General features: G+C 50.6%; 8 protein-coding genes and 1 non-coding gene across 24 annotated transcripts in view; 7 read left to right on the top strand and 2 right to left on the bottom strand.

Annotated features, from left to right (window-relative positions):
- Positions 1 to 14,791, top strand: part of Sema4g (semaphorin 4G) — a 15,290-nt gene extending 499 nt beyond the window's left edge. Inside the window, exons 1-15 of one of the 4 annotated variants that reach the window (XM_004659440.3) lie at positions 1 to 68; positions 2,951 to 3,450; positions 3,542 to 3,690; positions 3,931 to 3,993; positions 7,267 to 7,365; positions 7,479 to 7,572; positions 7,721 to 7,834; positions 8,025 to 8,188; positions 8,279 to 8,448; positions 8,747 to 8,891; positions 9,015 to 9,237; positions 9,629 to 9,744; positions 9,855 to 10,015; positions 10,180 to 10,241; positions 12,529 to 14,791. The exon at positions 1 to 68 is cut by the window's left edge and continues 24 nt beyond it. In XM_004659440.3, the coding sequence (XP_004659497.2) occupies positions 3,327 to 3,450; positions 3,542 to 3,690; positions 3,931 to 3,993; positions 7,267 to 7,365; positions 7,479 to 7,572; positions 7,721 to 7,834; positions 8,025 to 8,188; positions 8,279 to 8,448; positions 8,747 to 8,891; positions 9,015 to 9,237; positions 9,629 to 9,744; positions 9,855 to 10,015; positions 10,180 to 10,241; positions 12,529 to 13,358 (2,514 nt within the window). In that variant the 5' untranslated portion in view covers positions 1 to 68; positions 2,951 to 3,326 and the 3' untranslated portion in view covers positions 13,359 to 14,791. Of the gene's footprint in view, positions 69 to 267; positions 368 to 2,950; positions 3,451 to 3,541; positions 3,691 to 3,930; positions 3,994 to 7,266; positions 7,366 to 7,478; positions 7,573 to 7,720; positions 7,835 to 8,024; positions 8,189 to 8,278; positions 8,449 to 8,746; positions 8,892 to 9,014; positions 9,238 to 9,628; positions 9,745 to 9,854; positions 10,016 to 10,179; positions 10,242 to 12,528 lie in introns of those variants that run through there. The other 3 variants (XR_006637719.1, XM_045152384.1, XM_045152365.1) reach the window with 3 other exon arrangements.
- Positions 14,792 to 16,429: 1,638 nt separating this feature from the next.
- Mrpl43 (mitochondrial ribosomal protein L43) lies at positions 16,430 to 17,701 on the bottom strand. Its single transcript, XM_045152392.1, has 3 exons — positions 17,568 to 17,701; positions 17,354 to 17,460; positions 16,430 to 17,261 (listed from the first exon to the last, which is right to left on the bottom strand). Exons 1-3 carry the CDS (start codon positions 17,696 to 17,698, stop codon positions 17,029 to 17,031), a joined length of 471 nt encoding a protein of 156 aa, XP_045008327.1. The 5' UTR covers positions 17,699 to 17,701; the 3' UTR covers positions 16,430 to 17,028.
- Positions 17,702 to 17,881: 180 nt separating this feature from the next.
- Positions 17,882 to 23,182, top strand: Twnk (twinkle mtDNA helicase). Of its 2 annotated transcripts, XM_045141738.1 has the most exons (6): positions 17,883 to 19,407; positions 19,528 to 19,654; positions 19,831 to 20,071; positions 20,316 to 20,423; positions 20,651 to 20,792; positions 21,925 to 23,182. In XM_045141738.1, exons 1-6 carry the CDS (start codon positions 18,412 to 18,414, stop codon positions 22,243 to 22,245), a joined length of 1,935 nt encoding a protein of 644 aa, XP_044997673.1. In that variant the 5' UTR covers positions 17,883 to 18,411; the 3' UTR covers positions 22,246 to 23,182. The 2 variants fall into 2 exon arrangements, with proteins under 2 accessions (XP_044997672.1, XP_044997673.1); XM_045141737.1 differs by having other exon boundaries at positions 17,882 to 19,654.
- A 3,658-nt stretch (positions 23,183 to 26,840) lies between these two features.
- On the top strand, positions 26,841 to 38,125 carry Lzts2 (leucine zipper tumor suppressor 2). 6 transcript variants are annotated; one of them, XM_045147920.1, is made up of 7 exons: positions 26,841 to 26,919; positions 27,502 to 27,638; positions 27,745 to 27,823; positions 32,352 to 32,801; positions 33,641 to 34,303; positions 34,803 to 35,060; positions 36,790 to 38,125. In XM_045147920.1, exons 4-7 carry the CDS (start codon positions 32,394 to 32,396, stop codon positions 37,471 to 37,473), a joined length of 2,013 nt encoding a protein of 670 aa, XP_045003855.1. In that variant the 5' UTR covers positions 26,841 to 26,919; positions 27,502 to 27,638; positions 27,745 to 27,823; positions 32,352 to 32,393; the 3' UTR covers positions 37,474 to 38,125. The 6 variants fall into 6 exon arrangements, with proteins under 6 accessions (XP_045003855.1, XP_045003868.1, XP_045003879.1 ...); XM_045147944.1 differs by lacking the exon at positions 26,841 to 26,919 and having other exon boundaries at positions 27,318 to 27,638; positions 32,571 to 32,801; XM_045147933.1 differs by lacking the exons at positions 27,502 to 27,638; positions 27,745 to 27,823 and having other exon boundaries at positions 26,843 to 26,919.
- Positions 37,951 to 62,096, bottom strand: Pdzd7 (PDZ domain containing 7). Of its 3 annotated transcripts, XM_004659249.3 has the most exons (17): positions 62,044 to 62,096; positions 61,021 to 61,416; positions 54,114 to 54,254; positions 53,722 to 53,896; positions 53,068 to 53,244; positions 52,659 to 52,806; positions 50,547 to 50,607; positions 49,786 to 50,181; positions 48,879 to 49,076; positions 47,269 to 47,319; positions 46,695 to 46,870; positions 43,293 to 43,384; positions 43,059 to 43,150; positions 42,830 to 42,901; positions 40,604 to 41,191; positions 39,439 to 39,539; positions 37,951 to 39,051 (listed from the first exon to the last, which is right to left on the bottom strand). In XM_004659249.3, the coding sequence occupies exons 2-17, from the start codon at positions 61,244 to 61,246 to the stop codon at positions 38,791 to 38,793; spliced, it is 2,955 nt and encodes a 984-aa protein (XP_004659306.2). In that variant the 5' UTR covers positions 61,247 to 61,416; positions 62,044 to 62,096; the 3' UTR covers positions 37,951 to 38,790. The 3 variants fall into 3 exon arrangements, 2 of the variants coding, with proteins under 2 accessions (XP_004659306.2, XP_045003847.1); XM_045147912.1 differs by lacking the exons at positions 37,951 to 39,051; positions 39,439 to 39,539; positions 40,604 to 41,191; ... (1 more) ...; positions 43,059 to 43,150; positions 43,293 to 43,384 and adding an exon at positions 47,614 to 47,698 and having other exon boundaries at positions 46,746 to 46,870; positions 48,879 to 49,104; XR_006636819.1 differs by lacking the exons at positions 37,951 to 39,051; positions 39,439 to 39,539; positions 40,604 to 41,191; ... (1 more) ...; positions 43,059 to 43,150; positions 43,293 to 43,384 and adding an exon at positions 47,614 to 47,698 and having other exon boundaries at positions 46,780 to 46,870.
- Positions 62,097 to 62,490: 394 nt separating this feature from the next.
- Positions 62,491 to 72,294, top strand: Sfxn3 (sideroflexin 3). Of its 3 annotated transcripts, none has more exons than XM_045137092.1 (11): positions 62,491 to 62,695; positions 63,309 to 63,576; positions 64,722 to 64,882; positions 65,667 to 65,837; positions 66,177 to 66,275; positions 66,556 to 66,631; positions 66,756 to 66,841; positions 68,115 to 68,164; positions 69,446 to 69,495; positions 70,432 to 70,479; positions 70,709 to 72,294. In XM_045137092.1, exons 3-11 carry the CDS (start codon positions 64,722 to 64,724, stop codon positions 70,934 to 70,936), a joined length of 969 nt encoding a protein of 322 aa, XP_044993027.1. In that variant the 5' UTR covers positions 62,491 to 62,695; positions 63,309 to 63,576; the 3' UTR covers positions 70,937 to 72,294. The 3 variants fall into 3 exon arrangements, with proteins under 3 accessions (XP_044993027.1, XP_044993026.1, XP_044993028.1); XM_045137091.1 differs by having other exon boundaries at positions 62,494 to 62,695; positions 64,719 to 64,882; XM_045137093.1 differs by lacking the exon at positions 62,491 to 62,695 and adding an exon at positions 67,819 to 67,946 and having other exon boundaries at positions 64,719 to 64,882; positions 70,709 to 70,940.
- Positions 72,295 to 78,442: 6,148 nt separating this feature from the next.
- Positions 78,443 to 78,549, top strand: LOC123458270. Its single transcript, XR_006635563.1, has one exon. It is a non-coding gene; the product is annotated as a U6 spliceosomal RNA (small nuclear RNA).
- Positions 78,550 to 93,784: 15,235 nt separating this feature from the next.
- Positions 93,785 to 94,756, top strand: LOC123455779 (small integral membrane protein 7-like). The gene has a single exon (XM_045137390.1). The coding sequence runs from the start codon at positions 93,789 to 93,791 to the stop codon at positions 94,014 to 94,016; it is 228 nt and encodes a 75-aa protein (XP_044993325.1). The 5' UTR covers positions 93,785 to 93,788; the 3' UTR covers positions 94,017 to 94,756.
- Positions 94,757 to 109,469: 14,713 nt separating this feature from the next.
- On the top strand, positions 109,470 to 113,300 carry Kazald1 (Kazal type serine peptidase inhibitor domain 1). 3 transcript variants are annotated; one of them, XM_004659435.2, is made up of 6 exons: positions 109,470 to 109,990; positions 110,438 to 110,978; positions 111,991 to 112,151; positions 112,244 to 112,391; positions 112,560 to 112,677; positions 113,092 to 113,300. In XM_004659435.2, exons 2-5 carry the CDS (start codon positions 110,456 to 110,458, stop codon positions 112,652 to 112,654), a joined length of 927 nt encoding a protein of 308 aa, XP_004659492.2. In that variant the 5' UTR covers positions 109,470 to 109,990; positions 110,438 to 110,455; the 3' UTR covers positions 112,655 to 112,677; positions 113,092 to 113,300. The 3 variants fall into 3 exon arrangements, with proteins under 3 accessions (XP_004659492.2, XP_045014689.1, XP_045014681.1); XM_045158754.1 differs by having other exon boundaries at positions 112,560 to 112,681; XM_045158746.1 differs by having other exon boundaries at positions 112,560 to 113,300.
- Positions 113,301 to 138,125: the final 24,825 nt, after the last annotated feature.

Raw genomic sequence — 138,125 nt, 5'->3', positions numbered from 1 at the left:
CCCACAGCTGGGGCCGCGGGGCCTCGGAGCCGCGTCGCTGTCTCGATGCCCCGGATCGCAGCGCAAAGGTGAAGGAGGCGCGGGCGCGGACGCGGGCGATGCGGGGCCGGGGCGCGAGCCAAGCCTTCCCCGTGCTCATCCCACCCTCCAAGCTAGGCCAGGCCTTTCTCACCGCCCAGACCCCCCGGCTCGAGAGGGGCGCGGGCCGGGCCTTGGGTCGCGCAGGACGCACGCAGAACGGCCTTTGCGGAGTCGGGGAGCCGGAGCGGGGCGGGGACCCGCGTGGCGAGCACTGTTCCTGTGGATGTGGGTCACGTCTCCTGGCGTCTGGCGGGATCGAAGGAGAGCTTGCCCTCGAGCTGCAGCGGTTGAGTCTGGGATTGTTAGATCTGATGAAAGAAGGCACCCGCAGACTTGTCCAGGGTGGTGGTGGCGGCGGGGGTGACGAGGAAGGGGCTCCTTCAGGTCAGGAGACATCGCCATCCTGCTGGGCGGAGGGAAATAACGCCAACCCCAGGCAGGTGGACATCTAGAATGAAGGTCGAGAGCCTGCGGATCCTCCATTGATTGTGTGTGTGTGTGTGTGTGTGTGTGTGTGTGTGTGTGTGTGTATGTGTTGGTAGAACGGAGGGCGGAGGGGGGGTGTCTCTACTTAACCCTAAGATCTAATAGAAGCCGATCAAAGTTCTGCGGGCAGGCCCTAGGAAAGAACCCAAACTGTAGCACTTGGAGCGAAGTGTGGGGTGTGAACTGGAGACCTTGGACCCGCTTACCTGGGAGGAGGGGGGAATGACATGCTACACCACGCCCATTTAGCCCCGCCCTCCCAACAGGTTAAGCTGGGGCAGAGCGCTCCTCCTGTCCAGCTTCCCATATCTAGGACTGCAGTCCGTGGGGGGGGGGGAGGGGAGTGGGAGTGATGGGGGTGGACGGAGGGAGGGTAAAGGAATGCTAAGTTAGTGTGCCCTTGTCTCCTTAGCTAGAGCTGAGGGCCTTCTGCCTTAAGTGCCCCTCCCTTGCTGAGTAGCCTTGACCCATGCCCTCATCTCAGGTCAGAAACTTCACCCTTATATGTGCGACATTTGGAAACTGGCTTTAGGAAAGGGACAGGGTTCTGCTCTGCGTCTCACCCACTCCGGCATTGGCAGCCACCGGGCTGCAATAAGAAGCAGACCCACACATGCACTGCATGTGTGCTTGTCTCTGCGTAGATGTCACTGTGTGTCTTAGGACTCTGAATACCACAGGTGTGTGACCCTTTTGTGAACACTGAAGTGCCTGGACCAGTATGGCTTTGTGTGCATGTGCCAAAACAAAAACATATGTGTGTATGACCCTCCTGTTGAATAGGTGTAGTGTCATGCATGTAAACCCATGTATGTAACCCTGTGTGTCCAGCACTGACGTGGTGTGACCCTCTGAATGGATGGACTTGTGACTACAACCTTATATGTGAATACGTATGAGTACATGTGGCCATGGCCCTCTATGTAAACCTATGTGTGTGCAAGCCTCTCTGTGTGTGCGTGACTCCTGCAAATTCACGTGTTCTCGGCTCTCCTAGAGCTTGTCTGCACACCTGTATGCATTTGCATCATCACTTTTCCTGGGGACTCACAATAAGCCTGCATGAGTGTGCCATGAGCCACACACTGAGTGGTTCCTCTAATCTAGGCCATGTTCCTTCTGTCCAATCCTCAGCACTGACTCCCCTGGCCATAGGGCTCCCCACTTCTGTGCTGAGCAAATAGGAGGCCCCAAAGGTAAACAGGTGTGCCTTTACAGTGAAGGTGGGGCACGGACAGCTTGCCTGAAGCCTCCTGATAACCCAGCCCCCCAAACAGGAACTGTGCTCTTTCTTGGACCCAGGACCCTCTTCTCTCCTCTCATATTCCATTCTGCCCTCATGACAGCGCTGACCTTTACCTCCTGAGCAAACCCTCCAGATCCCTGCTGCTTTTCTGGCCAGCTCCTATCCTCTCTCCTCTCTCTTCAAGGCCACATAGTTAATGTTTGACCAGGAAAGGAGAAGAGAGGCCAGTGACACCCTCTGACCCTGTCTGTGGGTGTCCAGTGACATGGCATGGGTCAGGCTTCCTCCACACATCTCACCCAGCACAGAAAACCTTCAGGAGCCCACAGGTATATCAGAGAGAGGCCTGTTTCCACCTCTACTCCACCCCTAACTGATTGGCTTAAGGTATTGTTCCCGTGTGAGAATAATCTCCAAGATGTATCAGGTGGCATGACCCATCGTTCACCTCTGCTTGGCTTAAGTCTTAAGAAGCTGTCTTTACACACTCCAGCCTCCTGCACAGATATTACACCTGCACAGCCAGGGAACCCAGATACCTGCCCCTCCTCCTCCTGCCAGTGTCTATGAACAGGTAGGGTTAGCAGGTAGGAACATGTGTGGATGCCTAGCAAGAAGACGCAGTAGGGACTCGCATGGGCAGGGTAGAGATGTGCACCCCCTTAGAGAAGAATGCCGAGGAGAAGTGTCTAATTAAAGCAAAATTCCAGAGGGAGCTCTCAGGCCAAGGAAATGAAAAAACAAAGAAAAAAACAGGACAAAATTAACAAAGACCCATTAACTGACTGCCCAGGCCTTCCTGAAGGAGGCACCCCCGCAGGCAGCCCTGTTGGAGAAACGGGCCTCTGAGAACCAACATTCTTCAAAAACACAGGGCCTAGCAGACTTCTGACTGGCTGTAACTAGGGTATGGGTTGGTGAGAAGTCTAGGCTCTTGTAAGGAGAGCAAGTTCCATTCCAGCATCCTGCACCACAGCAGAGATGGTCAGCCTGACTGTGAGCCTACCCTAGCGTGGGAGTTTTGTTGATGCTGGGGCTCTATCCTTCACTGCCCCCCTGAAATCTGGTAATGCCATCCATCTTCCACCCACACACAGATCAAAGAGCTTCTTTTCTTTTTTTTTTTCTCTCTTTTAGAAAACAGACCTCAGAGAACCAGAATTAGCCCTGCTATGGGTGCAAGGTGACCCCATTGGTAGCCTTCAACCCCTCTGATTCCACAACTCCTGGTCACCATGGAATTTACACTTGATGCAGAAAGGCATGTGGCCCATCCCTCCCTCTGACTCTTTAGCGAGATTCCATGGCCATACAATCCTGTGGCTCCATGTCCCCTCCATTCCAGGATCCTCCCTGGCCCCATGACTGCTTGACCTCCATGGTTTCATGACCCCTGACCTTCTATGTGACCCCTGGACTTTAACAAACCCTGTGGCTGTTCTGCCTATTTCTTCTGGTGTCTCTGGCCTTGGCTGCCCTTGGGAGTCTTGTTAGTCGGAACTTCCCCAGGAAGATGTGGGGAAGGCTCTGGCCCCTCCTCTTCAGCATCCTCACAACAACAGCAGTCCCTGGACCCTCACTGAGAAGACCATCACGAGAGCTAGATGCCACCCCACGTATGACCATCTCCTACGAAGGTTAGACCCTCAGTTTTGAATGGCCATGACAGTCAAAGCTAGGAGCAGGAGGCAGCTCCCAAACTGGCCTCGCTGTCCTTTCCCTCCCCAGAGCTCTCTGGAACCCGGCACTTCAAGGGTCGAGCCCAGAACTACTCAACACTGCTGCTGGAGGAGGCGTCTGGGAGGCTGCTGGTGGGGGCTCGAGGCGCCCTGTTCTCTCTCAGTGCCCGTGACATAGGAGATGGGGCTCACAAAGAGGTCAGCCCCTGGTGCCTAGACCAGCCACAGGGTCTCTAGTCTCATCCAGTTCCCTGGAACCTCAACTTCCCAGAAACCCTGCTAGCTTTCCATAGTCCCCTAAACAGCACTACCCAACCTGGCTCAGGGCTCCTCCTGAAATTCACTTCCACCTCAATTTTCCCAGTTCCCTGGAGCCCCACTACCTGTTCTTCTTGGCAATGGATACTGGGATCAGACCACTTTCTTTATCCTCACTAGATCCACTGGGAGGCCTCCCCAGAGATGCGGAGCAAGTGCCATCAAAAAGGGAAAAACAACCAGGTAAGCGATCCACTCTGTCCTCAGTGACTTTCTTCTCTAATCCAGGGTTCCAGGGTTGGGAGGGACACAGATAGGGTAGTAAAGAACTGCAGTTGGGCTGGAGAGATGGCTTAGCGGTTAAGCACTTGCCTGTGAAGCCTAAGGACCCCGGTTCGAGGCTCGGTTCCCCAGGTCCCACGTTAGCCAGATGCACAAGGGGGCGCACGCGTCTGGAGTTCGTTTGCAGAGGCTGGAAGCCTTGGCGTGCCCATTCTCTCTCTCCCTCTGTCTTTCTCTCTGTGTCTGTCGCTCTCGCTCTCAAATAAATAAATTAATTAATTAAAAAAAAGAACTGCAGTCAACTGTACAATCATCATATATACATTAGGAGTGCTGCTGTAGTGGCAGGATTCTGGACAGTCCTAATCTAACCACCCATGGCCTCTAGTGGTATTGTAATCCTTTCTAGGATCCCAAATAGTACTGATTTAGCTGGATCTCCACCTAGCTTGTTTGTTGGGCTTGTGTGTTTGTTTTGGTTTTTCCAAGGTAGGGTCTTCTAGCCCAGGCTGACCTGGAATTAACTATGTAAAATCAGGGTGCCCTCAAACTCATGGTGATCCACCTACCTCTGTCTCCTGAGTGCTAGGATTAAAGGCATGGGCCACCATGCCTGGCTTGTTTTGGTTTATGTTTGTTTGGTTGGTTGTTTTTGTTTTTCGAGGTAGAGTCTCACTCTAGCCCTGGCTGACCTGAAATTCACTATGTAGAGTCAGGGTGGCCTTGAACTCAGTGATCCTCCTACCTCTGCCTCCCAAGTGCTGGGATTAAAGACATGTGCTACTACTCCAGCCTTCTCACCTAGTTTTAAACTAACCCTATGAGCCAGGTGTGGTGGTGCATGCCTTTAATCCCAGCACTTGAGAGGCAGAGGTAGGAGGATTGCTATGAGTTTGAGGCCACCCTGAGACTACATAGTTAATTCCAGGTCAGCCTGGGCCAGAGTGAGACCCTGCCTCAAAAAAATAAAAAGTAGCCAGGCGTGGTGGCGCATGCCTTTAATCCCAGCACTCGGGAGGCAGAGGTAGGAGGATCACCGTGAGTTCGAGGCCACCCTGAGACTCTATAGTGAATTCCAGGTCAGCCTGAGCTACAGTGAGACCCGAAAAACCAAAAACAAAAAAAACACCCAATGAAGACGAGTTTACGCACCAAATATTCATGAGAGTACTAGTCAAGTAAGTATTTGCCCCTGTTGGCTAAAAAAGGTGCCTGCAGGGGTCTGACTAGGTAACAAACCTATGAAGTGCACTTTTTCAAATATTTTAAATTACTTATTTGAGAGAGACAATGGCCTTCTTTCACTGCAAACAAACCCCAGGCACATGCACCACTTTGTTCATCTGGCTTTACCTGGGCATTGGGGAATTGAACCCTGGCCATCAGGCTTTGCAGGCAAATGCCTTTAACTGCTGAGCCATCTCTCTAGCCCCAGGAGTACTTTTTACAAATATACAAAGGGGGCTGGAGAAATTGCTTAGTGGTTAAGGCATTTGTCTGCAAAGCCAATTCCCTAGAACCCACATAAACCAGATGCACAAGGTGGTGCATACATGTGGAATTTATTTACAATGGCCAAAGGCTCTAGTGTGCCTATTTTTTCTATCTTTTTTTTTCTCTCTCTCAAATAAATAAAATAAATAATAAAAATAAATTTTAAAAAATACACATTCCAAACAAGGTATGGTTGTACACTCCTATAATCCCCAGGGATTTAATGGTCAAATTTGAAAAGTGTGAAATTATCAATCTTCCAGTGCATGCAACATACTTAAGGCTCTGAGAAGTCCTCCAATAAAAATAGCTTTTCGCTGTATTTTTCAAACTCATTTGACTACAAAATTCCTCCCAAGTCTTCTGTTTACAATGTAAACACCTTAGGGAAAGACCACTCTGGGAATATTTGTCTCACCCCAGGCATCAGATGGGTTGAGATAGACCAGTCTAGAGATAGGAAAAACAGTGGGCAGGTTAGGCATTCTGTGGGTTAGGGGCAGACCTAAGCAGGCTTGTAGAGAGGAGGAGCAGACGCAGAAGGTTGCAGCTTAGGGCATCTGAGGTGCTGGGATGGCCAGAACACCTGGAGCAGAGCGGGAAAGTAGAAGAGGCCAGGGCCAGGGCGTGTGGGGCTCTTCAGGGCATTTCAGCCACTGCCCTGACATGATCTGTGGTGCTTTCAAAGTGGGCTGGAAACAAGAGAGTACTGATTGGTGGAATACCACTGGAAAGGAATTCCAGACAGTGGTGAAAACACCCACCCAGGAGACAGGAATAAATAAGAGGCTGTTGACAACATATCCCTTTGTACCATTTGAATTTCATACAATGTGGAAGCATTCCTTGTTTTGTTTTTTGTTTGTTTGTTTGTGTTTTTTTTTTTTTCGAGGTAGGGTCTCACTCTGGTCCAGGCTGACCTGGAATTAACTCTGTCATCTCAGGGTGGCCTTGAACTCATGGCAATCCTCCTACCTCTGCCTCCTGAGTGCTGGGATTAAAGGCGTGCGCCACCACACCCGGCTGAATTCCTTGTTCATTGACTGAGTAGTTGTTCTAAAGTGGCAGTGATTCATGAGAGTGATCAAGTGGCCACTACAGTTGATCCAGGAAGAGGTGATGGTGGTAATTTGGATTTGGTGATGGTGATGAAGTGGGTCAAGTTCAAGGACCCTTTGAGACAGAGTATGACTCACAGAGAACAAATGTGGGGGTGAGGAAGTGAGCTGCAGCAGAGATGACACCGGGTTTCTGGAGCAAGAGCAGGATGGTGCAGTGAGTGAGGTGGGAAAGACTGGGTGAACTGGTTTAGGAGGGAGGATGCAGGTGGGGGAGGAGAGCTTGCCTTCTGGCAAGGTGGGACAGCAGGCAGAGGGGATGCTTCAGCCTGGGGAGCTCCAGATTTGGAGGGGTTGCTTGCGAGAAGCTCAGGGGTAGAGAAGCATCATAGAAGGGTAACAAGCCCCAAGGGGGCTGTGAACTGGGGTGGAGGGAAGTGCAGAAGACCCAGTGGATGGAGTGGTTATCAAGTAATCTGAGGGCCAGGTTGCTGGGAGCCCAAAGATGGTGAATTCCAAGGAATATTCTGCATTCTGGCAGCAAGCAAGAAGGACCATGGGCATCATGAAACGACCCTCTTGTCCCGTGGGTGAGGGCAAGAGCCAGGCTACACAGTGAGACTAATAGAGGAAACCTATAGCCAGGCTGGGAACTCATGCTGCTCCCTCTCCTTGTCCACAGACGGAGTGTTTCAACCATGTGCGGTTCCTACAGAGGCTCAATGCCACCCATCTCTATGCATGCGGGACTCATGCCTTCCAGCCTCTCTGTGCGGCCATTGTGAGTGTGGCTCCAGCGGGCCCTGACTGCTGACCCCAGACTGGTATGACCTTGGACTGCAGTCCTTGCCTGCCCTCAGGACCCCTGGCTGACTGGGGACCCTTGTTCCTTAGGATGCCGAGGCCTTCACCTTGCCAACCAGCTTTGAGGAGGGAAAGGAGAAGTGTCCTTATGACCCAGCCAGGGGCTTCACAGGCCTCATCATTGGTGAGCAGGCTCTCCTCCCTACCTCAGCGCTCATCTACGAGAATGCTATGATTAGAAGTAGATCTTGTTGCTAGGATTTGCCACTTACGTATATTCTGTGCCTTGCTATACCTGACATGTATCTTGTGCCCGAATGTCTCTGTCCCAGATGGAGGCCTGTACACAGCCACAAGGTATGAATTCCGGAGCATTCCTGACATCCGCCGGAGCCGCCACCCACACTCTCTGAGAACTGAAGAGGCACCCATGCACTGGCTCAATGGTTAGGAGGGTGAGGCAGAGGGTGATGGGGGTAGGGGTCTATTTTTACTTCCTTGGGCAGCTGACCATCTCCTCCCCCAAGTCCCCAGGTGAGCCCCTCCTTTCCACTCCTGCGTATTATCCAGGGACATACAGGGAGGGGGAAGGGTCCCAGCCTGTCTTGGAACCCACCTAAATTGCTCAACCCACAGATGCTGAGTTTGTGTTCTCCGTGCTGGTGCGGGAGAGCAGGGCCAGTGCTGTGGGTGACGATGACAAGATTTACTACTTCTTCATGGAGCGTGAGGAAGGCTCCAGCAGCTTCACACAGAGCCGCAGCAGCCACCGTGTGGCTCGAGTGGCCCGTGTGTGCAAGGTGGATTAGGGCTGAGGCTGGGGTGTGGGGAAGAGGCTAGGCCTCTGACCCTGGCCCCTGACCCCTGATCCTGTGCCACTATACCCTCAGGGAGATCTGGGTGGGAAAAAGATCCTGCAAAAGAAGTGGACATCCTTCCTGAAGGCTCGTCTTATCTGCCACATTCCACAGTATGAGACACTTCGTGGGGTCTGCAGCCTGGACACTGATACCTCAGCCACCACTCACTTCTATGCAGCCTTCACACTGACTACACAGTGGTAAGCAAGCACAGAAACAGAGGGGAAGGCCAGGAACTGAAAACAGATAAGGGCTGGAGCACAGGTTAGTGAAGACGAGATGGGAACCAGCATCCACTAGGAGAATGACTTCAGGCACATCAGACTCTCCTTGGGCCAAAGGATGTGATGGCCCATTGACCCATAAGACAGGCCTGCAGGCCTATAGTACAGAATGGGGGAAAAGAGACAGAGAATGGGTCAAAGTAACAGGCTGAACATGGGTTGGGGACAGGTTCCAATCAGTGTGACTATCCCCTCCCCAATGTCCCATTCCCAGGAAGACCCTGGAGGCTTCAGCCATCTGCCGCTATGATCTTGCCGAGGTGCAGGCTGTCTTCACAGGCCCTTTCATGGAGTACCAAGATGGCGTCCGGCGCTGGGGCCGCTATGAGGGTGGAGTGCCTGAGCCCCGGCCTGGCTCAGTGAGTATATTAGCCTGGAGCCATGTTAACTAAACAGTGTCTAGAAGGGAAGGAGGGTCCAGTATTGTGAAAAGGGGTGGCTGGGGGTGAAGTCCCAAGGCTCACTCCCATCCCCCACCCCAGTGCATCACAGATTCATTGCGCAGCCAAGGCTACAACTCATCCCAAGACTTGCCATCTATGGTCCTGGACTTCGTGAAATTGCACCCACTGATGGCTCGGCCTGTGGTGCCCACACGTGGACGACCCCTACTGCTGAAACGCAATGTACGCTACACACATCTCATGGGAACACATGTCACCACACCTGCTGGACCCACCTATGACCTGCTTTTTCTGGGAACAGGTGCTTCTGACCCAAATCCCTGATCCCTTGTTAACCTTGGCATTATGCTTCTGAACCCAATAACTCCTGCCACAATAAGCCCAGAGCTCCTAATGTCCTGAGGGACCACTGCTAATGGCTCTTTACCCTTGACTTCATGATTCTTTTTTGTTTTTTCGAGGTAGGGTCTGGCTGTAGCCTAGGCTGACCTGGAATTCACTATGTAGTCTCAGGCTGGCCTTGAACTCTTGGCCATCCTCCTACCTCTGCCTCCCGAGTGCTGGGATTAAAGGCCTGCGCCACCACGTCTGGCTTGACTTCATGATTCTTGAACTGTTCCCATTAGGGTCTCCTGTGAAGTGCTGAGGCATATCACACTGTTGGGGTCTGACTTCTGTCTTTCCCGTACTAGCTGATGGCTGGATTCACAAGGCTGTAGTCCTGGGCTCTGGGATGCACATTATTGAAGAGATACAAGTGTTCAGGGAGCCCCAGTCCGTGGAGAATCTAGTCATTTCTCCGACACAGGTAGCCCTGACTTCTGACCCTCAATATGTCCTTGATAGACAAGGAAGGGGCGTAAGGACGCTGGGCAGAGGCTGGAGGGTTGCTGACCAGCTGTCTTCTCTGGCTCCCAGCACAGCCTCTACGTGGGGGCCGCCAGTGGAGTCATCCAGATGCCACTGTCCAGCTGCTCCCGCTACCGTTCCTGCTATGACTGCATCCTGGCCCGGGACCCCTACTGTGGCTGGGACCCCAACACCCATGCCTGCATGATGGCCACCACCATAGTGAACAGGTCCCAGGGTAGAGGTTGGGAGTGGGGAAAGGGTATGTCTCCTGCTGTATGGGGTGCGGGACTGGTTATTGGAAACTGCTTTACAAACCAATTCACAGAATGGGTTTTGGCAGAAACCAAAGTCCTGTTTCCCTTGTTTATAAATCCTGATCTCCTGTCCCTAGGTCGGCACTAATACAGGACATAGAGAGAGGAAATCGAGGCTGTGAGGGCAGCAGGGATACAGGTAAGTGGCACTCATAAACATGAGTGGATATTTGGAAGTGAGTGGCCATGTTTATGTGCTTTTCGCAAGGATAACCCAGCACAGAGTAAGAGCTCAACTGAGACTTATTGCCCAAACAATTATAACAAGGAAACACAGTCAAGATACAAAGTATCAGGCTGGGGGCTACAGCTCAGTGCTAGAGCTCTTACTTACCATGTGCAGGGCTCTGGGTTTAATCTCCAGCAAAACACACACACATACACACAGGCACGCATGCACGTGCATACACACACACACACATCTCTTCTGAAACTTATGCCTAAGTGTGTAGGGAGGTAGGTGCACAAATAGTTAACTGTAATTATAAATAAATAAATGCAACTACAAGAAGCAAATGGTTTCTCCAGTAAAGACTAGGTGGCTGAGCTGATGTCTGGAGGAAGAAAAAGTAGATAATCATAGCTAATGTATACTAAGTATTTACTATGTGCTAGACACTAGTATAAACATTATGTGTATTTAATCTTGCAGTAAAGAGGCCACTATTATTATCCTCAAGAGGAAAAATCTGAGGTACAGAGAGTATAAAGAAACTGCTCAACATTACTCAGCTACTAACTAACAGGATCAGAATCAAATCTGATGTCAATCTGATTCCAGTTTGTGTTTTTAAAGCGTATTTATTTATGAGAGACAGAATGGGTGTGCCAGAGCCTCTATCCCTATGAACAAACTCCAGATGCATATGCTACCATGTGCATCTGGCTTATGTGGATACTGGAGAACTCAATCTGGGTCCCCAGGCTTCACAGGCAAGTGCCTTAACTGCTAAGCCATTTCTATAGCCCCAGATTGTGCTTTTAAAAAAAAATACTTTTGAGCCGGTCATGATGGCACACGCCTTTTATCCCAGCACTCGGAAGCAGAGGTAGAAGGGTTAGTGAGCTCAAGGCCACCCTGAGACTCCATAGTGAATTCCAGGTCAGCCTGAGCTAGAGTGAGATCCTACCTCGAAAAAACAAACAAAATATATACATACATATATATATTTATATTTTGAGCTGGGCATGGTGTTGCAAGCCTTTAATCCTAGGATTTGGGAGGCAGAGGTAGGAGGATCACCATGAGTTCAAAGCCACCCTGAGAGTACATAGTTAATTCCAGATCAGACTGGGCCAGAGTGAGACCCTACCTTGAAAAACCAAAAAAAAATTTTCTGGGCGGGGGGGCACTGGAGAGATGGCATAGTGGTTAAGGTGCTTGCTTGAGAAGCCTAAGGATCCAGGTTCAATTCTCCAGGTAAGCCAGATGCACAAGGTGGTGCATGCATCTTGAGTTAATTTGCAGTGGCTAGAGGCCCTGGTGTGCCCAGTTTCTCTACTCTGTATGAAATAAAAATAAATTTTTTTAAATTTATATTTTACTTGAGAGAGAAAGAGAGAGAGTGCGCACAGTAGGACCTCCAGCCACCACAAATGAACCTTGTGCATTTGGCTTATGTAGGTCCTGGGGAATTGAACCTGGGTCCTTTGGCTTTGCAGGTAAGTTCCTTAACCACTAAGCCATCTCTCCAGCCCGGATTGAGGTTTTGGTCACTATGATGTGTCATCTCCCACAAATTAACCAGGCAGGTGAGAGAATGGAGTAGGGTGGTGACACCCAAGCAGAGGGGCAGCAGGCAGAGAGCTCAGAAAGGGCTGGAAAGGTGTGCAGGGACCATGGTAGTTTGGGTCTTTACCTGAAAAGCAACAGAACACTTCTGAAGCATTTTATGCCAAGGAGTTGTGTGCTCAGATTTGTGTTTTTAAAGGATCACCACTAGTGGCATAGAGAATGATTCAATGAGGGCCCTAGAGGGCTGGCAGCCATGGAAACAGAGAAGTGAACAGGTCTGAGATAGCTTCTGGTGACGTATGGATACTAAGATGAGGAAGACTCAAGGGAGCCTCCTGGCTACCTGTAGCTGGTGGTAACTTTTACAGATATGACCCAATGTAGTTTGTGAATGAAGTTTTAGCATTAATGAGGTGCCTGAGACCTTGTGTGGAAATGGTAATTATTTAAGTCTGGTACTCAGGAGAGGAGTGTGCTGAAGGTAGAGATTAGAAGTCCTTGGCAGGAACAGACAGGAGTTCACTGACAGGAAGGCATTGGGGTGGGGGTGGGGGTGGCATACACTCAAAGGCTTCTGTAGCTGTCACTTGATTCCAGTGCTGAGGACTTAGCAGTCAACAGTCTGGCTTGCCATTTCCAATGCCCCATCTGGGATGAGCAGATAACTGACCTCTCTACCTCCACCCTCCAGGGCCACCACCACCAATGAAGAACCGCTCTGTGCTCCGAGGTGATGATGTCCTCTTGCCCTGTGACCAGCCATCCAATCTGGCCCGGGCTTTGTGGCTACTCAATGGGAGCAAGAGCCTGAGTGATGGGCACGACAGCTACCGTATTGGTGTAGATGGGCTGCTGGTGACAGACACACAGCCCGAGCACAGTGGCAACTATGGCTGCTATGCTGAGGAGAATGGTCTCCGTACACTGCTAGCTTCCTACAGCCTCACAGTCCGGCCTGCCACTCCTGCCCCAGCTCCACAAGCCCCTGCCATGCCCGGAGCACAGCTGGCACCTGACGGGAGGCTGCTCTATGTGCTAGCCATTGCTACACTTGGTGGGCTCTGCCTCATCCTAGGCTCCTCGCTCTTCTATGTGGCGTGTCTGAAGGGAGGAAAACGAGGACGCCGAAGGAAGTATTCACTGGGCCGGGCTGGACGGGCAGGAGGCTCAGCTGTGCAGCTGCAGACAGTCTCGGGCCAGTGTCCTGGAGAGGAAGATGAGGGCGATGATGGGGAAGGGGCTGGGGGCCTGGAGGGCAGCTGCCTCCAGATCATCCCTGGGGAGGGAGCCCCAGCCCCACCACCTCCCCCACCGCCACCACCGCCAGCTGAGCTGACCAACGGGCTGGTTGCACTGCCCAGCCGGTTGCGAAGGATGAACGGCAACAGCTATGTGCTCCTGAGACAGAGCAACAATGGAGTCCCAGCAGGACCCTGCTCCTTCGCAGAGGAACTCAGCCGCATCCTGGAGAAGAGGAAGCACACACAGCTCGTAGAGCAGCTAGACGAGAGCTCCGTCTGAGTCCAGCCTCCCAAACAAATGCTCTTCCAAGCCAGCCAGTCTGCCCTAGGCTGGGCCACTGCCTCCCCAACACAGCCACTCTCCTTCATGCTTCCAAATCCATGTCCTTCTCCTAACTTTTTGACATCTCTGTAGTGCTGGCCAGAACCACAGCCAGCCAAAGCCCCCTCCTCAGTCTCCAAGACCCACATGTGAGCAGCCCAGGCCCAACGGTGCTCCTCAGAGGTAGGTGCTCCCTCAGGACCAGGTGCTCGGCAACCCCAAACCCAGTTCCCATCCCTTAGCTTAAGCGCTTGGGAGGAGAGGATTCTGTCCTCTTGTCCCATATCTGCCCAACCCTTCCTCTTCTTCCCAGGTAGGGCTTGGCAGGTCCAGATGGCCTCAATGTCACCACCCTCTGCACAACTCTATGTGCTTGGTAGTCCTGAATTCAGACAAGACCTCTGCCAGTCACCTGAGTCCTGTCTACATTCACATGTGCACATGGAAGAATGTTTATCAGCTGGGCTGCAGTGCCCACCCCTTCTCCTGGTGCATTGGTTCATCCCTTTTCTAGATTCGAGGCACTTTCCCAATTGTCACATCCCTATCTATTCCTTCTCCTCAGTTCCAGCCCCAGTAGTGACCCATGGTAGGAGCTTGGGAACAAGCTAGCCTGGGAGGTAAGACTGCATCATTCCCGGTTTCCACTGTAGTCCCTGTGAGTCAGCCTTCCATCCCCTTTGATCACATGGAAGAGTGCCAGAGCTCTAGGCAAGTCCCTTCCCATGCACACCTGTATCATATGTGCTTACATTTCCACCCACATGCACCTTCTGAGCCTCCCCTTGCTGCCTCAGACCGGTCTGTTGGGTTTGGTCCATGGACATTTCAAAGGGATACTGCCCTCCCCATTTAGCTGTCCTCACAGACCCTCCCTGGGACAAGTGACCAACATTGCACTCAATGAGCCAGCCTCCCTTTTGGGGACCAAGCATTTGCTTCCCTTAGACCAGAGAATGGGGAGGCAATCTGATTATTTCACCTGGCACATGAAGCCCATTCTCGGAACTATGCAAAGGGCAGAGGCTGGGAGTTTGGATGCTTGGCTCCCAACCCTGTCCTACCTCACCAGGGCACTTTCAGGGTCCAGGGGCCTTGAAGTCTCCAGGTCCATATGGGACAATCAATCCTGACTGAGCTCTCCCATTCCCCTTGGGTGAGGATGACTGTTATTTTTGTAGCTGAGAACATGGAATCCCACGGGTTTTTACTGCCCTTCACCCAAACCTCTCCCACCTTCACCCCACAATGAATGTGTTTATTGTGAGAACGGCTGTACTTCTTCAGGAATGCTGCCACTCATCACCCTGGGGGGCGGAACAGGCATGTGAGACTGCGGAGCCTGGACTCAGCTCCGCCTGGCGTTGGCTAATAAATGCCCTTTCCCCACAGCTCTGACTAGTCTGTCTGGTCCCTGCCCTGCCAGGGACAGTCTCTGAGCCTAAGGAAGCACTTCAGTGATTTCTTCATCCAAGGCTGCCTCTACTGCCCATAAAATCATTTGCATAGGAAATGGGATCCTCAGAGTCCACCCTGGCTGGGCTGGGTAGATCCACAGGTCCTTTTGATAAAACTTACATATACACTGATCATGATAATAAGGGGAAGACATGCAAAAGTCCAGCAATTCAAGAATTCATACACCCTGAGACTCCATAGTGAACTCTAGGTCAGCCTGAGCTACAGTGAGACGCAACCTCGGAAAAAAAAAAGAATTCATACAAGGATTTCTAGCTTTCTACTTCCTGTCTCTCCTCCCCATCCATATGGTATCCTTACCCTTTGGTTTCAGACAGAGTCTCATTCTTGCCCAGGCTGGCCTTGAACTTACAGCAAACTTCCTACCTCAGCTTCCCAAGTCCTGGGACTAAAGGTGTATGCCACCATACATGGCTCACACTGTACCTGTCTACTTATTTGAGGTTTTTTTTTTTTTTTTTTTTTTTTTTTTGAGGTAGGGTCTCACCCTAGCCCAGGCTGACCTGGAATTCACTATGGAGTCTCAGGGTGGCCTTGAACTCATGGCGATCCTCCTACCTCTGCCTCCCGAGTGCTGGGATTAAAGGTGTGCGCCACCACACCAGGTTCCTGCCTACTTATTTGAAACAAGGGTTTATGTATCCCTGGCTGGCCCTGACTTGCTATGTAACTGAGATGACCTTTTAAAAAAAATTATTTATATTTGAGAGACAGAGACTATGAGCACACCAGAGCCTCTTGCCACTGCAAACAGACACATGCCACTTTGTGCATCAGGCCTTACATAGATACGGGAAACTGAACCTAATGTCAGTCTTTGTAATCAAAATGCATTTAGCCACTGAGTCATCTCCCCAGTCCCTACCTTGAATTCTGATCTGTACTCTGGGATTACAGGTAGTGTACCACCATGCCCACAGAGATGCTGAAGACAAAATCTAGGGCTTCAGACAGGCATGGTGGCACACATCTTTAATCCCAGCACTTGAGAGGCAGAGGTAGGAGGACTGCTGTGAGTTCAAGGCCAGCCTAGACCAAAAAGTCAGTTCCATATCAGCCTGGGCTACAGCAAGACTCTACTTTGAAAAAACAAACAAACAAATTCTAGGGCTTCATGCATGCTATGCAAACTACCAAATGAGCACCATTCCCTGCCTCTATCTTTTTATTTTTAATTTTTATTAACATTTTCCATGATTATAAAATATATCCCATGGTAATTCCCTCCCTCCTGCCTCTATCTTTTTGAGATAAGTTCTATGCTGCCCAAGTTGGTCTCGAACTCCCAAGTTCAAGTGATCCTCCTGCCTCCACTTTCTGAGGTAGAACTACAGACATGCACCAACACACCCATCCCCACCCCTTCTTTAAACGAAGCCTAGAATATACTCCTTAGTTATTAGTCTCTTGCGCTTCCCAAATATGTTTGGCATTTCACTGTTTGGTCCAAGAAAAGACATGGGTTGATTTCTGCACAAAGGGGAATTTTGAGATGAGATTGAATCAAGAACCACAGAAGACATGCCACCAGGAACTTGACCTAAGAATCATTCTCTCCAAATCAGATCTACATTTATTAGTCACATTGCCTTTGACACTAACCACATTGAAAGACTGTTTTGCTTCTGGTGTTAGGAAAAGGAAAAGGGGGCTTAAGCTTAAAATTATGCACACATTTTGAAGTAAGACTGTATGACTTTAGATTGTTTAATTACTTCATTTTCTTAAAATGTATACACGTCCATAGATATAAACAGCCTTGCCCAATGCCAGGCCACATGGAAGAACTCTCTAGTGCAATGGTTGTGGAAACGGGACACCGTGGATTTGTCAGAAGCTAGCACTGACACACCTCACTGTTTTGAGATGACCAGTTTGGATTTCAGAAAACAAGAACCCTAAACAACACCTGGATGCTTCCTCATCTCGGATTTTGGGGAGGTCAACTGAACTAGAATTAGGGGACTCACAAGGTCACTATCCCTTGTAGTGGGTACTGGATAGAAAGCAATTCTTTATATCCCAGGCCAAGCCCCCACTGGCAGGCTCCGCGTATTTGCCTGAGCTTGAAATCCCAGAGAGGAGGAACCAACTCGACTGTAGCAAGAGCACAAGGCCTGGGGCTGCAGTTGCCGAGGCAGCTAACTCTTCACGGCACTTGTTGCTCAGGATCCTGGCGTTCTCGCGGCCGCAGCCCGCGGAAGGTCGTGGGTTTGTTAGTGAAGGGGTGCCACTGGCCCTGGATGCTGGGGTTGTTCGTGTGGAAGGGCTTGCGGATGCGGATCACTTCCAAACCAGACTGGTCGGCCAGCTTCTGCACCAGCGTCGTGATCTCCTCCGCGGACTTGCAGCCGATGCTTTCCTCGCGCACAGCCCCGTTAACTGGCAAGCGGGACGCGGGAATGAGCGGCAGAGGGCAGGTAAGGGGTTCGGGCCCGGATCCCGCCCTCCAGCCCTAGCCCCGTCCCACTCACGGTATTCGGCCACTATTCTGGGCACGGAGCAAGGCCGCGTGTTCACGTATATGACGACCCCTGGGTTCCGTCGGGCGAAGTCAGTCACCTCCCGTTCCACGAACTCCCTGGGGGACCCGGCGAAGGTGAGCAGGTCGACCCCCGGACCCAGGGGGAGACCTCGACCCGGGCGCTCAACCCCATCCCCGGCTCCCCGCGCTTCCGGCAGCCTCACCTGGCGCCGCGCGACGACGGGGCGTCGCGGCTGAGGCTGAAGCTGAGGCGCTGCAGCTGCGGCACGTACCGACCCAGGCCGTTGTGGAGGACAGCGGCCAGGAAGCGGCTCGGACTGCCGCGTCCCGTCATGGCCACGGCCCGGCAGCCTCGCACCCGAGCGCCGGGGAGCGCGGGGAGGGCGGGGCGAAGCCAAGACTTCCGGTTCCGGGGACGCGAGCGCTGCCGGAGAGTTTTGCTTCCGAGGTCACGGCGAGCGGCGTGTGCGGCTGCGACCCACGTTGCGGCTGCGGGCGAGCTGGGGAAGACCCGAGAGAGGCGACGCGGGGCCTGGGGCACCGAGGGCATCTCGGCTGTGGTTACGGCGAGGACGCGGCTGTTCCTCGGCTCGGGGTCGGGCCTGGGGTCGGGGTGCTGCAGCCATGTGGAGGGGCTCAGCGAAGGGAAGGAGCGGCGAAGGGCCCCTCTAGCTGGGACGCCGACGGGCAGAATGCAGATAGCGTGCAGAGGACGGTAGCGATGAGGATGGGGGCAGGAAGGGGGGAGGCGAGGAGATGATAATACACTGTAGCCGTAACAGCTTGGGGGTCGCGTAGGTGAGGTGGCCGGGCAGAGACCCGAGAGGTAAGGCAGGCTTCAGAGAGGGACATAGACGGACCAAGGGTCATGTAAATGGGCAGAGATGTGAAGTTGCAATATGGAGGGGCTGAAGCGGGAAAAGTTTGAGGACAGAGAGAGCAGGTTACACTGAGCTCTGTGAAGTGCCCTGTGCAAGATCCGGAGGTGTCTGGCCATAGTGAAGTCACCGAAGGCATTTCCAGTAGTGACTTCGCACTCCACGAGGAATGTGGCTTCTCCTTCGAGGTGCATGCCCCCTCCGGATCTTGCTGCCACTGCGTGGCGAGTGGATGGGTCGGAGGGGCCTGCCCAGAAGCATGGCCCCAGGCCCTCCTCGCAGAAAGTACAGGAAGGAGGCTCTCCCAGCCCTGGAGGTGCCAGTGTTGCCTGTAACCACAACCGAAATCCGCCAGTATTTGCGGTCACATGGAATCCCCTTCCAGGATGGCCACAGTTGTTTCCGAGCACCAAGCCCCTTTGTGGCGTCCCCTGAGGTCAAAGATCAAAAGGGTCCTACCACGTCCTTCACTCTCTTCATCGACAAGACCACAGGACGCTTTCTCTGTATGACCAGCCTAGCAGAGGGGAGCTGGGAAGACTTCCAGGCCAGTGTGGAGGGACAAGGGGATGGGGTCAAAGACGGCTTCCTGCTTAGTGAGGCACCAGAAGCTGAGGACATTGAAAAGGTGCGGAGGATCTGGGACCGAGCTATACCTCTGTGGGAGTTACCTGACCCCAAGGAGGCCCAGCTGGCTCGAGTGATGTTTGGCCTTACCAAAGTGACAGATGACACACTCAGAAGGTTCAGCGTTCGGTATCTTCGATCTGCTCGAAGTCTGGTCTTCCCTTGGTATACCCCTGGTGGTACTGGATTACGTGGCCTGAAGCTATTAGGGGCTGAAGGCCAGGGGGATGGTGTGCACTATGTGGAGACCACCATTCCCCGGCCTGGTGCCTACCACAACCTGTTTGGATTACCACTGATCAGCCATCGAGATGCAGAGGTGGTCCTAACAAGTCGTGAGCTGGATAGTATGGCCTTGAGCCAGTCTACAGGCCTACCTACCCTTGCCCTACCCCGGGGAACAGTCTGCTTGCCTCCTGCCTTACTGCCTTACCTCGAACAGTTCCGAAGAGTTGTGTTCTGGCTAGGGGATGACCTTAGATCCTGGGAAGCTGCTAAACTGTTTGCCAGAAAACTTAACCCCAAGCGATGCTCCTTGGTAAGGCCTGGAAATGAGCAGCCCCGGCCCCTGGAGGCCCTGAACCGAGGTTTAAATCTTTCACGTATTCTTCGTACTGCCCTCCCTGCTTGGCACAAGTCTATTGTGTCTTTCCGGCAGCTCCGTGAGGAGGTACTAGGAGAACTGTCAAATGTGGAGCAAGCAGCTGGGGTCCATTGGAGCCGCTTCCCAGACCTCAATCGTCTGTTGAAGGGGCATCGGAAAGGCGAGTTGACAGTCTTTACAGGTGAGATATTGAGAAATCACTGCTTTGGGTAAAGGGCAGAGGATCAGGTGACAAAAACATGTGAATTTGGGCAACTGAGTGTTAACAGAGGGGTTTCTCCTCTCAACATTGACCAGTCTTGGTTTAAGGATCAGACAGACTTTCCTCACCCAGAGCTATATTCATCCCCTCTGCAGGGCCAACGGGCAGTGGAAAGACTACATTTATCAGTGAATATGCCCTGGATTTGTGTACCCAGGGGGTGAACACACTGTGGGGTAGCTTTGAGATCAGCAATGTGAGATTAGCCCGGGTCATGCTGACCCAGTTTGCTGTGGCGCGGCTGGAAGAGCAACTTGACAAATACGAAGAGTGGGCAGACCGCTTTGAGGACCTGCCCCTCTACTTCATGACTTTCCACGGGCAACAGAGTATCAGGTGAGCTCCTCAAAGACCAACCACTGTTCTTTCGTTTTTGACAAATTCCCAAAACTTAGCATCTTTGGTTCCATTTTCAGCTCCAGTTGGATCCCCTATGAGGTCTTCTTAGTTCGACAGGCTTATGGTCTGCAAAGAATGGAGGGCGGAAGAACTGGTGGCCAGCAGGATGCTAGCTTTTCTGCCTTGGGTGCCTGGAAACTGCTTGTAATTGACTCTTGCATTCATTGTCTCTTCTCCCTAGGTCTGTAATAGACACAATGCAACATGCTGTGTACGTTTATGATGTTTGTCATGTGGTCATCGACAACTTGCAGTTCATGATGGGTCATGAGCAGCTCTCCACAGACAGGTGATATCTTCTTGTCTAGTTTGGAACACAGTTGTCTTTTTATGCAACTGACCTCTAGGCACATCACTGTGCTCTTATGTCCTGAGAGGGGGAGTGTGCCAGGGACTTGGGTGTGAGTCCTTGAGTAGAGTGAGGTATAGTGAGGTTGAGGTGAATGGATTAAGTTTTGCATATGTTCTTACCCCAACTTTGCTAATAACCTCTTTTCATTGTTGAATTGGGGGCAGGATTGCAGCTCAAGACTACATTGTGGGGGCCTTTCGGAAGTTTGCAACAGACAACAGTTGCCATGTGACCCTGGTTATTCACCCCCGGAAGGAAGATGATGACAAGGAATTGCAAACAGCATCCATTTTTGGCTCAGCCAAAGTGAGTAGATTTTAAAGGAACTAAGGCTCCCTAAAGTACAAGGGAAAGGTATGACTAGGGACAGTCATTCAGCCTTAGATCCTCTTTACTGGAAGAGACAGGAGATATTGTCACTGGGACCATGACAAGAAATACATGTGTCAGAAATACAAAGGCTGGTAGTAGTTGGTTCTTTGCCTGGAGGAACTCAGATCTGCTAGTGAGGGTAACTGTGAGAGTGACTGCTCAGTGGGAGGAGAGCTAGGGTAGGCAGCATGGGTACTTGGGTGGGGACAGTCTGAGTCAGCCTGTAACATCTGAGGAGACTTCCCAGAGGAAGTGATATTGAAGGTTGCACTGATGTTTGGCAGGTAGTAAGTAATCGATGTCAAATAAATGGAGGGCCTTCCAGGATGTAAGATCAGCCCAGTTCTGAAGTCTCTTGGTATATGGAGTACCTGTTGCATTTCAGGCCTTGGTTAGAAACAAGGAATTCAGGGTGAAGAAAAAAAACTGTCACAATGGAACAGACATGGACTTAGGAAAGAGAAGAATGCACAGGTAGAAAAATGATGGTATGTTCATTAGGGAATCAAGAATGGTTTCTGGGCTGGGTTTGGTGGCTCATGCCTTAAATCCCAGCACTTGGGAGGCAGAGGCAGAGACTAAATAGTGAGTTTCAGGACAGCCCAGGCTAGAGCAAGACCCTACCTCAAAAATCAAACAACTACAACAAGAAAAAAAAAAAAAATGGCCTCTCATGAAATGAGACCTGAATGGTAAGACAAGGCTGGGTTGAGTTGGATAGCCCACTATAGAGGGTAAGTGTTACAAGCAGAGGTAGCAGCATGGACTAAGTCAGAGACAGAGGCAAGCTTGTTAGGGAGCTGAGAGACTTGAATGGCCCTACCTTTGTCTGTGGTCAGGTGTTCAAAGAGCTCGTGATAGGATGCAAGTCCCTTTCCCCATTCCTGCCATTCCTCCACATACTTTCATCCTTCTTTTCTACCCACTCTCCGCCACCCACCCTCAGCTCTTCTTTCTGCCCACTCCACCCCCAGCCTTCCTTTCTACCCACTACCCCTCCCCCGCACCCTCAGCCTTCCTTTCTGCTTCACTCCCATACCTTCTTTCTCCTTCCCCCATCCCTTAGGCAAGCCAAGAAGCAGACAACGTTCTGATCCTGCAGGATAGGAAGCTGGTGACCGGGCCAGGGAAACGGTATCTGCAGGTATCCAAGAACCGCTTTGATGGTGATGTTGGTGTCTTCCCACTAGAGTTCAACAAGAGCTCCCTCACCTTCTCCATCCCACCAAAGACCAAAGCCCGCCTCAAGAAGATCAAGGATGATAGTGGACTAGTGGCCAAAAAGTCCGCCTCCAGCAAAAAGGGGGCTATGACTCAGAATTCGGAGACTGGCTTAAGCCAGGACTTCAATCCCAACCAGCCAGATACCTCTAAGCCTTCAAGGTGAAGGTAGTGCATTACTGCTCACTGAAACTTGCCTGATCGAACAGGCTAGGCACAGACTCTTAAATCTTCTGAAAGGGCTCCTCTTTCCTGTAGTACTGAGCTAAGGTGCCTTCAGCCTAGGGCTACGTTCCATAGTGAGAAAATTCAAGTTAGCAGCTATTTGAGGATGCTTTTATGTGCTGGGTTTTGTTTGAGGTCCCATATCCACAGCACTAAAAGGTCAGATAAGGTCTCTGTTTCCATAGAACCTGCATTTTGGTTAAAGAAACAAGACAAGCAGCCAGTATGGTGGTGCACACCTTTAATTCCAGCACTCGGTAGGCAGAGGTAGGAGGATTGCTGTGAGTTCAGGCCACCCTGAGAGTCCATAGTGAATTCCAGATCAGCCTGGGCTAGAGGAAGACCCTACTATGAAAAACCAGAAAGAAAAAAACAAGAAGAAGAAATGAGACAAGCAGTGAACAAATAAGCATAGTGACGAGTGCTAGAGTGCTCACAGACCAGTTTAGTTACACAGTCTAAAATGTCTCTGGCGCAGAGCATCTGCGAGCTGGAAGGAATGGATTGTGATCATCTGGACAAAGAGATCCAGGCTGAGAAAAGTAGCAAGCTCTGAAGTGGGAATGGATGGGTTCCTTGAACTTGGAGGAGACATCTTGCTGAAATTTCAGCCTTTCAGACATTAAGAGCTAAATAAAGGGTAGAATCAGACATGAGGTGGCATCTGGTAAATCAGATCCTAGGTGCTTAGTCCTGTAATATCAGGGTATCAAAGATGGGAGCTTTCTCTGGATTACATGGCCAGAGGACCATGGAAAGAAGATGTGAGCCCAGAGGGCTTGGCACTGGTTTCATCGTGTTCTGTTTTAGATGGACGGCTGGAGTTACGACTTTTTATAGAGCCTTTTCCAGTTTTACTAAACATGTCATTGCCTTTGTCTCTGTCTTTTTCTTATTTGTCCACCAGGTGTCTCTCCAGACTAGCTTTCTCTGAATTGGGAGTAAATGAGTCATTTTCCACCACTTCCAGACTTGAGCTGTGAGATCCCAGGGTAGCAGAGGACATTACAGGGCCTTCACATCCCACTCCTCCCCACAACAGATCTCTTTTTGGTCTAGGGTGGTATTTTACTTTTTCTGAGGTTTCTAGCAGAGGTGTGGGTTAATGGGCCCTGTGTGCACACCCTGTGTGACCTGCTGTCTTTCCCCTGTGAAGTGACCTTTCTCAAAGCACACTCAAGAACCAGCTTAAATTGTGTGCAGTGGTGAACACCTGTAACACTAGCACTTACGAGTTAGAGGCAGGAGGGTCAGGCTTTCAAGATCACCCTCATCTAATAGCAGTTTAAAGCTACTCTGGCCTCCATGAAACATGAGCTCCTGTCTCCAAAAAAATGAGTCAGCTCTTTTTAAAATTTTTTTTGTATATGTGTGCATGCATGTGGAAGACAGACTGATGTTGAGTGTTTTCATTAGTAACTGCTTTTTTGGGGGGGGGGTTGTCAACGTGCGGTCTCACTGTGGCCCAGGCAGGCCTTGGAATTCACTATATTTTTAGGCTGGCCTCAAACTCACAGTGATCCTCCAACTTCTGTCTCCCAAATGCTAGGATAAAAGGTGTGCACCACCATTCCTGACACTACTTTATTTATTTTTTTTTTTTTGAGAGAGAGATAGAGGGAGGAAGAGAGAATTGGCACACCAGGGCCTCAGTCACTGAAATTGAACATAAGATGCTATGCCACCTAGTGGGCATGCACAACCTTGTGCTTGCCTCAGCTTTGTGTGTCTGGCTTATGAATAGAACATGGGTCCTTACACTTTGCAGTCAAGCCCCTTAACTGCTAAGCCATCTCTCCATACTCTCTCCCCTACCCCCCTCCCCCCTCCCCCCGCCTGCCTTTTTGGAGGCAGGGTCTCTGGCCCAAGCTGTCCTGAAACTCACTCTTTAGTGCAGGCTGCCCGTGGACTCAGTGATCTTCCTACTCTGTCTTCTGAATGCTGACCTGGAACTCATTCTGTAGTCCCATGCTGGTCTCAAACTCAGCAGTCCTCCTACCTTTGCCTCGAGTGTTGGTATAAAAGGCATGTGCCACCATACACAGCTACACCCACCTTTTTTGTTGTTTTGTTCTTAGAGGTAGGGTCTCACTCTACCTCAGGCTGACCTGGAATTCACTATGTAGTTTCAGGGTGGCCTTGAACTCAAGGCGATCCTCCCATGTGCTGGGATTAAAGGCACGCGCCACCACACCCAGCACACCCACCTATTTTTTGTCTCCCACTGAACCTAGAGCTCACTGAGTTGGTTAGACTAGCTAGCCAGCAAGCCTTAAGGGTCCTTCATCCTTTCTTTGCTGCATCAGTGCTGGGATTACAGGTGTGCCATCACACCCAGCATTCCTGTGCTGGGGATCCGAACTCAAGTGTTCATGCTTATGTAGCAAGTATTGTATCCACTAAGCCACCTTCCCAGCTCCAGAGTCAGCTTGTTCTTATTTGTAGTCACCCCACAGCACCATCCATTTCCCTCTGACATCCCCTCCCATTTCCCTTTAATATGTAACTCCAGGCCTCCTGGGGATTTGTTTGCGTGCAGAGCCTAGGCACTTTACGCCCTCTTCTTTCTCTGCCCTGCACACATTTCAAGTTCTGGAGTCTAAGAAGGGTACAGGAATCCATTTTATTTTAACAAGCCATGCCTGCCAAAGATTGTACAAGAAATGGTCCACAGACCCTATCAGAAATACTGCTAAATGATGACACACACATTTCCTCTGATACTCTGAAGTATTAATTACAAGATGTTTGAGTGGGGAATGCTGGGAAGAAGTCTTTTGTGCAAGGCTTTCTCCCTAGAAAAAGGGTTACCTTTTCAAGTCATCCCAAGAGGGGTCTCCTGAAACTTTAGGGAAGGATCCAAAGTCTGAGAACTGTGGCCACAAACAGCTCCTGAAACAAAATCTGCAAAGCTGCTACAAAGCTGTTTTTGGTGAAGAACCTGGAGGTGGGGGTAACTCCTCCAGGCACTGCCTTCTTGGGGGTCTCTCCCAGACTGGCTGGAGCCAGGCCTCCCTAATCCTGCGGTAATCATTCCCAGCCCTTGGCTGCTCTAGGCCTCATCCAGACTGTAACACTGAAGTCAGCCAGGCCTTCCAGATGTACAGTGCTGGATCATTCCTACTCTAAGGATATGGATTCTACAGTTCAGTCTCTTCAATCCTCTGGCACTTTTAGTAGGGGACCTTTGTGAGGGCTCGGTAGGAATACAGGTAGATACACATTTGCCTGTTTGTCTTGCTCCACCCTTCCAGCAGACACCCCCGCACAGCACAAACCAGAATGATGAGGGGGAGGGGAAGCTAACACACCCCCTGCACAAACACATTCTACCCCAGGCCAGTTTTAAAGTCCCCACAACAAGCTCTAACCCACTGTATGTTTAGAAGTCCTTGAAGCCTAGAAGGTGTGTGTGACAGGGAACAGGGGGAATTCTTTGCTTATAAAGTCCCTAAGAGCAAAGTGCGTGTACTCAAAGTGGCTTGAGGCAAATTATCTGGGATGAGACCTGTAACTGTCATCAGCGAGCTTAAGTCTTTAGCCAAGTAGGGTCCAGTGGCATCTGCAGCCCTGTCTTCAGTTTGACACTAGGTATGTGACACACACGGCTGTGAGGGGACACGTTTGGTTGTGCAGCAATTGCTTCCATTGTGAATGGAACGGAGGAGGGACAGAAACTCACCAGTCTCTGCCTCCTGCAGCCCTAGTGCTCAGGCTGTGAATTTGGCTGGGATCTCTGCAGACCTGTGCCTTTCGACAGGCCGCCTAATGTGCCAGGGAGGGAGGGAGTACTGGATGCCTCTCTACTATACGAGCCAACTTCCTGTTTGTGCCTGTGGGTGGGACTTTATGAGTTGCAAGTGTAGCCTGGCCGTGCCCTGTGGGGGGCCAGGATAGCAGCTGCTTCACCTGGGCAGATACCCATTCCAGGGAGAGGGCGGTACTGGTTCTGCTTGGGCGGCCCCCAAGTCCAGGTTATTGGAGGGGGAAGGTTGAGTTGGGTGAAACCCGAGCCTATTTTGCTTCCCAGAGGTTTTCCCTCAGGGTTATATGTAGAGTTCTGGAGAGGGTGGCTGGGTCCATCCTTACAGCCCTTAGTTAGGGCAGCCAAGTAGCTTAGTTCTCGGTCACATCGGCTTGCCTCTTTCTCTTTTTTTTTTATTTTTTTTTTATTTTATTTTTCGAGGTAAGGTCTCACTTTAGCCCAGGCTGACCTGGAATTAGTCTCAGAGTGGCCTCGAACCCACGGTGATCCTATCTCTGCTGGGATTAAAGGCGTGCGCCACCACGCCTGGCGGCTTGCCCCTTCTCTAGGTCAAAAGCCAAGCCCGGTAAAAGCTGTGAAGTAAAAGGCCAGAAAGTCAAGCTCCGGCCATCATCGAGCTACTTTTGGTCAGGGTACTTGGTCGGCTGTTCAAGGGGTGCTGGGCAGACCACTCCCCTCTCCGGGTGAGGGGCGCGGCCTCAGCCGCCCCGCCCCGCCCCGCTCCTCCAGGTCCGGCGGGGCGGGCGCTGGGAGCCGGGAGTGGGCTGGGGAGCCGGAGTTCTTGCTGCAAGAAGTGGGCACGCTGGAGCAGGCGCCGGGCCCGAGGGGGAGCCGGCGCGGGGGTGCTGGGTGAGTAGTGGGGCGCCGGGCGCAGGAACTCCCGCCTCCCGCGCATACACGCTTCCAGCGAACTTTGCAAGTCGGGGCCAGTTAGGAATTGGGATGAGGAAGGGGTGGGGGTCCCAGTGGAGTTCTGACCAAGTCTGAACTGCGAAGCGACACAGAAACTTACAGAGGCGCACCGACCTACACGCGTGCACACCCACGCACGTACACACGTGCGCCCAGGAATCCGGGTCGCGCACAGTTTTGATGCCGTAGCAGTCTCAGGGCCAGCCCCCTGGCCCGCGCGACCCCCAGCGGACCGGGCGCTGCTGATCAGGCGGAGGACTGGGGAGGGACCGCCCTGTGGCCTCCGGTGGGGGCGGGCGGGGTGGGACCCATCCGGAGGTTCCTGCTTCCCAGCCGCCGGCCTGCAGGTGAAGACCGAGACGTAAACAGGCGCCGAGCACGTGATTGCTCCGCAGACTGGGGGATGTGTTCCCCTTACTCTACCTCTGGGCGGGGACACCCTCCCCGGAACCTGGCCCATGGCCCTGTATAAGGCTATATTCCATTTTCACCCCGGAGCGGTGATAAGCCCTCTCTCAGACAGGAGAGCACAGCGCCCCCTGGAGTCGGGGTGACGCGGGCAAGCCTGGAGACTGTTGGACTAGGGTGGGGAAATTTACTTGGGCTCCTCGCCTTCCTGCTCCGGAACACATTCTTGGAACCTGCATCCATGAAAGGTACCTGAGGGGAGGCCTTTGGTGACGGCGGACAGCTGTCCGGCCCCTTATCCCCCAACCCCAGGAGCTACTGTCCATAAGTCCCCAATCCCTTCGCCACCTCCAGCCCCTTGCAGGACTGGGAGTGCCCTCTACCAGGCTAAGCGCCGAGAGCCCACACAGGCAAGAGGGACTGTCTAATGAATGTGAGTAAATACCTCCTCAATCCCCGAGGGGGCTTGATCATTCTAAGAGGAAGGACTAGGTTCCCTCCCCCAGGGGATGAGGGAGGGGGCTGTAGCGCTACGCCTCTCTCCCCGCCCCACTCACCCCTCACCCCTCCACACGCCGAGCCCAGCTGCTGCCTGTGCTTCTGGGCTGGCAGCCAGCAAGGGGAGGAGGCTCTCGGTGCCCCAGGAGGCAGGGATCAGGGCAAGGCCAGAGGCGGGGGGTCTCTTCTGTGGAGCGGGCTCAGTCTGTTCTTGTGAGGCTAAGGGGCTGGAGTGAACCTGAAGGTGGCTGGGCTGTGTTTCCCTTTCCAGGGAAAAAGAAAGAAAAACAACTCTTTCCATGGAGCTAAAAATAGAGCTGAGAGCTGGCCAGGCTGTGGCCTGGGAAGGAGGGGGGATGCTCCTTCCTGGGGCAGAGCCCAGCTCTGGCAGGCCTTAGCCTTGGGGACTGGGGGTACGGGGAGAGGAAAGGCTAGCCTTGCCCAGGGATGCTGGTGTCAGCTGACCTGACCAGGTCATAGAGACCCCTCAGGGAAAGTTAGTGAAATATGAAGTGTCTGTGAGTGGCCGGACACAGCTGTTAATGCATGAAAGAGGGTTATGGAGACATAAATGTTTGTAAGATTGCTACGAGGTGCAAAGGACTACCAGTTGTTGTGAAAGAGAGTTCACAACAGGCATGCAACACCAAGTGTGTTTCTGTGAGTTGGCCCGAAAGATTATGGAATGAAGGAGCATGGAACCACGTGATGGATGAGAGCGGCTGCCTGAGACAGAATGTGGGAAAGGTCGTGTGGGTGTTAAGATTGTGTTGTTTTCGAGAGGGTAAAAGTATTTGTGACCCTGAGAAAAGACAGTGGAATGTTGTCCGCTGGCTGTGGATCCGGTGTAGGTTTGGATCGCCCAATTCTAACCATATGTGGGGGGCCAGGGTCGCCCCTCTTTGGGCAGTTTCCCTTCTCCTAACAAATGACCCCGAGGTCAGGCTGGCACCGAGCCGCACCAGGCGGGAGTAGGCCCTAGGCTCAGTCCTGGGGAGTGGGATTGGGGGCGGGCGGTGGCTGGAGGGGGCGGGGGGAACCGACGTGCGGCTGGAAAGGAGCCGCCAGGTGGCGCCGCCGGGGCAAATGCGAGTGAGTGAGGCTCCAACTCGCTGGGGGTGGGGCAGGCGGTGACCAACCTGGGCCCTGACTGTGCCCGGGCTCGGGGCTCTGGCAGTCGGAGGGGCACAGCTGACCCTCGGCCTCCCTTTTGCACTCTGCAACCGGAGAGTGCGTGTCGGGGGAAGGCTTCGCCTAGAGAAGCGCAGGGGGCGGGGCGGCCGCCATCGCGCCTTGGCCCTTTGTGCTCGGAACAATGACCAGCTGCCACTGGCCCCGGGGCTCGGGCTGGGGGAAAGGGTGACCCGCCCTCCAAGTGCCGGGCTGGTCGAGGCCTCGGACTCGCTGTCCCTGGGCCTCACTGGGAGGGATTCTGGGCTGCGCCGTGCAGCCCCGGCGTGCTCCTTGGCTGGCACGAGTGACGTGGGGTGCTTGCGCGTGTCCGCGCCCCGGGGCGGGGACGCCCCCCGGACCCCTCCCCCTGCACGCCGTGCACCGCCCACTCGGGCCGGGAGGGGGCTGGCCGGGCCTGGGGGCGCCGGCGAGGAGGAGGCGGAGGCGGGGCCGGGCCCGGCCGGTCGCTCGGAGTGGCCGCGCGCGCGCGCGGGCTGGAGCAGGCGGCGATCCTGTGGAGCGCTGGGGTCGGCCCGGGGGCTGAGCATGGAGCAGCGCGGCGGAGGTGAGGGGCTTGGGGTTGGGGACGCCCCAACTTCTTCGAGGTGCGGTCTCGTGGGGAGGCGGCATTCCACGGCCGCCCCCGCTTCGTGGCCGGGGGTGGACTCTTGAGGGTGGTCCCGGAGCTCCCGGCTTCCAGTCTGGGAATGGGAACTCACGATCCCAGGCTTGAACGCTCCTGACTGGTCCCTGGAGTTTGGGGTGAGACTTTTTCCCAACTCTTCAGCCCCCGATCCTGAGGTCTGAGAGTTGGGAACTGGGCCAGATGCCTCTCTTCGGCCCCGAGCCAAGCCCCAGCCCCCAAGTCCCCCAGCCCTCCATGGTGGGGGAGTGTTTCCCTGTACCAGAGTGATTCCTCAGGGAGTGTTGGGAAGTACGAGGGGGTTCCCTTTTCCCACAGCCACAAACGCATTTCTCAAAATGGAGACGATTGCCCCTCCTTCTCTCCTGGGCCCCAAGAGCGGGAGCCGAGCTGGCTAGGCCTGGCTTTCCAGACGCCTGGCTCTCAAAGCCAAGCTTTATGTCCTGGATTTAGGGGCCTTTGGCCTCGCTGCTTCAGTGACCCTGGCTTCTGGGTCGGCCTCCTCGTGCCTGAGGCTCCAGTCCTGTCTTTGTCTCTTGTCTTGGGGGCTCTCTGCCTTTCGCTGAGGATGTGTGCAGCTGCCTTTGCCCTTCTATTTGTGTCTCACTTTCTGTGTCCCCCTGAAGAGAGGAAGTGCACACTGGACAGCCAGCCCCTTGCCCGCTGTGCTCCCCGTGCCCTGGAGTAATCCCGATCCCTGGGCTAGGCCCTCCAGCCCTACAGCGAAGCCTGGGCTCCCTGAACCCTGCTTACCTCCAACCCCAGCTTCAGCAGCTCCTCCCTCAGGCTGGACTCTTGGGGTGCTTAGTGTCCCCAGACTTAAAGGGACTTAGCGGAGAACAAGGAAAAAAGAAGAACAGATGGGGCAAAGGAGACAGATACTGTTAGTCTCACCTTTCCCTGGCCAATATAATGAAAGACAACCAGGTTCCCACTCACCAAGGTGGTCCTACATGCCACTTAGGCCCCTTCCCACTCCCACAAGTATTCGTGAATACAAATTCCTCCATACATGCTTACATACATACATACACATTCACCTTCCTTTCACATATTGTGTATGATAAAACATAGGAGTTTACACATGACCCCGATATGTGATTGAACTATATGTCAAGCACATTTCCATATTTCTTACATACATGTTTATATCTTTCATTTTCTCCCTTTCTTTTTTTCTTTAGTTTTTTGAGGTAGGGTTTCACTCTAGCCCAGGCTGATCTGGAATTCACTATGTAGTCTCAGGGTGGCCTCAAACTGACAGTGATCCCCCCTCCCACCTCTGCCTCCCAAGTGCTGGGATTAAAGGGGTGTGCCGCCACACCGGGCCTTTCATTTACTTTCTAATTTAAGTGAGCCTTTATCTATACATGTAGTTTTGTAAGGTACCTAAAAATGCACACATGTAGTTGGGCATGGGCGCACAGCCTGTGATACCAACATTCAGGAGGCTGAGGCGGCAAGATCATGGGTTTGAGGCCAGCTTGAGCTACACAGCACATCCCTGTTTCAACTCCTTCCCCCACATCACACGTGTGATGTCTGCATATGCTACACATCTGTCCAAACGTACATATACACACACTCCTTCATGATATTTTCATACACATTTCACCAGTACTGTTCCTTTTCCTGCTCCTGTGCATGTCTTCACACTAAGTGAATGTATGCACCCTCCCGTGAAATTGTCTGTCCACTTCTTGGCCCCTTCTCTACATGATGACTTAAGCAGATGCCTAACTCCTGGTCATCAGTGATCTCAGGACTGGGAGGGAGTTCCGGGTGGAGGCCTGTTGTCTCCTTCCTGGAAGAAGTAGGGCCAGGAGAGGTGGAGCTCTCTTGCTTGAGATTCTACCAGAGGTTGGTGGTGGAGTGGGCTTCTGCCTCTATTCCCTGGGGTTTACTCTGGAGGATAGCTAAAGCAGAAAGATTTGATAGAGCTTGGCAGTGGGATAGCACCTATGCAGGCTCCCTTAAGCCTGACTGACTTAATGGTGCACACTAGGAGTTGTCATGGAAACAAGCATGAGCTTACATCCACCCCTGGGAGGCAAGAGACTCCAGAGAGCACCTGCGGGCTCCCTAAGAACTGTGGGGTTCCTGTTTGGCCAGCTCCACCTTTGCCGCCTCTCTGTCTGGGAGAAACTGAGGCCTAGCAGGGGGAGGCTGGGCACTGCCTAGCTTTGGCTCTTTGTTCCCTAATTACTATCTGAGTTGCTGATTGCGTCCCTGACATTGCCTCTGCCCAAACTGCCCTGTAATGAGGCCACCTGTCCCAGGAGAACAGGGCCCTGTACTGGGAACTAGAAGTTAGGGTTCCTTGCCCAAGCCAAGACACGGCCTCTGCGGGAGATGCAGGTTTGATCATGGGTCTGGGTCTCCCCTACCAAGTGACCCTGATAAACTCCTCGGGTTTCCCGTCCTCTCCCTCATTATCTGTACCTGGTAGAGTCAGTCCTCAGCCCTGTTCAGATTCTAGTGAACAGTAGTCTAAGGTCCAGAGAGAATGGAGGTTCATGCCAGCACTTGGAAGGGGAACCTTATTGCTGATGTCAGGGTGTTTGGCCTGGAGCAGGGGGTCAGCAGGGTCCTGGACAAAGAGGGGCCTCAAGGTACGGGGACTCTGACACCACTGCCCTGCTCACAGGTTGCCCTGCAGGCCCCTGGCCAGGCCTGAGCCTCTGCCACCATGGCCATTGTGCACACCCGGCCAGTGCCGCTGGAGCCCGCTCCTGAGGCTGCCACTGCCCCACAAGCTCCAGCCATGGGCAGCGTGAGCAGTCTCATCTCAGGCCGGCCCTGCCCGGGGGGACCTGCTCCTCCCCGCCACCATGGTGCCCCTGGGCCCACCTTCTTCCGTCAGCAGGATGGGCTGCTACGGGGTGGCTATGAAGCACAGGAGCCACTCTGTCCAGCTGTGCCCCCCAGGAAGACTGTCCCTGGCACCAGCTTCACCTACATCAATGAGGACTTCCGGACCGAGTCACCTCCCAGTCCAAGCAGTGACCTTGAAGATGCCCGAGAGCAGCGGGCACGCAATGCCCACCTCCGTGGGCCTCCGCCAAAGCTCATCCCTGTGTCTGGAAAGCTGGAGAAGGTAGGCCCAGCCCTCCGGGAGGAGACTTGAGTCAAATCAGGAGCCTCCTAGGGAAGCTGGAGTTTGAAAGTCTGTGTAGAGCTAGGAATGTGGTTCTCAGTTCTGTCTCATTCTGCCTGTGGGACTTCAAGGAAAGGATTTCAAGCTGTTTGAGTCCTATTATTATTATTATTATTTGGAATCTGTTCAGTCAAGGTAATAGGCCAGTTTTCATAGGCTGTTGTGATAATTAAATAATACTTAGTATAGTGCCTAGCACCTAGCAAATAATCAGTGTTAGTTACTTCAATTATTATTATACAACGGCTCTGAATTTGACTATAGGTAGACTTTCATCTTGCTGAGCCTGCATTTCCTCAGCTGTAATATGGCAATAGGGATAATATTTTGCCCGAATGGCTGTTGTAATGATTAGAAATAATGGTTTTTGTTTGTTTGTTTGTTTGAGATAGGGTCTCACTCTAGCCCAGACTGACGTGGCACTCTCTCTAGTCCCAGGCTGGCCTCAAACTCCCAGTAGTCCTCCTACCTCTGCCTCTCAAGTGCTGGGATCAAAGGCATGCACCAACATACCTGGCTCAGGAGGCCTTCTTCCAATGATAGCAACTGTTATTTATAGGGTTAGGAACCCCTAGTTGGTAAGGCAACAGTATGTCACAAGGGTTTTGAAACTTGTGCAGGTGAGCTTGGTGTAATCCTAGCACTTGGAAGACTGAGGCAGGACAGTTGTAAATTCAAGATCAACCTGGGCTGTACATTCCAGGGCAGTAGAGTGAGACCGTATCTAAGAAAAAGATGGGATGGTTCTCTCTTGAATGTTATGTGGCATCTCATTTCAGAATATGGAGAAAATCCTGATCCGGCCAACAGCCTTCAAGCCAGTGCTGCCCAAGCCTCGGGGCGCACCATCCCTCCCTGGCTTCCTGGGTCCTAGGGCCACCGGGCTGTCTGGGAGCCAGGGAAGCCTGACACAGTTGTTTGGGGGCCCAGCCTCCTCCTCCTCCTCTTCCTCCTCCTCTTCGGCTGCTGACAAGTCCCTGGCACTGAGTGGCTGGGCCAGTGGCTGCCCATCAGGAACACTGTCAGACTCTGGCCGAAATTCTTTGTCCAGTTTGCCCACCTACAGTACTGGGGGTGCCGAGCCAGCCACCAATTCTCCAGGTGGGCACTTGCCCTCCCATGGTCCTGGCCGGGGAGCACTGCCTGGACCAGCTCGAGGGGCCCCTGCTGGGCCCTCCCACTCGGACAGTGGCCGGTCCTCCTCCAGCAAGAGCACAGGCTCCTTGGGAGGCCGTGTGGCTGGAGGACTCTTGGGCAGTGGTCCCCGGGCCTCCCCCGGCAGCAGCTCTGGTGGGGACCGTTCTCCACCACCCCCGCCACCTCCCCCGCCTTCGGATGAAGCCCTGCTGCACTGTGTCCTGGAGGGGAAGCTCCGAGACCGCGAGGCAGAACTGCAGCAGCTGCGAGATAGTCTGGATGAGAGCGAGGCCACCGGGTGCCAGGTGCAGTTGGCGATGGTACTGGGTTGGAATGCCAAAGCATCTAGAGATAGGAATGATGCAAGGAGCATTGAAGTTTGGGGAGGGAGGGTGTGAGCACTCCTCACAGTGTGATTCCCCCCCAAGGCTCAGTGACAACCTGCAGAATGGTGAGGAGGCAGGGGGTATGAATTGGACCAGAACTGGCATGTGTCATACATTGTACTTGAGCAGGTTACTTAACCTTACTAAGTCTTAGTCTCCTCATAGGTAAATGGGGATAGTTCTGGCTCCATGGGGTTAGTATGAGGATTAAATAAAGCAAAGGAATGAATTGCTTAGAATGAAGTGCCATGTAAGTGCTTGCTTTCACTGTAGTTGTCATTATTAATGGGTTTCTAGACTGCCCTCCCTGATCCCAGGCAGAGAGCTGCTCAACCAGCAGGGAGCCAGTAGGAACAAGGGTGGCTTAGGGCTCAGGGTCAGGGAGACCTGTGGGAATCAGCCTGCCTTCTTGCTGCAGACATTCAGAGAGCGGCAGCGACACTGGCCACGAGATCGGGAGGACTGTACAGCCCAGGCACAGCAGGCCACGCAGCGTGCACAGCGGGCCCAACAGCTGCTGCAGCTGCAGGTGTTCCAGCTGCAGCAAGAGAAGCGCCAGCTGCAGGACGACTTTGCTCAGCTGCTGCAGGAACGAGAACAACTGGAGCGACGCTGTGCCGCCTTTGAGCGCGAGCAGCGGGAGCTCGGGCCCCGGCTGGAGGAGACCAAGTGGGAGGTACGCAGGACTTGGAGGCTGGGCAGCTGGAAGGGTCACCCCTGGGACACGCCCTGTAGAGGTGGCCCCGGCCAGCCGCCCCGTAGGATCTGCCCTTCTTTACCTTTCTGAGTGGGATGTCTCCATGTTCAGTCTTACTGGTCTGATTTGGTTCCCACATAGCCAATTGCACTGACATCCCCACTGCCTTCCTGTGGGTCCTGCTGAGACCCCTGGTTGGGATGTATCCCAGTTGGAATCGAGTACTTTGCTAGTATGCATGAAGCCCTGTTTTGTTTTGCATTTTAAATTGTGTGTGCCCCAGTGTGCCTGTGGAGGTCAGATGACAGCTTCAGGTATTGGTCTTTCTCTCTCGTTTTGCTTTTTTTTTAAAAAAAAAATTTAAATTTAATTTTATTTATTTATTTGAGAGACAGAGTCAGAAAGAGAGAGAGTGGGCACGCCAGGACCTCTAACCACTGCAAATGAACTCCAGATGCATGTACCCCCTTGTGCATCTGGCTTACATGGGTTCTGGGGAACCAAACCAGGGTCCTTACGTTTTGCAGCAAACACCTTAATGCCTAAGCCATTTCCCCAGCCCCTCATTTTGCTTTTTTGTTGTTGTTGTTGTTGTTTTCCGAGGTAGGGTCTCACTGTAGCTCAGGCTGACCTGAAATTTACTTTGTAGTGTCAGGGTGGTCTTGAACTCATGGCGATTCTCCTACCTCTGCCTCCTGAGAGCTGGGATTAAAGGCATGCACCACCACGCCCGGCTTCATTTTGCTTTTTTGAGGTAGGGTCTCACTCTATCAGGCAGACCTGGAACTCAGTCTGTAGTCCCAGGCTGGCTTCAAACTCACAGTGATCCTCCTACCTCTGCCTCCTGAGTGCTGGGATTAAAGGTGTGCACCACCATGCCCAGCTCTCCTCTCAGGGTCCCCTTTGTTATCCCTACATTTACCAGATTAGCTGGCCCTTGAACATCTTTCCTTCTGTTTCTGCCTCCCATCTTGTCATGGGTGTGTTGGGATGACAGACACATGCCCTGCCTCTGGCCTTTACATGAGAGCTAAGGACCAGAACGCTGCTGTCATACGCGCACGGCAACTGCTTTATCCACTGAGCCATCCCCCCTACCCAAAGCCCTGGACTTGTTCACCGGCACTACGGAAACCGGGCACAGTGCCATATGCCTGTACTCCTAGCTCTTGGAAGGTGGTAGAGACCGGAAGTCTTCCTGTGCTACATAGTGAGTTCAAGTCCAGCCTGGGCTCTGTGAGAGTGTCTGGAAAAAAGGAGGGAAATTTTTCCCTATTTTATAGGTTAGGAACCAGAGGCCTAGAAGGACTTGAGTCCAGAATCAAACTAGCAGTGGCAGTGCTGAGATTTGAACCCAGGCATCTGGCCTGTGATGTCTATGCTCAGACTCAAGAGGCTGATGCCTCTTGCTTGGACATAACGGGCATTGACCGTGATTGCTCCTATTCCTGCAACACCTGCATCGCCCAGTCCCTAGGGCTAGGTGGTGGTTGCACAGCATCTAGGGATAGTTTGAGGATCCCAAGTTTGAAAGAACAGGATCTAGGTCTTTGTTCTCTTTGAGCCACTTACTAGCTGTGTGACCTTAGACATGCCTGGCCTCCAGCTGGGTCTCCATCTGTTAAATGGGGAAAATGACCTCCTTTCCCTGAGTGCCCAGCATGTTAATCCTTCTCGCCATCCCTTCCTGACCACCTCCCACCCCCAGGTGTGCCAGAAGTCAGGCGAGATCTCCCTGCTGAAGCAGCAACTGAAGGAGTCTCAGGCAGAGCTGGTACAGAAGGGCAGTGAGCTGGTGGCCCTAAGAGTGGCCCTGAGGGAGGCCCGGGCCGCCCTGCGGGTCAGTGAGGGCCGCGCTCGGGGCCTGCAAGAAGCAGCTCGCGCCCGGGAGGTGGAGCTGGAGACCTGCTCCCAGGAGCTGCAGCGACACCGGCAGGAGTCCGAGCGGCTGCGGGAAAAGGCTGGCCAGTTGGACGCCGAGGCAGCCGGACTCCGGGAGCCCCCCGTGCCACCTGCCACCACTGACCCGTTCCTCCTGGCAGAGAGCGATGAGGCTAAGGTGCAGCGGGCAGCAGCTGGGGCCGGGGGCAGCCTGCGAGCCCAGGTGGAGCGTCTGCGCGCGGAGCTGCAGCGAGAGCGACGGAAAGCGGAGGAACAGCGGGACGGCTTTGAGGGCGAGCGGCTGGCCTGGCAGGCAGAGAAGGAGCAGGTGATCCGCTACCAGAAGCAACTGCAGCACAACTACATCCAGATGTACCGGCGCAACCGGCAGCTGGAGCAGGAGCTGCAGCAGCTCAGTCTGGAGCTGGAGGCCCGCGAGCTTGCTGACCTGGGCCTGGCCGAGCCTGTCCCCTGCATCTGCCTTGAGGAGATCACTGCCACCGAGATCTAGGCCCCAGCTCCAAGAGGGGTGGTGGGGGCAGGGCAGGAGCCACAGGGCCACTGAGTGTGCCCCCTAAGTCTGAATGTTCCAGAACGACTCCTGTCCTGTGAGGTGGGCCACAGGGCCTTTGCCAAGAATTTCCATGGCCCTGTGACTTGAAAGTGCAAGATAGACCCCCTCAAAGGTCCATGTTCACTGTCACCCAGAGGCTCGTACACACTCCACCGTTTCACTCCCCAGCCTGTGCCGCCACCAGCCCATTTGCCCCAAATGTCTGCTAAGAAGACCAGGGGCTCCCCCATCTCCACAGTACCCCCTGCCCCACAGCCCGAGAGAGCCAGATGGCCCCAGCTGCTCCAGATGTGCCTGCTCCCACCGGCTCATGTTCGGGGACAGGGCTGAGCCTGGGGTTCGGTCCCCACGTCTCAGCTTTGTAGTCTCCCCTGGGCTAAGGGAGCTGAAGTCAGACCAAAGGAAGAACTCAGCAATGTCTTGTTTATTTGTGTTTGTGACCAAGCAGTCCCTCCCAGACACCCAGGTTTATGGCCTCGTTTTCACGTGTATATTTTCCACCCTGTAAATTTCTTGTACAAACCCAAAGAAAAAAATTTTAAAAAATTGTTTTTTTAAAAAAATATGTTAGATAAACAAATGCAAGGGAGCTTTGTGTGAACCACATCCCTCTGTTTACTGGCTATGCAGCTGCTACTCCTAAAGCTCTGTTGGGGGAGAGCTGTGTGTGGAAAAATCCAGCAGACTAGTCCTAGTGGATTACAACTTGAATTCTCTCAGTGCCTGAAGAACTAGAAAAGTTTTCCCTTCTGCCCTTTGCATTGTACATTGTTTAGGACTGACAGGTTGAATGCATGATCCTTCAAGGGCTCTCAGTCTGTCCCTCAAAGTTTAGAGAAGTCAGGGGCATCATGAGAAAATTTCCCATCAGTTCCAGGCTTCAGACCTTGAGTCTGTCTGCTCCCTGTCAGTAGGTCAGGGAGCAGGGAGTGCAGGTGACCCAGGTTACCCACTAGCACCCTGTCCTTGGACAGCCAGTTTATCTTGAAGAGGCGCAGCCTTGCTGACAGCTGGGAGATGAGAGTGTGGGGCTATCAGAGCCACCAGTGAGGTGCTCCAAGTAAGGAGGCGGGACATAGCAGAGGTGCCTGAATCCAGAGGAGGGAACCCAGAGGCAGCAGCGGGACTTGGGATCATTGGGAGGATCCGAGGTCAGTAGGAAGGGTCATGGGGACCCTTAAGTGAGGAGATGTGGGGTTAATCTGGGTTGCCTGAAGGGCTGGGCTGAGAGTCCGCTGCTAAAGGAGCCCATCCTCAGGGGGAGGGGGAGGGGTGGGAAGCGGGAGTGGCATCAAGGGGTCTGTGGGCAGAAGAATGGTCAGCAGGAAGGCCTTGATCCTTGAGGGCTGATGAGTCAGAGAATAAAGGCAACAGGCCAGGTCCAGGGACCCTGACCACAAACTCCATGGGTTCTCGAGCCTTGTTTCGATAAGCCCGGCGAATAGTGTCCACTGCCCGCTGGTGGGTCACCTGCTCCAGGCTCTCTCCATCCACCGCCACTAGTTCAAAGCCAGCCTGGGATGGAGGTGACATAGTGAGCCCTTTATCCCCAATTCACTCCCATCTACCACCCAACCTGAAGGTAGTGGCCTCTCACCTCCACCACCCAGGACACTCCTCCCCCATCTGGGTGCAGGGGATGGACAATGGGACTTTTGTGCCTGGAGCCACTGGGGGCAGGGTGGGGCTCAGACAATGGGCCTTTGTCCTTTGGGACCCAAGGTAGAATAGGATGGGCCTTCCTCAGGCCCAGGCTAGCATGAGGGGACAGATTCTCCCCTAGGCATACTTCTCCACTCGCCTGACCCCTATGCCCCCAAGCCTCCTCCCACAAGCTGGTCTGAGCATGTCTTGCTGGAAGGTGAGCAGGCAGCAGCCCATACCCTACCATACTTCACCCACCTGCAGTGCCCCACTGAGGAAGGCAGCACCCCCTGGAAAGATCTTCTCTATCTTTACCATGGGCTGCACCTTGGACTCAATGCCCCCGGAGATGCTGATGCCTGGGGAGGGCCCAAAGCACAGGGTGTTAGCACAGCCCCACCCAAACTACGGACTCCCAGGAGGATCCTAAGATTTCATCCCAAAATCCAGCCCTGGGCTGTCTGAAGAGGGTTTTTTGTTCTCTTTTTCTGAGGTAGTGTTTTCACTCTAGCCCAGGTTGACCTGGAATTCACTATGTAGTCTCAGGCTGGCCTTGAACTCATAGCCATCTTCCTCCCTCTGCCTCCCACCACGCATGTTATTATTATTTTGTAACAAAAGAGAATGTGTGTACCAGGGCCTCTTGCCACTGCAAACAAACTCCAGATGCATCTGCTACTCTGTGCATCTGCCTTTATGTGGGACTGGGGAATTGAACCTGGGCCATTAGGCTTTGCAAGCAAGTGCCTTTAACTGCTGGGCTATCTCTCCAGCCTGTTTCAAGTCTCCCCCCAGCCTCCTGCTAACTCAGGCTGACCTGGAATTCACTGTGTAGTCTCAGGGTGGCCTCAAACACATGGCAATCCTGCCTCCTGAGTGCTGGGATTAAAAGGCATGCACCACCACGCCTGGCATATATATTTGAGAAAGCATGGGCGCGCCAGGGCCTCCAGCCACTACAAATGAACTCCAGATGCATGCTCCTCCCGTGCATCTGGCTTATATGAGTCCTGGGGAATTGAACTGGGGTCCTTTGGCTTTGTGGGCAAATGCTATAACCACTAAGCCATCTTCTCCAGCCCTTAAGTCTTAATAAATATTTTTCTTTATTTATTTGAGAGAGAAGTAGGCAAGGAGAGAGAGAGAATGGGCATTCCAGGGCCTCCAACCACTGCATATGAACTCCAGATGCATGCACCCACTTTGTGCATCTGGCTTACATGGGTCCTGGGGAATCGAACCTTGGTCCTTTGGCTTTGCAGGCAAATGCCTTAACCACTAAGCCATTTCTCTAGCCTTGTTTCAAGTCTTAACCCTCAAATCCATATACCTCAGTACCCCACATGCATTTTGTGGACCCACCAACCTCATCCAAACCCAGGAGCCCACTCTACCTGGCTTCACTTTGTCTGGTCTGACTCACCCAAAGACTGCTTCATCTTGGATAGCTGGATTGTCCTCAGCTCTCCAGTGGTGGCCTTCATGGCTGTGTCTTGAACAGTCCAGCCAGTCCCATTCTCCAAGGGCCCTTGTCTGGCCCCCACCTTGACTACCTGTCCATCCACATGACGTGGCAATGCAGGCCTGGACTTGCGAGGCTTGTGGTAGCGCCCATTGGCTGTGCTGGCAGTTGGAATAGGTGCTGGGGAAGGGGAGCGCCTGCGCCCGGGGGACTTGCCTCGACTCCGACTTCGGCTGCGGCTTTGAGCTAAAGAAGCCTGGTTCTGGTTCTGCTGAGGGTCCTCTTGGCTTGGAGGTTCGGCCAGTAGCCAGTTAGGTCTTGGGGGTCGGGGAGCTACAGGGGGTGGCTGGGGAGGGGATGTGCATGTACTTTGGTGAGGGGTGAAGGCATCAACTGGCACATCTTGTAGAGGGGGGATTCCTTTGTGGTGGTGGTGGGGGGCAGAGGCAGTCAGAGAGACCTTGAGGCCCCCCAGCTGCTCCCTCAGCTCCCCATCCTCTTCCTCCTTGCAGCCATTGACAGGAAGCAGGTAGAAGCCTCCACGGCTGTCTGGGGAACAGAATCGAAGTCAGCCTGCCCTTTGTTTTGGTTTTTCAAGGTTGGGTCTCACTCTAGCCCAGGCTGACCTGGAATTCACTGTGTAGTCTCAGGGTGGCCTCGAACTCACAGCAATCCTCCTACCTCTGCCTCCAGAATGCTGGGATTAAAGGTGTGTGCCACAACGCCTGGCCAGCCTGCCCTTCTTGACCTCCCAGCCTGGGGCACCTTTCTAGACTCTAATGCTTACTCTTGTTTGCAGGGTGCCTGGGTTTGTACAAACAAGGCTTGGGATTGCTTAGGTCCATTGCAGTATGTCCTCCAGAAGGGGACATTGAGCTGGGTGTGGTGGCGCACACCTTTAATCCCAGCACTCGGGAGGCAGAGGTAGGAGGATTGCTATGAGTTCGAGGCCACCCTGAGACTTTCCAGGTCAGCCTGGGCTAGAGTGAGACCTGACCTCACAAAAGAAAAAAAAAAAAAGAAAGAACGAACCAGAAGGGGACATTGCCCAATAGGGAAGGTGGACAAGTATGGTCTATTATAATACTACCTAATATTTGCAACTTAATACAGTTCTACTTTACATGTCTAAGAAACTAGATTTTAAAATTGTATGGGATTAAAATGCCTTGTGGGGCTGGAGAAATGGCTTAGTGGTTAAGCGCTCGCCTGTGAAGCCTAAGGACCCCGGTTCGAGGCTTGATTCCCCAGGACCCACGTTAGCCAGATGCACAAGGGGGCGCACACGTCTGGAGTTTGTTTGCAGTGGATGGAACCTGGCATGCCCATTCTTTCTCTCTCTCACTCACTCACTCTTTCTCTGTCGCTCTCAAATAAATAAAAAATAAACAACACAAAAAATATATTTAAAATAAATAAATAAAATGCCTTGTGAAGGGCTGGAGATATGGCTCAGTGGTTAAGGAGCTTGCTTGCAAAGCCTAATAACCTGAGTTCAATTCTCCAGGGCCCATGTAAGGCCAGATGCACAAAGCAGCACATGCATTTGGAGTCCATTTGCAGTGGCTGGAGACCCCGGTGCACCAAATTCTCTGTCTCTCCTCTATCTCTCTGCTTGCAAATAAATTTAAAATTTTTTTAATTTTTGTTTATTTTTATTTATTTATTTGAGAGTGACAGACAGGAAGAGAGAAAGAGGCAGAGAAAGAGAATGGATGCACCAGGGCCTCCAGCCACTGCAAACAAACACCGGATGCGTGCGCCACCTTGTGCATCTGGCTAACATGGGTCCTGGGGAATTGAGCCTTGAATGGAGGTCCTTAGAATTCTCAGACAAGCGCTTAACTGCTAAGCCATCTCACCAGCCCCCAATTTCTTTTTAAATGAGACAGGTGTGGTGGCTCAGGCCTTTCATCCCAGTACTCAGGAGGCAGAGGTAGGAGGAGATCGCTGAGTTCGAGGCCACCCTGAGGCTACATAGTGAATTCCAAGTCAGCCTGTGAAGTACCAGTGCAGGTGCAAGTAGGTGGGGTAACGATGAACTAGGGGACAGGGCTTTCCTTTCAGAACACAGCACCCCCCCCTGAAGTCATAATGATCTGCATGGAGGCAAAGATGGAAGGCTTATTCTCCCTCTTTAATGTCCCCAAGGCTGTCCCCTCCCTGGGCTCTGGGATTCTGACTGACCAGGCACAGGGGTGATGAGGTGACGCTTGGGTGGTGTGTCTTGCCTGGCTGGTCTCAAAGCAGGTGGCCGCACTGGTCAGAGGAGAGAGCAGGTGAGAGGCCATTACCCGTTCTCGGCAGTCAGCTAGATGGGCCTGCCATAGGCTCAGCAGCCTCTGACACCCTCCCTCCCCTCCACTCCACCCCCACCTAGGGCTCAGGAGCCCAAAGTCCTGGCCCAGCTACTGACCTGCCCTGCTCTTCAGGGCCTCGAAGGCCTCCACTTCCACAGGCATCACCATGCTGTCGAAGCGGCCCAGGTCCGTGGGGGCCACCACACTTCTGGGGGAAAGCAAATAGATATGAGGTGAGCAGGGCTCAGTTCCAGGGGGGTGTTCTGAGGGAGGAGCGTTGCTCCTGGTGTCTTGGGGGGGTGGAGGGAGGGAGCCTCCTGCCATAGTCCATTCCTGAAGCCTCTATCCACCTGATATCTCTTAGCAGCAACAGCTTCTCTGGCCTGTCCAGGATGGCCAGCAGGGGGCGCACCAGGTCCTCCACACCTCCTTCATGTACATACTGCAGATAGAAGAATCATGGGTCAGGCAGCAGTGAGGACTCTAGAGCCGGATGAGGGGGGTCCACAGTATATACAGGGGCCAGGGATCTATCTAGCCCTGTAGGAAAGTTTCACCACCACCGCCACCCCGCCCCAGGGTCCACAGGTCTTAGCTCAGTGACCAGGTGAAGTCCTGCAAAAATCATAGCAGACTGCAATAAACAGCAACAGCAACAATGGCTTTGGAATAGGAACCTTTTAAAAGCCTTTCACAGATGGTCTCTTATTTAGTAGCCACTCTAACAGCTGCCATTATTCCTGTTTACACACGAGGAAAGTAAGCCTGAGAGAGAACTTTGCTCAAAGCCACAAAGATAAGGACATATGAGAGCCTAGAACCTGAGATACCAGCCCTTGCTTGTTCTGGTGTTGGAAACTATCCAGGGATGGGACTCTTCTCCATCCCACCCCATCCCACCTCACCCCACCCCCCCGCAGTAGGGAGGAATTCCAATTCATAGCCCTTTGTTTTGGGATGGAATGGTGACTTTGGGGAAAGGATAGTTCTACAGAGAGCCTCTCCATTCAGTTCACTTCTGCCTGGCACTGCCTGGATGCCACTAGCGGGGATGCCACACCCCAGGGACTCTGGAGAACTCAACACTGGGAGACACCCTACTTGGTAGCACACTGCCCCCTGGTGGTGAGAGGGCGACAGTTTCAGAAACACACGGTATCTCTTACGGCGTAGACACAAAGATAGTGGGAGCTCTGGTAGTCAAGAGTGAGTCAGGGATTAACTATTTGGAAATGAATATAAACTACGTGTGGCCCTTAACCTCAGTTGCAGGGACTTACATACATGTACAATACACTTCCTTTTGTCAGGAGAAAGACATACTTAATGCACATCTTTTAAGTCCATAAACCCAAGCCCACCATCCATTAAGTGCCGGGCTCTGACTGGGTGGTGAAGACACCATAATGCAGACCCTGACCCAGATCGTCAAGAAAAGCTCCGTATAGTGTGGATAAAGGGCAGATGAGTCTCATGTCACGGTGAACCACTACAAACCGATGGCAGGGCGGCAGCCAAAGATTTCGAGGAGGGTGGGGGATCAGAGGGGACTGTGCAGAAGCAGTGGCAGCTACGCCAACTCTTACAGGACTGATGCAGGGAAGAACACGGAAGTGGGGGAAGTGCTTCCAGAGTATGTAGAACAATACAGTGAACAGAGGTTTAATGTAGCCTCAGGGTCCATGACGAGCCTTTATGCACAGTTGTAGTATATGTGATTAGTGCCCTCCAAAACCATGCAGTTAACTTGTACTAAGTGGTAGCCCTGGGAAGACTATGGGACCGTTCAGGTTAGAAGGCTGGGAGTTACATCAGGGAGGGATTTTTAAAAAATACTTTAGTTGTGTGTGTTTGCTACTGCAAACAAACACTCTCCTGCTTACATATGTGGCTGGGGAATCCAATCCAAGCTGACAGGCTTAGCAAGCAAACACCTTTAACCACTGAGCCATCTTCCCAGCCCAAATTAAGAAGGGCTTTGAATATGAGAGAAAGCAAGTTGGGCGTGGTGGCGCATGCCTTTACTCCCTGCACTCGGGAAGCAGAGGTAGGAGGATCGCCATGCCATGGAGAGGCCACCTTGAGACTACATAGTTAATTCCAGGTCAGCCTGAGCTAGAGTGAGACCCTACTTTGAAAATCAAGAGAGAGAGAGAAAGAGAGAAACTTACACTCTATTATGTACACTAAGGGGTCACTAGACGGCTTTGGAATTGTAAAGCAATCAGAGAAACAGTTTGGTGGCCGGCCTGGTAGCTGTGAAAGGATGGCTCTGGGAGAACAGAAAGGAGGCCTGGGGCTCAGGGCTGCACAACCCAGTCACTAGGAAACTTTACCTATCCCTTAAGCCAGAGCTCCATCCCAGGATGTGCTGGGGCCTTGGGTCAGGTGTGGACAATATGTAGAGCCTGCAGGTGATACGGGGACACAGTGAAAGGAGGTCCTACATTGGAGGGATGAGGAAAAAGGTGTTGGAAGAATGAAGATATGGACAAAGCGCCCCACCTGGTGGTCAGAGCTCAGAGTTGCAGGTCACTAGATCTGACGTAACCCCATTTAACATTCATTGAATCTACTGTGAACCAGGCCTTGGTAAAAGGATGCATAAGTGACCATTTCTTAGGCTCCCTGTGACAACACATGGCTATACACACATGTTATATGCATAAAATCATGCAGGCATGTGGACATAAATCCCACAGATATGCCAATACACACACTCACCCTAAGCTAGATGAAGGTGGAAGGATCTACATGTGGTTTCCTTTTTTTTTTAAAGTACTTTTTAAACTTTTATTTACTTGAGAGAGAAAGAAGCAGAGGGAGAAAGAGAGAGAGGGAGAGAGAAAGAGAGAGAAAGGGAGAGAATGGGTGCACCAGGGCCTCTAGCTACTGCAAATGAACTCCAGATGCATGCACTACCATGTGCATCTGGCTTATGTGGGTCCTGGGGAATTAAACCTGGGTTCTGAGGCTTTGAAGGCAAATGCTTTAACTGCTAAGCCATCTCTCCAGCCCCATATGTGGTTTTCTGAGACCCCTTGCCCATGGTGTGCCTTGATACAAGCAGTCCACAGGGAACCTACCACAAGGCTACTGGGTTCCCCAAGACAGAGAAATAGGTAAGGACATTTTGGCCTTCCTGGAAGGATAAGTCGCACTCCACAGTCTTCCCAACACTCAGACTCCGGGGAGTCCTTCAAAGCTGACTCCCACCCCACGCTGCAGCCCTCGGGTTTGGTCTGAAGTGGAAGAGAATAGAGAGCCATGTAGGAATTGGGGAGGCTGAGATGTGGAGGGAGGGGGAATGAATGCTTACTTGGGTAACAGGGACTTGAGTCAACAGCCTTGCATCAGGCAATACCTGCTGCTGACTGTCTCAGGAGTAGAAGGGGACACTGGGGACAAGTGTGGGGGTTTGGAGAGGACACAGGTAGGTGCCTGCAAGGACTCACTTCCATCCTCCCACTCAACACCACTCTGCCTCTTCTCCTTAGGTCAAACGTCACTTCCACAGGAGTACTCCTGCGTTATCCTTCATGTCGTCCCTGACCGCACGCCATACGACCACTGGGGGTGTTTAAGTTCTAGTAGGCTCTAGTTGTCATCTATGTTTCCTGTGGTGTGTGTGTGACAGGGGTGACATTTGCTTTTACTCTGAACACTGGCCTCCCAGGAACAAGCCCAGGTAATGGCCAGTGGACAGTAGCCTAAATGAAGGAGAGGCCGGGCTGTGGGGGCTGCAGGCTTACCCGGGAGCAGTGGCGGGTGATTGCCAGCACCTCGTCATCAGTCAGCAGCCTCCTGGCCAGGTCCTGGATGAGGGGTCGACGACTTTCCCAGGCCTGTACCCACTCATCTACATTGGGCAGCTGATTGGAGGGGCTTCCAGACCTGGCAGAGAGCAGGGCCCGGCCTCTCTCCCGGTCTGCAGGGCAGAGGCAAGAAGGTGCAATGGAGCCAGGACTTGGTGGGGTAAGGTAGGGCAGGGGCTTCCCTTTGCGGACAGTGGACCCCAAAGAGGTGAGCCGAGAGAGGCCCAGGGCCCCAGCATGGCTTTGCATAGCAAATCGCCACCAGCGGAGCACTGTTCTCACTGGAGTCCCGGTACAGCCTCTAAGTCCTCTCAAACCTCCAAGCGCCACCACAATCCCTCAAAATGCACTCGCTTCCCTTATCTCTTCTTGTAAGTTTAGCCCGATTCTTTAAGTTGTTGCCGTTATGCAACTCTATCTGTTCCTGCAGGCATGGTTCCAAATGAGTCTAGTCCAAAGCCACTAAGCTGGCCCCCAGCAGGCGTACAAGACCTTGGCATGCAGGACTTACCTCGTCTCAGTCTCCAGGTGACAAACTTCTGCACGGGCCCCACGGCCCCTGCTGTAAAGAAGAAAGTGGCTCAGTTACAAGCTCCGGGCCCCTGGTCTAAAAGGCAGGGGCTGGGCAGACTCAGGAGTTGAGCATTCTGGGCTGGAAGTTGGCAGGGGAGGGACAAGAATCCTGGCTCTGAGGACCTTCAAGGACATTGCTCAGCTAAGACTTCACTCACAGGCAACAGGTGGTCAGTGAAGGTGGCAGATCAAAAGAGGAGGCAGCGTGATCACTGCTTATAGAGATTTGACTTGGAAACAAATGGAGGGAAGACCTCCAAGGACAGAGCTGAGGGGAACCTACCTTTGAATGAGAAAAAAGAGGGTTGGAAGGAGAGGAGTAGCCAAAGAGGTGGGCTAAGAACCACGAGAAAGCAGTGCCCTGGGAGCTGCGGAAAGAAAGGAGAAGAGTGAGGAAGGAGACTGCTCAGCCCTTTAGAGAGATGCCTTCTTTCCCAGACCATCACCTTGAAGCCTCAGGACACCCAACTCCAGCTTCTCATCCTCTGTTGTTTCCACCTGCCCAATGTCTACTCCCCTTTTCGTTGTTGGTTTTTGTTTGTCTGTTTGAGGTAGGGTCTCATTCTAGCCCAGGCTGACCTGGAACTCATGGAGATCTTCCTACCTCCGCTTCCCTAGTGCTGAGATTAAAGGTGTGTGCCTTCACCACCCTTTCTGGAAGCAATACCCTGCTTGTCCTCTGGAGAGCCACCCACCCCAGTTCTCAGCACAGGATAGGCAAGGACAGCACACTTACGGGCCCTGTCTTGCTATCACAGTGGTTTGCCTAGATGACATATGACCCCAGGAGAGTGGGAGAGTCCTTGCCCATTCCTTCTGCTGTTCAGAACTGTTTAAGAAGCACTTTTCCCCCCAGGGTTGCTAAATGATAAGGGCCTTTGAGTTGGCAAAGCTTGTGTGGTAGCAAAGTCAACACATGGGAATGGAGCACCAACAGATAAAGGGGCATTCATGTCACTGTTCAGGTCTTCAGAGGGGCTTACATTAGCAGCTGAGCCAAGAGGGGCGCTTTGAAGCTGGTTTAAGTTAGGGTTCCATCCCATGCAACTCTCAGCCTTAACTCACCCAGCCCAGCTGCTCAGGAAGCCCCCATCCCAGTATAGCCTGAGCTGGGCCTTCAGCCTGAGCCTTGATCTAGAAGTGGCTTTGCTCAAGGATGGTTCTAGAACTGAGTCAGGCCTGTGGAGCTATGACTGGAGGATGTGAAGTCAGATGCCCTAGTGAAAGTGTGCCCTTCCACTGCCACCACTACCAAGCGCACAGGGCTTGGAGCTCAGCTCAGATACTTTCTAGTATCTAGTTGTTGTTGTGACAATCACTCTCCCCTTCTGCAAAACGGACGATGAAGCAGGATGACAATGGCCATCTCATTTTCTGAGCACCTTCTGGGAGTCAGACAAAGCACTAACTCGCATTTGCTAGCTCACTAATTCCCCATATGCCTGAAGAAATGTATCTTACCCTTTCTGTTTTATTTGTGGAGGTGAGTGGTGAGGCAGGGTGTGCTTTTAACTGGGACGTGGTCCATGGACTCCAGCACCTACCTACCTTTCTCCAGGTCCAGGCGAGGGCGGGCTTTGCTGGGGCCTCTGCTGTCCAGTGTCCAGGCCTCTCTGTGCCCATCCCCTGCTGGCCGCCCCTGTCGCCCTCCCTTGAAGAAGAGGTTCATCAGTGTCTTGGAGCGCTGCAGGGCCCCCTTCTCTCCAGGAGACCCCGACTTCTCCTTCTTCCGCTGCTTCTTCTCTTCTGCAGACACAAGGGAGCCCCCAGGGGGCTGGAGGGTGGGCAAAAGGGAAGGACAAGGGCCAGGGGTATAGGACAGGGCAGAGAGAAGGGAGAGGGGCAGACATGATCTGCAGCTAGACGAGGGTAGGAGTGGGTGGGGGAGGGATCCTCCTCCAGCTGTCTCCCCCTCCCACCACCACACAGCTACAGGTATGTAAAGAACCCGTGTGTGTGTGTGTGTGTGTGTGTGTGTGTGTGTGTGTGTGTGTGAGCAGGCCTGGGACTCCAGGTTAAATGGACTGGAATTAGGTTTAGTTTGAGACCCAGAATTGATCAAAACTAGGACTGGGACTGAGGATAGGTTTGGGACCTCGGCTTGGTTTAAAATGGACTTCAGGGGACTGGAGATGGTTCAGGTAATGACACTTGCAAAGCCTGCTGGTGTGGATTCAATTTCCTAGCACCCACATAAATCCAGATGCACAAAGTGTATTTCTAGTATTCATTTATAGTGGCAAAAGACCCTGGTGTGTGCCCCCCCCACATGTGAAAATAAATAATAAAATATTTAAGAAACAAAACAGATTTCAGAGCAGGGTCTGAGAATACTCTAGAGTTGTTGCTTGGTCAAGGCCCATGGCAAAGGGAAATTTGGGTTGGTCCTTGGAGTTTGAGCACGTTTTAGACCAGGAGCTATGGAGAAAGTAGCAGCCACCCATCCCTTACGTACCCCAGAGGGTCAGGTGGCTCTGGGAGCGTGTGATGGGGGGCCGGGGTCGGCTGAGGGCCAGCAACAGAGCAGTCTTGGGAGACTGTGAGAGTGCAGAGTCAAGGCGGCAGGCAGAAGAGGTGCCCTCGGAACGGATGGCTGTGTCTTTGAGGATGACAGTGGGCCGCACACTGCACCAGGTCTCCACATGGCCCCCCAAATCTGGCTCAGTCTGTATGGCTGTGTCTGCCCGGCCCCAGCCTGGGCCATGGCTGCAGGATTCCTCAGGCCCAAGACAGACATCCATGTGGTCAGAGGGGAGAGAGCCCGAGCTGCAGGGGACACTGGAGGCATAGGACGAGACACTGGAGCCACTTTCGGAGGCTGGTGACAGCTGCTGCAGCAACCCATTGCTCACTGCAAGGAGGGGAGGCATGGCATCTCAGGGACCTGCCTGGTTTGCCTTGATGCCCTGCCAGGCTCCCAGACCACCCTTGGGCTTGAGGGTGGAGGAAGGAACCTTGAGGCAGTGGTGGAGGTCAGAGCCACCAGCTGCTCAGCTATTACACCAGGGACATGTGAGAGGCCTCAGCAAGTCACTTCTATTCATCCACTGGGGCTCTGGGCCTAAAAGAGCTTGGAATTGAATCTGCAAGCCCTGGAGGGAACAGTTTGGGGATGTGAGAAGGTTCAGAGGGCATCACGGTCTCAATCTTTCCTTCTTCCAGATCCCAGCCACATCCCTGGACCACAAACCTTCTTCATTATCCTTGGGGACTTACGTCTATCCAGCCAGCAGTACTCAGAAACCATCTCTTTGTACGCAGGGTACCGGCCAGTTTCCTGGGGGAGGACATGTAGGTGTGAGAGGGACAGTAAGAAGCAGGCAAGGTGGGATAAGAGTAAATGTTTTCTTCTACTTCACTCCTGAGTCTGTCCTGCTTAACCGCCAGACTGGCGTGCACACGTTCCTTCCTTCCTTTCCTCCCTCCTTCCCTCCTTCCTTCCTTCCTTTCCTCCCTTTTCTCCCTCCCTCCCTCCCTCCCTCCTTCCCTCCCTCCCTCCCTCCCTCCCTCCCTCCCTCCCTCCCTCCCTCCCTCCCTCCCTCCTTCCCTCCTTCCTTCCTTCCTTCCTTCCTTCCTTCCTTCCTTCCATTTCATGGTAGGGTTTCACTCTAGCCCAGGCTGACCTGAAATTCACTATGTCGTCTCAGGGTGGCCTCAAAATCACAGTGATCCTCCTACCTCTGCCTCCCCAGTGCCACCACGCCCGGCTGATTTTTTATGTTTATTTATTTTTTATTAGAGAGAGAGAGAAAACGAAAGAGGCACAGAGAGAGAGAGAGAGAATGGGCACACCAGGGCCTCCAGCCACTGCAAATGAATTCCAGATGCATGCACCACCTTATGCGTCTGACTTAAGTGGGTACTGGAGAATCAAATGTGGGTCCTTAGGTTTCACAGACAAATGCCTTAACTAATAAGCCATCTCTCTAGCCCCAGACTGCTTTATTTCTAAACATGCCAATCTTCTTTGTCGCTTAGGGCCTCTGCCCTTGCTCTTCCTCCCACTTATTCCCTCTTCCCTAGGCTCAGCATGTGGCCAACTTGTTCTCCCTCTTTAAGTGCCACTCCCTCAGGAGTCCTCTGCTGAGTCCTCTCCTGCCCCAGTTCAGGGCCTTCCTAAATCACCCCATCCCATCCTTCTGCTAATTTCTTTTCTTTTTTTCTTTCTTCCTGTTTTTGTTTTTTTTTTTTTGAGGTAGGGTCTCGTTGTAGCCCAGGCTGACCTGGAATTCACTATGGAATCTCAGGGTGGCCTCGAACTCACGGCAGTCCTCCTGCCTCTGCCTCCTGAGTGCTGGGATTAAAGGCGTGCGCCACCACGCCCAGCTTCCTTCTGCTAATTTCTTGATAGCACTTGTCACCATTTCCATTATCTGGTTTATCTGTCCTGCTCACAGCTGCAGCCTCACACCTAGCCCCACTGATGCTGAAGTTACTGCTGAACAGCCAGGTGTGGCGGTGCGTGAATGTTATCCAACTGGGAGGCCTGGGTTGCACAGGCAGTTCAGAGCAACATTGCCTGGGCAACACTGTGAGACCCTGTCTCCAAAGACCAAAGCCTGAACCAACACACACACACACACACACACACACACACACACACACACACACACACGCCCTACTGCATGAATGAGCTGTGGCCGAGTAGAAGGGAAGAGGGAGGCCTGAGATAAGCTGAGAGGGAAGACAGACAGGGGAGGGATGAATGTGGAGAGGTGGTAGTCACGGGAGGGGGATGGGCAGCAAGGCGTTGGATGGGTGAGAAGGGTGATGCTGGGGAAGAAGAAGTCCTGGTGGACACTAGAGGAGAGAAAGGCATCGCCTATGACCGCAGAGCTAGCGAGACCTGGTCCCCAGGCCGGCGTGAGAGCCACATGAATAATGGATCCCATCACCTCCCGGGGAAACCCAACCCCTCGCTCCAGCCCAGCTCTCTTTGTCCTGGGGATTCCCCTAGTCCAGGTCCTGCTCAGAGCTGCAGCTACCACTCCACACTTTCGGGGAGAGAGGGGGGCCGTCAGTCCTTCATCCCTAGGTCTTCCCCATTCACAAGAGGAGGCGCTGCTCTAGGATACGGGGTGCAGGGCTGGAGTTGGGCCACTCTACTGATCAGCTGAGTAACACGCTGGCTTATGAGATACTGTACTTCTCTCAGCCTCAGTTTCCTCTTTTCCCAAATGGGGATGAGAACAATGTCTTGCTCTCCCTTCCATGTGGCTGTGGAAATAGCACCAGTGGCAGTAAAAAGAGCCCAGTTAGAAGAACTAAGACGGTCCGGAAGTCCCTTCTCCACTCCAGCCTCACCCTCACTTCCGTGGTCCTGCTTACCTTGATGGTCAACATGATGTGGGTTTGGCCCTTCAGTACCTCTACGGCCTGACTATGGCTGATGTCATCGAACCTGACACCGTTGGCCGCCAGGACTTGGTCTCCTACTTTAATGCCATTCTCTTCAGCCAGCCCGCCATGATCCACTCTGCACACAGACAGGTGTCAGAAGATGAGGTCCTGGCCTGCCTCTCTTCCTCCCATCTAGACACCCTTCACTCAGCCACGGAGATAGCCACACTCCTTGGTCCCATCTTGGTGACAACACCCACCCCTCCCCAGGCCCCATCCTGACCTAGACCCTCATTTGAACATGTAGTTGGCCAAGCCTCATGGACTGGCCAAGCCTAGGGCCCACTCTCAGCCCTAGCCCAACCCCTTAGCTGGCTCATTTTCCCCCTGCCCTCACTTGGACACATAGATGCCCAGGCCAAATTCCTTGCCCCCTCGGATGTTGAAGCCTAGGCAGAAGTCATCAGAGGTTGTATACAGGTGGACGATGCGTCTTACACCATCTTCTGAGCTGCTGTCCGATGGTGTGGAACTGCACTTTTCCACCACAAGCCGCCGGTTCACCACATCCACCCTACAATAGTTCAAGGGCCATCAGCCACCCCCCTCCCTAACTTCCTGGCTCAGCAGCCTTCACAGTTGCTTGGGAAAGGAGTGGTTCTATTTGTGGGTCTCCCCTGGCTCGAGATCTTCAGTGGGACATAGATTTCATCAGATCCGGCGAACCGTCCTAACCCACCACCGTGGCATGGCTGCTCCATGCAAGGCTAAATTTTTCATTTCTATTTCGTTTTTGGTGCTGGGGAATGGTACCCAGGGCTTGGAATAGGCTCAGCATAGTGCTCTACCACCAGCTTAGCCCTCAACCTAGAGTCCCATTTCTGATGCTTACAAGACACCTGGGGAGGTGGTGTCCTGGATCTGGGGTGCCCAGCTGCAGCGGGAAGCAGACAGAGACCAGAGCAGGGCTATTGGGGGAAAGGGGAGAGGAGGTACAGGTGCGTAGAGGGGGAGAAACTGGGAAGTTAGGGCCAGGACAGGTGCTTCTTACCATGTGGTCTTTTCCTTGGAGAATTTGATGCCTGGCACACGGCCCATGCGCCTCACCATCATGTGCAGGCGACTGCTGCTGGTCAGGACCTTCACGGCACTGCCCATGGTGGTGCTCTCCAGACTCAGCCCATTCACCTCTGTGATCTTGTCCCCCACACACAGGCCAGCCCTCTCTGCACAAGAGCAGGGAGGAAACAGCCTTCTTCCTCCGGAGCAGCGGATCTTCAGAGTGGGCTCAGGAGAACACGCACACGCACCCCTGATTCACTCATCCCAAGAGTGGGTCACGCTTTCCACCAGATCCAGCCCCCAGAGAAGCAGCAGTTCCATTCTTTGATCTCATTCCCCACTGAGTCAGGGGCACATCCAAAGCCAGGACACCCTTCTCACCTGCACTGCTCCCTTCTTCCACCTTGCTGACGAAGATCCCCAGGCCATGCTCGGAGCCACCCCGAACACTGAAGCCCAGCCTGCCTGCGGCGCTCTTCTCCACCCGCACCGCGTGGATGATGTCACTTTCGTCACTGTTGGCTGTGGGATGACCACGTAGGCATGACCTCCGTGTTGATTCTTGCACTGAAGGCCTGGGGTCTTTAACTTGGAGTCCATAAAGGCTGGGTTTCTGGGTATAACCCAACACAGGCAACTAGGGCCATCAATGGAGGGGTGGTATGCACACCTTGCCTGGCTGAATTTGATTTTTTTTTGTGATAGGGTCTGACTATATAGCCTAGGATGACTTTAAGAGATGATTCTAGGTCTGGTAAGATGGCTTAGTAGTTAAGGGGCTTTCCTGCAAAGCCAAAGGACCCAGGTTTAACTCCCCAGGACCCACATAAGCCAGATGCACAAGGTGGCGCATGTGTCTGGAGATTGTTTGCAGTGGCTGGAAGCCCTGGCATGCCCATTCTCTCTCTGTCTCTTTCTCTCTCTCTTTCTCACATAAATAAAGAAAAATAAATTATTTCTTTTACAAAAGAGATTATTCTAAGTAGTGAGATCATAGGTGAGCATTACCATTCTTTTTTTTATTATTTAGAAAGATTTTATTTTATTTTTAAATTTTTATTAACATTTTCCATGATTATAAAAAAATATCCCATGGTACTTCCCTTATTTTATTTTTTAAAATTTATTTATTTGAGAGTGACAGACAGAGAGAGAAAGAGGGGGAGAGAGAGAAAGAGAGACAGGAGAGTGGGCGTGACAGGGCTTCTAGCCACTGCAAATGAACTCCAGACATGTGCACTGCCCTTGTGCATCTGGTTAACATGGGTCCTGGGGAATCAAGCCTCTAACCTGGGTCCTTAGGCTTCACAGGCAAGTGCTTAACCACTAAGCAATCTCTCCAGCCCTTAGAAAGATTTTATCATAGAGATTATGGATAGAATTTAGGAGAAGGAAGGAATGTAAAGCTCTTGCCCAAGAGGAAGCATGAGGAGGTCCTGGAAAATGGAAAAGCCCCACCCCACCCCATTTTCTTGTTGGTTTGTTTTAAATCTAAAAACTAGATGTGATGATAGCCCAGATTCAAAATTCCAACATTGGGAAGGCTGAGTTAGAGGAATCACAGGTGAAATCCTATCTCAAAAAGTGGGGTGGATTGCCAAAGCCCTTGGTTTCCCACCAGGAATAGATAAGACCCTATTGCTGAAGACTCCACATACTTGGGCTGCAAGGCCACTGAGAAATCCTGCTGGAACTGAACTGATATCCTCCTCCATGTAGATCAGCTGACAGAAAGCTGGAAGAAGCCATTTTGCATGCAATTCAATGGGAGAAAGAGAAATCACCAGTGAAGATACTCAACAGTGGACACAGCAAGTCTTATATTTGGCCAGCCAGGCCCAGTGAGCCAACGGGTGCAATAGTGGCACGTCTATCAGGGTGGAAACCAACTGCCCTCTAATTGGACTGGAGGCCCACTCCATGGGAGGGAATACATCCCTGATACTGAAAACTTAAAACAGGAGTAGTCATGAGCCCTAGGGGTGTAACGTCTGCTGCTGTCTGGCTAAATGTATATACTATGCTTATCAAACTGCCCAGTAAGCACTTCTTTTAATGTTCATACTACTACTGTTCATGCTACTCTCACTTTTGGTAGAGAAACTTCTCTTTTCAGATGGCAGGGGCCTTGGGATGACTCAGAAAGTATCATGGTGCTGGAAAGAAGTGACCGGAGTACTCAGTACTGTAATATCTCTATTACACCTTCCAAGGCTCAGGGTCTAATGCGGAAGAGGTGACAGAAAGAATGTAAGAGCCAAAGGAAAGGTAGGACTCCTTACAACGTGCTCCTTTCAGACACAAAATGGCCTGGATATCCATGACCTCACAGTGCCTGCCTACCTACACAAGACCATCATAAGAGGAGGGAAAGATCATGACATCAAAATTAAAAGAGAGACTGATTGAGATGGGGAGGGATACGATGGAGAATAGAGTTTCAAAGGGGAAAGTGGGGGAAGGGAGGATATTACCATGGGGTATTTTTTATAATCATGGAAGTTGTTAATAAAAATTTAGAAAAGAAAAGTGGGGCCGGGTGTGGTGGCGCACGCCTTTAATCCCAGCACTCGGAAGGCAGAGGTAGGAGGATCACCATGAGTTCAAGGCCACCCTGAGACTACAGAGTTAATTCCAGGTCAGCCTGGACCAGAGTGAGACCCTACCTCGAAAAAACCAAAAAAAAAAAAAAAATAATAATAATAAAAGAAAAGAAAAGTGGGGCGGGGTGGGGGGAGACTGGGAAAATGGTTCAGCTGTTAAAGAACTGGCCTACAAAGCCTGCCAACCTGAACTGACACCCTCTCCAGCACCCACATAAAGCTGGATGCAAATAATGCGTGTTCCTGTGACCCCAGCATGCCAACATGCCTACAACAATGGTTGTCATGGCAGACCTCCTTCAAAGAAGTATAAAAGAGCAAAGACATCTCAAGGCTGTCTGAGCTTCACTTATACATGCCCATACACACATGCACGCAAATAAATTTATTTATTTATTTTTGAGGTAGGGTCTCACTCTGGCCCAGGCTGACCTGGAATTCACTATGTAGTCTCAGGGTGGCCTTGAACTCATGGTGATCCTCCTACCTCTGCCTCCAGAGTGCTAGAATTAAAGGTGTGTGCCACCACACCCAGCCCAATATATATATGTTTTTATAAAGCAAACTGGGCATGGTGGTGCACGCCTAATAGCTCAATGCTGTGAAGGCAGAGGCAAAAGGACTGCCACAAGTTTAAAGCCACTGTAGTCTATAGAGCAAGTTTCAGGCCAGCCAGAATGACATAGTGAGTTCTTGTTTCAGGAAAAGAAAGAAAAAAAAATTCAAAAACCTCAACAACTTAAGTTCTGGATGTCTCTACTACTGGAATTTGGCTTTACTTTTGCTTTGTCTATCTCTCCTTTCATCTACCTTTCTTTTACTTATTTTTCTTTTGTTTTCTTTAAAATAGTTTATTTTTATTTATTTGACAGAGAGAAAGGAGAGAGACACAGAGAGAGAATGGACATGCCAGGGCCGCCAGCCACTGCAAATGAACTCCACATGCATGTGCCACCTTGTGCATCTGGCTAATGTGGGTCCTGGGGAATTGAACCTGGGTCCTTTGGCTTGCGGGCAAACGCCTTAACCACTAAGACATCCCTCTAGCCCTTTTTTTTTTTCCTAAGGTAGGGTCTTGCTTTAGCCCATGTTGACCTGGAATTCACTATGTAGTCTCAGGGTGGCCTTGAATTCATAGTGATCCTCCTACCTCTGCCTCTGAGTGCTGATTAAAGGCACATGTCATCATGCCCAGCCTCTTTCCTTCCCCCCTTCCTTCCTTCCTTCCTTCCTTCCTTCCTTCCTTCCTTCCTCCCTCCCTTCCTTCTTCCCTTCCTTTTTTTTTAAGAGAGAGAGGAAGGCAGAAAGAGTGAGTATGGGCATGCAAGGCCGTTTGCCACTGCAAACATACTCCAGACATATGAGCCACTTTGTGCATCTTGCTTTACGTGGACACTGGGAAATCAAGCCCAGGCTGTCAGACTTTGCAAGCAAGCACCTTTACCCACTTTAACCACATTTCTCCAGCCCTCTTTCTTCTTATTTGTGGTGGGCGGGGGCGGGAGAGTAGATGGGACTGGAGATCAGACTCAGGGCTTTGTCCATGCCAGGCAAGTGTTCTACCACTGAGCTACGTCCCTGCCCCCAACCTTGCTCTTAGTCCAAAAGTCCTGGCCAGCTCGAAAAGTTTGGAAACATTCTCATGTCTATTGTGTCGCCTCGAATTTTCCTTCAGGATTCCTCCATCTTGTGTCACTATTGCTTAGTCACACGTTTACTGTCTCCTGTCAGACTCCTTCCATGACTGCAAGCTCAATCACGGTAGGGACGTTGTAACTCTTCTTAGCCAATATATATATATATATATATATATATATATATATAATATATAATACATCCCTCATATATTGGACAGGGCATGAACATTCACAAGCATTTCTGAATATATGAAAGAATAAACAGATCTGGAAAGATGTCTCAGTGGTTAAGTGTATGCCTGCAAAACTTGATGGCTTGGGTTCGATTCCCCAGTACCAATGTAAAGCCAGATTCACAAAGTGGCACATGCATCTGGAACGCCATTTGCAGTGGAAGGAGGTCCTAACATGCCCATTCTCTCTTTGTCTCTCCCCCCTTTCTCTGCTTGTAAGTAAATAATAAATAAAATGAATAAAAAGGTGCTGGAGAAATGGCTTAGTGGTTATGGTGCTTACCTATGAAGCCTAAGGACTCATGTTCTACTCTCCAGGTCCCACATAAGCTAGACACACAGTAATGCAAGTGCTCAAGATCGCACATGCGCACAAAGGGGCACACGTGTCTGGAGACTGCAGTAGCTGAAGGCTCTGGTGCACCAATTCTCTCTCTCTCTCATTCTTACTTTTTTGGTTGTTTATTTTTATTTATTTATTTATTTGAGAGTGACAAACAAAGAGAGAAAGAGGCAAGAGAGAGAGGAGAGCGGGTGCGCCAGGGCTTCTAGCCACTGCAAACGAACTCCAGACATGTGCGCCCCCTTGTGCATCTGGCTAACATGGGTCCTAGGGAATTGAGCCTTGAACCGGGGTCCTTAGGCTTCACATGCTTACCCGCTAAGCCGTCTCTCCAGCCCTCATTCTTACTCTTGCTCTCACTTTCACCCTCTCACATTAAAAAAAAAAAAAAGCCAGTCTGTTGGACTTGCCTCAAAAGAAAAGAATAAATGGACAAATGAATGAATGATCAATCTAGGAGAGGAGGGCTGGAGGGATTGCTTAGTGGTTAACACACTTCCCTGTAAAGCCAAAGGACCCAGGTTTGATTCCCCAGAACCCACATACACCAGGTATACAAGGTGGTGCATGCATCTGGAGTTCATTTGCAGTGGCTGGAGGCCCTGGTGCATCCATTCTCTCTCTCTGCCTCAAATAAGTAAATTCAAAAAACTAAAAAATTAAATAAAAACAAAGTAGGAGAGGAGAAATGACTGGTTTGAATTAAATGCATTTTTTTGCCAGGTGTGGTGGCACATGCCTTTAATCACAGCAGAAGTAGGAGGATCATCGTGAGTTCAAGGCCATCCTGAACATAGTGAATTCCAGTCAGCCTGGGCTAGAGTGAGACCCTACCTCAAAAAAAATGCACCTTTATAGAACCAATTGAATATAAGGGGTTAGTGGGGCCTCATGGGTTTCCCCTATCTGAGATGATAGGTCATTGAGCTTATTCCTTATATCCCTGCTTTAGTTCCCTGACGGGGTACTGATGAGAACATAGGGTAAGGACCCTAGGCTTTGGAATGGATGATGTCTGGGCCCAGGCAGAAGGGAGGATTCTGGGATCAGAGCTCCCAGCCCCATCAAGGTGGGGCCAGATGAGAGCTATCTCCCAATCCTGCACTATATACTGGTTGATAGTGGCACTCAGATAAGCCAGGAACAGAAAGCATGAAACTTCTGGAGAAGGTTCCTATCAGGGACAGCGTGAATAGTCCTTGCATGATAGACAGGCAAGGAGTAAGTACATGTGTGCAGTACTGCGTAGTTGTTTTAACAGTCGGACCAGCAAGGGTGGAACTGTAGTGCCCTCTGTGGCCCCAGTGTCCCAGGTCTCCTCTGGGAATTTCTGCTCCTCTGATCAGAAGGGCAGTGGGGACCTCAGCAGTGCCCTGCCCCTCTCTTAAGGGTAATGCCCACAATGGTGGATGATGGGAGAGAATGTTCCAGGTCATTCCTTAAACAGTGTGCTCACCCCTACCCCAGCCATCAGCGGAGGGGGTCAAAAATGCCCAGTTATGTCAGAGAAAGAAGCAGGGCCCGAAAAGTCCAGCCTGGAATCCATCCAGGGGAACTCTGCCGGCTAAGAAAGAGGAGATGAGCTGGAGATATTTATCTGGTTTTGCCTACAGAAAGCCCAGGCCCACAGGGCCTCACTTCCCTCCTGATATTCAAGGTCCTGTCTTGCTTACTAGCTCTTTGTCGCCTCACATCTGTCACTATAGCACTGGTTTCAAAGTGCCTGCTCTACTATGCTCCATGCTTTTGGCTTCCAACGTCTGTGGGGGATGGCATCACCCAATCACTAGCTGTCTTTGTCTCTTTGTCTTCAAGTTCTGCCACACCACACATTTCCAGAGGGCGAAAAATGGAGCTTCATTTCTGTAGGGCCCCTTCAGGACTGAACCGGGGTGGACACCAAATGGGTGTGCAACAACACAGCATCAGACAACCCCACAAAGCTTAGGCTGTCCTCTCCTTTGAGACCCAGCCCTAGGGCTCCCTCTCTGGCCCTCAACCCCACCGCTCTCTCCCTCTTGTAAACACTTGGGGCTCTGTCTTTGGGCCCCTCCCCTGCCCCTGAAGCCTGGGGCACTGACAATTGGCTGGTTGGTGGAGGACGCCCTTCTTCACCTTGCCCCACTTCTGAAGGCATACACACATGGGTTTGGAGGAAGGCAGAGCCCATGGGAGGGAGGAACGGCTCAGCACCCTGCCTTGCTCATCTGGGCCCTAATATGTCACACATGTGCCATTCTCTGCCATCACGGCCCCATCTCCCACCTCTGACCCTTCTACAGTCCTGAAACCCTAAGAGTCAATGCTGGAGGACAGGCAAGGGTGGATGGAAGAGTGCGTAGGTATCCTTCCTTCCCTAAGATTCCCATCTCTTGGATTCCCCTCAGTCTCCTCCTACTTCATGCTCCCTGTCCGCAGGCAAACCCTCCCCATCCTCCAAGCCTCCAAGCCAGTGCTAGGCCGCACACTCACCTTCGATGGGGGAGTTGATGAGAATGACTCTGCCCATGGGGGATGAGGCTCGAATTCCACGGGGGGGCCCATTCAGCAGGCGTTGTTGCTTCCTCAGCAGGTATCGCGTTGCGGTGGAACCACAGTCGCTGCCCAGGTGGCCTCGGGAAGAGAGAGAACTCAGAGATCCTGAGCTAAGTTCTCCTAAGCCCAGTGGGTCAAAGCCCACTGTGAAACCACGTGCCATGGTGGCCAGACCAGGGCAGTGCCCTACAGGCCCGGAAGGAGCATGCTACCCCACCAGAGGCTGGCCACGAGTGCGCTGGGCTCCATGCGCTCTCTGTGCAGGGCTGGGCTCTCAAAGAGGAGGACCGAATCCCTCAAGTGCGCTGTCTCTTAGGAGTGTGAGCTGTGGACCTGAGTAGGGAGAACAAAGATAGGGGAAGAGTGTTCTGTGCTGCCCTAGCTCCCCCAGAACTTTCATCCCTCCACTTGAGCATGCTGCCCTTCTATGTCTTTAGCCCCCACCTCTCCAACCAGGACCACTACGTGAGACTTCGGGAGCTGTTTATACCAGGCGGGTCAAGAGCTCTCCTTCATTTCTACTCTCAGCGGAGTCGTCTACCCTGTCCCCATTCCTCAGCTGATGTTCCGATGGCACAGGTGGGATTATTGCAGGACTCTGGGGCTTCAAGCAATGCAACACAAAGGGATGTGGGGGTCAGGACACTGCAACAGCTCTCTTGTGTACGCGAGTAGGGGCCAACATGCTGAGCAAGGCTTCAGGACCTGGGACAGCTGCAACCTCGCCGACCCCCCCCCCCCCCCTGCCACCCCCGGGTAGTCCCCAGGCTCCAGGATGCTGCTGCGGTCTAAAGCGGCTGCGTGATCTCCAGGCACGTTTGCGAGATCTGCTGGAAAGGGTCCCATAACCACCCGTATGAAACCACCGGCCAAGTTCCCCAGAGCACCTCTGGGACCAAGAAGGCAAGCTTCACCCCGGCGGGTCCTCCCGGCCCCCACCCCTAAGGCTCGGCCCCTCACCTGCTCGCGCCCGCGGCCGCTGCAGCTGGCGTCGGGCGCTCGGGCCACTGCACCAGCCAAAGGCCCCGCCCACGCCCCGTGCGGCGGCGGGAATAGGGGCTGGCCTATGCGGTACCGCGATCCCATTGGCTGGGAGGGCCGCCAGTCACTCCCTGGGACACCTCCGGTAGGCGCCCCAGACCTTCCTTGGTCACCTGGGCTTCTGAAGGAGCTCCACCGGCTCCGGTTCTGACCCCGCACCCCCGCCCTCCGCTGGTCTTCGTAACCTAGGACTCGACTCTCGCCTGCGGCTAGAAACGCGTCTTTTTTTTTTTCCAATTTATTTATTTATTTATTTATTTATTTTTATATTTGGTTTTTGAGGTAGGGTCTGCTCTAGCCCAGGCTGACCTGGAATTCATTATATAATCTCAGTCTGGCCTCGTACTTACGGCGGTCCTCCTACCTCTGCCTCCCAAGTGCCGGGATTAAAGGCGTGCGCCACCACCTCCGTCTAGAACGGCGTCTTGTCCGGGCCACGCTGGCTCATGGGACTGCCACCCCTCTGTGATCCCTCCTGTGAGGTCTCTGGAGAGAATGTCACTGACGTGAGCCTGCGATGAGCAAGGAGCGCAGGCTGGCTTTGGCGTGCTGTGTGTGGTGACTGGGTGAGGTGCGAGCAAGTGTGTCTGATGGAGGCTTTTCCACCTCTCCCTAGCATCCTGTTATGGAACTGTCAAAAGGAGGCCAGTTGGTCCCAGGACAGGAGGAGGAAGGAATGCACATGCTGGGATGCAGGCAGAGCTCACGAGAGATCGAGCCGTGCACATCCCAGGGACTGGACCTAACTAAAGTCTGTCACGCAGGGACAAGTGTTGGGGACATGAAGGGACGGGACACGGCGAAAAGGGGCACAGGGTGATGACACTGATGGGGCACAAGCACGTTGGGAATGCTGCTGGAAGGGGATGTGAATGCTGGGAGAGAATCTTGTGGGTCTTGGGGTAGATACCCAGGGACCTAGCAGCCAGTGGCTATTGCCAAGGCAGCCACCCAGTAAACAAGGAGTAACCCGAGTCCCACCGGGCGGCCCGCCCCTCCACGTCGCCCACGGGCGTCCAGTGCCCCTAGACCTGGTGCTACGGGGGTCTGGTGCCTCCCGAGGCTGACCGGGGGACTGCAAGGGAAGGGGGGCAGCGGCGCGGCTCCTCCCTTCCTCTCTCTTTCTCTCTCTCCCTTCCTCCCTCCCTCCCTCCCCCTCTCTCTGTTTCTCTCTGGCTGGGAAGATGGCCAAAACGGATCCCCCACGACGTGATTGGCTCTGGGAGGCGTAGGGTCTGGTTCCAGCGACCTGGGCTGGGGGCGTCTCTCTCAAATGACATCCACGGTCCCAGAGCTCTGCCAGCTCCGTGCTGGGCAAATAAGCCTGGGGAGCCCCCGCCCCTCCCTGCTGATCAGCGTCACGCGTGACGTCCCGCTGATGGCTGGGAGGGCCTCGGCGAGCAGAGAGGAAGGCGGGTATGCGGGCTGCAGCGGCTGGAAGTCCCGGAAAACGTGAGTGCTTGCTGTCCTGGTGGGCTTGGGAGGTGGAGGGCTGGGGGCTCAGAGAAGGAGACCTGCTTTGAAATGCTCTGCCCTGTGGGATTAGGTCTCTCTGAGGTCTGCGTAGGTCCATGGGGCACAAGAGGAGAAGGTTGGTTGGAGTGAGGCTGTGTGAGCCCAAGTACAAGTGCTTGCAAGTGATGGATGTGTGTGTGTGTGTGTGTGTGTGTGTGTGTGTGTGTAAAACGCTGGAGTACACAGGGTGTGTCCACCATGTTTATGCGTCTGGGGAGGGTGTGCCTTTGTGTGTGGGTATGTGAGTGTGAGTGTGAGAGAGAGTCGGGTGTGTCTGCAGTGAGGAAGTGGGGTTGGAGGGGATTAGTCATTGTGCAGGATTTTGCCTTAGCGCAGCCATCTGGCTGCCCCTGGCTTTCCTCTCTGTGCTGGGTGGAGGGGCGCCCACTGAATGCAGTCTTGCCCTTTCTTGCATTCCCTAGTTCAGAGAGAGAGAGGTGAGTGGGTATCTAAATCAACTCTGCCCAGTCAGGGACCAGGGAAAGGCCTTAGGTCACTGTGTGGGTTGAAGCAGATAATTTTGAGTGGGGCCATATGCATGCCACGTGCATATAAATGCCTGCCACTGGGATCCCCCGGTTTGAGATCTGGTACAGATAAGCTCTCAGGTGGCCAGTGATCCTTTGCTTCCTCCAATCAGGAGCTGGTGTGTGGGATGTCTTGTCATCTTCCCAAACAGCCTTAGGAGTTTTTATCTGGGTCTTAGGGCAGCTGGGGCCTGAAGCTAAAATAGGTTTAGGTGTACAACTCACGTTTTATGTACTTGTCCAGCCAGAGTTGCTTCTCATATATTGGCCACACACATGTAAATCCTCACTCATAAAACTCTGTGTCAGGCCAGAGCAAGAGGAAGGCTGTTTTCCTGGTTTTGGTCTTTCCCTCCCCCTCTTTAGTGACTTTAAGTCCCTGGCCAAGACATTGCCTAGGAAACCACTCCTCCCCCACCTTTGCTTACCTATCTATCTGGAGTCACCTTGAGCTTTTTTTGAAGGGATTGGCCACAGGCTGGGGGACCAGGTCACAGCTACTAGTTTCCCCCAGTGACACCCTTGGACCTGATTCTTGTCCTTGCCTTGCAGAAGATGGGTGACTTGTCCTTAGACATCAACATTCAGGAGCCTCGCTGGGATCAAAGCACTTTTATGGGCAGAGCTCGGCACTTCTTCACAGTGACTGATCCCCGAAATCTGCTGCTGTCTGGGGCACAGCTGGAAGCTTCCCGGAACATTGTACAGAATTACAGGTGATCCTTAACTTAGCACACAGTCTGTAGCTGCCTCTTCAAGCTTTGGAGTGACCTTGTCCCATTCCTTACCCTCCTCACTCTCTGGCCCACATGCTGGCATTACAGACAACTATGACACAGAGCTTTAAAGAATTTTAGGATATTTGAGTTAAGAAGGAGGCATTGACGAGTAGGAGGCTTCTTGGTGCCTTATAAACCTTCTGTAGGGACCTTTAAAAAAACTATTTATTTATTTATTTATTTGAGAGGAGAGAGAGAGAGAGAGAGAGAGAGAGAGAGAGAGAATAGATGCACCAGGGCCTCCAGCTACTGCAAACTCAACTCATGCATCCCTTGTGCATCTGGCTTACATGGGTCCTGGGGAATCAAGTCAAGTTCTGTTGGCTTTGCAGGCAAATGCCTTAACTGCTAAGCCATCTCTCCAGCCCTGCAGAGACCTTTCCCACTCACTGTGGGTCCACTCTGCAATGACAAAGGGGTTCAAAGTAGAGTCCCTAGGAGATAGAAAGGGATCCTTCTTATCTTCAAGATTAAGTCTCTGAATGCCCCCAATTATTTTGGACCCACTGGAAATCATCACCTGTGACCCCAGAGAAAATTTGGAGCTACAAGGGATATAGAAAATGGGTGGTCCACTTCCGAAAGCCTTAGCTTTCCCCCAACACAAGGAGCTTCCCTAGTCTAAGATTGAGGGTCAAAGTTCCTTGTCATCTACCCAGAGTTCCCTGAAGGGGGCAGCAGAGACAACAAAGGCAGGTCTGCCCCTTGCTAACTTCTACAGGGCTGGTGTGGCAACCCCAGGGCTCACTGAAGACCAGCTATGGAGAGCCAAGTATGTGTATGACTCTGCTTTCCATCCGGACACGGGGGAGAAGTTGATCCTCATTGGCCGCATGTCAGCCCAGGTGCCCATGAACATGACCATCACCGGCTGCATGCTCACCTTCTACAGGCAGGTCTTATCCGGCATCCCTTTCCCCAGTGCTCTGCGCTAGAGGACTGCTTGGTGGCTGGACACTTCCTTCCAGGAAACTCTTGCGTAGGGATCAGTAAGTGGGTTGGGTGTATTGTGAGAATCCTTCCCACTCCTCCCTCTGAACTCAGCCTTGGAGGTCCAGAACCAATGGGTCCCTTTGTGTAAGGGGGGGGGGGGGCTTCAAGGGTGACCTGGGAAGATTCTAGAATATCCACTAGAAGTTGTAAGTAATCTTGGGGATATCCATATAAGGAGTTCAAGGGGGATGGACGCTGTAGAAGGGCAGAAGTCAATACCGAACCTCTGTTCCCCCAGGAAGACCCCGACTGTGGTGTTCTGGCAATGGGTGAACCAGTCCTTCAATGCTATCGTCAACTACTCCAACCGCAGTGGGGATGCTCCCATCACTGTGCGGTAAGAGCAGGTCCCCAGGGAGAGCTCCAGAGCCCTCCTCACCCAGGCCACTGTACACTCTCCTGGCTGGGGCCTTGTACTCCAGGAGCTCAGCGCTTCTCCCAGCTGTGTCCTGCCCTCTTCCAAGCAGGGGGACTTCCACACATTTGCCCTGGAGTTGGGGGAAGGGCTTTCTGTACAATGAGGCTACCCTGCTATACCCCCTGCACTTGGGAATAGCCCTAAAGGAAACATGCTGGCCTCTTCATCTCTCCCTGTAACCTCGCCCTTCCATCCACAGGCAGCTGGGAACCGCCTATGTTAGTGCCACCACTGGGGCTGTGGCCACTGCTTTGGGACTCAAGTCCCTCACTAAGGTAAAGATTTCCCTCTACTGGTTCTCCAGTCTTCCACATTACTCTCCCAAGGGGCTCCCATACCCCACAGGGGACTCTCACCTGTGACCTTCGGGGCCACTGAGTGTCATCTTTTCTCCCTCAGCACCTACCTCCCTTGGTGGGCAGATTTGTGCCTTTTGCAGCTGTGGCTGCTGCCAACTGCATCAATATCCCCTTGATGAGGCAGAGGTGAGTGGCCCTGGCTCCTGACACATGGATGCCCCATGTATGTGTGGCACATCATCCAGCTCCACAGACCAGCCCAGTGGGGGATGGTCCTCTTCCTCACTGGGTGTGAGTGGCTGGGCTTTGACCCAGGCTAGACCTGTGTTCCAGGACAACCAGCTTCAAAGTGTATTGAGACTGGAGGAGGACAGGTCCAGGGTTGTGCAGAGGACACTCCATCAGGTGGGCCTTACTGACAGGAGTATGATCTTAGACAATAGCAAGACCAGTGGAGTCCCCATAATTTGGGCCAGAAGGAAGGTTATATGTAATAGGTCAAAAGTGACTTATATAAGCAGGGCATAGTGGCACATGCCTTTCATCCCAGCACTGGGGTAGGAAGTTCCTCATGAGTTCAAGGCCAGCCTGGGGCTACAGAGTGAGTTCAGGTCAGCCTGTGATACAGTGAGATCCTACCTCAAATATCAACACCCCCCCCCCCGCAAAGTGACTTATTTTAAATTAAAATGTGGCTTGATTCATCTTAGGCCAGTCTCAAGAAAGTAGAGCACATTTCTGGCAGTGCTGGCACCAGTTTCTGGGTTGCTAGACCCCACACACTAGTGTGGCAATTGTGTTTGTCTACAGTAATCTGGGATACCTTGCAGGACAAACACACCAGGCATTTATGATGGTTATGACTTAAGATGGCTACAGTTATGTCAAGATTAATAACTATACTCTGGGATATACCCTATACCCTGCCACCTCTCCAAAACCATCTTCTTGAACCTGTATTGAATGACCACAGCCTTCCCTTGCTCCTGATCTTGGGCAGGACTGGCACAGATGCCCATCTGTTTCTCTCTGGAATCTATCTTACACTCAGAGCCAGCCCTTAAGTGTGGGATGTGAAGGAATACAGAGGAGCTGCTGTCCAGTCAGGTGTTGCAGGTGTACTTGGGGACTGTAATCTGACTCCAGCCCCCTTCTCCTCCTAGGGAGCTCCAGGTGGGCATCCCTGTGACTGATGAGGCTGGTCAGAGGCTTGGCCACTCAGTGACCGCAGCTAAGCAGGGAATCTTCCAGGTGGTGATATCAAGGATCTGCATGGCGATTCCTGCCATGGGTGAGGCAGGGATGGCTGGGTGGAGCATGGGAGGCTCAGAGAGAAGAGAGGTTAAGGTTCTCAGAGGCTTCTGAGGACTTGGGGGCAGCAGGACTGGGAAGTGTGGGAGGAGCTATGAAGGAGTCCTGATGATCACCCCCATAAGTCTCTCTCTGCCTTTTGCCTCAGCCATCCCCCCTGTGATCATGGACACTCTGGAGAAGAAAGACTTCCTGAAGGTGAGTGACTCACCTCTCCATCCTGGAAGTGCTGGTGTCAGGGAGCAGTGACCAGTCCCTAGCCCTGTCTCCAGCCTAGCCCGAGTCTGAGACTTGCAAACTCTCTTCATGCCCCTGCACCCTCAGTCATTCATCAAGAACTGGGCTGGAAGGAAGGAACAGTAAGAGACCCAGGGGACAAGATGGAAGGAAGGCAGTGGTTTCTGTCCTAAAGGAAACTGGTGTCACTTCCGAGGCTCTAACACAAGCACATACGCACAGAGGTAACTGTCATTGTCTTGATTACCATACTCACGCTGTCACCCACGATGTCACTCACTAGCAGGCACACAAGCACATCCATGCATGCAAAAAAAGACAGGGTAACAAAACACAAGAATACTAGCCCTGGCTCATTTGTTAAATTATTTATTCCCAAATACTCATTGAGCACCAACTATGCACTAGACATGTTTTGGGGCTTGGAAAACATCCTGAAATAAGACAGTCACAGTCCCTGTCCTCATGAGGCTTATAGTCAAATATAGAAATCAAAAAAGAAACAAAGCCAAGTGTGGTGGTGCATGCCTTTAATCCCAGCGCTCAGGAGGCAGAGGTAGGTGGATCAAGGCCAGCTTGAGACTATGTAGTGAATTCCAGGTCAGCCTGGGCTAGAGCAAGACCCTACCTTGGAAAGAGTAAAAAAAAAAAAAAAAAAAAAAGGAAAGAAAGAAAACAATCGATACACATATCAGTATCAGCTGTGAAATGTGCTTTGTAGGATGCCAGGGTGCAGGGGGCAGTGTGATTGAGACAATGAATGGAGGAGAGCAGTTTGGACAAAGTGGTCAGAGAATGGCCCTCTGAAGGCTGGGAAGGGCGAGGAGACAGCTAAGAGCTCAGAAAGAATGTTTCAGGTGGCCAGAGCAGCCAGTGTAAAGGCCCTGAGGTGGGTGGTTGTTGTGACTAGAACAAATTGAGAGCAGTGGGGAAAATGACAGATTCATGCCCCTGGGATAGGAGGAAGTGAGCGGAGGCTCAGAGGAGGCCTCCTGAAACAACAGCTCCTCGAAGCAGTGAGGTAAGAGAAAGAGGGTCGGGGAGTGCCATTGGAGCCCATTTTGAGAGGTTAGGGGTTCTAGGAAACAGGCCCGTGTTGAGTGCCATTGGGAGGCCCCAGGCCCGTCATGTCCCAGGGCTCAAAGGCAGGGCTGATGGGATAGAGCCATGGTTTAAAAAAAAACAGGATAAGGGTTAAGGAGGGAAGGTACACCAGTCATTCCATTTTCTGTCTCCCTACAGCGCCGTCCCTGGCTGGGGGCACCCCTGCAGGTGGGACTGGTGGGCTTCTGGTGAGTGTGCAAGGAGGTAGCTGGGGGCATCTGGGAGGTGCCTTTCCTGTGGTGGACGTGGGTAGGCACTTACTGCCTTTGAGGTGTTTATATACATTTCTCATTCACACAGCTTGCCAGCTCTCAGCTTGGACACCGGCCTGTAGGGCACATTGTAGGGTAGGAGAGTGGCTGCGGTTCCTGCTTTTGAAGAGCAAGAGTTTAGCAGAGGACAGTTCAGTTTTCATTCACCAGAGGAAATCATGGAAACAAACCCTTTGGTCCCATCCAGAAGTTTTGCCCCATTTTCTGGCCATAGAACTTTGAGCAGTGCTTGAGAAGCATTTCCTTGTTCAGAATCTAATGCCAGGGCTGGCTTTAATGTTCCAGAAGAATCCTTTGGCTCTAGTTGCCACCCCTAGGGCTGGCATATAGCTCAGCAATAGAGTACCTGGCCTAGTGTGCACAAGGTCCTGGCTTGATCCCCATCGCTGAAAACAATAAAATAAAAATAAGGGCTGGGAAGATTGCCTCAGCAGGTAAAGGCTCTTGCTGGGCAAGCACAGGGGCCTGATTCACCCTGCATTCAATTCCCTAGCCCCCATGTAAACAGCTGGGGATGACCACTCATGCCTATAACCCAGGTCCAATGGGGAGCAGAGCTAGAAGAAACTGGGGCTCACCGGTCAGCCAGTCTGACCAAAAGTGGCAGCTCTGGGTTCAGTGGGAGACTGTATCATACTGCTGTGGACATAGGAGGAAACGTGGATGAATGATACAGGACGCCAACGCTGGATATGCATAGCCCCCCACCCACGTACACACAAATAATGGACACACTCACAGATAAATAAGTCAGTGTCAACTCCTAGGGCTGTCTCATTGAGGTGAGGTGCAAGGAGGGAAGAACCCTAAGGCAGGAGTTTCATAAACCTTTGCAACACTCTTCTCTCTTAGCCTGGTGTTTGCCACGCCCCTGTGCTGCGCCCTGTTCCCCCAGAGGAGGTAAGTGCTGTCCCCAGGCTGCCTTCCACGTCTCTGGGCCAACGGACTCTCAGGCCTTCACTGTGTTCCAGTGCACACGTGCGATTTGAGGTTTGGGGAGAATGACGGTAGATCAGCCCTTTTGGAAGCAGGAGAGGGTTCCTCACTGGGGAGGGGAGGGATGCTGGGCCCTGGGCCTGAGTGGTTGAGTCCAGGGGACATTCAGCTGGCCTGTGCTGTTCTATTACAGCTCCATACATGTGACCAGGCTGGAGCCGGAGCTGAGAGCTCAGATCCAAGAGCAAAATCCCAGCGTCGAGGTGGTTTACTACAACAAGGGGCTTTGAGGGGGAGGGAGGCCAAACTCTGTCCCCTTCCTCACCTCTTTGGGCTGCTGTTTTGCTATCTTTGTCCATCTGTCTGGTACTGGGCAGGGAGCTTGGCCGGGCAGCAGCCATTGAGACCAGCAACCCGTTAGGCTGGGGCAGGTGCTCCTACAAGCCTTTTCTTTCCTCTCTGGTTTCAAAGAGCACAGTCACATAACTCCTCCCTCTCATGCTTGTGCATTTACGTACATACATGTGCTTATACATTTGATCCTGGACGCTAAGAGCAGACATGCTGTTCCAGAATGTGCTGGTATCTAGCTTCCCTCCTCAGCCTCCTGCCCACCTAGCAGAAACCCTGGTGACAGGTGGGATTTCCTTCCTTACTATTCCTCCTGCCAAGTCATTTGTGACTGTACCCTGCCCCTCTGGACATAGGAGGAGCCCCAGGATCTCAGGAGAGACTGAGGGACACTAGCAAGCCAAAGTGGGTTGAATCCTTCAGGTTTCTGATACTTGGCTCCCAAAGCTGGCTCAGGACCTAGGCTGGCAAAGGAAGCCCAGTTAGGATCAGGGAGGCAGGAGGATTATGCTGCCAACACCCCACTCTCTGGAATGGCTACATTTTCCTCTCTTCTCAACTAGAACAAACAAGTACCAGGAGCCTGTACCACTCCTGTCTTATGCCCCGCCCCCTCCACACACACTTTAGGGACAATCTTTGGAGTTCTTAGGTTGCTGTCATATCATGATCTCAGACAGAGATCTCACAATCCCAGTTCCCACCCCAATCTGGAAACCATGCAGACAGAGCAAGTATGCCTCTTCAGGAGCTGCTGCCAACCGTACCCACTGGCAGGGGGACCTGTGTGAGAATGGTGCTTAAACTCCACAGGCTTTGAGTCTACAATCTTGGGATATTTTCTGTTTTGTTTTTGAGGTAGGGTCTCACTCCAGCTCAGGCTGACCTGGAATTCACTATGTAGTCTCAGGGTGGCCTCGAACTTACAGTGATCTTCCTACCTCTGCTTCCCAAGTGCTGGGATTCAAGGGGTGCACCACCACACCCAGCTGGGTCGGGACTTTTTTTTTTACTCCATTAACCCTTGTTAGACATTCACCCCATTATCCCTTAGCACACATACACCCTCACACACTCTTTCTCTCAGAACTCAGTGTTAGCACATATGCTAGGCAAGTGCTCTACCACTAACCTACACCACCCCAACAGACCTTCTTGCATCTTGAGGTTTGTAGCTGACCGCTCTCTACCTGCTTTCTCCAAGGACAGGAAGGGTCCTGGCCTCAACAGCTGGACCAAATAGAAGATGAGCTTAGGGTAGGACTGGGTAATGGTGACTCCAGAGTGTAGTTAGATCGCATGCTAACTCCCATAACCGCTGACTGAGGTGGGTGGGGAAGATAAAGGCCATTTCCTGCTCTCCCTAGTCCCCACCTGTGGTAACAGCCATTATTCCATGGTGTCAATAAACTGAAAACTTGTCTACTTTTTCTTTTTTCTTTTTTTGTTGTGGTAGGGTCTCTAGCCCAGGGGCTGACCAGGAACTCACTCTGTAGTCCCAGGCTGGCCTTGAACTCAAGACAGTCCTCCTACCTCTGCCTCACAAGAGCTGGAATTAAAGGTGTGTTCCACCACACCTGGCACTGTCTACTTTTTGATCTCCACTTATTTCATGTTGAGTATCCACTAGAGAGAAGTTTGTCTTGTTTTCTCTTTCCTTCCCAAAGATCAGGTCCCTCATCTCCCAGCAGAGGGAGCTATGAGCTTAGAAAATTGTTTCTCCCATGACACCTTTATTTACTCTGAAGATGAAATCCTACCTTTGTGTTTTTAATTTTTATTTTTATATTTTGGGTTGGGGGAGGATTGAGACAGGGTCTCATGTATTCCATGCTGGCCTCAAACTCACTATGTAGTCCTGTGACTACAGATAGGTACCAGCATGCCTGTTTTATGCAGTGGAGAGGAAAGGGCCCAGGGTTTCATGCATCCTAGGCAAGCATTCTACCAACTGAGCCACATCCCCAGCCCTAGTATCCTCTTTATCCCTTTCTTTTTTTCTTTCCTCTTTTTCAAAATATATTTTATCTGTTTATTTGAGAGAGGGAAAGAGAGACAGGGAGAAAGAGAGGGAGAGAGAATGGGCGCGCCAGGGCTCCAGCCACTGCAAACGAACTCCAGACGCATGTGCCTGCCTCCTTGTGCATCTGGCTTATGTGGGTCCCGGGGAATCAAACCTGGGTTCTTTGGCTTTGCAGACAAAAGGCTTAACTGCTAAGCCATCACTGTAGCCCTTATTTTTCTTTTTAAGGCAGTCTCACTTTAGCTGGGCTGACTTGGAACTTACAGGCTGGCCTCGAATTTACAGCCATCCTCCAACAGCCTCAGGAATTACAGGCATGAAACACCACACCTGGCTCATTTCTGTCACCTTAGTGCCACGCCAGTTCCTCAAATGCTGCCAAGTTAGCAACAGGGAATGTTACAGGTTCTCCAGGACCAATTCCTAGCTAGGTACATTCTCCAAACTGTCTCTACATACTTGAATTTTCCTTAGACGTCAGCATTTGGCCTGGGCAGTAATCTTACCAGCAGGGATCACAGCAAAATTCCTCTGCCTTCTAGTTAAGCCAGTTAGCTTCAAGCCCCGCCCCCAGGGCCTATCAGTCTTCCGGAGGCCACGCCCCCTGCACGTAGGCCGTCCGTCAACAGTCGCGCTCCCTAAAGTCGCTACTGTCACTCAAAGCTAGGCTGGAACGCACCTCCTTCTGGTTTCCCGGGCAACGGCTTTAGCGCTCCTGGGCTAAAACGTCAGAGCCTCCAACGCGTCTAGATCCGCTTCCCGGAGGACCTCGGCCCTGCACGGCTAAATCCGCCGGAGCTCGCGCCTTCGGGTCCCATCGGCCGCTGGGCGCCCGCCCTCCGCCTTCCTGCCCAGAAATCCCGAGGTGTAGGAGGAATCACGCGAGGACACCGGGACCCAAGCGCCGCTCCCTCCCCGCCTCCGGGCCCTCACCCTTCGGTTGCCAGAACGTTTCCTGAACCCCCTCCTAGGCGGAAATGGGCCTTCTCCGGTGATCTCTGGCCCTTGTTACCTTTTTTGTTGTTGTATGTTTTCGCGGTAGGGTTTCACTCTAGCTCAGGCTGACCTGACTTAGTGGTTAAGGCACTTGCTTGCAAAGCCAAAAGACCCAGGTTCGATTGCCCAGTACCCATATAAAGCCAGATGCACCAGGTGGCACAAACAGCTGGAGTTCGTTTGCAATGGTTAGAGGTCCTGGCACGCCTATTCTCTTTTCCCCCTCTATCTGCCTCTTTCTCTCAGATAAACTACAAGAAACTTATATGTTTAATTGTATATCACCTATAACAAATATTACCCGGCCCTCTGTAGGTACTCAGTTAAAAAAAAATTTATGGATAAATAAATGTGAAATCCAAAAATTGCTGTAAGCTCTACATGTTGATTTCAGGTCACAAACACTGTGGCTCTCAGTCTGGTCTACGTCTCAACAAACCTTAAACAGTGACATATTCACAAGAGAAACCATGGCTCATAGCTCTGGTGATTTTCCACTTGGAGGATGAGAAAGTGTCTTCCTTCAGGAATGAATATCAGATTCTTAGGTATGGCAAGGCTTCAGAAGTTTCCCTGACAATGTAAGGCTTGTCCCTAGATATGAAAGATGAGAGGATGAACTCAGCACCCTCTGAATGCAGCATGGTGTGGAAGAGCCATTTTAATCAGAGCCATTCTCTCTATGTCTATTGTTTATCTGATTCCCTGAACACAATAGTGTCTCTCTCCCTTAGCAGTTGGCTGGGGGTTGACCTATTCTCTACCTCTGCTGTTTTTTGAGGTTGACATCAAGCAACCATCACTCAAGGCATGCTGGAGGATGTACCCTGACATTATCATTGTACAGTTCCTTTACGGTGGCCCCACAGTTGAATAGTTTGGGTGTAGTAGTCTCCATGTATGTAAGTCTTCCAAAGGCTGTTTTTTTTATTGTTGTTTTGTTTTTTTCTGAGGTAGGGTCTTGCTCTAGCCAAGACTGATCTGGAATTCACTGTATAGTCTCTGGCTGGCCTTTGAACTCACAGTATCCTCCTACTTCAGCCTCCCTAGTGCTGGGATTAAAGGTGGGTGCTACCATACCTGGCTCAGGTTTTTTTTTGTTGTTGTTGTTGAGGTAGGGTCTCTCTCTGGCCCAGGCTGACCTGGAATTCACTATGTAGGCACAGGGTGGCCTTGAATTTACAGTGATCCTCCTATCTCTGCCTCCCCGGTGCTGGTATTAAAGGTGTGCACCATCACGCCTGGCCTGGCTCAGGTATTTTAAAAAATATTTTTATTTTTATTTATTTATTTATTTGAGAGAGAATGAAGCAGAGAGAGAGAGTGGGGGGGGCGGGGAGTGGGCACACCAGGGCATCCAATCACTGCAAACAAACGTCAGACACATGTGCCATCTTGTTCATATGGCTTACATGGGTCCCGGGGAATCAAACCTGGGTCCTTTGGCTTTGCAGGCGAGCATGTTAACCACTTAAGCCATTTCTCTAGCCCTCAAGTATTTTTAAATTTTATTTATTATATATATATATATATATTTTAAAGGAGCAAAGCATTTTTAAAAATTATTTATTTATTTATTTGAGACAGACACAGAGAGAAAGACAGATAGAGGGAGAGAGAGAGAATGGGTGCGCCAGGGCTTCCAGCCTCTGCAAATGAACTCCAGATGCGTGCGCCCCCTTGTGCATCTGGCTAACGTGGGACCTGGGGAACCAAGCCTCGAACCGGGGTCCTTAGGCTTCACAGGCAAGCGCATAACCGCTAAGCCATCTCTCCAGCCCTATTTATTATATTTTTATTAACAACTTCCATGATTGTAAACAATATCCCATGGTAATCCTCTCCCTCCCCGCACTTTCCCCTTTGAAACTCCATTCTCCATCATATCCCCGCCCCCTCTCAATCAGTCTCTCTTTTATTTTGATGTCATCATCTTTTCCTCCTATTATGATGGTCTTGTGCAGGTAGTGTCAGGCACTGTGAGGTCATGGATATCCAGGCCATTTGGTGTCTGGAGAAGCACGTTGTAAGGAGTCCTACCCTTCCTTCGGCTCTTACATTCTTTCTGCCACCTCTTCCACAATGGACCCTGAGCCTTGGAAGGTGTGATAGAGATATTGCAGTGCTGAGCACTCCTCTGTCACTTCTTCCCAGCACCATGATGCCTTCTGAGTCATCCCAAAGTCACTGCCATCTGAAAAGAGAAGGTTCTCTACCAAGAGTGAGAGTAGCATTAATATAAGGGGATGGACATTAAGAGAAATGCTTTCTTGGCAGTTTGATGAGCATAGTTTATATATTTAGCCACAAGGCAGCAGATGTTACACCCCTAGGGCTCATGACTACCCCTGTTGTAGGTTTTCAGTATCAGGGATATATTCCCTTCCCATGGAGTGGGCCTCCAGTCAAATTAGAGGGTGGTTGGTTTCCCCTATAACAGACATGCCACTATTGCACCCATTGGCTCATTTGGCCTGGCTGGCCAAATATAAGGCTTGCAGTGTCTACTGTTCAGTGTTTTCACTGGTGATTTCTTTCTCTCCCATTGAACTGCATGCAGAATGGCTTCTTTCAGCTTTCTGTCAGCTAGTCTACATGGAGGAGGTTATCAGCTCAGCTCCAGCAGGATTTCTCAGTGACCTTGTAGCCCAAGTATGTGGAGTCTTCAGCAATAGGGTCTTACCATCTATTCCTGGTGGGAAATCAAGGGCCTCAGTAATGACCCGTAATGTTTTGGGGCATCAGGAACCTCCCTGGCCAACAACTCACTGGAAGGTATCTCATTCCTGGCACTGAGAATTTTCTACTAACAATCCTTGTTCCTTCAGGGTTTTTTGTTGTTGTTGTTGTTGTTTTGTTTTGTTTGTTTTTTGTTTTTCGAGGTAGGGTCTCACTCTAGCCCAGGCTGACCTGGAATTCACTGTGGAGTCTCAGGGTGGCCTCGAACTCATGGCGATCCTCCTACCTCTGCCTCCTGAGTGCTGGCCTTCAGGTATTTTTTAAATTAAGGTTAAACATTTTCCACTTAAGTCTCCAGCAGCCTGCTGGAGGGGGCAAGTCACTGGGGGCAGATCTGAATTCCAGCCCAAAGGTATGGAGAGCAGTCTGAGCTCTGGTAGGGAGACCCTGCTTGCTGCTTTTTAGTGTTTGCTGGCTGCTGGTGTTTTTTCCTCTCTGCTTGGATCAGTGAATAGGAGACAGTTTCTTCTGCCATTGATGGAACTTCCCCTGGATCTATACGCTTGAAATAAATCCCTCCCTCCCATGAACTGTCTGGTTTGGATGTTCATCCCAACAGTGTGGAGCTGTCTATGACATTGGGTCTTGTTGATAAAGTTTCCTTTTTATGGTCTTCTTTCCAAGGCACCAAGGTTCAGAGGGTGCAATGGTGGGGTTGGTGATAAAGAGAACGCGTCACCAGACAATATCCCTGGAAGCACTGCCCTCCTCAGTTCTCAACCCTGCCAAGTGTGGCTCATCCTGCTGGACTTGCACAGTGCTTCAAGAGCTTTTCTCGGGGCTCCAGCTCTTTGCCTCCTGTTTTGTCAAATTTAGATTATTATTTTTAAAACTTTTTTTTATTTGTTAGCGAGACACAGAGTGCGAGAGAGAGAGAATGGATGCGCCAGGACCTTTAGCCACTGCATATGAACTCCAGAAGCATGCACCACCTTGTGCATCTGGCTTACGTGGGTCCTGGGGAATTGAACCTGGGTCCTTTGGCATCGCAGACAAGCACTTTAACCAAGAAGCCATCTCTCCAGTACGAATTTAAATTCTTTTAACTTTAAAAAAACTAACATACAGGGCTGGAGAGACGGCTTCGAGGTTAAGCGCTTGCCTGTGAAGCCTAAGGACCCCAGTTCGAGGCTCAATTCCCCAGAACCCACATAAGGCAGATGCACGAGGTGGTGCATGCTTCTGGAGTTCATGTGCAGTGGCTAAAGGTCCTGGCACGCCCATTCTCTCCCTCCCTCCCTCTCTCTCTCTCTATCGCTTTCAAATAAATAAATAAAAATTTAAAAATTAGCAAAGTCATGGGTTTCTTTATCTCATTTTCATACATGCTTTGCTTTTCCTGTTCCTCCTCACCCATTCCCCTTCTGTCTACTTGCTCCCTCGAACCCTTCCTCTGCCCAGTAGTCTGTTTTCCATTTTCATATCATATATATTCTACTACCCTCTTTTCCCCATCTCTCCCTTTCCTTAAGATGTCTTTCCCCTCTTATGCTGCCCTTTCTAGTTTCATGACCTATACTTGTACCTGCACGATACAAGCACACACACACATGTAACAATTATGTAGCTCGCTGGGTACGATGGCACACACCTTTAATCCCAGCACTTAGGAGGCAGAGGTAGGAGGATCACTTTGAGTTCGAGGCCAGACTAGGACTAGAGTGAGTTTCAGGTTAACCTAGGCAAGAATGAGACCCTACCTTGAACCCAGGCTAGCAGGCTTTGTAAGCAAGTGTCTTTAGCTGCTGAGCCATCTCCCCAGCCCCATGTATTACTTTTTCAAATAAAGCTACAAAACTATTAGGACTTGAAAATGATGTGCTTGATTCGGCAGCACATATACCAAAATTGGAATGATTCAGAGAAGATTAGTGTGGTCCCTGTACAAGGATGACATGGAAATTCTTGCATCAATCCATCCTTTGTTCAAATTTAAGGTGGTTGGACCTAAATACTTGTGGGGTTTTTTTTGTTGTTGTATTTTAATTAATTAATTAATTAATTAATTAATTAATTTTCTGAGGTAGGGTCTCCTCTAGCCCAAGCTGACCTGGAACTCACTCTGTAGTCCCAGGCTGGCCTCAAACTCACAGTGATCCTCCTACCTCTGCTTCCCAAGTGCTTGGATTAAAGGCGTGTGCCACTGCTCCTGGTCTGTTTCTTTTTGAGAAAGAGAGAAAGAGAGAGAATGAATGAATGAGAATGTCATGTAGCCCAGGCTAGTCTCTAACTCACTATGCCTCAAGCTGCAAGTCCTGGGACCACAGGTGTGTGCCACCACATCCATTTTTCATTGACAATTTCCATACATGCATATAATATAACTATGGGCCAGGAGTGCAATGGATAACACCTTTGACTATGCATATATTATTATCATAATTTCTTCCTGTTACCTTCTCTTGATCTACCTCCCCATCCTATTTCCACTGAATCCCTTTTTCTTTCCAACTAGTTCCTCTTCTACTTTGATGTCTATTCATTTTGTTATTGTTGATCTCCACAATCCATGAAGCAATGCTGCCGATGGGCTCATTATTGTACAGGTCCTACGCCTAGGATGTGAAAATGGCATTTGCTGTGAGGTCCTGGCATGAATGGGATAGCTACTTCATGTTCAGAAGATAGCATTCCATAGCTCTCCTCTCTGTCCTCTGGCTCTTCAATTCTTTCCGCCCCCTTTCTGCAATTTCTCTGAGCCTTGGAGGCTGTGATACAAATGTTTTGTTCAGTGCTAAGCACTCAATGGTCACTTACTCTCAGCACTTTGATTTCACTCTGGCCCAGGCTGTCCTGGAACTCACTTTGTATTCTCAGGGTAGCCTTGAACTCATGGAGATCCTCCTACCTCTGCCTCCCAAGTGCTGGGATTAAAGACGTGAGCCACCAAGTTTGGCTGATGAGTAATTTTTAAAATATTTAATTTAATTTATTTATTTGAAAGAGAGAGAGAGAGAGAGAAGCAGATAGAGAGAGAGAGAGAGAGGGAGAGACAAAGAGAAAATTAGCATGCCAGGGCCTCTAGCTCTACAAACAAACTCCAGACGCATGCACCACCTTGTACATCTGGCTTATGTGGGTCCTGGGGAATTGAATCTGGGTCCTTTGGCTATGCAAGCAAGTGCTTTAACCACTAAGCCATCTCTCCAGCCCAATTTTGATGAGTTTTGAGTTTCCCAACAAGTCAATACCAAAAGCAAAAAAGAAGCTTCTATGACCAAAGAGGGAAGTACTAATCTGTGGGCACAAACATAAATATTTCGGGGGCAATTTGATGGGTGTATCTATCTAGCTAAACAACAGTAGTAGCTTCCCTTCTAGAGCCTGTGAGCTTCCCAGTCATAAGTAGGTTTTTGAGTAAGTTTTCAGTACCAGGCATGAATTCTTTCCCATGGAGCGGGCCTCAAGTCCAACCAAAAGCAGTTGCTTACCCCATCACAGTCAAACCACTATTGCACCAGTAGGCACGTCTTCCCTGGCTTCTTGGTTGAATAGCTTGTAGGGTTTACTTTTGGGTAAGATGGTTGATGAAGTTTCTCCCCTCACAACCTGCATAGCATTTTCCAGCCCTATGACAGTTTAGCCACACTTCATTTTTAGGAGGTGACAGATACTGAACCCAGGGCTTCATGCATACTAGGCAAGCACTCTGACAACCAAGCTACATACCCTTTTCACCTAAATACTTAAAGGACCTTTTAGACATGTCTTTATGCATTTCCAGATGGCGTCTCACTATGTTGCCCAGGCTGGTCTCCACCTACTGGACTCATATTTTCCTGCCTCAGCCTCCTCAGCAGTTGAGTCTGTAGGCATGAGCTAGCACATTTGGCTCCCACTAAATATTTCTTTTGGCCTAGGATGTGAAAATATACTGCAAAGCTGAGTGTTCCACCAATGCAGGTTTGGGAACCTCTGTCCTAAATGAATGTAGAAAGAAATGAAGGAATATCACTAGGATGGTACTTGGGTCTCAGATCTGTAAACTTCCCAGGTCCTACATAGTTCTATAAAACTTTTTTGTTGTTTTCGAGGTAGGGTATCACTCTAGCTCAAGCTGACGTGGAATTCTCTGCCTCCCGAGTGGTGGGATTACAGGTGTGCGCCAGCACACCCGACTCTAAGCCTTTTTTCTCTTAGTGGATTACTATTTATTTTTCCCCTTTTGTGGTGCTGGCAATGAGTGCTCTCGCTGCTTGCTAGTCAAGTGCTTCCCCACTGAGCAACATCCTCAGCCTTTCACATCCTTTCTTCTGGAAAGTTCTAGCCTTGCTTCATTGGGTCCAGAGTTTGGACTGTGCTGTGAAGATGTTAGGGAGCCCATGGAAGTTTGCAGGTCAGAGCTTCACTGCGCAGGCCTGTTCAGAAGCAGAGGCGAGAAGCTGAGGACTTTGGGGCGTCTCCTCTCCCAGTCCTGTTCTGTATCTCCCTCATCTTCCTCTGGGCTGCACTAAGTAGTGAGTACTGGCCTTGATCCCACAGACCTGCTCCACCATGCGCCCCCTGTAGACCCGCACCGGATATAATGGACTGAGAGACGGGTTATCTCCCAGGCACAGGGAATCTGCGAGCCTTTGAACTCCCCGAAGGGCTCGGGGTGGGAGGCGGAGCGAGGGCGCAGCTGGGCCTCTCCCAGACCCACCGCCCTCCCTCCTTCTCCGCTCGCTTCCTCAGGTGACTAGCAGGCGCCGCCCGGGCGAGCAGACCGCAGAATCCGCGGGTCCCTAGCTCCGGGCCTCATACATTAAAGATGCGGAAGCGCCGGGACAGCGGTGCCACAAACGTGAAGACACATTTTTAATCCCGAGCAGGAAGATGCCGGGAGATGGGGGGAGCGGGAGAAAAATAAATTAGGTTTTTATTATGTGTTTTATTATGCTGTAATTGAACAGGATTAGGTGAGAATACAATATATTTTTGATGCGGCTAGAGGCAGGAGGGGGGAGGGACAGAGGCTGACAGCGAGCAAAGAAGCCGGGGTTCCAGGACGCCGCGGTCCCAGGGGAGGCCTGAGAAGCGGCGCTGCCCCAACCTAACCCCCATCCCTGGTCCCCAAGGGCAGGATGGGGGAGGGGTGGCGACTACATTGACAGGGTGAGGTTAACGCACTCAGGGTGGGGGGGGGAGCAGGCTTGGGAGTTGGAGGGCTGGGGAGGTGAGAAGGCTTTCTCAGATGGGTCGGTGACTCACGGATGAGAATCTGGACTCGCTCTGAAAAGCGTGGACGCCATGGGCCACCCGGGGATTCCGAAGGCTAGGGATTTACTCTTGCATACTTGGAGTTCAGGCCTTGTAGGTTAATTTTCTTTTCTTTTCCTTTTCTTCTTTTTGTCCCGAGGCAGGGACTCACTGTAGCCCAGGCTGACCTGGAATTCAGTATGTAGTCTCAGGGTGGCCTCGAACTCACAGCGATCCTCCTACCTCGGCCTTCCAAGTGCTGGGACTGAAGGAGCGCTCCACCACGCCCCGGCTGTAGGTCATTTTCTGTTACTCCCTAACAATCTTCCTACATCTTCTTGTTTAGAATTAAAATGGGATCTTTGGACTGGAGAGATAATTCAGAGGCTAAGGCGCTTGCCTGCAAAGCCTAACGACCTGGGCACCCGGGTTCAATTCCCCAGTACCTGTGTAAAGCCAGGCGCACAAAGTGGCGCATGCTTCTGGATTTCGTTTGCAGTGACTAGACGCCCTGGTTGCGCCCATTCTCTCATCCTCTCTCTGTCTCTCACACTCTGCAAATAAATAAATAAAATGGGGTCTTCGTATTTGTGGCACTGCAGTTCCAGTGTCCCCGCCTTTAATGTATGAGCCAGGGAGCGTCTGTGGACTTTCGTGGGGACCACTCTGTGCTGCGTCCTCGCTTATTGTAGGATGACTAGGATCTCTTTTCTAAATCTTGCCCAACAAAATTCTTGTCTGTGCAGATCTGACCCAGAATAATCTCCCTCCCATTCCAGCATGCGCCCCCAGAAGGCCTCCTCTACGAAGAGGCTCTCAGCTGAGTGGCTGGCGCGGGGATGGGCCACCCTTCCCCTCACCTGCAGGCGCCTCCCTCCCCCAGCCGCTCCGGCGCGCCCCAGCCCGCTTCATTAAGGGCGCTTGCCAGCGCGGCTCTCACCTGCTGCTGCGCCCTCGCGCTTCGCCTGGGACCCGCTCCTGGCGGTGATGAAGAGGCCCATTAGCCGCCTCTACCTTTAGGGCGGACTGGGCCGCTTCCCCCACCTTCCAATTAGGACGTGGGAAATAGTCAACCAAGATTAATAGTTGCCCAACTCCCGGGCAGGGAGATGAGCCCAGATTACCCCGCGCCGCGGAGCACTCTCCGCGGGCCAACCGTGCGGGCCCCCGCGCGTCACCAATCCCTTCTCTTCGCCTTCCTCCCCCGCCCTGGGCCCTCTGAGACTTCCTGGTGAGGCCAGTGTCCCTCGACTGCGTCTGGGGCCTGGGTGAGCTCCGGGGAAAGGCACGGTCTTGGCGCGCGGGGGAAGAAGACACGCGCGTTCCCTCGGATCCGATTTAAGGGCTTTTGACCTTAAATGATGAACTAATCATCGATTTAAAAAAATGAGCTGCCTAATCAATTCCTCTATGCTTGCTCATTGCGCCCTGACAAGTGTTTTATCACGTGGATCTTTATTTGTGCCATTATATCATTGATGTCTGTCCTCCCACTAGACTAGGTTTCCAGCACGGAAGATCTATGGTTTCGCTCACATGCGCTCTAGTGTGCTTGCAGTGACACTGCGTTGAATGGACGAGGAGCTCCCTGTGTTTATTGGAACATCCGTTTCCTGTGCAAATCCTGCCCCGCAACACTGATGGCTGCTGCACTGTGTTCTAGTGCATTGTAGTGATAACTTATTAATTACTTCAGCCATTATCAGTTCGATGTCTTCTCTTGAAGGCCTTAGGCTCTGGGGGGGGGGGGTGATAGGGAGCACGTAACTGTGCCATAGGTGACTGCCAGCAGGGACCTTTGTGTGAGGGAGCGCTCCAGCGCCTTAGAACTTTTCCAAGTCTATTTATTTAATTAATTTACTTACTAATTTATTTATGACAGGGGGGAGAAAGAAAGGGAGGGAAGGAAAGAGAGAGAGGGAGGGAGAATGGGCGCGCCAGGGCCTCTAACCACTGCAAATGAATGCCAGACGCATGTGCCTCCTTGTGCATCTGGCTTATGTGGGCTCTGGGGAATCAAACTTGGCCTTAACCGCTAAGCCATCTCTCCAGCCCTTCTTTTTTATTTTTATTTTTCCAGGCTTCCTCTTCTATGTGGCCTGCAGGAGCAAAAGTGACCTGCCTGAGGCCGCACAGCCAGCTAGGAGCAAAGCCAGGATGAAAATAACTTTTCCAACACCGATTTTTCTTTTTGACTTCTGAAGGAGCCGAACCTTGGGGAACCTGCAGGGTAGTCCCAGGCTTCTCTCTTCCGTTGGCCATGGCGGTGACCAAGAAGTAATGCAGTTCTCCTCCCTTCCAGATTAAGATTTGGGGTCCAGGAATGTCTTATACTCTGTGATAAGAGAAAATGCCACTAAGTGTCAACTCTGGTTGAGCATGGTGGCCGATGCCTATATTCACAGTGGAAGGCAGGAGGATGGCTTGAGGCCAGGATCTAGACAATTCCAGGTCATCTAGTCTCTAAAGAATAAAAATATAAGGAAGTCTCAACTCTCTAGGTTCTCTTCCTTGGATGTAAAACTAGGGGCATCCCCCCTCTCTTTGCCCCCCCTCCAAAGTAGAATCAGAGAAAAATAGCCACGGGAGGAAGGAAGGGAGGGAAGGAGGGGCCCAAAGAGACAGTGCTAAAGGCTGGGGAGGAAGCTGACTTCTCTACTGCATCACACACCCGGGCGTCACCTCTCTAGAACCCACTTAGTCTACGGAGGAGGAGCGAGAATGGATTTGAGGATGGGGGAGCAAGATCGATACATCACTGGATGTTGATGGCCACAGGCTTTCACCTTGCAGATAATGGGGTGAGCGGCGGTAAACTCTCCCTGACAGAGTGGGCTCCCCCGGCCTTAATGAGATAATCAATACTTGTTCTCGGCTTAATTTCCATCTAATTGCTCTTTAACGACGCCGGATAATGGGCCGCCTCCTGTGAGGAGGGAGCTGGCTGGGAATCCGACCCGCCTCGGACTCCCTTCTTGCCTTCTCGGGCGAGGTACCCTAAAGCAAGTGGGAAAGGGGCGCACCCGTCTGGCCAGCGCAATTGGAGCTTCCTTCGCGGGCTTCCCCGCCCCGGGCCACCACCAGCCCGCGTAACTCTTGGCCTCCACTTGGGGGCGCTCCAGGCCTGTTAGGCGGGATTCCAGCCAAGGCTCCAGGTTTGGACTCTGAGACACCCACCTGCTTGCTCCCCCGCCCCCAACGCGCTGCTAAATCGTGTGTGTGTGTGTGTGTGTGTGTCTTATCTTTTTTGTTTGTTTTTTCTTCGTGGTGCTGGGAATCAAACCCAGGGCCTCAAGCACTGAGCCATACTCGGGGCCCTGTCTTGACAGGAACTCTGCAACACTTTGACTGAGGTGCTGTGATGTCCCATTATCGCCTCCCCACCTCCTAAATCTTCTGCCATCTGCGTCTCTACAGCTTGACTCCCCAATGTAGGGGCTTATAAAACATCTACTACAGGGAAGCCAGGCTAACAGTGAGGTGGTCTTGTCAGTTTAGTGTCAGAGTGAGAATCATGCCTTGGACTGGGCCATCCCAGATTCAAGTCTTAGCTCTACTGATTTCTGGCCAGTGTGACACAGGGCAAACTTCTCTAGGGATTTGAGCCTCTGCGTTCTCATCTTAAAATTAAAGTTGGGGAAAAAAAAAGTTAAAGTTGGCCTGGGGAAATAGCTTAGCGATTAAAGCATTTGCCTGTGAAGCCTAAGGACCCAGGTTCAATTCCCCAGGACGCAAGCCAGATGCACAAGGGGGCACATGTGTCTGGAGTTCATTTGCAGTGGCTGGAGGCCCTGGCACACCCATTCTCTCTTTCTCTCTATGCACCTCTTCCTCTCTCTCTCTCTCTCAAATAAATATTAGAAAAAATTATTTAAAAAATTAAAGTCAATGATCCTATCTTGCAAGGTTTTATAATTTTGAAACAAGTATAATATAAATCACTTGCCACAGTGCTGGACACACTGTAACCATTTGCTAAGTGGTAGCCATTATTCCTACACTACCACAGTGTTTAGAGCCAAAGGAACCCTGTAGCTCAAGGAATGTAAATGCTCAGGCTACAGGGGCAGGGGGAAATTTTATTCTGTTTGTCTTTAGTTTATTTACTTATGAGAGAGAGAGAGAGGAAGACACAGAGAGAGGGAGGGAGGGAGGGGGAGGGAGAAGGAGGGAGGGGGGAAGAGGGAGAGAATGGACATGCCAGGGCCTCTAGCCACTATAGATGAATGCACCACCATTTGCAGCTGGCTTACGTGGGTACTGGGGAATGGAACCTGGGTCTTTAGGCTTCAAAGTTGAGCACCATAAGGGCTAAGCTATATCTCCAGCGCCCCCCCCCTTTTTTTTTAAGTAGGGTTTCACACTAGCCCAGGCTGATCTGGAATTCACTATGTAGTCTCAGAGTGACATCGAACTCACAGTGATTCTCCTACCTTGGCCTCTCTAGTGCTGGGATTAAAGGCATGCACCACCATACCTGCTTGCCCCAGCAGGGATTTTAAATGAAGCAGACCAGGTAGGGACAGTTTGGGTTAAGACAGCCAGCTCTATTCAAAACAGCAGCCAAAACTCACTCATCTTTAGTTGTTGCTGGATGGAAACATTTCTGTTTTGGTTTGTTGTTTATTCTTAAAACAACCTGGCAGTATTTGCAGCTTAGATTTTAGCTTAAGTTTTCCCACCTTTCTAGTTCAGTACTAGCTGGGAATTCTCCTTAAGAACTCTAAACACCCTGACCTGACGATTCTGACCCCCAGGTTTTGGATTTTGATACAAAATTTCTCAATGTTTAAATATGGAAATTATGGAAGAACTTAAAAGTACTGTGCCAAATGCAATATGACTAAAGGCTGAGTTCATCCTCATTTCTCAGAAGAAACAAGTTCAGATGGGCTGCAGCTGCTGCCAAAGCTGAGATTTAGATTCTAAGTCAAAATACCAACTTCTGGGCTTAAGAGATGGTTCAGCGCTTAAGGCACTGGCCTGCAATACCTAACGACTTGGGTTCAATTCCCCTGTACCCATGTAAAGGCAGATGCACAAAGTGGCACATGCATCTGGAGTTTGTTTGCAGTGGTTAGAGGCTTAGGTACAACCAGTCTCTCTCTCTTTATAAATAAATAAAATATTTTTTAAACTACCAACTTCTAAGAGGCCCTTCTTAGACTGTGGAGACTTTGAGCTCTACCCATTGCAGAGGTGAGGCCCCACTAAGACATTCCCTAGTGGCTGGGTAGGCTCAGCACTTGGGAATGCCCTAAGCATAAGATTTGGGTCACAGCAGCCTTGTATCTTGTGATACATGCACATTCCTTTTAGATGTTGTAGAAGGCGGAGAGATGGCTCAGTGGCTAAGGTGCTTGCCTGCATAGCCTGAAGACCTGGGTTTGATTCCCCTATGTACCTATGTAAAGCCAGATGCACAAAGTGGTGCATGCATCTGGAGCTCGTTTGCAGCAGCTAGAGGCTCTGGCATGCCTATTCACTGTCTTCCCTCTTCTTGAAAATAAATAAATAAATAAATAGATAAATAAATAAATAACACAAGATGTTGTAGAGGGAAGTGCTACCACAAATCAAGTTCCGGAAGCACTGAATCCCTGATTTAAATCCCCAAAGTTCTGCATTCTTCTTGAGCTTATCAATTTCAATATGATTCTTCTCAACAAGTCCCTTACTGCCCGAAAAAGGTTTGCTGGACATGATCTTGTTATCTCTCTTCCTGCCTTATTATTGGAGAAAATGACAGAAAATGCATGAAGTAGTAACCCCAGGTTTTATGAGGCTTGGCATGTGTGGTGGTTTGATCCAGGTGTCCCCATAAACTTAGGTGATCTGAATGCTAAGTTCCCAACTGACACTGATTTGGGAATTAATGCCTCCTGGGGGGAGTGTATTGTTGGGGGCGGGCTTATAGGTGTTATAGTCAGTTTCCCCTTGTCAGTGTTTGGCACACCCTGCTCTTGCTATTGTCCACTTTATATGGGACAGAGGGTGATGTCCACCTTCTGCTCATGCCATCGTTTCCTCCTGCCATCGTGGAGCTTCCCCTCAAGTCTTTAAGCCAAAATAAACCTCTTTTTCCCACAAGCTGCTCTTGGTTGGGTGATTTCTATCAGCAATGCGAACTTGGCTGTAACAGTAAAGTGGTACTGAGGAGTGGTGTCATTTGCTGCTAGACACCTGATTTTGTGGCTTTGGTCTTTTGAAGCTGATTTTCAAGAGGAATGTGGAAGTATTTGAAACCTTGGCCTAAGAGATGCCTTGCAGTGCTGTAAGTACAGCTGGATGGATTATTCTGATCAGAGTTGAAAGACCTAAATGCAGTAAGAACTATGGACTCTGAGGTTTGCCTTATGAGGGTGAGAAAGAGCTTTGCTTGGACTGGGCTAGCAGTTTGTGTGAGAAGTTTGCTCTTATGCCCATGTCCTGAGAAGTTGTACAGGGTTGCTTTGCAAAGAAATGAAGTGGTGTGAGCAGAGGGATATGACACAGAAAGAATTAATCTTTGGGTTTAAACTGCTGCCTATTCACCTGCAAATTATTTGAGAGATTACAACCGTTGAGATTGAGCCAGCTGAGCTGCACTGGGGCAACAGGAAGAATGTAGACTCTTTTTTTTTTTTTTTTTTTCCGAAGTAGGGTCTCACTCTAGCCCACACTGATCTGGAATTCACTATGTATTTTCAGAGTGGCCTCAAACTCACGGCGATCCTCCTACCTCTGCCTCCCAAGTGCTGGGATTAAAGGCGTGTGCCACCACACCCGGCTAGAATGCAGACTCTTTTGAAGGGGCCTGAGTACTCAAGGAGTGTCCTGTTCTTCAAAGTCTGCCTTATTCCCCCATGGATTAACAAACTGGCACCCTACCTAATATTGTGGAGTATTAAAAATGCATGAAAAAAGGGTCATTCAGTTTGCAGCATGGTCTTGTGTTTTGGTATTGGTCATGGGCAGTGTGAAGTAGGTTTGCTGGATACCTGCATGGGGACCCCATGGGGCCATGAGGATGAACCCTGGATTGGAGACCCAGTGGAGATGCTGGGACCACGAGATGGCTGTTAAGGGAAGCTGCCAGCCCCGATGACATTTTCCAGGACTGTGAGTAGCCTAGCTAGAGGGGTGGAATTGGAATGCCAGAGACTTGTTGCTTGTTAGAATTATCAGACTTGGAGACTTTTCACTGACTAAAGTTGTACTTGGAACTAGAGTTTGATGTTTGCCCTGTTTTAATCTTGTATTGGTTGAATATTTCTTTGCTATGCCCAATGCCATCTTTTGCAGTGTGAAGGTTTATTCTGTGCCATTATGGTTTTTTTGAGTTTAGTTTTTGGTAAAAGATCTTGGATTATGGGGATGTATGAACATCATTGGAATTGATAAAAATTATGGGGACTTTTGTTATTTATTTATTATTATTATTTTGGTTTTTTGAGGTAGAGTCTCATTCTGGTCCCAGTTGACCTGGAATTAACTATATATTCTCAGGGTGGCCTTGAACTCACAGTAATCCTCCTACCTCTGCCTCCAGAGTGCTGGGATTAAAGGCGTGCACCACCATGCCCTGCTCATATGGGGACTTTTAAAGTTGGATGAATGCATTGCATTTGACATCATGTATGGTTAGCAGTTTATGGGGGCCAGAGGTAGAATGTGGTGGTTTGATTTAGGTGTCCCCCATAAACTTAGGTGTTCTGGATGCTAGGTTCCCAGATGATGGTAATTGGAAATTAAAGCCTCCTGGAGGCGATATACTATTGGGGGTGGGCTTATGGGTGTTATACCCAGTTTCCCCATGCTAGTGTTTGGCACACTGTCCTGTTGTCTACCTTATCATGTGAGCCAGGGGGTGATGTCCACCCTCTGCTCATGCCATCATTTCCCCCTGCCATCATGGAGCTTCCCCTCAAGTCTGCAAGCCAAAATAAACCGCTTTTTCTCAGAAGCTGCTCTTGGTTGGGTGATTTCTACCAGCAGTGTGAACCTGACTGCAATAGGCATTATAGCCAGTTTCCCCTTGTCAGTGTTTGGCATACTATCCTGTTGCTATTGTCCACCTTATGTTGGCCAGGGCGTGATGTCCACTCTCTGTTCATGCCATCATTTTCCCTGCCATCATGGAGCTTTCCCCTCGAGACTGTAAGCCAAAATAAACCTATTTTCCCCCACAAGCTACTCTTGGTTGGGTGACTTCTACCAGCAATGCAAAACTGACTGCAGCAGCATGTTAATGTTTAAGGCTTATGAACTTCTGAACATGCTTGACAAATTGTATCAGTATAGTCAAATGCTCTGCAGTTTGGTTGCCTAAAATCCAAGTAGTTCACAGATGGCTTAACCAATCCTCTTAACTTCCTCCCTCTCAGTCCTTGAGAAAGCACCCACCTTTTTACTTTGGAATTGAGCACACATTTGTCAGGTGTTCCTTGGGTTAAGCAAACTGGGCAGCACAGGGGAAGCTTAAATTTCAACTTATTTTCCAACTGTCCACAGAAGCCAATGTTAGATTTATTATATCTTAAGAGCAAAGTTTAGAAGTGGGATGTGAATCTGGATGTTGTCACAAACTGATGTGACAAACCTATGTGGAGTTAGAGATCCCTTCCTGGTCTCTCTCTTTCCTTCTTTCTCTCTAAACAAATACCACAAGGTCGGGTCTCATTCAAGCCCAGGCTGACCTGACACTTACTATGTGGTACCTAGGTTGGCCTTGAACTAATGTTCATCCTCCTACCTCTGTCTTCTGAGTGCTGGGATTAAAGGCGTGTGCCACCACACCCAGCTCTAAATATTTTTTTTTTTGTTTTTTTTATTTTGAAGTAGGGTCTTACTGTAGCCCAGGCTGACCTGGAATTCACCATGTAGTCTCAGGCTGGCCTTGACTTCACAGTGACCCTTTTTCCTACCTCTGCCCCCTGTGGTGGTTTGATTCATGTGTCCCCCATAAACTTAAGTGTTCTTAATGCTAGGTTCCCAGCTGGTGGAGATTTGGGAATTAACACCTCCTGAAGCTAGTATATTGTTGGGGGTGGGCTGATGGGTATTATAGCCAGTTTCCCCTTGCCAATGTTTGGCACACTCTCCTGTTGCTGTTGTCCACCTGATGTTGGCCAGAAGGTGATGTCTGCCCTATGCTCATACCATTGTTTTCTTCTACCATTATGGAGCTTCCCCTTGAGTCGGTAAACCAAAATAAACCTTTTTTTCCCACAAGATAATCTTGGTTGGGTGATTTCTGCCAGCAATGTGAACTTGACTTCAGCAGTAAAGTTGGTACCAAGAGTGGTGTCATTGCTGTTTGAAACCTGACTGTGTGGCTTTGGCCTTTTGAAGCTGATTTTCAAGAGGAATGTGAAAGGATCTGAAACCTTGATCTAAGAGACACCCTGCAGTGCTGTAAGTATAGGCTGATGGACTATTCTAGTCTGAGCTGGAAGACCTGAATGCAGTAAGAACTAAGGATTGTGAGGTTTGGCTTATGTGGGTGAGAAAGAGCTTTGCCTAGACTAGGCTAGAAGCAGTTTGTGTGAGAAGTTTGCTGTTACATGTGTGTCCTGAGAACTTGTACAGGGTTGCATTGGGTAGAAATGGACTGGTGTGAGCAGAGGGATATGGTACAGAAAAAAAAAATGACAAACGGGAAAGTGTGGGGGTGGGGAGGGAGGGAATTACCATGGGATATATTTTATAATCATGGAAAATGTTAATAAAAATTAAAAAAAAATGAGAGATTACAACCATTAAGATTGGGCTGGCTGACCTGTTTTTGGACAGCAGAAAGTATGCAATCTTTTGAGGGAGCCTGAATGCTCAAGGAGTGTCCAGTTCTTCAAAGTCTACTTCATTTTCTCCCTGGGTTATGAAATTGGTACCCCACCTGGTATTATGAAGTATAGACATGCAGGAGAGATAGGGTCATTAAATTTGCAACACAGTCTTGTGTTTTGGAAATGGCCGTAGGCAGTGTGAAGCAGGTTTGCTGGATGCCTACATGGAGACCTGATGGACTGTGGGTTGTAGTGGAGACACAGTGGAGATGCTGGGACCACGAGATGGCTGCTAAGGAGAGCTTCTGGCCCTAGATGAAATTTTCCAGGACTGTGAGTAGCCTAACTGGAGGGGCAGAATTGGAAGTCCAGAGAGTTGTTGCCAGTTAGCATTATTGGATTTGGAGATTTGTCACTGGCTAGAGTTGTTGGACTTGGCACTACAGTTTGATGTTTGCCCTGGTTGTTTTAAATTTTGTGTTGGCTGAATATTTCTTTGCTATGCCCAATGCCATCTTTTGCAGTGTGAGTGTTTATTTTGTGCCACTATGGGTTTTCTTGGGAATTTTTGGTATTATGGCTCCATTAAAAGATCTTGGACTATGGGAATGTTTGAATATCATTAGGATTGAGAAAAACTACAGGGACATTTGAAGTTGGACTAAATGCATTGCATTTTACATTATGTATGGTAATCAGTTTATGGGAGCCAGGGGCAGAATGTGGTGGTTTGATTAATGTGTCCCCCATATATTTAGGGGTTCTGAATGCTAGGTTCCCAGTTGATGGATATTTGGGAATTAATGCCTCCTGAAGGCGGTGTAGTGTTGGGGTGGGCTTATGGGTATTATAGCCAGTTTTCCCATGCCAGTGTTTGGCATACTCTCCTCTTGCTGTCTACCTGATGTTGGCCAGAAGGTGATGTCTACCCTCTGCTCATGCCATCATTTCCCCCTGCCATCATGGAGCTTCCTCTTGAGTTTGTAAGCCAAAATAAACCTTTCCCCCCACAAGGTGCTCTTGGTTGGGTGACTTCTGCCAGCAATATGAACCTGACTGCAACACCTCCCAAGTGCTGGGATTAATGGTATGAACCGTCAGAGAGAAAATTAGTACAGCAGGACCTCTAGCTGCTGCACATGAACTCCATATGCATACACCACCTTATGTATCTGAGGGTACTAGGGAATCAAACTCGAGTTGTTAGGCTTCGCAGGCAAACTTCTCAACCATTGAGCCATCTCTCCAGCCCTAAATGAATATTTTTTAAAAGTAGTGAAGCATAGCCAGATGTGGTGGTGCACACTTTTCATCCTAGCACTTGGGAGGGAGGCAGAGGCAAGAGAATCTCCATGAGTTCGAGGTCACCTTGAGATTACACAGTGAGTTCCAGGTCAGCCTGGGCCAGTGTGAAACCCTACCTCAAAAAAACAAACAAACAAACAAAAAGGCTGGAGAGATGGATTAGTGGTTAAGACACTTGCCTGCAAAGCCAAAGGACCTCAGTTTGATTCCCCAGGACCTATGTAAGCCAGATGCACAAGGGGGTGCATGCGTCTAGAGTTCATGTGCAGTGGCTGGAGGCCCTGGTGTGCCCGTTCTTTCTCTCCCTCCCTCTGCCTCTTTCTCTCTCTCAAACAAATAAATAAATAGAACTAAAAAAATGAAGTGAAGTAAAAGACCTTGGCACACATATGTGCTTTGTACTCACACATACACATAAATAAAGAAATAAAAATTTTACAAAAGAAAACAACCAGAAAACAGTGAGACAGGGCCAGAGAGATGGCTTAGTGTTTCAGGCACTTGCCTACAAAGCTTAAGGAGCCATGTTCAACTGTCCAGGTCCCACCTAAGCCAGATGCACAAGGTGACGCAAGCACACTAGGTGGCACAGGTGCACAAGGTGGCGTATGAGACTGGAGTTTGATTGCAGAAGCTGGAGGCCCTCACATGCTAGTCCTCTCCATCTTTCTCTCCTTCTCTCTCCCCCCTCCCTCCCTCCCTCTCTCTCTCTCTATTAAAAAAAAATAGAGCTAGGCATGGTGGTGCACACCTTTAATCCCAGCACTCAGGAGGCAGAGGTCAGAGGATCACCATGAGCTTGAGGTCACCCTGAGACTTCATAGTGACTTCCAGGTCAGCTTGGGCTACAGCGAGACCCTACCTCGAAAAACAAAAACAAAACAAAACAAACAAACAAACAGTGGGCCGTAAGGATGATCGGGGACATCCTGCAGTTCGGGACGCTCCTGATGAACGCCGGGGCTTTGCTCAACTTTAAACTGAAAAAGAAAGACACGCAGGGCTTTGGGGAGGAGTCAAGGGAACCCAGCACAGGTGACAATATCCGGGAGTTCTTACTGAGCCTCAGGTACTTCCGCATTTTCATCGCCTTGTGGAACGTCTTCATGATGTTCTGCATGATCGTGCTGTTTGGCTCTTGAGCTCCGCACATGGAAGCCAGAACTCACCTTTCCACATGTTGAGGCTCCACTTCTCCAATCCTGATGATTTCAGGAACGTTTATGACCAGAAAACCAGGAACCTTCCTGGAAAACCTGAGCTCGTGGTGGGCTGAAAACTTCACCAAGATGTTCTGATTTCCTGCCACACCACTGTGTTCAGAGATGGCGCTGCTTCACTCTAGGAACTGGAATGTCTGTGCATTGGGTTTCAGAACGTTTTCTGTAAGAGGCTGTGAAAACTGACATGCCCTAGAAAAAATGAATATATACAGATTGTTCCATTGTATTGGTATCCCCTTCTGCCCAGCTTTCACAAGCATCTGTTTTTAGATTTTTCATGGTGGAATTCTGATAACTCTTGTTGCTTAGCACATATAGACTAGCTTTGAACTTTTAATCATCCTTCAAAGCTCATTTATATCTGGGGATCAGCACCTCAGGGCTAGTTTGGAACCTTTTTGGGCCAATCTTGGGAGCCCTGTTTTCAAATTTTTCATTTGCCTGACACAGTTCACTCAGCCACTTGTCGACATGTCTGCTGTCCTAGGGACACCTATCTTCCTGTTTAGACACTAAGCTTAGTAAGGGCAGAACTGAACTGCTGAGGTGTTAGAGCTTTGGGCAGAGGACCTGGAGGAGTTGGCAGGGGTGGGTAGGGTGTTAGGAAGTAGTGTGCTTTGTTTTCAAGCCCTTTGTTAAATAAAATGACTGTGCTTTTACTGAAAAAAACAAAAACAACAACAAAAAAAAACAAACAGTGAGGCCAGGTATGGTGGCGCACGCCTTTAATCCCAGCACACAGGAGGCAGAGGTAGGGGGCTCACCATGAGTTCAAGGCCACCCTGAAGCTACATAGTGGATTCCAGTCAGCCTGGGCCAGAGTGAGACCCTACCTCGGAAAAACAAAAAACAGTGAGAAGCTGAGTGTGGTGGCACACGCCTTTAATCCTAGCATTCTAGGAGGATCACTGTGAGTTCGAGGCCACCCTGAGAACATATGGTGAATTCCAGGTCAGCCTGAACTAGAGTGAGACCCTACTTTGAAAAACCAAAAGTTAAAAAAATTAGAAAAAAAAAGTTAGAGGGAAAAAATGTGGGATGGGGGAGAAAAACATTAATGAAAGAGTTACCACTGAAGATATCTAGGGCTCAATCTCATGATAGGACTTCTCCAAAACCATAGAATTAGCCATGAGAGAAAAGGAAAAGAAAGTGTTTACATTCCAACTTTGTCCCTTATTGGCTATGGTGTGCTCCTGAGCTGCTAACTTTGTGGCCATTTCTAGCCAGTCTTGAATGATAGTCAAGAATTAACTCAGGGTCTTTCCCCATAGATTGTGCAGGAAATATCTTTAAGAAACCTTTGTTGTGGGCAGAGGGAAAATGGATGGGATATTGACTGCCTCAAAGAAGGGCGATTTAGGGTTCAAGGTGATTCCTTGGTTGTGTGATTGATTCCTACTGCGTACTCAGCTAAGCAGATTCAACTTAAGTTTGACATATCAATGCTTTTGCTAGGAGCCCAAAGTATGATCAGGCTGAAGCCTTTTGTGGCCTTTCCCGACTGCTGGAAAGCAACTATCAGAAGTGGATGGATAGGTGTTTACATATTGTAGTGATGCTCAGTAAAGAGGCCTGGGCAAGAGAAAGAAATCTGGGAACCTCACAGAAGGAATGAGAGACGTTATAGTAACGTCAGCAGAGTTACCTATCCTCGCCAATAGGAAACGATGTTAAAGTAAAGAATGATGTAAGGGGGTGGGGACCAAATCTTCTCTTCTGCAATGTGTCATAATGAAAAGTGGATTTCAACAAGTGACATTATTCATGCTCACAGTTTCCCCAACAGGTAAATGCAGAGTGTGCAAACGCATGAGGACGTTTAACTCTGACAACCACCCACACTGGCTTTTGATAATAATTTAAAAGAAAACTCATTTTAAATGACATTGCATCTAGTATTATTGATTCTACCAACCTTTCTCTCAGGATCCATTTCAGCCTGTCATACATCAGAAAGATCATTTACTTATTCATGATTACCCAAAAGTCTACCTGTGATAAATTTTTTTGTTTTTTAATTTTTTTTGGTTCATTTTTATTTATTTATTTGAGAATGACAGAGAGAGAAAGAGAGAAAGAAAGAAAGAGGCAGATAGAGAGAAAATGGGCACGCCAGGGCCTCCAGCCACTGTAAAGGAACTCCAGACGCGTGCGCCCCCTTGTGCATCTGGCTAATGTGAGTCTTGGGGAATCGAGCCTCAAACCAGGGTCCTTAGGCTTCACAGACAAGCGCTTAACCACTAAGCCATCTCTCTAGCCCTGTGATAAAATTTTAATCATGCTTTCTCTCTCCCTCTTTTCCTCCCTCCCTCCTTCTTTCTCTCTCTCATACATGTATGATGAATGTGAAAAAAATAATGACGTGTAAGCTAGAATGGTGGTACAGTCTTGTAGCCCTCTCTACTAGGGAGGATAAGACACAAGGTGTGGTGGTTTAAATCAGGTGTCCCCCATAAACTTAGGTGTTCTGGATGCTAGGTTCCCCAGATGATGGCAATTGGAAGTTAATGCTTCCTGGAGGCAGTGTATTATTGGGGGCGGGCTTATGGGTGTTAGAGCCAGTTTCCCCAAGCCAGAGTTTGGCACACTCTCCTGTTGCTATTGTCCACTTTATATGGGACTGGGGGTGATGTCCACCTTCTGCTCATGCCATCGTTTCCCCTGCCATCGTGGAGCTTCCCCTTGAGTCTGTAAGCCAAAATAAACCTCGTTTTCCCACAATCTGCTCTTGGTTGGGTGATTTCTATCAGCAATGCGAACTTGGCTGTAACAGTAAAGTGGTACTGAGGAGTGGTGTCATTTGCTGCTAGACACCTGACTTTGTGGCTTTGGTCTTTTGAAGCTGATTTTCAAGAGGAATGTGGAAGGATTTGAAACCTTGGCCTAAGAGATGGCTTGCAGTGCTGGAAGTACAGCTGGATGGATTATTCTGGTCAGAGTTGAAAGACCTGAATGCAGTAAGAACTATGGACTGTGAGGCTTGGTTTATAAGGGTGAGAAAGAGCTTTGCTTGGACTGGGCTAGCAGTTTCTGTGAGAAGCTTGCTCTTATGCCCATGTCCTGAGAAGTTGTACAGGGTTGCTTTGTGAAGAAATGATCTGGTGTGAGCAGAGGGATATGGCACAGAAAGAATTAAATCTGCCGGGTGTGGTGGCACACGCCTATAATCCCAGCACTCGGGAGGCAGAGGTAGGAGGATCACCGTGAGTTTGAGGCCACCCTGAGACTACATAGTTAATTCCAGGTTAGCCTGGACCAGTGTGAAACCCTACCTGGAAAAACCAAAAAAAAAAAAAAAAAAAAAAAAAAAAAAAAAAAAGAAGAAGAAATCTTTGGGTTTAAACTGCTGCCCATTCCCCTGCAAATTATTTGAGAGATTACAACCATTGAGATTGAGCCAGTTGAACTGCACTGGGGCAACATGAAGAATGTAGACTCTTTTGAAGGGGCCTGAGTACTCAAGGAGTGTCCTGTTCTTCAAAGTCTGCTTTTGGGGGTGGTCTTATGGGTGTTATAGCCAGTTTCCCCAAGCCAGTGTTTGGCACACTCTCCTGTTGCTATTGTCCACCTTATGTTGGCCAGGGGGTGATGTCCACCCTCTGTTCATGCCATCATTTCCCCCTGCCATCATGGAGCTTCCCCTTGAGCCTGTAAGCTAAAATAAACCTCTTCTTCCCAGAAGCTGCTCTTGGTTGGGTTATTTCTACCAGCAATGTGAACATGGCTACAAAACAAGGATTGCAATTCAAGGTCCTCATGGACTAGATTGTGAATCAAGGCCACCTGGACAACTCAGTGACACACTATCTCAAAACAAAACAAATAAACAAAAAAAGCCAGGCAGGAGCTAGAGAGATGGCTCAGCAGTTAAGGTGGTTGCCTGCAAAGTTAAATAACCCAGGTTCAGATCTCCATTCCCAAAGTAAAGCCAGATGCACAAAGTAGTGCATGCAATCTGGAGTTCGTCTGCAGTGGCTGGAGGTCCTGGCAGCTCATCCATTCATTCTCTCTACCTCTCTCTTTACAAATAAATAATTTTTTAAAAACTCAGGCTTGATAGCTTACAGCTTTAATCCCAGTATTTGGGAAGTAGAGGCAAGGAAACCAGAAGTTCAAGGCAATCCTCAGCTACAGAACAAGTTCAGGCTCTAGGCTACTCTGGGCTACATGAGATCCTGTCTTAAATAAAAACAGGGCTGGGAGAGACATTTTCTTCAGTGGCATAGCCTCTGGTAAGTTGCTTATGCTCTGGTAGATAACCCCCAACCACCACCTATAATCACACAAGCGACCCTTACTCAATTCATGGGGTCACATTCACACACATAAAAACAGAAGTGGAAGATGAAGGGGACTATTTGGGAAGAAGGGGTTCAAAGAAAGTGGAAGGGACATAAGAGGAGGTAATGGTGGGTGAATGTGATTCAAAGTACATTGTATACATGCATAAAATAGTCTAAAAATAAATCAAGTATAAAAAAGAAACCTGTGGGTCAATGAATTTCCAAAGACTCCCAAAATCCTACAGGTGTGTTTTACTTTCTTCTCAAGTAACTTAAAAAATATTTATTAATTTATTTGCAAGGAGAGAGAGAGAAAGAGAGAGAAAGGAGAGAGGGAAGGATGTAGGGAAAGAGAATGGATACACCAGGACCTCCAGCCATTGCAAACAAACTCCAGATGCATGTGCAACTACATCTGGCTTTACATGGGTACTAGGGAATAAAACCTGGGTTGCCAGACTTTGCAAGCAAGTGCCTTAACCACCAAGAAATCTTTCCAGCACACCCAAAAAAACTAAAACAATGTTTATTAAAGCTGGGCATGGTGGCACATGCCTCTAATCCCAGGACTTGGGAAGCAGTAGGAGGAGGATCGCCTGGAGTTTGAGGCCACCCTGAGACTACATAGTGAATTCCAGGTCAGCGTGGGATAGAGCGAGACTCTACCTTGAAAAAACTTATTTCTCAAGTGGTTAAAGGCTGAGAGAGGGGATAACATGCAAGTAGCATGTTGAGAGAAGGGTGAAGAAATTGGGGGCTGGGAAAATGGCTCAATGGTTAAACGCATTTGCTTGCACAGCCTGCTGGCCTGGGTTTAATTCCTGAGCCACCTGAGTAAAACAGATGCAGAAAGGGTGCAAGTGTCTGATGGTCCTTTGCAATGGAAGAGTCTCTGGCATGAACACACTCCTATGTGTGTGTGCATGTACGTGTGCACACACATACATGTAAATACATTAATTTTAAAAAGAAAAAATTTGGGCTGGGGAAATGGCTTAGTGGTTAAAGCATTTGCCTGTGAAGCCTAAGGATCCCGGTTTGATTCCCCAGGACCTACGTAAGCCAGATGCACAAGGGAACACATGCATCTGGAGTACATCTGCAGTGGCTGGAGGCTCTGGCGTGCCCATTCTCTGTTTCTCTCTGCCTCTTCTTCTCTCTCAAATAAATAAAATTGTTTTCTGCAAATAAATAAAAAAATTTTACAAAGAAAAACTTAGCTGGGTGTGGTGGTGCAAGCCTTTAATCTCAACACTTGGGAGGCAGAGGTAAGAGGATTGCCATGAGTTTGAGGCCACCCTGAGACTACATAGTGAATTCCAGGTCAGCCTGGGCTAGAGAGAGACCCTACCTCAAAAAGCCAAAAGAATAATAAAGGGCTGGAGAGATGGCCTAGCAATTAAGGCATTTGCCTGCAAAGCCAAAAGATCTAGGTTCAATTTCCCAGGACCCATGTAAGCCAGATGCACAAGGGACACACGTGTCTGAAGTTTGCAGTGGCTAGAGCCCTGGTGCGCCTGTTCTCTGTCTGTCTCTCTTCTCTCTCTCTGCTTACAAATAAATAAATATTTTTTAAAAAAAAACAAAAGGAAAGAAAGAAAAAATTATCAGTGTGATATTTATCTAGATACCTTAAAACCCATTCAGCTTGCCTAAAAGTTTAGGTACTCCAGAAATCGGTTCCTGGCTATTCTAGTCTCTCTCTCTCTCTCTTTTTTTTTAATGTTACTTGTAGCTAAATTAAAATATCTGTCATCCTACCTGGCTGTTCCATCTTTCTACATTTATCTCAACATTCAAATTTACTTAAAAAATAGCTTTTATTCCTTACTGTGCTTGGGGAAATTGGTATCTACTCTTTCATTGTGAAAAATTTAGAAAATAAAAGATGGTGAATATTATACTCAAGGTCATTTCAAATCCTCTCAGGGTGTTGACTGATGATAAATGGTGAGTTTGTCTTTTTTTAAAGTGTCATCAGTATCCATATACTTATCTTAATCTCATTTTCCTACACATATTTTCACTTTGACTTAGTTCACTTATATATCATGGTAGGCAGCTACGAAATATTTCATCTTAATGATCTGTTAAGCCTTTTTTGACTTCACTGATTCTAATAACCATAGGAAGCACAGTCCTTCCACATCCATCTCAAGCCTGTCTCTGGACCATTTGTTTTACTTCTTCCTCAAATTTGTACCCCAGTATTTTCAATAATAGTGTCAAAACAGGGTTCATGAAATAGAGGTCATCATGTATGAGTGTTCCCAAATCATTTATTTTATTTTGTGTGCAAGGAGAAAGAAAGAGAGAGAGAGAGAGAGAAAGAATGTGTTCACCAGGGCCTACTGCCACTGAAAACCAATTGCCACCATACCATTTACATCTGGCTTTAAATGGGCACTAGGGAACTGAACCCAGGTTGGCAGGAAGGCTTTGTAAGCAAGTGCTTTTAACTGCTGAGCCATCTTTCCAGCCCATCCCAAAATCATTTCTTCCCAACTTACACACTGACTTTATGCCTTATTTCATCTTGTATATTAATCTAGAGGCCTTTTCACTCTATCACTATAGTTCAGTTATTTCATGGATCAGTGGCAAAAAGAAAGTAAAAGGATGAGAATCTATAAACCCCAGGCTATGGGTCACAAAAGAAGGTGAAAGAGGTGGTCAGAAGTTAAAGGCACTGCTTGAAAAGCCTGTTGGCCTCAGTTCAATTCCCCAACACCTATGTAAAGCCAGACACAAAAGTGGTACATGCATCTAGAGTTTGTTTTCAGTGGCTAGAGGCCCTGGTGCACCCATTCTCTCTCTCCTATCCCCCTGCCTCTCTCTCTGTTTGTAAACAAACAAAATTATTTTCAAAAAGAAAGTGAAGGGGACTGGAGAGATGGCTTAGTGGTTCAAGTGCTTGCCTGTGAAGCCTAAGGACCCAGGTTCAATTCCCCAGAACCCCTGTAAGCCAGATGCACAAAGTGGCACATGCATCTGTTCATTTGCAGTGTCCTGGGGTCCTTGGCACACCCACTCTCTATCTGCCTCTTTCTCTCTCTCTCTCTCTCTCAAATAAATAAAAATTTTAAAAAAGAAGTGAAGGGATGATAGTCTGTAAACCCCATGTTATGCGTCACAATACACAATAGAAAGCAAACAACATACTGCACCTCATTCCTTTTATTGTTTGTTTATTTTTTCAGTACTAGGGCTTGTGGATGCCAGGCAAGCTCTGTAGCACTGATTTATATCCACAGCTCCTTTTTACTTGTTTTGAGACAGGGTCTTACTAGTAATTGCCCAGGTAGCCTTGAACTTGCAATGCCTCTAGGGTACCTGGGATTATAGGCCTGAGCCACTTTGCCTGGCTCATTCTTTCTTTAGTACAAACATCTGCAGGAAAGGGGTGAAAAGGAAAGCAGAACCATTTGTTCTTGAACAAAATTTAAGTTTAAGCTTACTGTTGTGTATCTATGACCAACATACTTGAGATAAAAACTTAAATAAGGGAAGGTACATTTTGGCTTACAGTTTCTCAGGGCTCAGTCTGCATCATTGGTTCTGTGTCTCAAAGCTTATTGTGAGGCAGAATACCATAGTAGCAGGAATATGTGGCTGTACTCTTCGCAGTGAACAAGCACAATGGATGAACAGGAAGTGATCAGAGCAAGACACAGTACCAAGGACATGCTCCCCAGAGACCTACGATCTCCAACAAGGTCCCACTTTCCACAGTTCTACCTTCCAACAGCCTATTCAGTTTGAATCTATAATTGGATCAATCCATTCATTAAGTCAGAGCAAACTTGATCTGTCTCTGTGTGAAGGCTTGAAGGGAAATGTCCCCGTAGTCCCAGGTGTTTGTGTTGGAACTTTCTGCTTAGTCTCCTCGTGGAGTCTTTGGAAGGTGGAGCCCTGCTGGAGGAAGTGTGTCACCAGGGGCAGACCTTGAGGTGAAGCCCTAATCTGGTGTGTTGAGAGCCGGCTCAGCTTGCTATGTTCTTGGTCTCTCTCTCTCTGCTGTGAATATATGATGAAGTGAGCCAACTTCTTCCCTTTGATGAAGCTTCCCCTGGAAATTGTAAGCCTGAAAGCCTGAAATAAACCCTTTCCTCCCATAAGGTGCTCTGGTTGGGTGTAATGAGAAGGTAACGACAACAGTCTGTAAATGACCCCCTCAGACACATCCAGAAGTGTGCTTTAGCAATGTTCTGAGTGTTTCTCAATCCAATCAAGTTGACAATAAAGACCAACCATCTTAGCCGGGTGTGGTGGCGCATGCCTTTAATCCCAGCACTCGGGAGGCAGAGGTAGGAGGATTGCCATGAGTTCAAGGCCACCCTCAGACTCTATAGTGCATTCCAGGTCAGCCTGGGCTACAGTGAGACCCTACCTTGAAAAAACAAAAACAACAAAAAAAAGGAACAACCATCTTGAGCTGCTCTACCCTGAGTTTCCAACCCCCCTACAGCAATTAGGATTTGAATCTCTAGTAGGTTGGCCCTGAAAGAAGGAACCCTCAAGGCATGGAGAGTACCAGACCTAGATGTATCGGGAGCATTGTGCTTGTTGGGAGCAGAAACACACACTTGTACCTGAGCTGCCAGAGACCTAGTGGTACGAGTACTACCGGGCCCTTTGTTGCTGCATATGAATTCCAGCTGCGTGCATCACTTTGTGCGTTTGGCTTTATGTGGGTACTGGGGAGTCAAATCCAGGCCAGCATATTAGCAAGTAAATACCTTTAAATGCCAGCCAATCTCCCAAGCCCTCAAGATGGTTTCTTACTCGTGATCCCTGTTAAATCAAAACACAAGTTAAATACTTCCAGTACACAGTGGCACAGAGTAACACTGCCACTCCAAAAGGAGGAGTGGGGGCATAGCAAGGAAAGATTGGGCCAATTCAAGATTGAAACAAGCAGACAAACATCAAATCCTTTTTTTTTTTTTTTTTTTTGAGGTTGGGTCCCACTCTAGCTCAGGGTGTCCTCGAACTCATGGTGATCCTCCTACCCCTGCCTCCTGAGTGCTGGGATTAAAGGCATGCACCACTATGCCCAGCTAAATATCAAATCTTGCAGCTCCATGCCCAGCATCTGGGACTTGTGATGAAATCCTCTGGGCAGTTTTACTTTTCCAATTGTGCTGCTTGCAGCCTTGGAAGAATCTCAGAGCCAGCAGCTTGCTTGGGCAACTATCCTACAGTCCTGGTATCTCCAAAATCCTAGGTTTTTTACTTCACAGCTCCATGGTCTTCATGCAGGGACTACAATCCTGCTTGATGCAGTGGCCTCACAGGGTCTCCAATTCCTGGTGTAGGCCGGCCCATCACCAGTGGTGGCAATCACTTAAGCAGTTGTAACTGAAGCAGCCTAAAACCTGCCCACACTTGTTCTGACTGTGCCAAGCCTTACATCTGTCTCATCCTTCTGCTATATGTTTTCCTCCACCAAACACACCAGTCCATTGCTTTTTAAAAAATTATTTATTTTTGAAAGAGAGAGAGAATGAGAATGGGCACACCAGGGTCTTCAGCCACTGCAAATGAACTCCAGACACATGTGCCCCTTTTGCATCTGGCTTACAAGGGTCCTGGAGAATCAAACCGGGGTCCTTTGGCTTTGTAAGCAAACACCTTAACTGCTAAGCCATCTCTCCAGCTCAGTCTATTATTTTATTTTTTATTTTTTGGTTTTTCGAGGTAGGATTTCACTCTAGCCCAGGCTGACCTGGAACTCACTATGAAGTCTCAGGGTGGCCTCGAACTCACGGCAATCCTCCTACCTCTGCCTCCCCAAGTGCTGGGATTAAAGGCATGCGCCGCCATGCCTGGCTTCTCAGTCCATTATTTTTAAATTCAATTTTGCTCAAGTTCTCAGGTCTGTTTCAGGACAGTCCTCAGCCAGCACATCACACACACTAAGCTCCTGATATGCTCTTTCCCCTCAGAAGCCTCATGTCAAGCCTGCACCATTCAGTTCTTTCTGAATTGCAGTGCTTCACATTCTCACCAGAATGGCCAATTGAGCTCTACTTCTCCAGTCTAAAAGTTCTGAATACTCCCATATTAATTCTGCAAACCAGTTTCAAAAGACTTAAAACCACATAGTTAGGTTTACTTCAGCAGTGACACCACTCCCAGTACCAATGTTTTGTAGCAGTCACCTTCTCATTATGGTGACAAAACAAAACACCCCACCAGGACCAGCACATGGAAGGCAAGAGTTTCTCTGTGCTTAAAGTCTGGGAGGGAGGGTCCAACATGGCAGGGAAAGCATGGCAGAGTGATCAGTAGTGTGTCACATTTTTGTCCCATCAGCTGGGAAGAAGCAACAAGAGTGAGCTAGCCAGGTATCACATCTCCACAGCACAGGAAGGAAGGAGTATAAAGTCTGGGCTTGGAACTCGGTAACATTACCCCAAAGCCCACCTCTGGAGACACACTTCCTCCAACAAGGCTCCATCTCCTAAAGGCCCTACAACTTTCCCAAATTGCCACTACCTGAGAATAAAGTATTCAAAGCACATGAGCCTATGGGGGACATTTCCTTCAAACTACCAAATGGTCCTACCATAAGTAACTGGGTCTGGTGGCCGTGTACCTCTTGGGGATCCTGAAAGCTAGGACCCTGTAACCACCACAGTCTATGCCCTATTTGGGTCCCGGGAGTTTATGTATGGGGCTAGCCAAAGACTGCTTCGTTACTTGGAAGGAGGATACTTGAGACATGAGCTAGATGGCTTCTGCCCTTTCTAGGAGCTAACCACACAATCTGCTACAAACACAGAGAAATCTGAGACTAACTTACAGGAGCACCTGAAAAACAAGACAAAATAATGTTTCGGGAGTTTCTTATGGTTGTGTTGAGTTTGGAGACCTCCAATTCAGGGCCTGCTCTCTCTGCTTCTCAGAAGCTCCAACAACATAAGAATCTCTTCATTGCATTGGCTGAAGACACATAATCCAATAGCCCTTACAATGAACTGCTTACGAGGGCTGTCCCACTGACAAGTGAGACCACCCAGAGTCCACCACCATCAGTTAGAAAAAGAAGAATGACCGGCACTTCTGGCATGTTCAGGCTCTGCTCAGTGGACGCCAGCCAAAAGGGTCTAGCTCAGCAGCCAGAAAAGCTACAGAAATCTTCCAAATTACAGAACTCAACGCATTCAAGGATAGGTCAGAGCTGGGAACACAGAATAATAATCTTCTTCTTTTTTAAGCACTAAACAAAACACAGAGCCCTTTATGGTTTGCCAAGGGTCATTCTGTGTTTGCCAAGATACTCTGAGCCATTTGACCAGCTCTTACCAATCAGGAAAACAATTTCAACCCAAGTGAACCTCAACTGACCCAGCCTCTCTAGCACCAATAAAGGGATTTTGGACTGATAAAATCATGCTATCTCTGGTCAGCTGTTTATCCAGTTTTCAGCTTTGTGAACGAGGGTATTTTTATGCTGTGAATAGTTTGCATTTTTCAATTTTTATCTTTATCTCAGAACATAGCCCAGGATGGCCTCATACTCACATTCCTCCTACCACAGCCTCTCAAAATGCTGAAGTGCTGGGACTACAGGCATGTGCCACCACACTGGTTGGCTGGGAACTTGTGACCTTCTTCCATGGAACATTGGGATAACAAGTATGTACCACCACATCTAATCCCCACATTTCAATAAGATGCTTAAAAAAAGATTAACCATCACAATGTCATCTGAATCTAGCTTCTCTCATGTAGATGCATAAAATGCTGGCCCCCCAGCTTCTCTCTTTTCAGTACCATCTAAACTAGAAATCCTAGAAATCCTTTTTCCTTTGGTCCAAGCTGGTTAAACCAAGTCAACATTTTCTAAGTATGAAAATGCAAAATCTTTTGCTATTTCTTTTGCTTTTTTTTTCCCCCAAGGTAGGCTTGGGTGTGGTGGATCATACCTTTAGTCTCAGCATTCAGGAGGCAGATATAGGAGGATTACCATGAGTTCAAGGCCACTCTGAGACTACATAGTGAATTCCAGGTCAGCTTGGGCTAGAGTTGAACCCTTCTGTGGGGGAAAAAACAAACAAACAAACAACATTAGTTCAAGGTAGGCTCTTGCTCTAGCCCAGGATGACCTGGAATTCACTATGTAGTCTCAGGCTGTCCCTGTCCTCAAACTCACAGTGCTGGGATTAAAGGCATGTGCCACCAAGACCTGCTCTCCTTTGCTATTTCTGATGAACACAATTATTAATGTGTTTTGGAACCTTACTAGATAAAGTGCCAGATGATTGAAGGGCTAATGAGGCACTAAGCAACTGGGGAAAGTTGGCTCTGATGAAGGCTTGGGAGTGAGGGGAAATTTTTTTGTTTTTTTCTATAAACATTTCTTCATGTCTTGGGCCAGACAAAGAACATCTGTTACACAAGAAATCACTGTGCCAAGACCACTAAAACAAATCTGTAACCTAAAGACAGACAAGTTTGACCTTAGATATGGCCAGACCACCAAGAAAAACAAGCCTGGTTTCTATTTTGTCTCCCTTGGTCCACATTTTGCTGAACTTTCTCCCTTTGTGATCCTATAAAAACCCTGTTAAGGGTTGGAGAGATTGCTCAGTAGTTAACACTTGCCTGCAAAGCCAAAGGACCCAGGTTCGATTCCCCAGGACCCATGTAAGCCAGATGCACGAGGTGGCACATGTGTCTGCAGTTCATTTGTAGAGGCTAGATGCCCTGGCATGCCCATTCTTTCTCTCTCTCAAATAAATAAGTAAGTAAATAAATTTTTTTGAGGTAGATACTCAGTCTAGCTCATGCTAACCTGTAATTCACTGCGTAGTCTCAGGCTGGCCTTGAACTCACGGCGGTATTCCTTCATCTGTGTGGTGGCACACATCTTTAATCCCAGCAATCAGGAGGCCTCGAACTCACAGTGTTGCAATCCTCCTATCTCTGCCTCCTGATTGCTGGGATTAAAGATGTGTGCCACCACACAGATGAAGGAATACCACCGTGAGTTCAAGGCCAGCCTGAGACTACGTAGTGAATTCCAGGTCAGCCTGTGCTAGAAACAAACAAGAAACAGTTCAGCAAACCAAAATGAAAATAAATAAATAAAAGGGAAAAGAGAGAGAGGAAAAGAGAGAGAGAGAGAGAGAGAGAGAGAGAGAGAGAGAGAGAGATGGGCAGTTCAGCTCTGTCTTAACCACTGAGCCTCAAGCCCAGGAAAGGGTTTGTTGCCACCCTTCTCTGCTTTACTGTAATCAAGATCAGTCTGTTGCCTTTGAGGTTTGGTTTCATTTTCATTTCACGTTGCCCTAGTTGGTTCTAGTCCCAATTCAGATCCAACAACGACAATATGGGAACATGTCTAGACTTTCAAATTGTCTTATGCAAACAAATCCCCTCCTAAAATATTATTACAGGGTTGGAGCTATAGCTCAGTGGTGGAAGTTTTGCTAAGATATATGCAAGGCCCTGGGTTTTGGAGCAAAGAACTCGAAACTAAGTAACTACTCTGTTACAAAACTTTTTAAATATTTATTTATTTGCAAGCAGAGAGATGTGAGCAGAGGAGGGAGAATGGGACACACCAGGGCCTCCAGTCACTGAAAACGAACTCCAGACGCATGTGCCACCTTGTGCATCTGGCTTACGTGGGTCCTTAAGGTTTGCCAGAAAGTGCCTGAACTGCTAAGCCATCTCTCCATCTCTAGCCCTATTACAATACATTTGAAATGGGTCCCCCCTATGGTATCTTTGGTGCTGGTAAGCACGGTCATAGTCTCCTCGTGGGTTGCAAGCCCACCAGGGGGCGCTCGTTCCCTGTCAATTTAGTTTTTAGCCTCCCATCACCGACAGAAAAAAATCAGGTTGGAGTTGAACACTCAGGAAAAGTCTTTCACTTTCAATCCACGTATATTTGCCAAGAATCGACTGTGCTGCCCGTCGTGGGCATAAACGCAGAAGATGCAGCGGCGAGCTCGGCTTAACGCAGAGTAAAGACGGAAAGTGAACGGGGCCTACAGCGGAGTGGGAGGTGTCGGCTTGCGGGGCTGGTGGTTTTAACACCGACCCCACGCCTTAGAGCCCCACAGGTACTATTACGAGCTCCGGGGCTGCTTCCGCCACGATCTCCTCCGCCCCTGCAGGAGGTGTCAGCCAGAGCCAGGCCCGCCCCCCTGGACGGCTCCGGAGGGGCCCCCTCGGGCCTTCCGCAGTTCTCCGCGTTCACTCCTGCGCCCAGGCTAGCCCTTCCTGGCCGAGGGATTGCCGACCACGAACAGCGGCAGCGGCCTCCGCCCACTCGCTCCCGGTTTAAACCCCGCGGGCTTTTCCACTTCTGAAGGCTTAGTTCCCGTCCTCACTCTCGCGACAGTTCAGACACAGCGCGTCAAGTTCGCTCCCCGTCCGTCTTTCGAGTTTGAGTCGTGGACAGCAGCTCTCGGGCCCCTCGTCCAAGGCCTCCCTGTCCAGTCTGTCCCGGGGACTGGTTTCACACGACCCGAGTCACGGCCGCCTCGCAGAGCTGGTCGCTCCGTGCCCAGTGCGCACGCGCGGCCAGGACCCCGTCCGCCGCCGGGCCTCGTGGGCGGAGCTTGGGTCTGCCCCGCCCCCTCCGCCGCTGCCAGCCTCGTTTCCGCCCCAGCGAACTTGGCAGGCTAGCTGTTTGGTGCTGGACCGGGCGGGGTTCGGGCCAACCCGGGTTTGGTGGGCGGGCCTCTGGGGGTGCTCTAGTCCTTGCTCCCCCCAGCTCAAAGTGCCACGGTGGCGGTCGTGAGACTGAAAGCCTTTGGCCCTGCCAGCCCCTCAATTGTAACTTGTAATCCCGAGGGACGCCCTCCGAGGAGGCGACCGCCCGGCTCCTTGCGGCCAGCCGCCAGTGGGTTCTGACCTCTAATCAAGCGGCTGGTGGGCGAGGTGAAGCACCTGCCCAGACCCGGGAGGGAGGAGACCAGACGTGCGATGGAAACGCCCAGGCTGCTCCGCTTCGAGGCGGAGAAACGCGGGCGGGGGACGGGGGCTAGGCGGCGACAGCTCCCGAGGAAGCCGGCCCGGGGATGCGGGAGATGCTCTCTAAAAGCGCCCAGACATCCACGTAAAATAACCTGGCACCAGAACTCCTTCCTCCTGGCCCATGGCAGCTGCTCTGGCCGCCCTCGGGGACTGTAAAGTCAGATGGGACAGGACCTCGCCGATCAGGCACCCCTGAGCTTCTCCGTGCATCCTCTCTTCCCCCTCGCACTCCCCCGTCCCGCGTCTCCGGTCATCACAGCCTTCCTTTCCCAGCGTCGGTGTCCGGTTACAGCGGTTCGGCGGTGTTCTCATTGTGACTTTGGGCCAGGCTAGAAGTAAAAGGCTCGGGAGGGTCCTCGAGCGGCTGTATACAATTAGCGGCCTCAGAACCTGGGAGGAAGGCGGGTGCGCAACGCCGAGGGGCGGAGAGAGGGGGCGGAGGAGCTGCTCTCGGAATCCTGGTTTTGTGGACTCTGAGATCGCCTGCAGAAGCAGGGGTGGCCGGCGGGTCCTGCAGACCGTGTGTGGGCCTCTTGCTTTCGTTCCACTGTCCATTCTTTGGGATTTGGAAACCACCGCTGCTCTGAAGGGCCTAGTCCAAGGCGCTAGGTGAGTCCCTGGGCCCTGGGCTCCACAGAAAGAGCAATCGTCCCACACCCCATCCATCCACTCCCTCACTTTTAACAACTTACTTTAGGTGTGGTCCATTGTCCGCACATCTCGGGCAAGAGAGCATCAAAGTTGGGTGGTTTATGAAGGTGGTGGTGATGGTGATGGGGTGTGTGTGTGTAAGGCTGGGTGTGGGAGTGTGGGCATACATGCTGTGGACTTTATCACCTCCTTCTCTTCACATTCCAACCCCCCTCCCCAAGAACAGCTCAATAAATTGTCAACCGGCTTAACTGGATAGCCCCTAGGGAATCAACAGGCCTGTGTGTTGGAGCCTTTGGTTGGTTCCAAGGTGGCAGGGGAGCCTACGACTAGAGTCAAGCGTTAGTACAAGGGACTAAATTCTTTGTTCAAGTCTGACCTCCAGACCTGGCTTCCCTCTGACAGGGTGCCATCTAAGTGCTGATGCCCCGAGAGCTCAGAAGACTTCCAGCCAACCATGCCGCAGCTGCCCTGGCGCTGCCCCTGCTACTGCTGGCGGTGCGCGCGCCACTGCGGACTAGCGCGAGGCCAGCCCCGGGCCCAGATTACCTGCGGCGAGGTTGGTTGCGGCTACTGGCTGAGGGCGAGGGCTGCGCTCCCTGCAGGCCAGAAGAGTGTGCCGCGCCCCGGGGCTGCCTGGCAGGCCGGGTGCTCGATGCGTGTGGCTGCTGCTGGGAATGCGCCAATCTGGAGGGCCAGCTCTGCGACCTGGACCCCAGCGCTCACTTTTACGGGCACTGTGGCGAGCAGCTGGAGTGCCAGCTGGACTCAGGCAGCGACCTGAGTCCAGGAGAGGTGCCGGAGCCCTTGTGTGTCTGCAGCTCACAGCGCCCACTGTGTGGTTCCGACGGTCGTACCTATGCCCAGATTTGCCGCCTGCAGGAGGTGGCCCGCGCTCGCCCAGACGCCAACCTCACGGTGGTGCATCCAGGGCCCTGCGAATCGGGTATGCATGGTCCGACACCCCCGAACTTGGGCTACTTCCAGGCATTGCACCCCCAACCCGGACAGCAATTGTCTTTGGTCAGCAGGTGAAAAGATGAGATGGGGTGGGGGGAAAGAGGCTCCAGTCCAAAATATGAACTCTCACTCAGAGTCCTCAGAGGCTGTTACATAAAATGCAGGTTGAGATTTGTCTGTAGGCTGCCTGAAAGCCTCATTCTAGACTAGCAGGGACCGACTCTGTGAGGAAACATGCACATAACTATTGAATCACTGAACCCCCTCCCCCTCTGGGTCCCCACCGGATCCCAGGTGGTGGTGAAGTTCATGTGAAATGGAATCTGTTAACCTGGCTCCCGCCTCTCCTTTCCCCTGCATTTAGATTTAGTGAACAGAACTCCAGCCCTTCATCCCTGGGGGTGGGAGCATTCAAACCTGAGATTTTCTTTGGCGGCATTCACTTCCTGAGCCCTTACTCCACTGTCTGGCTTGGCTGGAGCTGCAGTGAAAACAAATGCGCCCGTAAGGGGGGTGGGGTGGGTGGGCCCTAACACTTTTGCCAAGTCTTCTAGGCTTTCCTCCAACTGTAAAGTTTCAGGTTCTCCCGCTTGGCCACTTGTCCCACCTCCACCCCCTCAGAACCACAGAATGTGAATGCTCTTCAGGCCTTTGGGAATTGAGCCTGGTTAGAAAAATGAAGGTGTGGGTTACAAGCACAGCAGAAAGGGGCCCGAGGGTGGGATGAGGACAAGGGGGCAGTCAGGGACGGGTGTCTGCATCTTGTTTGCACACATGCGCGCATGCGCATCTCCACATCTGTGCTTGTACCCTTGTGCGCACCTGCATCTGCATTTATATGTATTTGTGCTCATGCCATGTTTTGTTTGCAGATATGTATTGACTTATGCATGCATTGTGTTCTGCCCCAAGTGTGCACATTGCACAGTTGGTAAATTGTGTTTTTGTTGGGCTGGATGCACCATCCTGTTCTCAGGTCTCCCACCTCCACCCCCCAGAGCCCCAGATCGTGTCACAGCCTCACGACGTTTGGAATGTGACTGGGCAGGACGTGATCTTTGGTTGTGAGGTGTTTGCTTATCCCATGGCCTCTATCGAATGGAGGAAGGATGGCTTGGACATTCAGCTGCCAGGGGATGATCCCCACATCTCTGTGCAGGTAGGAACAGGGGGCGGAGGCATACTTCAGGGAATCTGGCAGGGGGGGGGATTTCCTCAGAATGGTGTGACTTACTCCACACCTGGCTCCAGTTTAGGGGTGGCCCTCAGAGGTTTGAGGTGACAGGCTGGTTGCAGATCCAAGCTGTGCGTCCCAGTGATGAAGGTACCTACCGCTGCCTAGCCAGGAATGCTCTGGGTCAGGCTGAGGCCTCTGCTACATTGACAGTACTCACACCAGGTAAGGGGGCGCTGCTGCATTAGGACCCTCCGATGTGCGTGTAACAATAGTCCATGTGTAAATGTGCAAGTGGGTGCACACACAAGCATAGCCTTCCACATGCCGGGGTTTGTGAACACCATCATTCCCTCTTACCTGTTCTTTCTCCTGTGTCACATGTGTTTGCAGACCAGCTGAACTCCACAGGCATTCCACAGCTTCGATCGTGGAACATGATTCCTGAGGAAGAGGTGGACAGTGAGGAGAACGAGGATTACTATTAGATCCAGGGTTCTGGCCCTTGAGGGTGGGTGAGTGGGTGTAGTATCCATCCCTGCTCTTGAGAAATCCCAGAAAAGACTTGGAAAGGGCAAGTGGGGTCCTATCATGGATCGCTTCTTGTAGATGATTGTGGTTGCAGTGGTGGGAGAGAAGCGGTTAGAGGAGGCTGGGTAAGGAGAGACAGACAGGAGAGGTGTTAAGGAAGCAAAGGGGCCCCCACAGGAGATGCACCAACCTGGAGGATCCCTAACGGGACAGGCTCCCACTCCTGGTCCCCAGGTTGGGGTGGGATTGAAGTGTACAGAGGCACTGCCTACATCCCGGTTTCACCAGGAGAGCCTGGCTGCCCTTCCACACAAACAATGTTCCTGCTGTTGTTTTCCTGGTCCCCAGCCTTTGTCTAGCCTCACTTTAGTCTTCCTCAAAACTGATTTTCCAGGTTTCCATCTCAGGCAAGTCCGAGAGACGCTTACTAAACCACAGTCCTTACTGTTGTTTGCCTGCCATCTGTTGAATAAATGAGCAAAGTGGAGCTGCTTTAATTCAGGGCAGGAAGAGGGACCAGGTCACTCCATGTTTTATACCACTAGTAGACAAAGCCTACCTTGGAAAAGACGCAGTAGGCACCAATAAAGATTTATAAACAGATCCACACAGCCACAGACAGTTCTTGCAGATGTGTACATGGAGAGGATACCCCCACTGACTTCTAGGGGGTACAGGTTCTGCCTCTAAGGAAGTGCTGAAAGCTGGCTTGAGTTCAGGCCTACTGTTCTCCCTAGGGAGGGACCCTGGAGCCAACTATTTGGAGGGAGGATGTTCCCCCCCTGCTCCTCCACCCACACCCGTGGCTTTTATAGAGACAGATTATCTCTCTGCTCCTCTGTTCATTTTACTCTAGTCTCCTCCCCAGGTAGAGTGGGGAACCAGGTCTGTGTGGGCGGGACTGCAATATGGATGCATACACTGGATGGAGGGAGAATGGGAGAGGTCGGGCCACCTGTGTTGGCAGCACCCTTCCCGGCTCCCCTAAGAAAGCCATCTCCCAGATGAATCCAAAATCATGGTAGTCCTGTTTTTCAACTGCCCCACTTGTAACCCACCCAATCTGACTTAGGGTCATTCATTGCACCGCAATCCCCAAATCTCTTTCCGCATTCTCTTTCCTAGCCTAGGGATACTGGGGGGAGTGGGGCAGGTTATGGAATGATTGAAGGAGAGTTAGTCAGCAGGCCAAGACGCTGTGTGTGACTATGCGCCTGAGCTCCGCCCAGAGCTGGCGCCACCGCAGGAGGGACTGCTCTTGGCTCGGCGTCTGCGGCAGTGTTTTGGGGCCCAACCGCGGCTGCTGAGACTCTTGGGAGAGGCGTGGTTCGGGAACCCCATCCCCAGGGCTTGGCCACCCCTTTCGCGTGTGTGCACTGCTCCTCCATCTGCCTGGGCCTGGCGGTGAGCCACCATTGCCAGAGCACGATTCTCCCAGCGAAACCCAGGATCTGCTCATGACCGCGCCAGCGGATCGAGTACTTGCAGAGAATTCCTAGACGACTGCGGAAGCAGGAGCTGGAGTCTGGGCTGGGCAGGGTCCCCCGGGTTTTCCGTCCGCCCCCACCCCGCCTTCGAAAGGACGTGGGTCTGGGTCCCAGCGTCTGCCCCTAACCACTTCTCCTCCCCGCGGTGCTCCTCGGCGCCCCCTGTGGGCCCATCGGTGGGATCGCGCCCACCTGCGGAGCAGAGGCTCCGCGCCAAAATCCCGCCAGAGAAGGACCCCGCCCGAGGAATCTGCTCCTCGATCGCGCTGGCAGATCGGTAGGCTGTTCCGGAGCAGACTCCTTGAAACCTCAGTTTCCCCCCTCCGCCGCCCCACAGGCTCAGGCCAAGCAGCCTGGAGGGGAGAGACTCCTGCGGCATGCCACCACCGCCTCCATCCTCCCCGCACCCCGCCTCCGCCGCAGCACGGGGTTTAATAATGTCGCTGGAAAGTGACACGCGATTTATTATTAAAGTAATGCGGGCGCGGGGACGGGAAAGGTTTAATAAACGCGCCGAGATGCCGAGAATTATTCACCGCAAATAAATGAGAGCGCGGGCGGCGTTTTAATAAATAATTTCCCGCTGCTCCCGTGGGGACGAGAGGGGCGGGGGAGGAGGGGAGCGGGGAGCCGAGCGGCTGCGGGCATCGCGGCTTCGCCTCCCCCATGGACTTCCGAGCCCTCCCTGCCAGACTGCTCACTGCCGAGGTGTGAGGTCCCCGTGGCGGAGCCCAAGCAGCCCAGGCCTCGAGGCGGGAGATGACCGGTGCGTCCTTCCACACCCGCCTCTGGGACTGCAAGAAGTGTGCAAAAGATGTAGCGAGCCCTTCCGGTCCCACGGGGTGAGCGGGAGTCACTCAGGGCCGTTCTCCCCGCCTTGGAGACTGTGTGTGCAGGTGTGGAAGTGACACGTGTGTCCAAATGGGATCAGCTCTGTCACGCTCTTTGAAGACTAAGGACGCTGCTTCTGACCACTCTGCTAAAGCTCTTCTCGATCGCTCAGGTTCAGAGCCAGGGGTGGGGCTTAGCGCAGTCTCCCAGGTGACATGGACAGTGATTTGAGGACGGTCTCACTGGAGATCCAGGGGAGAGTCTGTGTCTGATCATCCAGCAGAAAGAAGCCTTTGGAGAGACCAAGAAAACTGCAGGCTTTTGAGACCACTGACACGCTCGCAGTGCTGGTGGTAGTGATGGGTGGGGGCTGCACCTGAGGTACACCCAACTCCTCGGGCAACATTTGGGTGGACAGGAACTGGGAAAGGGTTCCATCTAGTGGACATTTCTGGTAGTGACAGCTAGGCTTGAGCCAGGAGTCTTGAGACTTTTTTTTTGAGGTAGGGTCTCACTCCAGCCCAGGTTGACCTGGAATTCACTATGTAGTCTCACGGTCATCCTCCTATGTCTGCCTCCCAAGTTCTGGGATTAAAGGCGTGCACCACCACATCCAGCTGACAGTTTTTGTTTTATGTTTTTTTGAGGTAGGGTCTCACTCTGGTCCAGGCTGACCTGGAATTAACTCTGTAGTCTCAGGGTGGCCTTGAACTCACAGCGATTCTCCTACCTCTGCCTCCCGAGTGCTGGGATTAAAGGCGTGCGCCACCACCCTAGCTCTTGTTTTTTTTTTTTTTTAAATTATTTATTTGTTCGTGGCGGGGGGGGGGGGTGTGGAGAAGCCAGGATCTCTTGCCACTGCAAGTGAAGGCCTGTCCAGCCTTACATGACTGTCTGGGGATTTGAACCAGAGCCAGCAGTCTTTGCAAGCAAGTGCCTTTAACTGCTGGACTATCTCCCAGCCCCTGAGAGAATTTTTACTTGATTGAAAAACTCCATGTCAAAGGTGGTTCATGGGAGGCTAAGGTAGGAGGATCGTTGTGAGTTTGAGGCCAGCCTGGGGCTACAGAGTGAATTTCAGGTCAGCCTGAGCTAGCCTGAGGCACTACCACAAAAAGGAAAAACAAACAAAAAACAAAACAAAAAAGGTACTGAGCGGGAGTGGTGGCACACACCTTGAATCCCAGCACTTGGGAGGCAGAGGTCAGGAGGATCACTGTGAGTTCGAGGCCGCCCTGAGACTACATAGTTAATTCCAGGTCAGCCTGGGCCAGAGTGAGACCCGACCTCAAAAAACAACAACAACAACAACCAGGTACTGAAAACCTAGTCAAAAGCCTGTGTCTGGGGAGGTCAGAGATCCTGGGGATGGGGTTACTACTCTTGTTTTGCTAGATGGTCATGTGCTCATCAAACTGCCTTCTAAATGTTTATGTTTAGGCACATAGATTTGTGCTGCTCTCAGTTCTGGCCAGAGAAGCTTCTTTTTGCAGTGGGTGGTGATTAGTGGAGAGACTCAAAGCCATCAAAGTGCTGAGAATAAGTGGCTGTTGAGTGATCAGACCTAAGTGAGACATCTGTATCACCCCTCCAAGGCTCCACATTGCAGAGGAGGGGCAGGAAGAATGTAAAGGCCAGAGGATGGGGAGGAGTGCTGTGGAATGCTGGTTTGGGGACACCACATAGCCATTACACTCATGAACTCAGAGCACCCGTGGTTACCTGCATAAGGTTAGGCCTGTCAGCATTCAGTCATGGGTGGTGGAGGAGTTATTGGCAATTAATAGCTCCTGGGGGAGGAGGAGGAGACACTTTCTTCAGCGGTATAACCACTAGTAGGTCATCCATGTTCTTGCAAATAGCACCCCACCCGTCCTTATGCCAGCAATCCTAGTTAAACTCAGCATGTCACACACACAAAAGAGAAAAGGTGTCAGGGCTGGAGAGAGGGCTTAGCAGAGAAGGCACTGGCCTGGGAAGCCCAAGAACCCATGTTCAACTCTCCTGATCCCACAGTAAGGCAAATGTGAAAAGCGAGGCAAGCACAAGGTCCTACATGCCCACTAGGTGGCACAGCATCTAGAGTTCAATAGGGGAGTGGCTGAGGCCCTGATGCGCCAATTCTCTCTCTCCTTCTCTCTAAAAACATAGTTTGGAAAAAGAAAAGGCGTCAAAATGTAAGAGACTGGTTGGGAGAGGAAGATGTTCAGAGGGAGGGGATGAGAGAAGGTAATGGGAGAGGGTGAGGGGGAAAAAGTAAAAAGAAAAGAAGAAAAAATTGCCTAAGAGCAAAGGGAAAAAAATTGGGATCCTCTTGTAGTAAAATTTACTGTATTAAGTTTATGTATTTTAACCACTGAGATACCTCCCCAGACTCAGGTTTGTGTATTTTAAAATAACTATTAGATATATTAAAAAGGTGCTTCAGCCAGGTGTGGTGGCGCACGCCTTTAATCCCAGCACTCGGGAGGCAGAGGTAGGAGGATCGCCATGAGTTCGAGGCCACCCTGAGACTACATAGTGAATTCTAGGTCAGCCTGAGCCAGAGTGAGACCCTACCTCGAAAAACCATAAAAGAAAAAAGGTGCTTCAATTGTATTTATTAAGTGAATATCAATGTGCACAAGTGTGTAGTATATGTGATTTCATTGCATGACATAAGTTCCGTAATGTTTATAGGGGCTATAGGTATATGCATAAGTGTGAATACACTGTGCTCAGCCTGCATGGATAGATGCAGGTAGGTATGTCATATTATAGGTTATGTACGTGGATTAGCTAAATACATATATAAATGGGAGTGATGGCTCACACCTGTAATCCCAGAACTCCAGAGACTGAAGCTGGAAGACTACCACTAGTTAAAGAGCCCTGTCTCCAAAAACCGAAACCAGCCGGGTGTGACAGCACACGCCTTTAATCCCACCACTGGGGAGGCAGAGGTAGGAGGATCTCTGTGAGTTTGAGGCCAGCCTGAGACTACATAGCGAGTTCCAGGTCAGTCTGGGCTAGAGGGAGACCCTCCCTTGCAAAAACAAAACAAAACAAAACAATCAAACAAATAAGCATATATGAATGTGGAAAATGGACATGTATATATGTATCTGTATTAAGCATTGTATATGTGGATGTATTTGTCACAATATATTTTTTCAATATGTATTCCATTAATAGCATTCTTTCCACACACTAAAAAATCTATTCTATGCCAGCACTGTTGTAGGACTGGGACTATCAATACATCATTGGGGGGGGGGGAGGTAAATGGCCTTTGCTTATGGTTCTTACATTCTAGTCTAAGATATGTGTGAATGTATATATGCTTACACTAACTAGATTTGGGTATATTTACAGGATTATGTGTGCATGAACATATCTGTTGCAATGTGGTGTGTGAGAGGTAGACAGGCTCCACTCTGGTGGGCCTGAGGACTTTCTGATTCTGCCTGAAGATCACAGGTCCAGTCCCCTAGAATTGGATTCTGAGTGAGCAGACCGTGGAGGGCAGAGGGAAGGAGGCTGGAGACGGGCTGCTTAATTACTTACTCCCTAAGAATATTTTCCTCAGCCCACTGAATTACTAGATACTTCCTTTCGCCCCTCCTTCTTTTTTTCCTTTTTTCCTTCCTTTATTTGAGAGAGAGAAAGTGACAGAGAGAGAGAGAGGGGGAGGAGGGGAGAAGGAGAAAAGGAGAGAATGGTGTGCCAGGGCCTTCAGCCACCGTGAGTGAACTCCAGATGCGTGCACCCCTTGTGCACGTGCAGCATTGCGCACTTGTGTGACTTTGTGTGACTGGCGTATGTGGGATTTGAAGATTCAAATATGAGTTTGTAGGCTTTGCAGGCAAGCGCCTTAACCGCTAAGCCATGTCTCCAGCCCTAGATTATTTCTTAACAAGGAGCTGCTACGGAAGCCCACATACAGTAATGAAAATTAAAGCAGATCAAAGCCTGCTTCTTCTCAAGGGAAAGCACCCGTGAGGAAGGATCATAGGCAAGGGATGGGTGGGAACGGTGTCTGGGAGGCTGGGTGGGGGCAGTGTTGGGGGACATTTAGAGATTGGCAGGATTCAGGTCTGAGAGGCTGAGATCTGGAAGTCAGCTATATATAATGTGGGCAAAGGAGACCCTTTGGGAGGCAAGGGTCTGAGAAATAAGATCAGGGATAGAGCTGGGGTGGGGGACCAGAGGCAGAGTCTCCTGTGGCAGGGATACACCAGTCTTGGGTGGAGCCTGGAAGCCACCTTAGAGGAGTCATCCTCTCCCCACCCTTTCCGTTGCCCATGCTGGGGCCCCTAACCCTCTGCAGTCCTTTCCCTAATTAAGCTGGGTCCCAGATGTGCTGGGCACAGAAGAAGACAGCTTAAGGTTTCAGGGCTTGGCTGGGCTTAGGTGACTCACTGATGGGTGAGGTGTGGCAGGCTCACAACCTCAGTGTCCCGTGAAGCCTTGTCGAAGCTGCTGGGATATTTTGCCTACCCAGCTGCCATGACAGCTTCTCGTATGAGCTCAACTCAAGGGGCTCAAAGAAAGGTGGGGCACAGACCTGGACAAGGTTGCAGAATATCACCCCCACAGGCATACTCCCAGGGCTAAATTGGAGTAACTGTGTCCTTGTCGTTTCTTCCCTTTTTCCTCCTTATTAAAAACATAAATTACTATACTAAAATATTTATTGGAGTTGGGCGTGGTGACACACACCTTCATTCCCAGCACTCGGGAGGCACAGATAGGAGGATCACTGTGAATTCAAGGTCATCTCGAGACTACAGAGTGAATTCCAGGTCAGCCTGGCTTAAAGTGAGACACTACCTCAACACCCACCCCCCCCAAAAAAATATTGAACCCAGTGTGGTAGTACACACCTTTAGTGCCAGCACTTGGGAGACTGAGGTAGGAGAATCGCAGTGAGTTAGGGGCAATTTCTTAACCTCCTGTCTTCTGTGTCCCTCCCCCAGAGGGAGACCCCCTCCACAGGGACTAGAGATCTTGTAGGCAAAGTGGCTGGACCACAAGGAGTGTTCCACAGATGGACAACTTTACTGTGATCATTTCTGGGTAGGCCATTGGCCCGGAGATGGGCAGGATGCCCAGTGTGGGATTTCCTCTGAAGGGTGTGTGCTAGATAACAGGTGATGGCAGCCTACACGCCTTCCTGGAGGAGGCCTGAGGAACGGAAGGGCTGAGGCAGGGTGAGGACGCACTGGAGACCCAGCTTCCGATGAGCTGAGCAGTCTCACCCCCGTCCCCAGCCCTCCATAGGGATTTTCTGTCAGAGCTCAGGGCTCTAGCTTGTGGGGGGAGGCATCCCCCAAACTCACCCCCATCCATCTCTTTTATCTGGGCTGCTGAAGGGCTTGAGCTCCAGTGGGGCCTCTGATGGGGAACAGATACAGACCAGGCGGACGCTGCCGGAACTGTGCTGAGCTGGAGCTGAGGACCAGGCCAGGGGTCAGCGAAGACAGATAAAGCTCAGAGCAGCCGGGGGCCCGTGGGGAGGGGGGGCAGGGGCTGAGGTTTGCTGTGTCCTGGGAGGAGACAGGTCAGGAAGTCTTTGATGGGGACCAGTGGCCGTCAAGGGCCTCAGATGGTCCGAAGAGTTCTTGGAGGAGGAAGAAGAGGAGGAAAGGGGTAGACAGGGTGTAGGAAGGCCAGGGTGCCTACCAGGAATGTGGGCTGGTCCTGGAAGTAGGCACTTGAGGTGGGGGGAGCTCCCGAGGCAGCTCTGAGGCGAGCTTCTGGGGCTGCCTTACCTTTAAGGCAAAGATGGGAAAAGGGTTGGTAAGTGATTCTGTGATTTCTTAGTTCCTGTTTTAATTAACTTTGAAGGGCTTGGGGCCTCCCTGAACGCCAGGGAGGGGAGCAGAACACACGTTTGTTTTCCTCTTTTCTCTTTTAAAGACAATTTTATTAAATCACTTTGTTTTCATTCTGGCTTGAACATGGGGCATTTAAATGGAAAAGTAATTATTTCACCTCGTTTGCTTATGGAAAGGAGAGCAGGGAAAGGGAGGGCCGCCAGCCAGAGGCAGGAAGAGGCTGGAGTCTCAGACTGGTCCCCATACACGGCAGAATGCACACGTGGGCACAGGCACCCATGCTCGCACACCAGCACGGACACCCCCATGCACACCTCGCGTGTCCACGACACCTCCACCATGTTCCCCTGAGGACGCACATCTTTTACTACGGCTGCACTTTAGGCAACAAAGATCTGTCTCAAACACCAACACTTGTAACAAAGGTCTCTCTCAGTCATTTCCTTCCAGACACACTCATGAGCCCCTCCCTCCCTCTCTTTCTCTACCTCTCCCTTTTCTCTCCTCTCCCTCTCTCTCCTTTTCCCCCCTCCCTTCCTTCTCTCCTACCTTCCTCTCTCCCCTTTCCAGCTTATTGAGCTGTCACCACAAGACACCCCGGTTCAGGCACACAACTACACACTCTCATTCTGAAACAGTCAAGCACACCCTGGCCAGATCCTGGGGACTGCCTGACTGACTTGTGTGGAAAGAAGGAGGTGAAAGAGTGATGCAATTTTCTCTTCCACTGACATTCCTGGGTCTCCACATCTACCTGGGCTCTTCTGTGAGGCCCAGTTGCTGTCCCTGGGAAGCGCTCTGAAGGATGGATGGCTGGTGGCCTCGATCCCACTGCCTTAGACAGTGTGCCTCACTCCCTAATGTGGGTCCTGCCCTCCACCCTGATGGACCGAAGCCGGGTAGAAGAGGGGGGGCCCCCGCAGGTTCCCCTGAGCTCAGTTGATTCTCATCAGGACCTAGGCTCCGGCTTCCTGCATGACCCACCCGCAGGGCCTTATCGGGGCGCTGTGCGCGGGCTTCCACCACACAGATAGCTAGGGGTTAAAACTTCGGCAGCGCCCCCTCCCCTCCGTGCTGGTTCGTGGAAGGCCGGGTTCGCGGGAGCAGTACCTATACTTTGTCTTCATCTGTCACCCCTGCTGACAGTCAGATACATCTTGTGGGGGGGGCGTGGGGGCGGGGGAGCAATAATTAACCTCTCTTGCCTCAGCCCCCAAATGCCTGTGCCTGGGCTGCCGGGGTAGCGGAGTCTGCGGGCAGCGGCGAGAGGGAGGGAGCCGAGGAGATGGGGGGGCGCGAGGGGCGAGGGGCGCGCTTGAAGACGGTCCAGCCAAGAGAAAGGAAGGGCCCCGCCCTTTCCATTGCCCGGCCAGCCTCGGTTCGCACCCTCCGCCTAGTCCTAGGGATCCACTGGGCAGATGGGAGGAGGATGGGAATAGAAAAATGCCTGCCCCACTCCCCTTCTCCCTGAGGGAGCCTCTGCGTCCTGCAGAAGTGGGGGTGGTGGTGGTGGGGGGGTGATGGCTCAATGTGGGGGTGAGGCTCAGTGAGGGAGAGCTTTCAGGTGGCCACCAGCTGCAGCCAGGGCCCCTGGAACCGGACCCGCGTTCAGCTTGTGCAGAGGAGGTGGGAGTGGCGCTTGACTGGAGCTCCGATTAAGGATCGGGGCTCCTCCGGGTCGCTGAAGGGGGCAGTGTTCCTAATGCCACCGGAGTGTGGACAAAGGCGACTCCAGACTTGGGGCTGGACACAGGAACGCTGGAAAAGTTAAGCACGCTCTTGGGAGGTGGCTGGATGTGAATATGAGAGGAATTGACATTTGTCTTGGGCTGGGTTGTGGGATGAGGCAGGTGGGACTCAGGGTCCGGTGAGGAGACCAACTCCCACACATCCTCAGCCCCCCCCCCCCACGCCCCGCCGGCGAGGCTGGGAAGGAGTGGTCCAGGGAGAGTGGCTAAATAGAAGCTGGGGTTGGAGGAGGTGGAGAGCGTCAGAGCCCTGCCCATCCCCGGTGCAGACCGAAGGTCGTGAGATTCTAGCTTTTTCCACCCTGCAAGTCAAATCTGCCCTCTTTTAGTGTTTGAGAAAGCACTGTGGTAGGCCTGTGGTGACAGTCTCGCCCATGAGTCAGGATTCTGGGTTCTAATCCTAGCTATCTGTGTGATGGAAGGTAAGTCACTTAATCTCTCTAGACCTGAGGTTTCTCATTTATTACTGGGAAGTGCTACTGAGTAGGTGTACTATAGATACTGACGACGAATACTCTTTTAAGGCCGCTGGAAGCCTCTCCCATTACCCCTGAGCAGCAGCACCTACAGAGAAAGCCACTGCTGGATCTCCCCCTCCCTCCCCATCTCACTGCCCCGCGCACTATATCCCTGGACTCCCAATCATCTGTAAAATTTGCTGCGGTTGAGAAGGAGCCAGGGGCCAGGGCGCCCCTGCAGAACAGCTGACTCTAGACATTCCTTTTTTTAAAAAAAGAAAACAGCCTAGCAGGGCTGGAAAATGAAGCAGTAAGACAGGGAGTTAGCGCTGGAAAGGGCTTGGCACCGGGGGAAGGAAAGAAACCCATCCTCAGGGAGGTGCCCAGAGAGACCCAGTGCCCAAAGCCTGCCTGCTGAGAGCCGAGTCTGCGTGGAGGGAGCTGACAGGCCTGTCAGGAAGTCACCTCAGAGGAAGAACCCCACACCTGTCTGTCAGGTTCTGTCTCCCCAGGGGAGGAGCCCTGTGAGTCACACAGCCCGGCTGCTGCCCCTGGATCCTCCGCTCTCCCACCCATCACGCACACAGATCCTTGCTCCAAAGATGCAGCTCCGTTCATTTCTGTCATTTTCCTCACCTGGAGCAGTGCTGAGGGTTTTGACAGCATGCGGTGGGGCGGGCGGGGGGCGGCGGGGGGGGGGGGCTGGAGTTGGTGAGGAGAAGCAGAGTGAGGTCAGGGCTGCCTGGGGGTGGGCCACATCTGCTGGAGCAATGCTGCCTCAGCAGTGCCAGACCTGGGACCGAGCTGGCCTTCTAGACCATGGTGGCGCTGAAGACAGAGCCGGCTCTCGTCTGGCAGCAGGACTCTGGGGCAGCATGGGTCACAACATTGGGACCCTTGGGACCATGCTGAGCTCTTGAGGAGGGCCAGCGCTCCTAAAGAGGAAGGGATGGTGAAGGCACCCTGTCATTTGTGGAATGGAGTTTGCATTTGCTGAGCCTAGGGGTCTGTTTCCACCCTCTGGCTACACTGGGTCTCTGCCTGGCTGGCCTCCCAGCATCCCCTCTAAAGGAATGAGTCAAGCTTGAGCCCCAGTCTCAGCTTTCATCCCAACTCAGACCTCCCCCTATTACCTTAACGCAACAACTCTATCTTCTTTTTACATCCTTTTAAACATTGTCTTTACCTTAAGAATGAAGTCGAGGGCTGGAGAGTGGCTCAGTGGTTAAGAGCATTTTCCGTGCAAGCACGAGGGCCTGAGGAGGTCGGAGAGACTGTTAGAGTTCGATCTCCAGGTCCCACAAAAATGGCTCATGCTTTTAATTTTAGCACTTTGGGAGGCCGAGGTAGGAGGATCACCATGAGTTTGAGGCCAGCCTGAGACTAAGTCCAGATCAGCCTGGGCCAGAGTGAGACCCTACCTTGAAAAACAAACAAACAAACAACCCCTCAAACAAAACAAAACAATTCAGAAGCTTACAGAGAGCAGTGCCTTCTCCCCTCCCTAAAAACTTATTCTTGGCTCCATACTTCACATTCACTTCTAATGAACCTTCCACTCCACCACCAGTCTTGTCTTCTTAGACTACTGCTCTTTTTAAAATAATTAATTAATTTATTTGCAAGGAGAGAGAGGGAGGGAGAGAAGGGGGGGGGAGATAGATACTGGTCACACCAGAGCCTCCTGCCACTGCAAACAAACTCCAGATACATGCACCTCCTTGTGCATCTGGCTTTATATGGGTACTGGGGAATCAACTCAAGTCTAGGCTTTGCAGGCAAGTGTCTTAACCACTGAGCAATCTCTCAGGCCCCTTTAGACTACTGTTATTATTTGGTTGTCTTGTACCCCAGGGCCTACAGAATTGATTCCATCCACAACCCACAATACTGCTGTGGTTCACCAGACAGAGCAGGTATCACCATTCCTGTGACTGGGGGGCTGCATCATCTCCTCTGGAGAAGGGGCAGGTGCAGACAACTGAAAAAGCTATTTGTGCCACCTCAACCTGCATGAAGTGACCTGGCATGCGAAAGTCAAATTAATAAACTGACACAGGGGGGAAAAAATCCTTTGAGATCAGAAGGAAGCCCAAAGATGACCTGGTGTCTTTCTGAATTCAGATATGCAATAAGAGAGACCCCTTTGGTCCACACCCCTTCCAGCCATGTTTTCTCTCACTGCCCCCTGGCTTTGTCCCCTGGTTCCATAACAAACGCACCCAGTCTCCTCCTGACCTTTGTTCTAGTCCTGGAGTCTTCAGGAACATCATCATCACATCATCATCATCATCATCATTATTTGTGCCGGGCAGCGTCTGACGGGCTCACTTCCAGATGCTGCCTACCAGCTGCTCTCCATACCAACTTACCAACTCTCAAACAGTGTCAGAAACCAACGAAGATCCCAGAAACACTCAATCTGTAAAAGGGAGTGCGATAATATAGAGCTATGAAATGTCATAAAAATTGGCCTTTAAGTCACTCCCAGCCACACCTTGGGGAGACCACTCTAGGAAACATTCAGAGAGGGACTGGTCTGAACTTCCCATTCCCCCCTCAGGTTGCCCCTCCACCCCCATGCTCGAGTCATTAGGACAAGACTCTGGAGTTCTTCATTAAGCCCAATAGTGCCCGCAGCCTCTCCACTCCTTTCCTGGCATGCTGTCTCTCACTCAGAAGTTGCCAAATGGATAGCGAGCTTGGATGGGTCCTGGTGGCCAAAATCCAAACAGAGGGGGAGGCATCCTGGCCCCTTGCCAGCATTCTGTCCGTGGTAATTTGGCAGCAAAGCACCAGCTGCATATATCTGCACATCTGTTTATGCCTCTGGCTTGTTATTTATTCGCTGCCTTTCATGGGCATCAGAGCCAGAACACACCTCAACTCTTCCCAAGTTAGATTAACCAGGAACGAAGGCTGGAACACCCAGTCACTGCAATTGCTGAGACTCGTTGAGGGGTACACTTTCTCCAGCAGCTGCTGCCACTTCTCATAGACCTAGAGGAGAGGAGAAGGGAGATGAAGAGAAGGCAGTGGGATTAGAACTGTAGTCATGCTGGGGGTAATAGGTGGGCTGATGCCAAACCTCACTGGAGAGAGGCAGAGTTATTCAATCCTTTTAAAACAAGCACCCTGACTTTCCTTCCTGCTAGACTTCAGTGTGTGTGTGTGTGTGTGTGTGTGTGTGTGTGTGTGTGTTCTTTTAAGTCATGAGGAATAGTCAGTTATGGGATTAAGGCTTTCAATGAGGCTGAGTACAAGCTTCTGGAGAGCTTAACTAATGGTTCATTTTTGTTGTTTATTTTTATTTACTTATTTGAGAGTGACAGGCAGACAAAGAGAGAATGGGCACGCCAGGGCCTCCAGCCACTATAATAGAACTCCAGATGCATGCTCTACCTTGTGCATCTGGCTTACGTGGGTCCTGGGGAATCGAGCCTCGATCTGGGGTCCTTAGGCTTCACAGGCAAGCGCTTAACCGCTAAGCCATCTCTCCAGCCCTCTTAACTAACAGTTCTTGAGAGATTCCTGGGTGGGGGAGGGAGAGGGAAGATCTGGACGACAGATTTAAGGAATTAAAGATGAAGAGTGAGGAGAGTAGGAGGAGGGATAAGGGGAAGGGGAAGATATATGGAAGAAAAAAGTCATGTTGACAAATGGGGAAATGTTTATCAGGGAAGGAAGAGGGCCTTAAGAAGACCTGAAATTCGGAGATCCACAAGCTTCCAGGGCCGCTGTCCTTGGTCCTGACTGATAAAAGGGCAAGGTTGCTAGTCTTATGTGGACCCCCAAACTCCCTGCAACTTCCTTTAAAGATGTCTGGAGATTCTGGAGGAAACAAAGAGATGGAGTTGCATCTGGTGGCCACTGACTCCAAAGGTTGGATTTCTCCCACCCTCACACCATCTGCCTCTCCTGCCTGTCCCCAAAGCCACTTTCCTCCAATCAGTAGTTGAGGTGTGGGCTCAGAGGATAGGGCTCCTGGGAAAAGATGCAGTTACCTGGACTCAGAGGACCCTTAGCCTGAGTCTCATGAAATAAATTGACTGGAAAGTGGAGGCAGGAGGGGGAGCTCTAAGAGGGAGGGTCCTGGCCCAGGACAAGTAAAAGCAACCAGACATTGCCAAACCCCTCCCCACTGGCCAGACATTTACCTTCTACTTTCTCTCCTGTTCTTTTAAAAACTCAAATAGCAGGGCTGGGTATTTAGCTCAATGATAACCCTTGCCCCTTGCCCCTAGCCAAGTAAGGGCTTGCAAGGCCTTGTGGGTAGGGACAGAAAAAAAAAAGCCCTTCTCAAATAGCAACATTATTTTTTCCTCCTTCAAAAAAAATTATAGCTATTCCCAGGAAGGCCTTGTGCAGATGGGGGTTTAATCAGCTAGAGTCTAAGCACACGGTCGTTCTAGCTAATTCAATTCCCATCCATTCATTAGGGGAGATATTCATCACTCAGAGATTACAGCAGGGCCAAAAGTCTGAATGGATTCTAAAGAGCTGTCAGTGAAATGGTGGACCTGGGTGGGGGTGCCTGGCAGCCTGGGCCATGCTCATACCTGTTTGTACCAGGTATTTTATTTTGAGAATCTCTATTTGCAGACCTCAGAGTCAGACACTGAGGGGGAAGAGAAGAGAAATATCAATGGACTTTGAGAAACCCTGTTTAGAAAGGCCGTATATGTCCCCTGTTTTTAGGGAGCCTCCAGTATCATGGGGCAGGTGTGGCTCGTATTTGTCCTAGAAATCTCTAGCAAAAGGAAAGAACTAACTTCCTCATGAAGGGGCCAGTGCCTGTAGGAAATCTTTAGTTTTTGTTAACTCTCCCCCACCCTTTCTCTACTCCATTCCCTTCTGTTAATATTATTTGTTTATTAGAGAGAGAGGGAAAGAGAGAAAGAGGGAGACAGAGAGAGAGATTGAGAGCATGGATGTGCCAGGGCTCTTGCCACTGCGAATGGACTCCAGGCACATGTGCCACTTTGTGCATCTGGCTTTACGTGGGTACTGGGGAATTGAACTCAGGCCATTAGGCTTTGCAAGCAAGCCTTTAACTGCTGATCCATCTCCCTGGATCCCCAACCCCTGCTTTTTAAAAATTTTTTAGAGGTAGGGTTTCACTCTAGACCAGGCCAACCTGAAATTCACTATGTAGTCTGAGGCTGGCCTTGAACTCACAGCGATCCTCCTATCTCTGCCTCCCAAGTGCTGGCATTAAAGGTGTGTGACACCATACCCAGTTATATGCCCCCTCTTTTTAAAAGTAGGATCTCTTATTGATCTGTAGCTCCCCAATTATGCCAGACTGGCTGGCCAGTGAGTTCCAGGGATCCTCCCAGTGCTGGGATGACAGATGTGCCCATTTTTACACAGACACTGGGGATTGAACTCAAATCCTCATGGATATGTGCACCTTACCAACTGAGATCTCTCTCCAACGTCAAATTTTTCCCAGTAAGTGAAGTCTTCATTAGGATCTGGTGGCTGTTGTCTCTGGTATTGACAATCATGAACACTCCTCATATATAGTTCTTGTATCTATTGCCATCTGAAGTTTGGGAAGTTGGGGTGCGATGCCCTCTAGGTTTTCTGAAGCCACTTTCTGCCAGCTGTTTTTCCCTTATCCTCCCTGGCAGTGCTGGTGTGCAGATCTTACCTCTGGTGGGTCATGTCACAATGTGTCTGAATCAACAGTAAGGAATCCACAGAGCTAGACACTGGCCTCAAAGCTCATAGCACTTCCTGAAACTGAACTTCCTGGACATGAGGCATGCTTTAAAGCCATGGTGGTGCACACTTTTAATCCCAGCACTTGGGAGGCAGAGGTAGAAGGATCGCTGTGAGTTCGAGGCCATCCTGAGACTACATGGTAAATTCTAGGTCAGCCTGAGCTAGAGTGAGACCCTAACTCAAAAAAAAAAAAAAACCCACAAAAATAATAAATAAATAAAACAAAATAAAGGGAACAACCAGTGTTTAGAAAGCATGCCACAGGCTCAGGTACCCTTGGCCTGTCCGCGTCAGTAGAAAGGAATCAGAAAGCAGCCAGAGCCAGGACCGAGGAGGGCTGGAAACCAGAGGGAGGTGACAAGATCCAGAGAATGAATGAAAATTCAGCTGAATCACAGAGCTACTCAGAGTTATTGGTGGTTGGGAGAGCTACTTGGATAATGGTACAACCTACCTTTGTCCTGGGCCATGGAACCAAATCCTGCCACTGAATGCTAGTGGTAGTATAATGGCATCTGGCTTCAAACTTTGTCTTCCCGTTTATTAGTTATGGAATCTTTGCTTTGTTTTATGTCCAATTCCAGATTCCTCATCTCTAAAAGGGACTGTATCAGTCAGCCTGAGAGTCTAAGATAGCGATGTATTGTAGGGGATTGGGTAACATGATTTGGGAGTTAAGTTTCCTGGGTCTTTTTAAAAAATGATTTTCAAATTTTTGTTTTAAATATTTTAAATGTTTTATTTATTTGAGAGAGAGGGAGGGAGATAGAGAGAGAGAGAATGGGCATGTCAGGGCCTCCAACAACTGCAAACGAACTCCAGATGCATATGCCACCTTGTGCATCTGGCTTACATGGGTCCTGGGGAATTGAACCTTGGTCCTTTGGCCTTGTAGTAGGCAAACATCTTAACCACTAAGCCATCTCTATAGCCCAAATATACATACATGTATGTGTGTGTGTGTATATATATATATATATATATATATATATATATATATATATATATATACACACACACACACAACAGAGGGGTGGGGAGAAGAGGGGGCATGAGAGGGAGACAATGGGCATGCCAGGGCCCCTAGCCACTGCAACTGAACTCCAGATGCATGTGCCACCTTGTGCATTTGGCTTCATGTGGGTACTGGGGAATTGAACTTGGGTCCTTTGACTTTGCAGACAAGCACCTTAACCACTAAGTCATCTCTTTCTAGGCCCATATCCTGGGTCTTGATGCTCTGGCTCCTTTCTTAGAAGGTGAGTGAGCCTTAGGGGGCAGAACCCATACAAATATATAAAATACCAATCAGCCAACCCATCAACAAAAACCCACTACAGGGGCTGGAGAGATGGTTTAGTGGTTAAGGCGCTTGTCTGCCAAGCCTAAGGACTCAAGTTCGACTTTCCAGAACTCACATAAGCCAGACGTACAAGGTCACGCATGTACACAAGGTAGTGCATGTGTCTGGAGTTTGATTGCAATGGCTAGAGTCTCTGGTGTGTCAATTCTCTCTCTTTCTCTCTCTCAAAATAAATAAAAATAAAAACTCAAGCCAGGCATGGTGGTGCACACCTTTAATCTCAGCACTTGGAAGGCAGAGGTAGGAGGATCATCATGAGTTCTAGGCCACCCTGAGTGAATTCCAGGTCAGCCTGGGCTAGACTGAGATCCTACCTTGAAAAACCAAAACCAACAACAATAAACAAACAACAACAACAACAAAACACTACCTATTATAAGGAATATGGATGTGGCTTCATGGTAGAACACTTGCCTAGTATATGTAAGGCCCTGCATTCAATATCTCCCCTTGCCAAAACATCTTTTAAAATGTTAAAGAAATTCATTAAAAAAAAAAACAACAACAACTATTCAGTTGTTTGGGTTTTCCAAGCAGGCCTGAAAAGTGTAGAGCAGGGAATGAGCATGGAAAGATCAGGCACAAGATGGCATTCCTAGCACTGGCAAAGCTGTGTCCCAGACAGCCAGATTGGGAGACTCTAGCAAGGGGAGTGTTCTGGTAGATCCACCTCCTGTTTGGAGTCTCCTTTATTAGGAAGAGCCCAGGCCCTCTAAAGGGCTCACTTGACCAGGTTAACCCAAGGAGAATGACCTGCCTAGGTTAAAGCCAACTGATTAGACACTCTGACTACATCTTCAAGGTCTGTTTGCAGAAGACTTAGCTGAATATGCATTGAGTAACCAGAAGGTATGTATAAACTACTAAATGCCGTCATTCTCCTTTCTGTTTGCCTCATAGATTAGTCTAGCCTGGTTGATACTATAAACAAAAATAAACCATCGGGGGAAAATAAATTTTTGTGACAATTAAGAGATTGTCTTTGAGCAGGGCATGGTGGCACATACTTTTAATCCCAGCACTTAGGAGGCAGAGGTAGGAGGATTGCCATGAGTTCAAGGCCATGCTGAGACTACATAGTGAATTTCCGGGTCAGCCTGGGCTAGAATGAGACCCTATCTCAAAATACCTCCCCCGCAAAGAGAGAGAGAGAGAGAGAGAGAGAGATTCTTTTCAGAAAAGTCCCTAACATACAAGAACCACTCTGAGTTGGTCAATTGGGGTATCCAACCCCACACAAGAAACTGCAATACTTCTTCCCCTAGCAAGCAGAGGCTAGGGAGGGCCTGGCCCACTTTTTCCTTGGTCAGAAGTGTTTCTATGGGGCTCCTGGAATTGGAGGAAACGGTGCAGGATGGGGGTGACATCAAGATTAATCAGCACTCTGGGGGACTCCTGCTCTGGCTTATGGGGCCACCAAGAGTCATAGGTATAGCAGCAGGTGATGGGAATGGCCTCGGTGACCACTAAGGCTTTAGCAGGTAATTACCCGGCAGAAGCTGGGAACTGACAGGGTAATTATTAGCTTCTAATTGCAGGGCAAACCCAGGCCGGGATCCTCCTCTCCAAAGCAGAGGGCATTACTATTTGCATAGCAATTAATTACTTTGGGAGCTACGGAATTTAATTACCCACTAGTCCGCAGGAGCCAATAATTAAATTACTCTCAGAAACAGGGTATTTATTTCCCAGTTAGGCCGAGCAGGTAGCTGCTACCTTGGGGAATATGCCTGGCTGGTGACCCCTGGCTTGATGTTAGGGCCTTGGCTTAAAGGGCACAGAGTAGCAACCTCAGTGATCAGCAGGGAGTGTCCACTCTGATGCAGGTAGACACCCAAACACACACAGCTACAGGTCTTCATGGACCCCAAGGTTACATGGCCCAGCGTGAGCACTCTAAATGTCTATGCACATTCTATGTGTAAAACATGGGCCCACACAGAACCACACACATGGTTAAGAAAAGGGGCAAAGAGACCCAAGAGAGCATTTGGGCTCATTTTGCCAGTGTCGGTTTACTTAACATGTCAAAATGTAAGAATGTAAACCAGGCGTGGTGGCACACACCTTTAATCCCAGCATTTGGGAGGCAGAGGTAGGAGTATCATCATGAGTTCGAGGGCACCCTGAAACTACATAGTGAATTCCAGGTCAGCCTGGGCTAGAGTGAGACCCTACCTTGAAAAAAAATATGTAAGAATGTCTTTTTAGGACTATGCGCTTTGGCCAACAGGTTGTGATTCTGGGCCCTTCTGGGATCTCCTCATCATCACTTATGCCTCTCAGGCGATGTTTAGGGAAGGCGGAGGCATTCAGGACAGAATGGAGTCACAGAGAGACTGAAGGGTGCGTATTTGAACATCACTTGTTAATTACAAACTTTTTAAAAACTATGAACTAATGGGCTGGAAAGATGGTTCAGCAGGTAAGAGTGCTTGTAATGCGAGCATGAGGGCCGGGGAGGCGTGGGCCAGCGTGAGTTCAATCCCAGAAGCAGCCAGATGTGGCCACACACATCTGTAACCCCAGTCCTGTGGGGAAGAGATAGAAGAATTACTGGGGCTCACTGGTCAGCCAGTCTGACCCAAACAGAAAAATTTGTAAGCTCTGTGTTCAGAAAGAGACTCCATTTCAAGGAAGAGCAATACAGAAGCACATGCAACTTTCCCTTCTGGCCTCCATATGTGTGCCCATGGGACACGAGCCTACACCACGCACACACACCACGTCACACCACACATCAGAGCACACACACATCTGCACACACGAGCATACACCACACACACAAACCACGTCACACCACACATCAAAGTACACGCACATCTGCACACACGAGCATACAAAACACACACCACGTCATACCACACATCAGAGCACACACACATCTGCACACACGAGCATACACCACACACACACCACATCACACCACACATCAGAGTACACACACATCTGCACACACGAGCATACACCACACACACACCATGTCCCACTACACATCAGAGTACACACACATCTGCACACACGAGCATACACCACACACACACCACATCACACCACACATCAGAGTACACGCACATCTGCACACACGAGCATACACCACACACACACCACATCACACCACGCATCAGAGCACACACACATCTGCACACACGAGCGTACACCACACACACACACCACATCCCACCACACATCAGAGTACACAAACATCTGCACACACGAGCATACACCACACACAGACCACATCACAGCACACATCAGAGTACACACACATCTGCACACACGAGCATACACCACACACAGACCACATCACAGCACACATCAGAGTACACACACATCTGCACACACGAGCCTACACCACACACACACCACACCACACATCAGAGTACACACACATCTGCACACACGAGCATACACCACACACACACCACATCACACCACACATCAGAGTACACGCACATCTGCACACACGAGCATACACCACACACAGACCACATCACAGCACACATCAGAGTACACACACATCTGCACACACGAGCATACACCACACACAGACCACATCACAGCACACATCAGAGTACACACACATCTGCACACACGAGCCTACACCACACACACACCACACCACACATCAGAGTACACACACATCTGCACACACGAGCATACACCACACACACACCACATCACACCACACATCAGAGTACACACACATCTGCACACACGAGCATACACCACACACACACCACATCACACCACACATCAGAGCACACACACATCTGCACACACGAGCATACACCACACACACACCACATCACACCACACATCAGAGTACACGCACATCTGCACACACGAGCATACACCACACACACACCACATCACACCACACATCAGAGTACACGCACATCTGCACACACGAGCATACACCACACACACATCACATCACACCACACATCAGAGTACACACACATCTGCACACACGAGCCTACACCACACACACACCACACCACACATCAGAGTAAACGCACATCTGCACACACGAGCATACACCACACACACACCACATCACACCACACATCAGAGCACACACACATCTGCACACACGAGCATACACCAAACACACACCACATCACACCACACATCAGAGTACACACACATCTGCACACACGAGCATACACCACACACACATCACATCACACCACACATCAGAGTACACACACATCTGCACACACGAGCATACACCACACACACACACAACATCACACCACACATCAGAGCACAGACACATCTGCACACACGAGCATACACCACACACACACCACATCACAGCACACATCAGAGTACACACACATCTGCACACACGAGCATACACCACACACACACACCACATCACACCACACATCAGAGCACACGCACATCTGCACACACGAGCATACACCACACGCACACCACATCACACCACACATCAGAGTAAACGCACATCTGCACACACGAGCATACACCACACACACACCACATCACACCACACATCAGAGTACACACACATCTGCACACACGAGCATACACCACACACACACCACAACACACCACACATCAGAGTAAACGCACATCTGCACACACGAGCATACACCACACACACACCACATCACACCACACATCAGAGCACACACACATCTGCACACACGAGCATACACCACACACACACACCACATCACACCACACATCAGAGTACACACACATCTGCACACACGAGCATACACCACACACACACACCACATCACACCACACATCAGAGCACACACACATCTGCACACACGAGCATACACCACACACACATACCACATCACACCACACATCAGAGCACACGCACATCTGCACACACGAGCATACACCACACACACACACCACATCACACCACACATCAGAGTACACACACATCTGCACACACGAGCATACACCACACACACACCACATCACACCACACATCAGAGTAAACGCACATCTGCACACACGAGCATACACCACACACACACCACATCACACCACACATCAGAGCACACACACATCGGCTCACACGAGCATACACCACACACACACCACATCACACCACACATCAGAGTACACACACATCTGCACACACGAGCATACACCACACACACACCATGTCCCACCACAAATCAGAGTACACACGCATCTGCACACACGAGCATACACCACACACACACCACATCACACCACACATCAGAGTACACGCACATCTGCACACACGAGCATACACCACACACACACACCACATGACACCACACATCAGAGTACACACACATCTGCACACACGAGCATACACCACACACACACCACATCACACCACACATCAGAGTACACGCACATCTGCACACACGAGCATACACCACACACACACACCACATCACACCACACATCAGAGTACACGCACATCTGCACACACGAGCATACACCACACACACACACCACATCACACCACACATCAGAGTACACACACATCTGCACACACGAGCATACACCACACACACACCACATCACACCACACATCAGAGTAAACGCACATCTGCACACACGAGCATACACCACACACACACACCACATCACACCACACATCAGAGTACACACACATCTGCACACACGAGCATACACCACACACACACCACATCACACCACACATCAGAGTAAACGCACATCTGCACACACGAGCATACACCACACACACACACCACATCACACCACACATCAGAGTACACACACATCTGCACACACGAGCATACACCACACACACACCACATCACACCACATATCAGAGTACACACACATCTGCTCACACGAGCCTACACCACACACACACCACATCACACCACACATCAGAGTAAATGCACATCTGCACACACGAGCATACACCACACACACACACCACATCACACCACACATCAGAGTACACACACATCTGCACACACGAGCATACACCACACACACCACATCACACCACACATCAGAGTACACACACATCTGCTCACACGAGCCTACACCACACACACACCACATCACACCACACATCAGAGTAAACGCACATCTGCACACACGAGCATACACCACACACACACCACATCACACCACACATCAGAGCACACACACATCTGCACACACGAGCATACACCACACACACACCACATCACACCACACATCAGAGCACACACACATCTGCACACACGAGCATACACCACACACACACCACATCACACCACACATCAGAGTACACACACATCTGCTCACACGAGCCTACACCACACACACACCACATCACACCACACATCAGAGTAAACGCACATCTGCACACACGAGCATACACCACACACACACCACATCACACCACACATCAGAGTACACACACATCTGCACACACGAGCGTACACCACACACACACACCACATCACACCACACATCAGAGTACACGCACATCTGCACACACGAGCATACACCACACACACACCATGTCCCACCACACATCAGAGTACACACACATCTGCTCACACGAGCATACACCACACACACACCACATCACACCACACATCAGAGCACACACACATCTGCACACACGAGCATACACCACACACACACCACATCACACCACACATCAGAGCACACACACATCTGCACACACGAGCATACACCACACACACACCACAACACACCACACATCAGAGCACACACACATCTGCACACACGAGCATACACCACACACACACCACATCACACCACACATCAGAGTACACACACATCTGCACACACGAGCATACACCACACACACACCACATCACACCACACATCAGAGTACACACACATCTGCTCACACGAGCCTACACCACACACACACCACATCACACCACACATCAGAGTAAACGCACATCTGCACACACGAGTATACACCACACACACACCACATCACACCACACATCAGAGTACACACACATCTGCACACACGAGCATACACCACACACACACACCACATCACACCACACATCAGAGTACACACACATCTGCACACACGAGCATACACCACACACACACCACATCACACCACACATCAGAGTACACGCACATCTGCACACACGAGCATACACCACACACACACACCACTTCACACCACACATCAGAGTACACACTCATCTGCACACACGAGCGTACACCACACACACACCACATCACACCACACATCAGGGCACACACATCTGCACACACGAGCATACACCACACACACACCACATCACACCACACATCAGAGTACACACACACACATCTGCACACACGAGCATACACCACACACACACACCACATCACACCACACATCAGAGTACACACACATCTGCACACACGAGCCTACACCACACACACACCACATCACACCACACATCAGAGTACACACACACACATCTGCACACATGAGCATACACCACACACAGACCACATCACACCACACATCAGAGTACACACACATCTGCACACACGAGCATACACCACACACACACCACATCACACCACACATCAGAGTACACACACATCTGCACACACGAGCATACACCACACACACACACCACATCACACCACACATCAGAGTACACACACATCTGCACACACGAGCCTACACCACACACACACCACATCCCACCACACATCAGAGTACACACACATCTGCACACACGAGCATACACCACACACACACACCACATTTCACCACACATCAGAGTACACACACACACATCTGCACACATGAGCCTACACCAACACACCACATCACGGTACACATCATGGTACACACGCATATCTGCACACACAAACATACACCGCACACACACCATATCACTTCATGGTACACACACATATCTGCATACATGATTATACACCACACACACACACCATGTGACATCATAGTACACACACACATCTGCACACACGAGCGTACACCACACACAC

This window comes from Jaculus jaculus, chromosome 1 (genome assembly GCF_020740685.1).
Source record: "Jaculus jaculus isolate mJacJac1 chromosome 1, mJacJac1.mat.Y.cur, whole genome shotgun sequence".
NCBI lineage: Eukaryota > Metazoa > Chordata > Mammalia > Rodentia > Dipodidae > Jaculus > Jaculus jaculus.
The sequence above is the reverse complement of the archived record's forward strand: the minus strand, read 5'-3'. Positions and strand labels throughout refer to the sequence as shown.

What these genes read in the sequence shown, in the direction of transcription:
- Kazald1 (XM_004659435.2), top strand. Translation starts at nt 110,456, where the DNA reads ATGCCCCGAGAGCTCAGAAGACTTCCAGCCAACCATGCCGCAGCTGCC. An exon ending in TCCAGGGCCCTGCGAATCGG is followed by an intron (nt 110,979 to 111,990) that starts GTATGCATGGTC and finishes TCCACCCCCCAG; the next exon opens with AGCCCCAGATCGTGTCACAG. An exon ending in ATCCCCACATCTCTGTGCAG is followed by an intron (nt 112,152 to 112,243) that starts GTAGGAACAGGG and finishes ACCTGGCTCCAG; the next exon opens with TTTAGGGGTGGCCCTCAGAG.
- Pdzd7 (XM_004659249.3), bottom strand. Translation starts at nt 61,246, where the DNA reads ATGGCACGTGGTTTCACAGTGGGCTTTGACCCACTGGGCTTAGGAGAA. An exon ending in GGAAGAAGGGAGCAGTGCAG is followed by an intron (nt 53,897 to 54,113) that starts GTGAGAAGGGTG and finishes GCTCTTGTGCAG; the next exon opens with AGAGGGCTGGCCTGTGTGTG. An exon ending in TCCAAGGAAAAGACCACATG is followed by an intron (nt 53,245 to 53,721) that starts GTAAGAAGCACC and finishes GAACTATTGTAG; the next exon opens with GGTGGATGTGGTGAACCGGC.
- Lzts2 (XM_045147920.1), top strand. Translation starts at nt 32,394, where the DNA reads ATGGCCATTGTGCACACCCGGCCAGTGCCGCTGGAGCCCGCTCCTGAG. An exon ending in TGTCTGGAAAGCTGGAGAAG is followed by an intron (nt 32,802 to 33,640) that starts GTAGGCCCAGCC and finishes ATCTCATTTCAG; the next exon opens with AATATGGAGAAAATCCTGAT. An exon ending in GCGAGGCCACCGGGTGCCAG is followed by an intron (nt 34,304 to 34,802) that starts GTGCAGTTGGCG and finishes TTCTTGCTGCAG; the next exon opens with ACATTCAGAGAGCGGCAGCG.
- Sfxn3 (XM_045137092.1), top strand. Translation starts at nt 64,722, where the DNA reads ATGGGTGACTTGTCCTTAGACATCAACATTCAGGAGCCTCGCTGGGAT. An exon ending in ATCCCCTTGATGAGGCAGAG is followed by an intron (nt 66,842 to 68,114) that starts GTGAGTGGCCCT and finishes CTTTTGCCTCAG; the next exon opens with CCATCCCCCCTGTGATCATG. An exon ending in GCCCTGTTCCCCCAGAGGAG is followed by an intron (nt 70,480 to 70,708) that starts GTAAGTGCTGTC and finishes GTTCTATTACAG; the next exon opens with CTCCATACATGTGACCAGGC.
- Twnk (XM_045141737.1), top strand. Translation starts at nt 18,412, where the DNA reads ATGTGGCTTCTCCTTCGAGGTGCATGCCCCCTCCGGATCTTGCTGCCA. An exon ending in CACGGGCAACAGAGTATCAG is followed by an intron (nt 20,072 to 20,315) that starts GTGAGCTCCTCA and finishes TCTTCTCCCTAG; the next exon opens with GTCTGTAATAGACACAATGC. An exon ending in CCATTTTTGGCTCAGCCAAA is followed by an intron (nt 20,793 to 21,924) that starts GTGAGTAGATTT and finishes CCCATCCCTTAG; the next exon opens with GCAAGCCAAGAAGCAGACAA.
- LOC123455779 (XM_045137390.1), top strand. Translation starts at nt 93,789, where the DNA reads ATGATCGGGGACATCCTGCAGTTCGGGACGCTCCTGATGAACGCCGGG.
- Mrpl43 (XM_045152392.1), bottom strand. Translation starts at nt 17,698, where the DNA reads ATGACGGGACGCGGCAGTCCGAGCCGCTTCCTGGCCGCTGTCCTCCAC. An exon ending in CCGTCGTCGCGCGGCGCCAG is followed by an intron (nt 17,461 to 17,567) that starts GTGAGGCTGCCG and finishes CGGGTCCCCCAG; the next exon opens with GGAGTTCGTGGAACGGGAGG. An exon ending in CAGAATAGTGGCCGAATACC is followed by an intron (nt 17,262 to 17,353) that starts GTGAGTGGGACG and finishes CCCGCTTGCCAG; the next exon opens with TTAACGGGGCTGTGCGCGAG.